The 144,179-nt window shown below is 42.4% G+C and overlaps 4 protein-coding genes across 10 annotated transcripts; 1 reads left to right on the top strand and 3 right to left on the bottom strand.

Annotated features, from left to right (window-relative positions):
* Nucleotides 1-47,082: 47,082 nt before the first annotated feature.
* Nucleotides 47,083-60,062, bottom strand: ddx6 (DEAD (Asp-Glu-Ala-Asp) box helicase 6). The gene is made up of 14 exons (XM_061782412.1): nt 59,913-60,062; nt 58,443-59,052; nt 58,249-58,312; nt 56,266-56,370; nt 56,032-56,161; nt 55,029-55,175; nt 54,858-54,952; nt 54,648-54,770; nt 51,164-51,292; nt 50,952-51,068; nt 50,749-50,812; nt 50,398-50,499; nt 50,136-50,315; nt 47,083-48,709 (listed from the first exon to the last, which is right to left on the bottom strand). The coding sequence occupies exons 2-13, from the start codon at nt 58,634-58,636 to the stop codon at nt 50,140-50,142; spliced, it is 1,446 nt and encodes a 481-aa protein (XP_061638396.1). The 5' UTR covers nt 58,637-59,052; nt 59,913-60,062; the 3' UTR covers nt 47,083-48,709; nt 50,136-50,139.
* A 2,430-nt stretch (nt 60,063-62,492) lies between these two features.
* Nucleotides 62,493-91,424, bottom strand: bcl9l (bcl9 like). Its single transcript, XM_061782406.1, is given in 12 exon segments — nt 62,493-65,475; nt 66,117-66,371; nt 66,479-68,619; nt 68,701-68,840; nt 70,820-70,904; nt 70,990-71,164; nt 72,078-72,200; nt 76,347-76,626; nt 76,628-76,743; nt 78,255-78,327; nt 79,508-79,813; nt 91,284-91,424. Coding segments are annotated over 10 exon segments (4,485 nt in total). The 5' UTR covers nt 78,256-78,327; nt 79,508-79,813; nt 91,284-91,424; the 3' UTR covers nt 62,493-64,306.
* Nucleotides 91,425-91,503: 79 nt separating this feature from the next.
* LOC133482355 (V-set and immunoglobulin domain-containing protein 10-like 2) lies at nt 91,504-100,605 on the top strand. 4 transcript variants are annotated; one of them, XR_009789765.1, is made up of 4 exons: nt 91,504-91,635; nt 94,779-94,897; nt 96,345-99,551; nt 100,204-100,605. XR_009789765.1 is itself a non-coding variant. In XM_061782413.1 (4 exons), exons 3-4 carry the CDS (start codon nt 99,207-99,209, stop codon nt 100,563-100,565), a joined length of 426 nt encoding a protein of 141 aa, XP_061638397.1. In that variant the 5' UTR covers nt 91,504-91,635; nt 94,779-94,897; nt 96,345-99,206; the 3' UTR covers nt 100,566-100,605. The 4 variants fall into 4 exon arrangements, 2 of the variants coding, with proteins under 2 accessions (XP_061638397.1, XP_061638398.1); XM_061782413.1 differs by having other exon boundaries at nt 96,345-99,270; XM_061782414.1 differs by lacking the exon at nt 94,779-94,897 and having other exon boundaries at nt 91,511-91,635; nt 96,345-99,270.
* Nucleotides 100,606-101,348: 743 nt separating this feature from the next.
* cdon (cell adhesion associated, oncogene regulated) lies at nt 101,349-141,526 on the bottom strand. 4 transcript variants are annotated; one of them, XM_061782410.1, is made up of 20 exons: nt 141,136-141,520; nt 140,822-140,965; nt 125,234-125,373; nt 123,043-123,321; nt 122,442-122,588; nt 122,209-122,352; nt 121,099-121,392; nt 120,718-120,990; nt 117,026-117,282; nt 115,635-115,809; nt 114,142-114,261; nt 113,043-113,246; nt 110,993-111,174; nt 109,668-109,773; nt 107,840-107,962; nt 107,169-107,360; nt 106,079-106,353; nt 105,790-105,869; nt 102,719-103,005; nt 101,349-101,898 (listed from the first exon to the last, which is right to left on the bottom strand). In XM_061782410.1, exons 3-20 carry the CDS (start codon nt 125,304-125,306, stop codon nt 101,753-101,755), a joined length of 3,357 nt encoding a protein of 1,118 aa, XP_061638394.1. In that variant the 5' UTR covers nt 125,307-125,373; nt 140,822-140,965; nt 141,136-141,520; the 3' UTR covers nt 101,349-101,752. The 4 variants fall into 4 exon arrangements, with proteins under 4 accessions (XP_061638394.1, XP_061638395.1, XP_061638391.1 ...); XM_061782411.1 differs by having other exon boundaries at nt 101,349-101,895; nt 140,822-141,526; XM_061782407.1 differs by having other exon boundaries at nt 140,822-141,520.
* Nucleotides 141,527-144,179: the final 2,653 nt, after the last annotated feature.

Below are 144,179 nucleotides of genomic sequence, written 5' to 3'. Positions count from 1 at the left end.
CTGGCATGCCATTATTTACAACACTTTCTGCATTCTGCAAAATATACGAGCACTGTGCCGTAATACGCGTCAGCTGTCATTTGGCCAGTACACAGAAATATATCACAGTAGCTGTGTTCAACTCCCCGAAGCTCCGAAGCTTTGTGTCCTCTCAGGAGGCGTTGGCCTATAAAGCCAGCCCCATATTAGCTGTCTATATTCATGATGTGAATGGCTGAGTGTATCCACGGTGCAAGTGCAGCAGAGAGGAAGACACTTTCAAGATGCTGCGCTATCTCCCGCAGTCCATTACCGCGGGCTGAAATGGAAGAGTCTGTCGTGTAGATGATTTTGGCGTCAGAAGTTGTCACCTATAATTATGTGTATTTCATTTTGAAATCATTTATAAAACATAAATACAAAGATGCCAACTCTCGCCGGTTTACCGGAAACCTATTAAACACTGGCTCTGGTTTTGGTTTCTCAAGAAATCGCATTCCGATAATTTCCATAACATTACAATTACGATGGTACTCTAAAGTGGCGGTGTCAAACGCACGGCCCACGGGCCAAAACCGGCCCATCGTGGGGTCCAATCTGGCGCATGAGGAGAGAGAACACATTCGCTGCACCTGCTTGTGAAGGCAAAATATAATACATATCAAATGCTGTGCCAACTTTGCACTACAGCTCTGTGAAAATAAATACCTCCTGTCGAAATATTTGAAGACAGTGACTATTGAAAAATGTGAAGTCAACAGCATCGGTTCTAAAGAGGTTGGTTTGGTGGAACCCTTTTATGTTAGTTTTTTTCATGCACTGCCTCAACTTGTATATTTTTATGTGTACATTTACAAGGTAGGCGGACAACTGCACACTCTTTCTCAAGAGTTACCATGAGTCGCTTCAGGTTGTCAAGATTTCCAGACGGATATGGAAGTTTCTGTCAATTTAAAACCATTTCTACAGCTAAAGAAAGTTGTTTTATGAAAGGTACATGTAAGACAGTAGATCCACCTTGATCTGTAAACTGTCAATGAAAAAACAGAGTCATAATACACTTGAAACTGTAATCGTTTTTGTTTGTTAAGAAATTTCAGATTGCTCATATGATTTGCAAAAAGACAATAATCAATGAGTGGGAACATTTCCAGAGTGGACTTGTATTGATTTGCACCTAAAACAATGGGAATATTTTGGAATAGTTGTTATATATACTAGTTTTGTTGTTGTTGTTGTTGTTGTTTTTTTTTTACTTTTGAGACATTTTGGTTGTGTTGAATGAATTACAATTTGCCAAAACGGTCATCACTGTTCTTTAATTAGCCCAAATTTCACATTAAAAAAACACTTTTTGCTCCTAGTGACAAGAAAACAATTAAAGCTGAAGTGAGTAACTTTTCTTTGTTTTGAAAAAAGTAATTTTGGCCCGAGCCACTACGAGAGGAGATGAAACAATGCTGATGAAGCTTATCAGCCCCTCTAACATCTTGCTGTATGTATTTCATGTCGACGGGCAACATTCCCGCGTTGCACACTCGCTAACGCGCCGAAAATAATGCACTGCAATGACGGACCGGCAATGCCGCGTTTTACCCAGCAACGAGTGGAGCGCGCTCCCTTGTCTCCTGTTTATAAAAAAAAGCAAATTAAACATTATGTGGTGTTTCTGTAGCTTCTTTTTACAATTCAAAGTATGCAGCAAAAAAATGTTTGCACTGTTTATGTTGTTGGGTTTTATATGAGACAATAGTGTGTATGTAGAATGAACGTGTGCGGCGCGCGTTTGTGTGTGTGGCCGAGATGGACCGAGCCCGGGGTGCGTTTATCTAAGCTGACAGAAACGATTTAGAGCATTGCCAAGGAGCGAATGGGAGTGAAGTGGAGGAGAAGCACACAAAAACTGCAGAGGGACTGTACAACAGAGTACGTGGGCCATCTGTAATCAAAATAGTGGACTGGGGGATGAAATTGTTCCCCGCCATTCTCTTGATCTCTCGTCACCGCTCGTGACATTTGTGGTAAACAGCATTGACTTGAACAACAGTTAGCCTACATGCTAAACGTATATTATTATAACAGCAGCCTAACTTAAAACCCTCTCCAGGCTTTGGCACCTCTGACTTTATAAGTCCATTTGAAACCTTAATCCTGGCTTGAAACCATCATTTTAAACCTGAACCCCTTTTTAGAAAACCGTAACTCCGTCGTGAAATCCTGACCCAGGCTTGAAACTGTAATTTGAAAACCTAACTCTGTTTTGAAATCCGAACTCAGGCTTCAAACACAAATTTCAAACCCTAAACCTGGCTTGCTTGAAGCCCTACTTTGAAAACATTATAACAATAATTGATATCCTACTTTTTAACCTCAAACCCGGCTTGTAAAGGTTCGAGCTCGCTGGAGCTATTGTTAGCGAGGCTTCGTTGTCTAATGTTTACCTGTAAATTGTATTCCCTTTCTTCCATTGACACGACACAGCCATGTTTACATGAAACATGGGTACCGCTAGCCCAAAACGGTCGCCCAATCCCACAATGCAGTGCAATTCCCTCTATGCGAAAAGGCTCAGATATTGCACAGTGATTTGATAGTGAACACACTGTCTTAGTTCTCCATAATAAAGTGTGTTTTCACTTATTTCTACATTGTCCTGTATTTGTTCTTAACCCAAGGTTCCACTGTAAAGTCATAATAGCATTGATAAAACAACAGAAATGTAGGTGTCATATAAAAAGGCTGTTAGTCGCAGGAGGTAAAAGGGTCACACTCCCGTTTCTCATCCATCATGGAAAAGGCTGAGCGTACACATGATTACACGAGGAGGGTCACAAAAAAAAAATGTCAAAAGTAAAAAATAGATGTACTCTTGAGTTTCACATGGTGTGTTGCATAACAGCACGCCGCAGGGAAAAGCAGCCCGGCTGAGCGTGGAATTTCTCTACATCTAGTACAACATTGGCTTTTTTTTTGGGGGGGGGGGTTCACACTAGCTGACTAGCTTTCATGCTAATGCCGTGATAAGGTACGGTCATGTGGACACTCTGTCTGTCACATGACTGATCTGGTTCCATTAGCGCCACATTCATAGCATCAACACAGTTTTTTTGGCTTTTTATTATTATTATTATTATTATAGTGTACGGTTCTTAATATTAAACATTTTAATGATAAACACAGTAGTATATTAACTTTGATTCAATCTCTCTATACTTTATTTATTTCACTTGTTGATAGGCAGAAAATGTGCGACAGATCCGTATTTGCTCCAAATATAATTTTCAATTTTGTGGAGTTTGCATGTTCTCCCCCCCGTGCCTGAGTGGGTTTTCTCCGGGCACTCCGGTTTCCTCCCGCATCCCAAAAACAATGCATGCTAGGTTGATTGAAGACTCGAAATTGCACCTTAGGTGTGAATGTGTGGGGGCAAATGTTGTTTTTTTAAACATGTGCCCTGCGATTGGCTGGCAACCAGTTGAGGGTGTACCCCGCCTCTCGCCCGAAGATGGCTTGGATAGGCCCCAGCACGCACTAGGTTGTAACGCAACAGAGAACTACTGGATTTTCTATAAAGGGCTTATAAAACATGAAGGATTCAATTAACCTGGTTTGACTCGCACGAAAAAAAACAACAACCCTGGCTTTAAACCTTACTTTGAAATCCAAAACTTGTCCTGAAACCTTAATTTGAAACCGCAACCCAGGCTTGAATTCCAGCTTTGAAACACCATCCCTGGCTTCAAACCCCAATTCTGGCTTTAAACCCTTACCCAGGATGGAAATCCTGCTTTAAAACCCAACCCTGGCTTGGAACCCTACTTTGTGACCCCAACCTTGGCTTTCATCTTTAATTTCTAGTTTGGAAATTCGACTTTAAAAGCACAGATCTGACTTTAAACCATATAAACCCTAATCGGAAACCCTACCCCAGCCTTGAAACCCTAAACCAGACTTGAAACATGACCAAGGTATCAAAGCCCACTTTGAGGCCCTAACTTGAAACCCAAACCCTCACTTGAACTTTGAAACCCTACCGCAGGTTGGAACCCCCCATTTTGAAACCATTTAAAACCATGAGTCCAATAGGCTTGAATACCAAAATTTGAAGCCCTAATTCCGGCCTGAAAACTGTCATTTGGAACCCTAAGCCGACTTTGAAACATTAACCTAAAACGAGTTCAAACCCTAATATGAAACCACAATCATGGACGTGAATTCTGGTCTGAAACAATCATTTGGAACCCTAACCCTTTTGTTTTTCATTACAGGCATACAGTACTGTATTGTAAGTATTGAAACTGCTTTCTCAAAATATTAGAACTATTTACATTTGATTATTTGTCTTAATTTTGAAAGAATGCATCAACATAACCAATGGATGTTTCCTCTAAAAAGTGGATTGAAAGCATAGATCACAATTTCGGAATGAACCATGACAAATGTGCACAATTTAGACAATATCACTTCAAAAGTGTAACTAAAAGTCTAACCTTTTCAAAATCTCGGACAAACAAATAGATTGCTCGAAAAGGAGTTGGAGGTCATATTTGGAAAAATATGGCACATGACCACAGAGAGCCAATCACAAGTGTCGGCTTTCTAAGGAGGGAGTGATATGAAAGACATATATGAGCTTTTGTGACACATTTTTAAATGTAACTAAAATTAGAAGCATGTCAATTTACAAAAGCAACTGTAATGTAATTGCACATTTTCTCCCAGTAATGTAATGGATTACAATTGCATACATTTTGCACATAAATTACATAATCGAGTTGCATGTAATTAGTTACTCCCCAACACGCTGCATCACTGAAATAGACAGTTTCCCAATTAGTCGCCAGGTGTGACAAATAAACACCTCCCTCAAGTAAAAGCTGCCATTTTCCCCATCAGGAAGGAGTGATTGAAAATAACCCGACTCCGATTCTCCATCATTTTCAGCGCAAATGGATTTTTTTCTCAGAAAAGGAATATCCCCTCCATCTGAGGCTTGTTGCCGCTGATAATTCCTTGCCTTTATTTCACTTTGTTTCTCATTGTGGGCTGTTCCTGATGATTTTGCCTCGATAGATCAGTCCTTGTCACTCCCTGTTGATTTGTCTTAATGAGACCTGCTTCTTTTTGCTGCTTCTTCATCCGTGTCCCTCGGCAACTGTGGCCTTCGGAAGTGAATCCTCTCCTCACGTTTGTTTATCGCGAAGCCCAAGGCGCTCGCTGGCCACAGCCGGAAAGTGCTGAGAATGTCTTTTTGTGAAGGAAAGCAACAAAGTGCTCTCTTTGTTGCCGACAACAAAGTTAGAATAGGCTATTAATTACTGTATGGTAAAATGCCCCGAATCTCCATTTCTAAAATGACAATCAAGCTCAAACTCTGTCGTTGCTCAGCAGAATACGGGGGGAAAGCTCACTATGGCGTTTCCTTTGTGGAGAACCCCGCTACTCCACATAGCAGATAAAACACACTGCCACTTGTTGCGAGGCAGAATACATGGGGCAGATCCATTTTTGCCCCAAAACTCATTTCCCCAAAAACAAAAACAAATGATGGCAGTTTCCGTGGCAATTCATGGCAGAGAAAGGAAATGTTTACACTCTCACTTTTTGCTAGGCGGAATACGTTGGCCAGATCCATTTTTGCCTCAGAGCTCATTGAAAAAATAATAATAATAATAATAATTCGCTGTGTTGTTTCCATGGGAACTTGGGACATTAGAAAAACCCTAGCTACACAAATTAAGGTCACTATGCTGTTTCTATGGTAACTCAAAGTAGAGGCACTCGGCTGTACCACAGGGCAAAGAAAGGACGTGTTTGCGCTGTCACTTGTTGCTAGGCAGAATACGTAGAGCAGATACGTTTTTGCCCCAGGCTCATTTCATAAAATAGATTATGGCAGTCATGTCAGTTTCCTTGGCCACTGTCTTGTTGCTAGGTAGAATATTTGGGGTTTTGCCCCATTTCTCATTTTAGAAAATGGGGTACGTACGCCAATCAAGCCTACTTGATTGTTACCATTGGGCAGTGGGGCCTGCTGCCCCACACAGTAGAGAAAGGACATATTTGCGCTGCCGTTTGTTGCTCGGTAAAATATGTGGGGCCAGAGCTCATTTTAAGAAATAGATGGGCAGTGAGACTAACGATTTTGTTTCCCTGGCAACCTGGAGCACAGTGTTACACTGCCCCACACAATAGAAAAAAACACATGTGCACTGCCACTTTTTGCTAAGCAGAATCCCTAGGACAGATCAATTTTTGCTCTAAAGCTCATTTTAAAAGATATACTGCTACTGTAATGCCTATTGTGACGTACCCTCCGAAAAAAGTAGGGTCATTGCTGGAAAGCAATGTTCACCCAGCACAGTTGCAGGCAACATTTGCAGCAAACTTGAGCAAATCCCTTGAACACGTTCACAAGTAAGAGACAGATGGCGCGGCTGAGCTGATGATGCCTTCGGGGTCCGTAAGGACGAGTCCCATTAGCCTCCACCAAGAACATGAAATGCAACACTTCCTGTTTTGGTTTAAAAACTAAATATATAAATCTCTAGAAATATTCATCAAAATAGTTGCACTGAGAGGAGCATCTGTCGGCAAAGCGCTGCGTACTTTCATTTCCCAACTCATCAACAAGTAATGTTTTTATGTAGATAAATGGTGGGCAGCAACCACTCGGTACTCATCTTACTGTCTGATGTCTTTTTTATTTCTAACAAGGGACTCCAAGCACACAGAGAACAAACATGCTTTGTGAGTCATTGGGAAATGTCGCCACTGAAATGAAATTATAGCTTGTAAACAGCTGTAGCAACTTACAACACAATAGCGTCATTCCTATTGCGTGACATTTGTTGCTAAGTGGAATATGCGGGGCACCGTCATTTTCGCCCCAAAGCCTGTTTTTAACGGAACACAAAGATGCATAAAACTCATAAGCTTGCAAGAATTAAGTTGGATTTTTCCAATATGAAATTGTCATGTTATGATATTAAAGTCAAAGCTTCACGAGGAAAGTTTGCCGCACACTGTAGTATTTAAAGAATATAGTCCTCTTTTTTTAGAGAATAAAGGTGTCTTAGAATACTTACATTTTTTAATTTGACTTGATAAATTACGACTCTTTGCTCATTATGCTTTGATAAGGTCAATAATGAAAAATCTTCCTTGAAAAATATGACTTTATTCTTGCATTCTTTATAATCCATTAAAAACAGGCTTTGGGGATCAAATGACAGTGGCCCACATATTCTAGCTAGCAGCAAATGTCGACACAAAAACGTGGCGGAAAAGGAATGGCGCAATTGTGTTGTATGTTGCTACATCTACTAACTAGCCACAATTTCATTTGAGTGGTGACATTTCCTAATGCGACACAAAGGATGTCGTCTGCCTGAAGTCAGAATAATTATAAATCATTTGTCTGAAAGCCTCATGAGGCAGAAAACTCCCTGGAAAATTTGTGCAGAGAAAATGGTTTTGAATGACTTGAGTAGGAGTACCGGTAATTGGTTGTTTCTGTTTGTTTTATTGGTGCGCTGGTCCTTATATGTAGGTATGCACTTGATACAACATAACTTATTTCAAATGATTTTTGAGACTACCAAGCTATGGCTTACGGACTCCAGTAACAGACCCATTGGATAAATTGGTCAAAAGTTGTGCCTTAAGATTTTTGGTTGTTGTTGATGTTAAAAATTTAGCAAAACGCATTGCGGACCCCCAAGCTTTGGCTTGTGGACCTGTAGGGGTCCTGGGACCCTAGTTTGAGAAGCAATGCAGTAGAGAGCTTAGCTGTTTTGTGTGTGTGTGTGTAAATGGGTGTGCGTGTGTAAAAAAAAAACCCATGACTGCTGTTTGGCCTGCAGAAACAATCCAGTGCGATTCTTTTCATGCACTTTGCTTCTTTTGTTCTCCTCAAGTGGGATGTGACTGTACGGGTTTTTTGTTTTTTTTTGCCTCCCCCCGGCCCTGGCATCTTTTCCCGTCATTGCCGCAGCGTGCCCCTCGCCGCCCCTCTGTGGGAGGCGAGATGAGGTAGCAGTCGAAAAGGTGTGCTGAAGATGGGGTCCGGCGGGCAGCGGTGTTCGATCCTTCCCCGGATCATTCCGCCAACCCTTTTTATCTTACGTCCACCAAGGAGGTTGTCTTTTTCTCACACTTTTCTTAACGTTTCTGTGACATTTTCCTTGATTTCTCAATACGGACGTAGCCTTGCCATAAATAGCAAAATAATAATAATAATAATAATAAATTGACACGCCCCTAAATTCTATGATTATAAAGATTCATATTAATTGTTCAAATCTTACATATACCACAAACTATGATTCCAAAAACACTGTTATATCATTTCAAACTGATTTTACAACATTAGCCTTAATAATAAATAATATCTTACAGATGATTTGACTTGATTTGATAAAATACATCGGAAGTGCACATGTACTCTCCGTAACTTCCATTAACAACCCAAGTTAGTCCTTTCGATTAGCAATGTTGTACCGAGCAGCCAAAATGGAGTTTTCTGTAGCACTGCTGTCATAACTGGCACTTTTGTGGTGGCGTCACAAAAAATCCAATTAAAAAATACCCAGGACGGAGACATCTGCGTGTCAATAAAAGCGTGCTGTGACTAAGATCAGCATCAAATAAAGACACATTTAAGGTGTGTGCGTTTTTTTTAAGGGGGATTGACTGGCAACAGTAGGTAGACGCGGGTAGGTAGATGGGGCTGGGGGCAATGGCGGTTGTGGACTTCTAATCCATGTTGACCTCCTCTTATCACACACCGCCAAGGTCAAGAGTCTAATGAGGACGGGCCGCCGTTTGAGCAATTAGGCCGAACTACCTTGTTTCGGGGGCGAGCCGACTGAGCTACGGGAGAGAGGGAGAAAAAGAGACAGGGTGCTAAGAAATCAAAAGAAAAAGACTGATGTTCTCCCCCTCCTCCTCCCTGCGAAAACAAACACGGCGAGAAGATGCAGGCAACGCTGCAACAGTGACACTCGGTGGTAGAGGCGCTCACAGGTTAGATCCAAAGCAACTAGACTGGTGCGAATGGTGATGCTCGGGTCTCGCTGCTTTCAGTGTGACTCTACTTACTTCCTGTGTATACAATGAACCTCCGCCTCGTCGCAGTCTGCTTTTCCCTTATTGACATTCGGCTATTCCAGAAGGAGGGCTAAAATACGCCAATAGACTTGAACAGGTGCATTTTTCAATGAACAGCTGAGGTCAGGCTCAACAGAAAGATGAGCTGGCATTTTGTGTGACCTTCGGAAGTTTTCCGCAACCTTAGAGATGTATTATACCAGAATATTTGGGTTGAATTCTGAATTGCCTGAATTTCTGAAAACCCTTTGACTTGGGTTAATCAGTTTTCCTGAGGATTTTGGTCGACTTCCAAATAGCATGCTCTCAGGGTCGGTCGACTTGAAGATTGGCTTTACTTCCCAAATGTAATTCCTGAAGATTCTGGTTGACCTGCATTCTACGAAACGAGTGCTAAACGACTTTTCCGAAGATTTGGTTGGACTCTGGAATTCTGAAATGTCAGAGACGTTCAACTTTCTAGAAAATTTGGCTTGACTTCTGTATTGTAATTCACAAAGATTCAGGTTGACAAACTGTAGCCCTTTCCAACTTTGCCAAAGAGATTGGTTGACTTCTGAATTGTACAACGTCAGGGCTGTTCTGCTTGGCTTCCAAACTGTAATTCCCAAAGATTCTGGTCAACATCCAAATTGTATCACCTCGGAGCCATTTGATATTCCTGAAGATTTTGCTGGACTTTGGAATCGTACAATCCCAGGGCTGATCGACTTTTCGAGAAGATACCGGTCGATTCAAGAACTGTACAAAGTTGACTTACAGACTGTAATTTTTCTGCTTGACTTCTAAGTTGTATGACCTCAAGGCCTGCAGCAAAAAATGACAAACTTCTTGCTGCTGTTTTGTTTTTGGCACTTGAACATCTCTCATTATTAACTGTGATCCAACTTCGGACTCCAGACAGTTTTGCGAGCTAAATGATTCATCAGTTCATTAAAAAGTAAGCGCTCCATTAATAAATCTTGTTAATGATTAATTGAAGAGCTAAATATCTGCAAAAAGAGGACATCAAATAAAACGTCATAAGAGAGAGAGACGCTAATGAAGCTATGCTGTGCAATAAATTGTTGATGGCTCACAGTTCATTTATACTACATGCATTTAAATGTGACTTTTAATACGGCGCTGTTTTATTTGTTGTTGCTTCGGCTCTCGCAGCGCTGCAAGCTGATGCTGGTAAAAAAAAAAAAATATCGAGGGCGTAAGGGCATCTTTTTCTTCTCTTTTTGGGCCCATCACTTCGGAAAAGTTCCTTGTCAAAATAAGAACATTATTGCTCTTTAATGGTAACGGTTCTTGTAATGAATGGTTCCGATGGATCAATCGTTTTTTGGGTGGGGCTGATTATCGCTTAAAAGTCATCGATTTTGAAAAGCGCTTGTACCCTGGTGAAAATGTATGTATTTTAGGGGTCCTGAACACAAAAGTCACTCAGTAATGCCTCCTGGAAATGTTGAAAACAAAATCAGTTGCATCACCACCAGTAATTAGGTGGACATTTCCATCAAAACCAGGACGCACAAAAAAGTCTCAAGAATCCATTCCTCAAGATGGCCAGGAAATTAGTCATTTTGGTTGGAAGCGGCCACTTTCTGAATCTGAATCGAAATTTTGGGGCAATTTTCCAGGGTTGACATTTGGATGAACTCCTACTAGGGAGTTCACCCAACTGGAAGCAGGTATCCTAGACTGATGGCCACCAAATAAATTGCCAAGCTTTTTGGACTACGCCATTTAGGTCTCAAAGTTGGATTATCATTTTGAAGAGCTGCCAGAAAACAAAAAGAGTATGTATTGAAATAAATAAGAGCTAAAAGTACATTCTCCAGAATGTCCCTTTTTCATCCTCTGTTCATATGAAAACAAGGATCTACCATAACTTGACAAAAACATAATCCAATAGTAAATTACCTGAAGACAGCACTTACAGTATGTTCTGATGTGTTACCTTAACTATCTTTAATAGTAAACCAAGTGTGTATATTCTTTGTCTTCTCACCTTCTTCCTACACTTGATGTTTCGTCCTCTCCCCATCGATCCGTCGATCGACTGATCTGTTGATTGGCACCTCAGAGGTAACAGTAGCGGCGTGTGGCCGGGCTAAATGCTAACACCTCTTCGAAGCTTAGTGCCTCGAAGTACAGGAGCTAAGTTCTCATATGTTCCCTGAACTCAAGTGGAATTTCAATTTGGATGCTGGCTGCTCAGAAGTATAATTTACTGCTAATCCCTTCCTATTCTGTCAGTCAGGCTAATCAGCGCTAGAGCAGCACACACTTCCCGGCTCACGTTTACCTATGAGGCGCTCACCTGCTGATGATTTATATTTTATATAAGACTTTTAGTCTCACTTTTTTTTTTTTTTAAAACACCAATGATGCACATGAAGGTTTTTTGCCTGATTTTTTTTCCCGACTGAAAAATTGAGGCAAAACTCAAGAGAGCGAACACCTGAAGTCACATACAGTCAAAGGTGAGTCTTAACATTCAGGTTTCAAGCAAGTCCAGAGTTACTGTGGCGAAAATCAATCAATGAAGTTTGAGGTCGTAGTTGGTGTCTCTTACCTTTGAGTTGCCAACCTTGCATGTTGACATTTTCTGTTTCATGACTTTATCAAAGGCCCAATCTTCGGAGCTCCCTCCACGATAGGCAATCTCTGTACTCCACATCATATAGCATGTTGGTGGGTTGCCGAGTTTGCGCACAAGCTGACTTTTCTTTCAATGGCAAAACAAATGGCATCATGCAAATGCAGATTTTCAAATTTTAAAGAGGCAGTACTTGAGTCATTGAGTCGTGTAAGTTCAGGTCTAAGTCGAGTCAAGTCTCATGAATAGCAAGTAAAAGTCAAGTGGAGTCTGTTATAAGTTTTAAGCTTTAAAATTGGTGACTTAAGTCTCATGTGAGAGAGACGATCCATCCGAACACCCGACGTTTTCCTGTCAAGGAAAACAAATGTCAATGTGTTTGGTTGGCGCTCGTCATTTCATTAAGATTCATCCTCTGGGCCTTGCGAAGGTCTTCGCAAAATGTCACGGCGGTCGTTCTCGGCTGTCCGACTGTGACATCCCGGTCCGTCTGGAAGCAGAGTGGTGGAGAGAAGATGATCCACAGTACAAAAACTTGCTCCAAAGAAATGATAAAGAGCTCCATTTTAAGTCAAACATACAGTAAACCCCCATTTTCCGCAAGGGATACGAACTGAGCCCTGCTGGTAAGAGTGAAAATCGCAAGTCAAAAATCATTCTTTTTTTTAAAACCTATATTAATACTTTATCTAAACCACTGGTTCTCAAGTACCACCTAAAACAAATATCTAGCTATTCAAGTACCTCGATCATAAACAACATTAAAATACACTAATAGTGTAGTATGTTATTCCTACAAAGTATATTTAATATATTTGTAAGCAGCTGTAACATTACGCACCATTTTACTATTGACACTGCGCTTAAAATAGAGGAAAATAAAATGTTGTGCTTCGTGATTTTAATTCAAATGTATTGCACATAAAAGTGAAATCAAAATGATATCTAAATATTATATTTATATTATGATTTCAAAAACAGTTTTTAAAAATGCAATAAAAAGTGACTTACAACTGAACTTGGGCAGTGATGGTGTCGCATACCACTAGTGGTACAAATATCAAACTTTCAAAGTCACTGGTTTAAATATAAATAAATATCCCACAAACTATAATCCTAAACTATTATCGTTTAAAACTCATTTTACAACAGTAGTAGCCTTCATAATAAATGGCTTATAGATGATTTGATTTTGGGAAAACTTCACTTGAAGTGCACATGCGCGTTGCCATAGCAACCCATAAAAATAGCAATTATCAAGCAATAATGAAAACTGTCGTTTGTTCCCCTGAGCTTTTTAACAGCCCCTCAGTGCGTTGGCGTTTGTATTATCAAAATGTTTGATGCCAATGTTTGATGCCCTTTTACTGCAAATAAATATCGACTCCAAGTATGGGTTATCGGCCAGCTTGACGACTATTAACCGTATCAGCCCTGGAAAACAGAAAACACGTTGTTCTATCTCTAATTAGAACAGTTACGATGTATCGCCTCGACATCCTTGACAACAATGACTATTTTCCGATGAGCCAGGCGCTGGTTCACTCTGTTTATTGTGTGGTTTGCGGTGGTTTACGACTTCCCTGCAACATACTGAGAGCTTTTCCTAATAATGTAGCGAAATTGGGTGACCAAAATATTCAAATCAGCTCTTGCAGTGTTGTAGTGCCGTTGTTTTTTTCAGGCTGCGCGTCTGTTCTGCTTGCTCACACTGTATTGCCTCGTGCGTTGTCATATCTCGCTGTGCGTAAGTCCTCTTCCATCTACCAGTGCTAATTCACCGCATCCGCGACACATTAGCTGTGCATACTGCCGACTATTCAGCAGGCACGACTGCGCCGATTCACGGGTGGTCATTTGTATCGGGGACTAATCCAAACCGCGGGCGGTCTCCCCGTGGGGCAAGCGACATCGGATCCCGGCAGCCTCCTAACATCTGTGGAGATGTGACAATATGGACTGAAATGTTCCACAAAGATGTCATCTTCCGACTTGGCAGCCGTGACTACAGTCGAGGTGTTTTGCATGAAGGCCTGGTGGGTCTCCACAGGAATCACCTTACTTTAGCTAGTTGGCGATGCAGTTCGGTACGGTATGTCAAACCACTTTTGGGGTTTAACTGGGTCTGATGTTCCTTTGTAGTGGAAGCGCTCCAGTTTTCGACTTGCGTTTGTTTGCCGCTGCCCTTCTATGTCGCACTCGCACTTGTTTTGGCAACTCTTTCGCCTCCAGAATTAACATTTTATATACACCGAGGCTTGCTAGCGCGGAAACAAAGCAAATTGGCACCCAGCGCTTCCGCTAACTCTCCCCGCTTCCTCTCGTCCCTCAGCAGAAACCTTGAACCAGTTTATTAGCGTCCCAAATGAACGGCGGCGGTTGTGAGATTTGAATAAACAAACAAGCAAAGATCCGAGCGAGGGCGGGCTGCAGACACTCTTGTTGCGACGGGGGGTTGGCGTTTGCCGCGTAATGATGTGCAAATAGCTGGCTGCTGAGATCAAATTCAAAGGCTGCTGTTGTAACCTCATGGAGAGGGTCTGCTAGAGTCCAAGCACTTCAAGTCAGAACCGCATGCTAACGGATGATATTCATGAGAGTGAATTATAAATATTAGCTTCCTAATGAACGTATTGTGCGGTGGCTCAGCGGGGCATGTAATTGATGAATGGCTTTCCTGGAGAGTCGAGACCAGCGTTTTCCAACCTTTATTGAGCCAAGGCACAAGGCACATAGTCGTGTCGCAAACTAATTTACTTACCTAGTGAAATCTGGGCTTGTTTTGTTCAACAAAAAGCTACTAGAGTGAAGCATATTTGCATGACGGAATTTGCGTATTTACAGATTTTTCGGGGTGGCAGACATATCCGCCGTTATCTGCTGAAATGTTCTTGTCTGTGCACTGACCAAAGTCATCCCTCGTTTATCGCGGGGGTTACGTTCCACACCACCCCCGTAAAAGACGAAATCCGCGAAATGGCAACCATATATTGATTTAGTCATTTATACATATTTTAAAAATTCTTGTATATAATACATAGTATTTTTTTCACATTTTCAACAGGCCGCTACTGAGTGAGTGTCACATGTGTCACGTTAGCATACGCATGTTTGTGAAAATTGGGGCGTTAGGCATGCCGGGGCCCAATAAAAAAGGAAATGAAGTCGTCGGAATGGGACAGACAAGACGAAGCAATAGCCTCCATGTGTCCGCCATGAGTGAAAGTGACGGTCGAAATAAACCAGCCAGTTACAACCGGTTCTGAACTTTTCCTCCCTAATGGTTTCCATCATTATCCGTGGCTTGTGAGTCATGTCGTGTCCTCGCTGACACCGGCCCCATGTCAGCACTTGCGTTCCGCAACACGAAGGCTCTGAAGACGCGCTTATGGAGCCGCTCTATGTGATTGACATCTATACCATTTTCACAGCCCCTAATGGGCTTCGTGGCAAGGGTCGCTCATCTTCCAGAGGCTATTATTTGCTCAGGGCATGAAGGCAAGAAGGCTAACTTCCATTGCACAAGTAAAGTTGTTGTGAATTGTTTCTTAAAAGGCAACTTAGTTCATGTTACTTTGGTATCACCTTGCTTCTGCGTCACCTCAGCTTGTCCAATAAGGCTCAAATTAAAGCGACTGACTTGTAATGAGTCTACCGCATATTCATTTCCAATAAGATTTATCATGTCTTGTAATTGTATGCGTGAAAAAAAAGAATCCAATCATTTAAACTGAATGTTTTGGGGGTTTTAATTAGCCGAAAGTTGGCTGTCGGGGTCATGCGTAATCTTTGCCAAATTGGTTCTGTGAGCATTAAATGGACATTAAATTTTAATAAAGGCCGGGGTAAGACTACACTTTATTGAGTTAAGTGAAATGAATTAAACTGAGAAATAAGTTGCAGGGACGCCCTAGGGGTGCGTCATATCGCGAGGCACATATAGGCAGACAGTTGAATGCGTGTGTTTGTCTCAACTCACTTCCACATACGTGCTCAACACCAAGATGCCACCCGATGGCACCAAAGCAATACTGTAATTGCACAGAAACAGAAAATAGGTGAGTTTAAGTGCCTAATGAACGCGATGGGTTCAGAAGAAATCTGTGAATAGGCACATTTTTTAATGCTGACCCGCAAGTATGTAGGGCTTTACTGTAATTTCATCAAAACGTCTGCTAGCTGAATGCTAACTAGGGCTGCAGCTATCAGATATTTCCAGAATCGAGTAATCAGATAATAATTGATTGTTTTTATAATGTGCATGTGAGATGCAGGTCATTTTTGTCCATCCTCACGTTCTACTGTATTATCTGTGCATATGGATTTTAAAAGCAGGGCCTGGCCTGGTGAGTGACGTGGGCGTCGGCAAATGAGGATATAGAGTTGGGTGGCTGTTAGCCAGTCTGCGTGTCGAGTAACTCGGTATGGAGCTCATGTATGAATGTGACGTGTTTGTTTTCTTTTGTTTTATAAAGCGATTGAAAGTGCACTGGTGGCTGTGTCTATCCTTGACCACTTGCGTGACATTACAATATGTTCTAATTAGCGATGGTAGGCTCAAATAAATTAGCTACATTGGCGATCGTAGACGTGCAGTTGCGGTACACCTTTATCTTTCTTGTTAAGTGCGAAATGATCTCAAACTTTGGCCATTCTCTGTCTTTACGGACTCTTTCCTCCCAGCTAGCCGAATTTGCGCCAACTTCTTTCTATACAGGGTTGCGGAATGAATCGTTACAGCCCTAATAATCAGCATAGACGTTGCAGTAATTATAACCTTCAGACAAATGCTACTTTGACAACACAAAGAACAGCAACAGATACAAATAAAGCATGGCACATTAAACAGAGGCATATTTTGTCTCTGCATTTTGGGAGCGACAGTAGGCCTAGCACGTGGTACGAAAATGAAGGCGAGTAACTCTAAATTCAGACTTAGATTAAATTAGGCCTAAACTAGAATATGGTAGAAAAGACCATTTATTTCAGTACTCATACATTATATAGATTCATCAAACATTTACAAAAGTCCTTTTCAGATTGCTACCTAATTTCTACCTTAAAAATCATTTTCATAGTTTTTGTACATAATATTCAAGTTTCTGGAGATGGTGATTTTGAGGGTTTTGTTTGCTGCGAGCTACTAATTAGGCGTACACGTGCAGATCTGTAAAAAACAACAATACAAAAAAGGATTCGTCACTACTATCAAAGTGTAAAATGTCAGCTATAAGTAGGAACTTCTTTCAGGCGGCAACCGATAGTCCTTTGCTTGGATGGACATTTCTTCACCCCCTCCTCTGTCTCCCTTAATCTTCATCAGCATAAAGCTGCCTGTCATTAATCTTCCTCCTCCTCACTCGCTCAGATCAATGTTTCCTTTTCCAGAGCAAAGACGGTAATTAATCCCCCGTCCAAGCGAGCCTTTCCCGACCTTAATCAATGTTTCTGGCTTCGTCTCCCTTTGCGCTCGGAAAATGACTATCCTTTTTTTTTTTATCCTTTCTCTCTCTCGCTCTCTCTCTCTCTCTCTCTCTCTCCATGTCATAGCTTCCATCATGGCCAATCAATGAATCTCATGAGCCACATAATGAATACTCAAGGCATTAAAGTTGCCGAGCTGTTTTTAAAAACCACCTTGGAAAGTATGTTTGGAAGAGAACTGCAAGGGACGAGAAGGATTTGGGGGCTGTAAATGTTCTGCACTCCTTTGTGACATTTGTTCAGGGGTGTAAAAAGGCATAATAGATGTTATTAGGTTACTGATCGGACTAGTCGGGGCGCAATCGGCGCTGGCTAAAGACTGGTAATGGCGGAATGGGGAAGGGGTGACGTGGAGCCCCCGCCTATTTATCAAGAGTAGGGTGCATGAAATTGCCTCTTAACCTCAGTTAGAAGGTTTAATTAGAAATCACACATTTGATACAGAAGAGGGTGCGGGTGGTGGGTGTCAAAAAGGGGGGGGGGGGGGGGGGGGGTGATAAATGGTGGTCCTAGTGGGAGGGCGAAGGGTGAGTGGCGGGAGGTGCAACGTCAGGCGGAAAGTGTGGCAGAGCAACCTCCAGAGCTGTGAGCTTGTTATCAGCTGGCGCAAGAAGAAAAACAACACCTTAAGTCACCAAAAAACAGCGTAAAATCTTTTTGAAATGTTACCTTGACGACTGAAAAAAAAACTAGCAAGGGTGCAGTAAGTGCAGCGGCGGGCTTTTATTTCCTCCTGAGCAGGATCTAAAACTATTTATCCCCAGAAAATAAGGTGCCTTCAGTGGAGTACACATAATTCTGCAAAATGATGTCATTTTTCCTCCCAAGATCAAAATTATTGGATGTCGCTAAAAGAATATCCCGAGCAATTATCCTGTGGTGTTCGGTGTGTTAACAGTGATTTAAGTGGAAATTGAAACAGGATTGATAGTGGAATGGTCGTTGGGATTAAAGCCGGGTACACACCAGGGGGTGAACAACATGGATTTTTAACTATAATGTGATGAAGACCATTAATCAATTAGGCCCGTTCTATTTTTTTTTTATAATACACCAGTCGCCCTCATCTTGTGTTCCGTAGCATAACATGTCGTTAGAAAGGACAATGTAGCCAGGTTCCGGAAAAAAAGAAAATGCTTTCAATGCTTCTATTTCACTTCTGGTTTTTTATTGTATTTGAAGAAAGATTTGCTACTGGTCTCATTTTTGGTCGCATATTTCCACACGCTTGCAGCATGGAACGGCTGTGTTACGACACGGTATCTTAAAGTGAAGTTTTTGTTTTATTAAATTTAAATGTATTTCAAGCGTAAGCGGAGGGCTAAGGTTATAGAAAACCTTTCCGTTTTGTTGTACGTTCTCACACTTTTAGGTCCGACAGTTGCCATAAACCTTCGACAAATATACCGGGGTCCTCCAGGCGGGCCTAGGAATAGCACCAAAAAATACTTAATTTCTGAGATTGTTAAGGTGAGCCTATCATATTATTTTCAACTACATAAAACAATCCAGTTAAGGTGTACTGCACATACATGTTACATACAAATAAGAAAATAGTCGAAAAGTCTACTTATTTCAGTATTCATGCATTACATAGTTCCATTAAACACATGCGAAAATGCTTTTCAGAGGGCAAATTCCTGCCTAATGTCTACATTAAAATAATAATTTTTAATGGAACTACCTAACTAAATTAAGCTTTTGACACTAATTTATTGAGATGTACCTGTATTGTCCTGAAAAGTTAAATACAACTGAACTGTACTGAGGCAGTGAATCTTTCGCTTACCCCTAGAGGGAGCTCATGTATCACTAGTGGTACGCATTCCACACTTTTGAAGATTGCTGTCCTAAACGGATGGTAATGCCATCTAATGTCAGCAAAAAGTTGAATAATCGTAAACACAACCCCCCCGAAACTCACTGAGTAGCACCCCTTTGAAAGTTAAGAGAAAAAAAATCAGCAGCCCCCAGCACCGGTATCACTAATCTACACGAAATCGGGTGGACATGTCTCTCACAAGAGGACGCATGAAAAAGTCTCAAGGACCCATGCCAGATGTTCAACAGTGGGTCGGCCATTTTGGTTTGAAGCAGCTAATTCACTTTGACGGACTCCTACGAGAGAATTTGCCCAAATAAGTAATACGCATCCGTGCCGCTTATATATTAGAAGTAATATAAAGAAATAAATAAGGAGGCACGTGAGACATGACATCGTTGCGCTCAGTTTTAATTTGACTTCAGTTGAATGTAATCATACAGAGGTGAACTTCTCTCTGTAGCCTACTGGGATTAGATGGCTTCCAGGAATACGAAAATATTACATAAAACATTGTGGAGTTAAGAAAGCTTTTGAAATCAGAGCAACCAGGAAGTCAAGAAGGATCATGGAGGAGATAATCCAGGTTTTTATGTCCGTTGGACTTGCAGTTGCGACGAAGAAACTTTTCCTCGAAAGAGGTCACCACCTTTCAGCGGTACAGTGACGCTCCGCATTCAGTATGAAAAGAGAAGAATGAAATCAGCAACTCAGAGGCGCCGTCGTGTCCCAACCTTGCTAAATTCTTGCTCAGGGCTTAAGATTCTCGCTAATAGCGCCGGCTCACGTCAAATTGATCTGCGGGTGGGGATTAAACGCCTCCTGTGGGAATATCATCTCGGAAAGGTCGGTTAGAACTCGTGTTTTTTCACGCCGGCTGCTTGTCGGAGCAAACCGTTCCATCGTCGCTGCGAAGGCGGTTGAGCGTCCAGCACCGTTCGACGCCGCCGCAACCTTTGACTTCGGGAAAAGGTTGCTGTTGGGGGGGGAAAAATGGCTAGGGTAAAAAGGTTACGCCAGTGGAAATGGAGTGAGGATGAGTTTTACAACACTGCCCTGGCATTTGAACACAGCACTAAATGTGGAGGCGAATGCCACTTGTCAATGTCCACTTCAAAGACTCTCTTGAAATTGCTTTGTTGCTTTTCCACGTATACTTTCCCCACCTTATTGAAATAAGGCACATATTTTACATGAGAACAATCTGACTGCAAAAAGTATATATACCGAAATAAGGACGATCTCATCTCGATTCAGTCACAAATTGATTTGTGTCGTGAGGAATCTCGGCCTGTTTAGTTCAACGTAAAGTGCATATTGACTGCTTCTGTCGGATGAATGGCAACTCGGAGAAGCACAAATTGATTCATTGCACCTTGTGGAAGATGACTGAATTGTTCTCACTGTCAATAATACAGTACGTCGCTGGGAAAAAATAATACCTTTGGAGGAAATGATTTCATTATTTTCAGACCAATGTAATGGAATTGGATATGTTTATGTCTGCAGGGGTCTGAAAAAACAGGACGCACGAAACAGTCTGAGGGACCCATGCAGATATTGAACAGGAAGTCGGCCATTTTAGGTGGAAGCAGCCATTTTGGGGGCGGATCCCAGGGCTCGATGAACTTGTTGATGAAAAGAATACACTTTCCACAGCATCTATTGTTTGTGTCCCATCTGTCCACCGCAAAAAAATATATATATATATATATATATATATATATATATGTATATTTGCCCCATTTGAACACCAACATATCCCAATGTAGAGCCCCAGTATCATTTTCATACCAAATACAAGAAGTCAGGAAAGAGCACAAATGCAGTGATTTGACTTGCTGTTTTCTGACTTACTGAAACTTTCACTTCCTAATTATAGCCGGATTAATTGGCTGGGGTGCGCAGGACTCCAGTTAGAGGCGTTAAAGCCTTGCTGGATTGGGCCCAGACTCTCCCTGTAAAGCCTGTTAATTAGGCCTGTTGCGAGGCCTGATGGAAAGACGGAACCTGAGGTCAGTTGGACATTCTTTGCCTGTTTCGCATCAGACCGTATGCCGCTTTGCTATATCGCTGAGACACGGACGCTCCGGGAACAATTCCCAATATGTCCTCGCACCTGTTTGTCGTGCAGTTTAACAACGGGGATGTACGGCGATTCCCCGTTCGTCAGGGTAGGTACTTCCTCGACCCACCTGTGATCCGTGCAAATCTGTGATGTAGAGAAATCATATAACAACTTTTTTATATCGTTTTAGCCTTCAAATACCCTTCATACACTCTTTAAAAAAAATTGCGACTTATTGAAACCCACTTTTGATGTCCTCATACACACTAAATTAGAGTTAATTGCTGAGCTCATTTGAACTCTGTCGCTAGCCAAAAAAGCAACACCTACCAAAACAGGCAAAGTGACCATTTGCAATTGCAGTATTATTTCTAATATATATTTTATATGTAAGACGGAGCAGTGATTCAAATGCATTAGTATTTTAACTCTGTTGCTAACTAAAACAGCAGTAGTGAAGCACGCAAACAGTCTCTCAAACAGTTGTAAAATGAAAAAAGTGCCTCTGGGTAACCCAACATTTCAGATGTTCTAGTAGGCTTTTCCTGAACTCTTGATGCTTTCTAGCAGATGGCAGAACACATTTTCCTGAATGTGTTTGGGAAATTGTTTCATGGTATAATGAAACTCAGATTGAACGTTTTGACCATAATTCCCAAAAGTATATTTAGCACTTAACAGAAGAATATCAGAAGCACTTAACATGGTGGCAGGTGTGTGCTGAATCCCATTTAAAAGGAATTTGAAATTGAATTCTGAACACAGCCATATTCCATTATTTAAGAGGGTGTGCACACTTGTGCAGCCACATTATCTCAGTTCTGTATTTTCCCTTCTGCTTTTGAAAATACAAAAAAAAAAAAACCACTAACATGCAGTTGAGAGTTACTACAGGTGATCATAGCAATTGCGCTCATCACATCGAATTGGCAACATCAAATCCTCCAAACAAGCTGAGCTAACAGCTAAGCGGCCTCCAGTCAGGCTGCTCTTGGCTTTTAAAATGGCCACAGTGCACAAGTGATTTTTTTTCAAGCAGGCGGAGGTAATCAGCCCCCCGCTGGGGCTCCCCTGATTTTTCCTCACCGAGGACACGCTCCTTGATGGCTGCCTCTCCAGCGCACCGTCGAAAATGTGTCCCTCGACCTCAGCCCGCTTTGTTTGTCGCCCTTTAAATATGTCGCTCGGAAAGTGGTCTCGCACTTGCATTTTCTGAATTTGCATTTGGAAAAGTCTTGCGTCATTTAGAAAAGTGAGTCGTGTACAGGTACCTCTTGTGCTAAGGCACATTTTACATTATAAAAATCTCACGGCACACCCCCAGACAAAAATGTGATGTGTTAAGTGTTCCCCCGTATATTCAAAACTCTGTTCGACTGTCAATTACTCGCAGATTTTTCCTCTTGGCAGCAGACCTCGGAACCAATTTCCAATGTATTTATTTTTCCATAAATTTCATATTTTTCCCAGAAATTTTATTTGTTACATTTTTTTTTTCTTTTGGTGGGGGTGGGCATTTTTGAAAACGCATATGGGCAGTTTATCCCAGCTTATTTAAGAATGGATTGGGTTTAAAAATAAATACGATTCCGTTATAATGGGCATTAATTATCCGAGGATATTCACTATTCACGGTCCCGCCCGGCCCGACACCCCGCAAATAGCGGGGGTCCGCTGTATCCTGAAATAATGATGAGCTCGTCTCAATTGATTCAAATTGAATAATTGTTAATTAATTGTTGTTATTACTTGTATTTTCTGACATCAAGTGGAAGCTGCCTATCACTGTAGAGTGGATATAAAAATCGATACACCCCAGTTCAAATGCCAGGTTTTTTTTATATAAAAGTATTAGAGACCAATAAATCATTTCAAAATGTTTCCCACCATTAATGTGACCTATATATAACCTGTACAACTGACTTGAAAGGAAAAGTAAAACAAACAACTGAAATGATGTGGTTGCATAAGTGTACACACCCTCTTACAACTGGGACATGGCTGTGTTCAGAACTAACCAGAATGGGAGAGAGCGCACACCTGCCGCCACATAAAGTGCCTCTGATTAACGCCAAATGAAATTCAGCTGGTCTAGTAGGCTTTTCCTGACATTTTGTTCTGCTTTCTAGCAGAAGCCTGAAGGTTTTGAGCTAACACTGACTGCTACTCGGAAGTGCTGCCAGCAACATGCCTCGCTGTAGGTATGGTGCTCTTTTGGTGACGAGCAGTGTTGTGTTTGCACCAAATATTATGGCCAAAAAAGTTCAACTTTGGTTTCATTGGTCTACATGCCACCTTTTCCCAAGTTTGTTTGGGAGATTTTGTCATGGTTCAATGAGACAAGGTGGAAGGAATTCTGAACAGTTCAAAATAGCAGTTAGTGTTACTAGCACCAACCCTTCAGATTTCGGCTAAAAAGCAAAACAAATTATAACATGAATGCCAGGAAAAGCCTGCTAAAACAGCTGACAATTATTTAGAGTTTAAAGAGTGGTGAGTGTTGACAATCATTTAACATGAGTTGGAATGTGATTGGTTAATTCTGAACACAGCCACATCCCAGTTACAGGAGGGTGTGCACACTTGTGCAATCACGTTATTTCAGTTGTTTGATTTTACTTACCCTCTCAATAAGATTTTTGTTTTTAAATCAATTCAAAGCTTATGTATATGTCACATTAATGGCTGTAGAAGTTTTGAAATGATTTTTGATATCACACAAACCTGGCATATGAATAGGGTGTGTGGACTTTTTATATCCACTGTGCGTCGCCCTTGAGCAAAAAACAAGCTGGTAACAAAACCTGCTTGTGGAGGTCTGCTGCTAAATGAGTCCATTTTATAGCTGACATGGCTTAACCTTTTATTTGAGCGTCTCGTTTCGGGTCGACACATCGGTTCACGTTATCGGAAGTGTCGGTGGAACTTTGATTCCCAGCGTGTGATTGGCCTCCGCTTCCCGCAACACCCCAAACATGACAACCGATAAAAAACGGTGACAGGCCATTACGGCTCATCAGCCCCTATCGTCCTAATCGCGCGTGTCGGCGCCTCATCAGAACGGCGTGCCAGCAAATTGCAACGCCTGTGTCATGTTGTTGGATGGCAACATTTGATCAGCTTCTGTTACAGCAAAACTTTAGACAAGGGAAAATGTTTTTGAAAACGCTTTTACTAGCACGCAAAAACAGCACCGTTGCCAAAGCGAGCTACACAGTTCTGAGGTTCGCGGTTCGAATCTGGGCTTCCTGTGTGGAGTTTGTTTTCCAGAGTACCGGGAGACAACCGCACACAAGCACGGGGAAATATACACATTTAAAATATACATATATTAGGGTAAAAAATAATTTGGGGAAAAAACAGCACAACTCATGCAACAAATAACATTATTTTAATGAAATAATAACTCATGGTCATATTTTGAATTAAAGTCCATATAATTTGTTCAAAAATGTTTTGGATGCTTTTTTTGTTGTTGTTTGTGCCACCACTAGTCAAATTTTGTTGTGCTTTGTTTGGAGTAATTCTTTATCCTTTGTGCATTTATAAGACTGTTTTAAATTGGGGACAATACTGTCTGTCCCCCACAATCAATGTCCTCTAGTAATGATTAGCACAGTTTTGCGGCAGTTCACTTTCAGTTTGGAGGGTAACGTTTCCTCGTTTCACTTGTCACATTTGCATTTTTGGAAGCAGCTTCGCAGACGACATTTTGGCATCTTTTTTTGCTTCCTTCCTTCCGAGCTTTGTGGTCTCAAAAAAAAAAAAAACGGTGGCGACGCCTAATTAAACTTGACATTTGTATTCAATCACGCCTGGAAAACAAGCTTGCGTGCTTGTGTATATATTACGTGGCTGATAGAATGCATTTTTTTAATCAATTGTGACTTGCAGAAATACTGTTCGCCTTAGCATTGTTTTGAATTTATGTTCAGAGAAACGCACGGTTATTCAAATAAATCAAATTTCTCAGTAAAACATTCTGACGTGAGCTCTGACTTAAACCGAATGACTTGTCTGCTTTGCTTGTCAATTACCCTGAGAATTGTTTTGCTGATAACGTTTGCTGATAACATACACTAGTACCTTGATTTACGAGTTTATAACCCGTTCAGTGGCCATTCTCACTTATCTCAAATCAAGGTTCCATTAAAATAAATGGAAATGCCATTAAACCCTCTTTCCCATCTCAACAAAAGTGTTTTTTTTTTTAAATATTACTCTATAGTACTGTACTCTCTAAAAACTTCAAGTACTGTAATAACAAAAGTAGTAATCATCATCATAAACATTATCATCATGATTTCATGCTTCGACTCAATGGGAACTGTGTTGCTCCGCCTGGTGTACATGTCTTTTCCACCAGGGGGCAGTATAATACATGCACATATACATGTAGCGGGTACGGAAAGTATTCAGACCCCTTCAAATGTTCACTCTTTGTTATATCGCAGCCATTTGCTAAAATCATTTTCAGTTCATTGATGTATACACAGCAGCCCGTCTTGACAGGGAAAAAACATAATTGTTGAATTTTTAGCAGATTTATTACAAAAAAACAAACTGAAATATCACACAGCCATAAGTATTCCGACCCTTTGCTCAGTATTTAGTAGAAGCTCCCTTTTGAGCTAATACAGCCATGAGTCTTTTTGCGAATGATGCAACAAGTTCTTCACACCTGGATTTGGGGATCCTCTGCCATTCCTCCTTCCAGATCCTCTCTAGTTCTGTCAGGTTGGATGGTGAACGGTGGTGGACAGCCATTTTCAGGTCTCTCTCTCCAGAGATGCTAAATTGGGTTTAAGTCAGGGCTCTGGCTGGGCCATTTAAGAACAGTCACGGAGTTGTTCTGAAGCCACTACTTCGTTATTTTAGCTGTGTGCTTAGGGTCATTGTCTGAGGTCCTGAGCACACTGGAGAAGGTTTTCGTCCAGGACATCCCTCTACTTGGCCGCATTCATCTTTCCTTCGATTGCAACCAGTCGTCCTGTCCCTGCAGCATGATGCTGCCACCACCATGCTTCACTGTTGGGAACGTATTGGACAGGTGACGAGCAGTGCCTGGTTTTCTCCACACAGAAGTTCGATCTTGGTCTCATCAGACCAGAGAATCGTATTCCTCACCATCGTGGAGTCCTTCAGGTGTTTTTTAGCAAACTCCATGCGAGCTTTCATGTGTCTTGCACTGAGGAGAGGCTTCCGTCGGGCCACTCTGCCATCAAGCCCTGACTGGTGGAGGGCTGCAGTGATGGTTGACTTTCTAGAACTTTCTCTCATCTCCCGACTGCATCGCTGGAGCTCAGCCACAGTGATCTTTGGGTTCTTCTTCACCTCTCGCACCAAGGCTCTTCTCCGCCAATTGCTCAGTTTGGCCGGACGGCCAGCTCTAGGAAGGGTTCTGATCGTCCCAAACGTCTTCCATTTCAGGATTATGGAGGCCACTGTGCTCTTAGGAACCTTAAGTGCGGCAGAATTGTTTTGTAACCTTGGCCAGATCTGTGCCTTGCCACAATTCTGTCTCTGAGCTCTTCAGGCAGTTCCTTTGACCTCATGATTCTCATGTACTCATTTGAGCTGTAAGGTTTTCTATAGACAGGGGTCGTGGCTTTCCTAATCAAGTCCAATCAGTATAATGAAGGTGTAGGTCCATCTCAAGGATGATCAGAAGAAATGGACAGCACCCAAGTTAAATATATGAGTGTCACAGCAAAGGGTCGGAATACTTATGGATGTGTGATATTTCAGTTTTTCTTTTTTAATAAATCCGCCCCAAAAATGTCTGGGAAGACATTTTATTGTTAATATTTTTCCCACTATCATGCCATTCAATTTATTTTTCCAATTTTATTGTATTGGAATTTATCATGTGACTGGACATTTTTTCATTTACTTATGTATGTATTGATTCAATATTTTTCCCCGACAGCCAATATTTTTCTTTTCATTTTTTTTATTTTTTACATATACATTTTTCTTCTTACTTTTTTGCTATTATTTAAACGTGTGTTTTCATCTTATGACACATTTCCGAACCTTTTTTTTTTTCCATGTAATTTTCATTTTAATTATTCTTTTTTTTTCTTTCACGGACAACATTTCCATTGATTTTTGTATGACACATGGCTACAGTTTTTGGTTTATTTCATTAGCTATTTATTCAACATTTTTATTGTTAATATTTGTCACCAGTGCCATTCTATTCCATTTATCTCCCCTTATTTTATTGTTGTAAGTGCTGGAATGTTATTAAATCATAAAAATATCGCTTTTTTATTTTGTATTATTATTGTTCTTTTTTTTGAGTCAGATGCTTGAATTCTCTGAGTAGATGATGTGACGGTCTGGTGACGAAGCATCCTTCCAAGTGAACGTGAGTGGCCGTTTTCGGTCGGTCGTCTCGCTTCCTGGGGCGAGTTAGCCGGTGAGGCCTGGGGGGCAGTCGGTCTGGTCGCAAGGGGGCTTCATGCATTATTCACGTGGGCAAATCATTTGATGTAGCACGGGAAGCTTCATCTCGGGAGCAGGCGTCAGGAAGGGGGACGCTAATGTGTTTATTATGCTGAGATAATGGCATGAAATTGAGGCCAGGGGTGCAGGATTCCGAGGAGTGTTTATACTTTATATTCATCGGAGCCACGCCGCCAAATGTCTCCTGGTCACGTGATGTGTTCTGTGGACGTGTGTGCGTGTGTTGTGAGAGAGAGAAAGTGTGTATATACGTTCGTTAATGCGCGTAGTAGGCAGTAAAGTTTCAGCAGATGTTTTCCTGCAATGTACATTACGTGTAATGTACATGTTTGCATTTGTGATCATTTTGCATTCGAGGCAGTGGGGGTAAATGCCTCACAGATGGTGCTGTGCTCCTTTTTCTTCCCCACCCCGACTAATTCATTATCAGTTTGTATTTAATACAGAGCAGTAGTGATACGACTGCGCAGTTAAAAATTATATAAATATGCACAATATTTGAAACTAAAATTGTCAAAGCTTGACTTGTGACTGGACTACAGTTATTTTTGTTTTTTCACCATCCAATATTTATTTGTTCTAATTTATTTCAAACTTTATTTATTTATTTTTACATTTTATCCTGTGTCAAAAATGTTTTTCTTTTCTTCTTACGTATTTTCTTCTATATTTTCTCTTTTTTTAAATTATTCTATTGACGTGTGAGTGTACTTTCGTACATTATTTTTATGATTTGTTTTTGCATGATTTAGTTTTTAATATTATTTTTCATTTGGTTGTTTGAAAAAAATCTTCCACACCTAAGCTTTATTTTTTCTTCAGGATTTGTTTTATATTTAGCAATTTTGGATTATTTTTATTTTTTTAGACAGAATATTTATTTGTTCTTAGATTTAGTTTATGACGTGACTCAACACTTTTTACTTTGTATTGTTGTTATTTTTTGTTTCATACTCAATGCATGTTCTTTTCTCTCATTTTTTAAATATTACATTCTGACTTGTGACTGAACAATTTGTTTTCTCTTCCATATTCTATATTTATTCTATTACTTTGGTTATTTTATAATTCCATGTATTTTTAACTCTTAGTTTATATATATTTGGTTTTTTTATTGACATTTTCTCCACATTCAATTGATTTTTTTATTGCATGTTATTTGTATTTGTATTGCAGATAGTCAGCTGTGGAATTCGTGGCAAAAATCACATATCGTAAAATGTAGCTCTTCCTGTACAAACTTACTATTTCAATCATTTTCACACAGAAAATACAAACTTGGCATGTTTGACAAGTAGATATGACCAGAACACTCTATCCGTGAATGAATCAAAATAGTCTGTTCGATAGATATCATGATGCGGGTGTACCTAATAAAAAGCCCTGCGAGTGAATGTCATTCTTATGATATAGAAATGTGTTCAGTGTGTGTGTGTGTGTGTGTGTGTGTGTGGGTGTGTCATGTCAGTCAAGCTGGCACTTGAGTTTTTGGTTTTTGCGTGGCGTGCTAATCATATTCATGGCAGCCCGCTAGTAAATTGAGGTCAGGTGGTATCAGTCACAGCAGAGCGTGTGCTCAGAAAGTCGTGTTGACAGAAATATGAAATAATAATAATCATCATCATAAAGAACTGGGGGGGGGGGTGAAAGTCTTCCAGCGGGAGGAAGAGGAAATGAAATTGCTTCTCTTCAGCTCCTTTTAAGAATGAAAAGCAATCAGCTCAATTCACACTGCGGTCAACAGTCATAAGATTATTTTATACGCACACACGCATATTGCACATACGGGCTTGTGACTGTTAACTTTAGGCCAGTGGCTTTAAAGTGAATTCAATCATTATGGTCATATTTGTAGGGGAATAAATAAATCAATTCACCCTTCAGATTTCGAGAATGGGCGGGCTGCGCCACTGTGGGTCTGTTTGCAAGCGACCTCATTCGCAGCCAATCCAATCGGCTCCTCTTGTTCCCTTGAACTGTGGCGCGATGACAATCTCGACGGTGGCGTCTGTGTGCGCGAGAGGACACGATGCGTTGCTCAGCGATCTGTGCGTGACTGGAGCACTGTCACCGCTCGGCCTTCAGGATCTGTCTGCCTGCGCCCCGATAAATTCACCAAAATCGTATTAGACCAGCGGTCTACCTTGCGCCGGAATCTAGACATGTTCTTGGCAGGCAAAAGTTTCGACCGAGTTTCTGCCACCAAATTTGATCTTTTATTTTGTATCTATCATATCGCCAAGTACACTCCAGTCCGCCAAACTGGCAAACACGCAGAGGGGGCCTTGTGCTTGCACAAAAAATCAGGACACGCCAAGATTTGCGCCCTGCCACAAAAACAGAGGCCAATGTGCTAAAGGTTTAACCCTTACATACTGTGCCTCATCATGCTTGATCCACTTTGACAGTTGACAGCAATACAAAAAAACAGTAAACGCCATTCTTTCACATGACATTTGTTGAATTTTCCTAAAGTGAACCAAAATACAGGAAAATGATTACAATTTTTTTTTTTTTTTTTTTTTTAAATGTCACTGTTTTGTACGGATTGTACAAAGTTTTTGTAGAAATTTCCAGGTGAAATTGGACTCTTGGACAATGGATTGAAGATTTACCAGTGTCTGCAGTAATGCTGGGGATTCTTTAAAGTGTGAAAACATTGGCCTGTCTATGGCACTTTGCATCATGTGTTAGCATTAAGCTAACAGAAGGCAAAGTTGTGATTGTTTTTAAATACGCGACGTAACTCGATTTTTTTGGTTTTCTTTCGTTTGGCGGTCAAATTCAAATGCGAGCAGCAAGACACAGCTTTGAAGGCTCTTGTTGAAGAAAAAGCTCCTGCAGAGCTCGTATCTTAAATCTTTGCCTGCAAGTTAAAGCAAATCAAATCAGCCGAGCAAAGGCTCGTATCTCCAGAAACGTGTAACGGGTCACTCATAGGCACAGTCACGCAAACTCAAGGAAGAATACTGCAAAATAAAGGGCAAATAAAACTCAATAAAACCAAAGAACAGCAAGTTTCAGTGTCAAAAGAACTTAACCACTGTTTATGCGTAGTTCATCCTTTTAGTGGCTCGTGAAACTGAAGTCCCGTTTGTAACGCTTAAACTAGCCAGGATTGCTCTAATTCCAAATTGTGTCCGTGCACGTGTGCGTGCACGTGAGTTGAGTGGTGTTTTGCAGCCGTCAGCACTTTTTCCATCGGAGTATTCCCATACCGGTGAGCTGTTTGTTGCTTTTGTTTTTGGGCCTAATTCTTTGGACTCACTTCACCATGAAGTCGCCCCTGGTGGCTCAGTCCGACAAATAATCATTAATAGAGAACTTAAATAATGAAATACAAATAATGCAAAATAAAGGAAAATTACGCCCCCAGTAGGTATATAGCGCCGGGGAGTGCATTTGTGCAAAACAACATCGGTTTGGCTAAGGACCCCCGAAAATGGCACCTACGAAGAGACACGCTTACGAAGCACAGTTTAAACTGCAAGCTCTCAGGAACATGGGAATCGAGCAGCCGCGAGAGAATTCAAGATCAACGAGTCCATGGTTCGCAAGCGGAGGAAGCGGGAAAACGAGCTTCGCCAAGTCAAGAAGACGAAGCTGAGTTCCCGCGGGAAAAAAAAAGAAAAACAAAACGCGGAAACAAGGCGAGGTGGCCCGAGCAATGGATTAATGAGCAAAGAACAGCCGGGAGAAGCGTCTCTACAGTCACCATTCGACTGAGTGCAATAAACTCGGAGCTCGCCATCATTCCGGGAGGCTTGACGAACCGCCGGACATCCGTGTAAACACGGCGTTCAAAGTGAAGTTGCGAGCGGCGTGGGAGCCATGGATGACAGATGGCGAACACAGCTTTACTAAGACTCGGAGGCGGCGCCGGGCGAGTTACGGCGCAATTTGTGAATGGATTGTGGATGCTCGGGCTAACGTGTCTGCTTGCACTGTCGTTCGAGCTTTCGTAAAAGCCGGCATCATGTCTGAGGAGCCGCACGGCCACGAGACTGACTCCGACAACGAAGAGAGGGAACCTGGCGTGTTTGATGGAGAACTTGCCCAGCTGTTCATTTCGGATACAGAAGATGAGGACTTTGATGGATTTGTGGATGAGGATTGATCAAAAACTAACGTGAGTACATTGTTAAATACTTCAATAAAGTACAACCGAACTCAGTTTTGCTCCCGCTGCCTTTTTAAAAACATTGTTTTAGCGTGCATGCATGCTAGCGTATGTTTTAAGCTAGCGTATGTTTTACCATGCCTGCGCCCAATAATACGGTGCGCCTTATGGTCGTGAAAATACGGTATGCATATCGAATGCAAAAATTGGGGAAAATAATGCAAAACTAATCAAAGTAATGCAAAAAAAGCAAATTAAGAAAAATAAAGCAAACAAATAATGCTGAATCCAACAAGTAATGCATATTGAGCAATACATAATGCAAAAATGAATAAAGAACTACAAAAAAGAACAATAAATACAAATACAAATACAAGCAAATCTAAGTACAAAATAAAGGTTAGAAATACAAAATGAGAAAATAAAGCACAGAAAATCTCAAATAAAATAAAAAGATAATGCAAACTGAGCAAAAAATAAACAAATAAAGCACAGATGCAGATGCAGCAAAATGATGCAGAATGAAACAAAATCAAGCAATGAATGCAAAATAGAGCGCAACTAAAGAACAAATGCAAAATCAGAAAAAACAATGCAAATTCAGCAAAAAACTAAACTAAAAATAAAGAAGTCATCCAAAATAAAACAACGATCATCCAAAATACAGCAAAAAATGCTAAATAAAACAAAACCAATACAAACTAAAATTGAAAAAACTTTTTAAAAATTATTTAGAGCAAAAACAAAAACATGAAGCGAAAACATAGCAACAGATAAATCATGCAGAATAACAAAAAATAAACCAAAAATAATGAGAAGTAACACAGAAACAATGCAACCTAAATGGTGAAGAAAGCAACTGGGCTAAATCAAGCAAAACAATCACACAAAGTAAAGCAAAGATAAGGCAACATAAAGCAAAGAAATGGTGCAAAGTAAAGCGAACAATGTAATATGAAGCAAAATGTTCTAACCATGCAAAAGAAATGATGTTAAGTAACGCGAAAACTAATGCAAAAGTTATTCATAGCGAGCAAAAGACGTTTCCGAGTTCAGCCGCCACACGCTGCGCCCACCTCAGCGATGATGCTCGGCGGACGGCGGGATGTCGATCTGACCAACGCACATCAAGCTATTTAGCTTGATTCCCGGCCCGAGCGCTTGCCGTTCGCAACTGATGTTGAGTAGCGGGGGGGTTGGCAAGGCGTGGTCACAGGTGTCTCCCCGGGTGGCCCCCTAGCTCATCTTAAATAACCCGGACCCCCCTGCGCCCTTCCGACGCCCCCCCCCCCCCCCCCCCCTCTGGAGATCAGACCTCATCGGAGAACAAGTTCGTTAACTGCAGGGAATAAAAGTGCGGCCTTAGACTCCCGTTCATTTGCGCACGTTCAACCCCACGGAATGTCCGTGGCGAACTTTGCCAACTGCGCTGATCAGAGATGGCGCTAATAACCGCGCTAGTGTCCCATAAAAGTTGTCCATCGCGACACAACTTTAGCTTTGAATGCGTTTCCCGTTATTCACGGAGGGTTGTGTTTGAAAAGAAAAAAGAAAAAGAAAGCAAAATGAAACAATAGCCATCAAAAATGAGAAGACTGAATGAAACAACATTTTCAAAAAAAAAGGAAAATATGCTCAATTAAACAAAATAAAGAAAAACATAATGCTAATTAAAACAAACTAAAGCACAAATTGTACAAAATAAAGGAAACGGTGATCATAAAACAAGTGTATCACTTTCAGCTTCCACAATAAAGGTCGTTTGGATTGAAAAGGCCAATCAAAGTGAAGTGTTTGTGTGTAATTAGGGTTGGGTTGCTCATGATCTCACACACACACACACACACACACAATCATGCACTTCTTAACGCGGCACATCACATCACATCACAAATTATTGTCAAGCAATGACAAAATATTAAACACACTTTTTGGATTATTAGGCCTACTACACTTCGGTATATTATGTGTAATCGTTGTAGTGGTTATTTGGAGAGCTACAGATCTTTTTAGGTGGTACATGGTGTAAAATGTTTGACAACCACCGATTTAGGCTAACTATTTGTGCGCCTACATGCCACAGCAATAAAGAAGGTTGATTTAAGGAAAATGTTGTCATGTTACGGTAACAAATTCATATTTTTTTCGAAGAAAAAAGTCATGCTACAAGAATAAAGTTGTGGGGGGTTTAAAGCATCTCAGCAGGAACAAATATACATATTTTGTTGGGATCAAAATTTGGAAGATAGTGAACTTAAAACCAAAACCAAAAAAGGTAACCTCAAGCTGTTTATTTGCCCTCCAAGTTGGAGTGGACTGTAAATTTAAACGTATAATAAAGAGAATTACACGTTGTGTATTCGACTAAATCACATAACTTTGCTTTAGGAATGTTCGCTAGCTTAATGCTAACACAATGCAAAACACCATACACCGGCCAATGAAACTAGCATCGATGTAGCTGTATTTTTAACCATTTAACAAAGGACGTTGGAACACAAACAGTGCCGCAACATGTGTAAACAGACAATGCAAAAATACTTACAGGCATATATTCTTTGTCCTGAGCTTAGAAGTACCTTCTTTGCGCATTTATTTTGTATTATGTATTTTGTATAAGTATGATACTGCCCCCTAGTGGTAAATCCATTGAAGCATGAAATCATGACACAAAGATTGTTTCATTCTTTGCAAGTATACTACTAATAATACTGTAGTGTGCTATTTTTCTCATTTAAAAAAAATGTTTTTGGGGGGCTGGAACAAATTAATGTCATCTCCATTCATTTCAATAGGGGAAGATGATTTGAGATGCGTTTTTAGTTACTAGCGTGGTCACAAAACAAATTACAATCCCAGCAATTGGGGCACGATGGACGACGAGTTAGCACATCCGCCTCACAGTTCTGAGCACCGGGGTTCAAATCCCGGTCCCGGCTGTGTGGAGTTTGCATGTTCTCCCCATGCCTGCGTGGGTTTTCTCCGGGTAGTGCGGTTTCCCCCCACGTCGCAAAAACACGCACGGTAGGTTGATTGAAGAATTCTAAATTGCCGTTAGGTGTGAACGTGAATCTGAATGGTTGCTTGTTACTATGTGCCCTGCGATTGGTTGGCATCCAGTTCGGGTGTACCCCACCTCTCGCCCGAAGATAGCTGGGATAGGCTCCAGCACGCCCGCGACCCGAGTGAAGATAAGCGGAACGGACAATGATTGAATGAATGAATGAATGAATGAATGACCAGCAATCTGTTCTTTTTATTGAGGAAATGAAAGTGTTTTTAGGCGTGTAATTCGTTTAGTCAGTGTGCTGTTGTTCTAATGTACTTTGGCCAGTTTGGTACTAATGGGGCATTTACTGTCGTTCGTGTTTATGTGGTCATTTTTGGGAGGTGTGAGCGGGTTGGAGAGAGAGAGAGAGAACGAGACAGAGGCTAAAGTGATGCGGTGGTCAGTGAAGTCACCTTGGCAAGCACCCACCGCTGCTTTTAGCTCGTTTTATCTTTCCAAAAGTCAAAGCGTGGCTTGGGTATTTGGCCTGTCGGCACAAAGTATACATTTCAATACGAGTCCTTTCAGGGCCATACTAGATGAATGGAGGGGAAAAGATGATAATATTATTAATATTAAAAATGTATGTCATTTGGGGTCTTTTATAATCACAGTTCCTTTATATGATATCGGTTGGCAAGCAACACTCGATTAGGTCCACCCACATACTGCAATTGAATGAGTAATCACAATTGTAACCACCCCTAAGATGATCAACTGCTTTTTTCCATTGGACTTCGTTTTGTTTGCCTTCATTTTATTTGCAATATTTTGATGTATTTTATTTACTCTTCAATTTTGCACTTTTTTTGCATTGCTGTGTATTATTTAGCATTATTTTGTTGTTTTTTTACTTCAATTTGCACAGTTTTTGCCTTATTTTGCATCAATGTTAACTTTTTTTGCTTTGTTTTGCATTCTTTTTGCTTGATTTTAATACGTCTTTTCTTTTTTCGCGATGTTGAGCATACCTTGGTTTATTTAGCTTCATTTTACTTTATGCTTTTCTCTATGTTACATTATTTGTCTTTTCTTTTGTATTATTTCTGCTTTGTTTCATTTAGCATTAATTGTATCTCAATTTTCCTTATTTTGCTTTATTTTTGTATTTTTCGGTTGATTTTTTTATTATTTAGCTTTTTATTTGTTCATTTCTTGTTTTATTTAGCTTCAATTCTTCTTTAGGATTTATGTGGCATATAGTTTTGGTTTTTCTTTTTGTTTTATATTCTTTTGCTTTACTTTGTTTCATTTTGCATGATTTTTTGGCTTCAGTTTGTATTTAGCTTCTTATTTTTCACCTACGACTTAGTTCAGTTTAATTTTGCTCAATCCTGCATTATTTGCGCCGATTATTTTTTGGTTAATTTGTTTCATTGTTCATTATTTTTGCTTTATATTGTTAAATGGTTGAACTTTATTACTATACTATGTTTTCTTTAGACTTTTCCACAAAGACTTTTCCATCCCTTCCACCCTTCCTTCCCATACTTCATTTCCTGGGGGGCTGGCGAGCTTGCCTTTTGGAAGGTGTTTGGGTCAGGGGGGATTGGGGGGACGTGGGGGGGGGGGTGATTTGACAGAGCACTTGTGACAATCCTGAGGACAGCACAAGTGCAGAGCTCTCCATCGTGGAGGCCACAGATTGCACCAGAGCAGATGAGCTGAGACTGCAGGCGCCAGGCGGAGGAGGTCGCGGTGGTTCGGGGGACGGGTGGGACGACCGACGTGGATGCACGCTGCCACCCAGAGGTCACCTGAAGCAACTCTTTGGATCGTTAACGTTTAAAGTTCTTGAGGCGTCGAACAGGGGTTCTCATACTTTTGAAAAACGGCGGTGAAGATACATAAATGGCAACAGCAGGACATCAGTTCTTTCGGGAGTGACGAGCTCTTTTTGTCCGTGACTCAACGAGGATCTTGTTCCCGTTTGGATGCTTTGTTCAAAAAGCATTTTTGACTACAAAATGGGAATAAATGTGACAAAAAAGTGTTTGGAGGCAAACAGCTTAGGCAAACGTTTTTAGTTTGCAAGAGATAAAAGAGCAACAATAACATTTAGTGCAAGGCGTGTTTTTCACAAGATTATTTAAATGAGCTGTTCACTTACTGTATATACTTGTGTACTTAATTGCTCCAAAAAAATCACATTTACAATAAATAATGTATCTTTGTTCTTCTATTTATGCCAGTGAGGCCTAGTGACAGACAGAACAAATGAATGCTCTTCTATTAGATGGCAGGAAGTAAATACAGTAAGTAATGTACACACCTTTTTGTGGCATTTTTGTTTGTTGGTGTGCCGTGAGATTTTTCAATTGTAAAATATGTTCCTTGGCTCCATAAAGGTTGGAAATCACTGCTCTAGTCAGATCGGGGATTCTAATCTGTCAGGTCAAACCGACATTACAACGTGACAAAATTAATGGGTCATAACTTACTGTAATTCAATTACTTCACCCACACCGAAACTCTGATTCGACAGAACGGCGGCATGTTTACGTCCAACCGTTCGTGCTATCACTCACTTGCTAGGCTACATCACGTTTTTGTTGCCTGCTTGCGAGCCGAGCCGTATCGTATTAAAAGTATGTGAACATACCTCAAGCAAGCCTTAAACAAACGTCCTCTCCTGTCCTGAGCACCGGTGACCACCAACACACATTTTTCCCCATTTTGGTTTCATAATACAGTCGGCGCCCTCCACTCTTGTTGTCGTCGCTACGGTAACGAGTGCATCCGGTCACATTTGAGTTGACAAGATAAAGCCCAATGATCGTAAAAAAACGGGATGCGGTGGTGTCGGAATACAAGATTTTATTGCAGTAGCAAATTTGTCTTGTAGTCTGATCCGGGCATTACGTGTTGTCTGTCTTAGACGTGTTGTCTGTTCCACACCGCAACATGTTTTTGTTTTTTTTGCTAAATAACTTTATTGGCCTGGCCGACTGGTTAGAGCGTCAGCCTCACAGTTCTGAGGACCCGGGTTCAAATCCCCGGCCCCGCCTGTGTGGAGTTTGCATGTTCTCCCCGTGCCTGCGCGGGTTTCCTCCGGGTACTCCGGTTTCCTCCCACATCCCAAAAACATGTCTCGTAGGTTGATTGAGGACTCTAAATTGTCCGTAGGCATGACTGTGAGTGTGAACAACTAACAAAAGTACTAAGCAACTGACTAATCAACCACCGACTGCAATTATTTGGCTGAAAACTAACCACCAACCAACCAAACAACTAACTGACAACTAATTAACTATCCAACCATCTTATTAATTCACTACCTGACTAATTAACAAACTGAACAACTGGCAAGAGGACCATTAACGAGAAGAAGCTCACACACTTCACAATTACAGGGGAATCTTAACTGACCAATCAACTAACTGACTAACTACTGATAATACAACTAAATGACTGACGACTAACCAATTGAGGAATGAATTGACTAACCAAATCATGAAGTAACAAATTATGGGACTAATTGACTAACCAACTGACTCATCAAATAACTAGCTAATCAACTAGTTAACACTTGGTAATTGGATGTAAATGACATTCAATTACCATTTTTCTATAGACAGACAGACAAAACTATGGAATATCTACTTCAATGTCCATTACTGCCGGCACGGTGAGCGACTGGTTAGCACATTTGCCTCGCAGTTCTGGGGACCGGGGTTCAAATCACTTTGCATGTTCTCCGCGTGCTTTTTTTATTACCGTTCCGAAGTGAAGGTCGACTTCCCGGTGGGTCCAAATATCACGTTGACCCGAGTTGGAGCACGCCACCCCGTGTCGCCACCGCCATTACTCGCCTCTTTCCGTTGAGCCGCGTGGGCGAGTGAGTCAACCGAACGTAAACAGACGAGAACCCAGCGGCAAAACCCCTCCCCACCATGCTAGAACATCAGCGTCCAAACCCCAAAGCACCCCCCCCCCCCCCCCCCCCCCTGTGGCTCGCCATCACACTGGGCAACAGACCATCGCCTCAGAGGAATTGTGAGAATAAATGATGGCCATTATCACAGTCACCTGGTAGGACATTGTGACGATTGTGAGGAGCACGACAGGAAGCCATCTTGTGGAACTCATTAAAATTCATATTTTGGGCTTTCTCGCACAGGAAACCAATTTTAATAGGTGTTCGTTATCCTTTCGTTCAGTGCTGAAAGTGGACAAAAAGACTCAAATGTGTCATGCCGCCATTATGTCACACCTTGCTAACCAAGTATAACCGATTGACTCATTCACTGATTGCTTACCTGACTGATCGACCTACTAACTAACCAGCGAACTGGTTGCTAGAGGTGGGAGTAAGTCACATACAATATGTGCAAGTCACTGCGGGGGGAATAAAAAGACAAAGAAAATCAAGTGATTCAATTCAAGTCAAGTCATTTCTTGGTTTAAGCAAGTCGCAATTCAAGTCATACAATCTTGGTGCAGTACCAACATATATTGGAGTGCTAATAAAATGTAAAATTAAAAAAAATTAAAACATTTTCCCCATAACACTTAAAAAAAAAAAAAATAATAAGTATCTCACACCTTATAAAAGTTACATGAACAACAACTGAGATTATGATTGATGGAATTTATTGCACTTAATTGTTTTAATGTGTTTCAAACTCAATTTAACTGAACTTTATTTCTGTACATTTTGGTGACAGCCTTGTAACTCCTACGGTTCTTACGAGAACACAATTACGCAAAAGCCAAGACTGTTTTCTGTTGGTCAAATATTATAAGATTTGTACCTAACGGGCTAAAGGAGAATGAAAGAGATTCATAATTAAGGGAATAATACATGACATCACATTTTTGCCATCCTTCAAAAACAAAGGAATGGGAACTTCTGTGTCCTCTATTTTAATTAAATCACTCAGTCGGGTTTGTTAATTGATTTAGAAGCACTGACTCTGGACAATTGTCATGAGATTAAAATGGCTTCACATGCTTTGGTCTCAATTTTAAAAACATATAGTGTAGACAGCTTTATCTCAGTGACACTGACAGAAAAAGACGCAATGAGCAAAGTTTTGTTACAGAAGAAGCAAGCAAGCATTTAAACAGAAAACAAATACGACAGTGGTACCTTGACGTGCAGTCCTGTGAAAAAGCAATTGCCACCTTCTCAAATTCTTATTTGAGAAAAAAAACTATTCAAAGCTACCCGGCCCTGTGTGAAAAAGCAATGGCCCCCGAAACCTAATAACTGGTCGGAGCATCCTCAGCAGCAACAACTGAAATCAAGCGTTTTCTATAACTGGCAATGAGTCCTTCACATCTCTGTGGAGATATTTTGGCCCACTCTTCCTTTGCAGAATTGTTTTCATTCAGCAACAACAGAGTGTTTTTGAGCACAAACTGTCTTTTTAAGGTCATTTTATTCAGATTTACATTAAGTCCGGACTTTCACTAGGCCACTCCAAAACCTTTTTTTTTTTTTAAAAGCCATTCAGAAGTTGACTTGCTGGTGTTTTTTGGATCGTTGTCCTGTTGCAGAACCCAAGTGTGCTTCAGCTTGAGGTCACAAACTGATGGAAAAGCAGCCCCAGACAATCACAATACCTCCACCATTTGTTACTGTTGGTATGGATGTTTTTCTTTTTCTGAAATGCTGTGTTACATTTACGCCAGATGTAACGAGACTTACACCTTCCGAAAAGTTCAACTTTCATCTCATCAACGCATAAAATATTCTCCTAAAGTATTGGGAATCATTCAGATGCTTTTTTTTTTTTTTTTTAGCAAAAAAAAAAGTTTTGTTCTTTTTGGTCAGCAGTGGTTTCTGCCTTGGAACTCGACCATGGATGCCATTTTTGCCCAGTTTCTTCCTTATTGTTGAGTCTTGAACAGTTGTGAGTGACATCAGAAGCCGGTGTCGGGTTGGCCGGTCAGTCTGCGTTGCGAGTTGCAGCCTAAAGCAGCTATTTTATATTTCTTTAGTTAGCCGCTTGTCCCGCTCAATACACAGTTGAAAGTGTATCGGCAAATTGTGCGAGCAGTATCTCTGAAGTTCGCTCGTACCTCACCTAAAACAATTGACCGACAGATGGCTTCTCACTGGAAAAACTTGTAAGTTCGGGGACTCGCTAGTCAAGGTGCCACCGTATCGGATTGCGAGATCAAAAATCGCACACGGTTGCCTTTGCTGGGGACTGCGTAAAAGACAGGGAGGATTCTTTCAGGATCTTTGAATCATCTCTGTGAAAGAAAAGCTAGCAAGAACACCAAAGTTCTTGGCGTTGTGCAGCATGTCTTTTAATTCCATTTTCTGCCCAGTGTGGAAGTTCAAGGACATCAAGACGTCACATTTTCACTCTCTTCCTTGCACCAGATTATTTTTTTTTTTTTTCAAATCTCCTCTTAAATGGGAGGAATTGCACAGGAGTGACTCCTGAAGAAGAGCTATTGATTCTAACAAACCTGATGTCTCCTCAAGGAGTGGGATCAATAGCGCTAAGCTGTCTCATATCTACTGCGTATGAGGCTGACACTTCCTCTTTAGAGGTCATCTGTACACGCACACACCTACACACACACATTTTAGCTGTGTTGTCATTCACGTTCAAGAGAGTCACTGATTGGTGCTGCAGTCCTGAACTTGTTTTTACACAACGGTCCTCTTTCTCATCAAGGAATATTATGACAGACCAGCATAGAAATAAATAAAAACAAATGATTCAAATTTCAACTCACCATTACGCTGAATGTAGTTGTAATTATTGAGAGCCCTGTGCTCATTTCTCTTCATCGAGCAGATGCCATCTTGGTGTAATACGAGACAATGACACCGTGTTAGATTTGTTATTTATGTCCAGTCGACACTGTAATTTTGATTGGCTGCCTTTATTGGGAAAAAACTAAATAAATCACACTTCACCATGATAGGATGTTGGAAATGGAAGCAAGGAATTGAATGCTTTACTTTTGGGTAGTCTTTGGGTACTGCTTGCTGTCACTTACGAGGCCACGCCCTATACTGTTTTGGTACCTAAACCCGGCGAATAGCGAGGGTTCACTGTACGCTGTAATTAAAATCTCTTCATTCCCATGACTTTTCCCAGCAGCTCGACTTGCAAATGAGGGAGAGTTCAGTCAGGGAGCAGACGAACACACGCAGTTTCGAAATGAGGCATGCGGCTGTGTAAAATGTAAATGTCCGCTGTAATATCTGTTGTGACTGCGTGCGCGACTCAGCAAAATCGAAGTGTGGGGCTCAACACTAAAATATTAATCAAAGGCTTTTTTGTGTGTGTTGTTTTTACAGTCATATCCTTCTGCGACCACCAGCGTAATTACAAAATCCTGATTGTACAGCAAGTCACTAAATAACGGTCACTTTGTCCTAGGGCGAACGAGCAGCTTCATAAGTTGTTACTGGTGTGCGCCACTCGTCTGCCACCATCCTGCCACCTGCGTCACTCGCCTGCTGTCTGTGACCCCCCCGCTATCATTAGTATACTTGATTGTGCGAATGCTTTAAGAAGCAAAGATTTCACCTCATTCGAGGAACTCTTGGGAAATGCTGCACCGCCGACATTTCCACAATTTTCATTCCAAATATTTTACAATTCATTGTACCGACCCCAATTCCAATGAAGTTGGGTAAAATGTAAACAAAAACAGAATACAATGATTTGCAAATCCTTTTCAACCTATACTCAATTGAATACACAACAAAGACAAAATATTTAATATTCAAACTGATAAGTTATTGGGTTTTTGTGTGCGCAAATATTCACACATTTTGAATTTGATGCTTGCAACACGTTCCAAATAAGCTGGGACAGGGGCAACAAAAGACGGAAAGTTGAGGAATGCTGGGGGGAGTGGGGGGGCCAAAAACAACCCTGTTTGGAACATTCCCCAGGTGAACGGGTTAATTGGAAACAGGTGAGTGGCATGACTGGATATAAAAAGGTGCATCCCCAAAAGGCTCAGTTCACTTCAGAAAACCATTATCAGGTAATGGGCCAAAAGTGGAAAAGTGTGCCATGGTCTGACAAATCCACATTTCAAAATTGTTTTAGGAAATCGTGAACATCATGTCCCCTTGACCCAAGAGGAAAAGGACCATCCGGATTGTTATGAATGCCAAGGTACATACAGGTTTTGGAGCAACATATGCTGCCATCCAAGCAACATCTTTTTCAGGGACATCCTTGCTTATTTCAGCAAGACAATGCCAAGCCACATTCTGCATGTTACAACAGCATGGCTTCAAAGTAAAAGAGTAAGTACCGCATTTTCACGACCATAAGGCACACTTAAAAGTCTTAGAATTTCTCCAAAATGGACAGGGCGCCTTATAATGTGGCACGCCTTGTGTGTGCACAGCATTCCAAAATCTGTAAATGTTGTCTGTGACTTTAATGACCCCCTAGTAGGTATATAGTTCCGGTATGTGCATCGGTTTGGGTAAGGACCCCCGAAAACGGCACCTACGAAGAGACAAGCTTACGAAGCACAGTTTAAACTCCAAGCTATTAGTTACGCGGAGGAACATGGGAATCAAGCAGCCGCGAGAGAATTGAAGATCAACGAATCCATGGTACGCAAGTGGAGGAAGCAGGAAAACGAGCTTCGCCAAGTCAAGAAGCAATGGAGCAATGGATTAATGAGCAAAGAACAGCCGGGAGAAGCGTCTCTACAGTCACCATTCGACTGAGTGCAATAACTCGGAGCTCGCCATCATTCCGGGAGGCTTGACGAACCGCCGGACATCCGTGTAAACAGGGCATTCAAAGTGAAGTTGCGAGCGGCGTGGGAACCATGGATGACAGATGGCGAACATGTTTACTAAGACTAGAAGGCAGCGCCGGGCGAGTTACGCCGCAATTTGTGAATGGATTGTGGATGCTCGGGCTAACGTGTCTGCTTGCACTGTTGTTTGAGCTTTCGTAAAAGCCGGCATCATTTCTGAGGAGCCGCACGGCCACGAGACTGACTCCGACAACGAAGAGAGGGAACCTGGCGTGTTTGATGGAGAACTTGCCCAGCTGTTCATTTCGGATACAGAAGATGACTGATGGATTTGTAGATGAGGATTGATCAAAAAATAATGAGACTACATTGTTAAATACGTCAATAAAGTACAACCGAACTCAGTTTTGCTCCCGCTGCCTTTTTGAAAACATTGTTTTAGCGTGCGTGCGTGCATGCTACTGTATGTTTTACCATGCCTGCGACCAATAATACAGTGCGCCTTATGTGTGTGTTAAATACAGCAATACACCCCGCAACTGAGACTGCGCCTTTTAATGCAGTGCGCCTAATGGTTGTGAAAATACAGTAGTAGACTTCAAGCAGTCCAGCTCAGCTCTCCTACTGAAAACAAACAACTGACAACAAAGGAGATCCCGGACTGTTGAGCAACTGAAATTGTACATCAACCAAGACTGGGAAAGAATTCCAACAACAAAGCAACAATTAGTGGACTCAGTTTTCAAATGCTTATTGAGTGTTGTTGGAAGGAAAGGTGACATAACTGGTAAACATGGCCCATCCCAGCTTTTTTTGGAACATGTTGCAGGCATGAAATTCAGAATGAGTCAATATTTGCAAAGCAAAAAAAAACCCGATCAGTTTCAACATTAAATATCTTGTTTTTCTCCTGTATTAAATTGAATATAGCTTCAAAAGAATTTGCAAATCATTGTAATGTTTTTATTTGAATTCTACATATCCCAACTTCATTGGAATTGTGGTTTGTACTTCCACATTTCTCTACCAACTCAAACAATTCAAACTTCAAAATGTTCAGCTGCTTCAGGACATACTGGGTACTATTTTTTTCCCACATTCCTACAACTCCCCCATTTTTTTATTACTACATTCTATCCAAACATTCCCAACCTTTACATCCTACCTCCATATTTCTTGATCAATTCATTCCATTTGCACTTCAACCTATTCAACTCATTCATGACATCTTGGAAATGATCACATTGCCAAGATTTTCACAACGCATGTAGCGTGGTACGGCTCGTCTTAACATGGCCGCCATTGGTCTTCCTCTCCCCTAGATTGGCTGATGCCACTTTCAGAGAATGAGGTGCCACTTTTGACACCAAAGACAATCTGGGATCGAGACTAAAGAAAGAATTCCTGCCAATCACGATGATGCAACCCCTGCTTGGGGTGGATTAAGAAGATTAAAGCGGATGGACCCTCTTCTCGCTTTCTTCACCTTCCACTCTTGACCACTGCCCTCCTCAAGGCTGGCTGCAACACCGTTTGCTCTGTCTGTGTTCCTACACTTGCATATAATGCTACCTGCCTGCCACCTGTTTCCCATGTGCCACCAATCTCACTTTCCACATTTTTTTTGTCACCACCAGTGACCATTGCACAGAATGAATCTTCTGGATTATCACCAGTGCTACTGGCCTCTTGTTTTACCACTTTCAAAAACTCACATGCCTGCCCAAAAATGTGGCAAGGGAATACCACTCGTGTGTTCTCTCTGTTCCTCTCTCGCATCACCCATGTATAATGTGCCATCCATTTCGTCACCACTCACACCAGTGTGCCAATTGAATCCTTACTCAAACACCACCTATGCATCACACATCTGCCACTGAGCTACTTGCCAGGCATCAGTGAAAGGCACTACTTACAGTAACTAACTGAAGGCCACCTGTAAAGTGGAAAGAAACTTCCCTTCTAGTATTCTTTGTACCGAACAAGCACCTGCAATTTACTGCACTACCATAAGGCCTCAAACCCAAGCATGCAGTATGCATGAATTACTCAAGTATCCCACCGCCATCTGCTGGTCTGAAGGCGTAACAACAATATGGTGCAAAAACTATAGTGAGGAAACTTCTACATCTCCCATGCATAAAGCCACAACTATATTAAATATTTGTATGAATACACCTCTTAGCCATAAACAAAAAACTTCCAGCACGGTGGTAGGCTAACTGACCGTGTCTTGTGCTGCTTGATGACATTCACACAAGTTCATTGCACACCATTCGTAACCTTGATTGTCGATACCATCGGACCCGCCCTGTATTTTACAGTAAGAGCAAAGTTTAAAGCTACTAAATGTGACATTTTAATCATTGCAAGTTGCAACAAAAATTACCTGGTGTCCGTTTGGCTGGGGGTTTACTTAGTGGCCAGAAAGGTCATTTTCTCTGGAACCAGCACAAATGGACATTTTGTTAGAGGGGAGGTGGGAATTATTATTGTTATTTTTAATTCAGTTGCAGTAAACCGATGTAATTTTCCCCTTTTACTCAAAATTCAAATACCTAAAATTGTAATCATGTGGAACCGATGACCATGTACAAGAAATTAAGTTGCTCAATTAAAGATTACACAACATGACTGCGGAGTTCAAATACACAAAGAAAAAAAATGAGACCAAAAAATAAATTCAGTGAGTTTTATTTTGAACAAAACTTTCAATCTTTAAGCCCAATATTTATGACATTTTCGTTCCTTGTTTTTAACTCAACTTTGTAAAATTTGCTTCACTGAAAATTCTGCCAATTGAATGATGACTAAATTTCCATGAAAATAAAAATTGAAACTTAAAATTTGGAGTTCAATTTTCTCCACATTTTCCTTTGGGCAAAAAAAATAAACAAAACAAAAAAGTCCAAAATGGCAATTTATTCCCCTGCCCCCCTTCCATTCAATCCCATCTCCGTGAATTTGAGATCACCCCCCCCCCCCCCCCCCCCCCCCCAACCCACCCCACCCCAAGTGTACTGATACATCAGCAGCATCCTCCTGGACAGAACGTAACACCAAGTCTAATTGGACACAGAAGTGTGTAGTTTCTTTTTTTGTAAATTGGTCACCACTATCGAGGAGGATTCGTGTGCATCAGGGCAGCAAGTGAGCCAATTCCCCCCCCTAATTTAAAACGACCTTAAAGAATGAGGCAATTAGGTTAGTAAACAAATCCAATTAAAGAGTTTGGCAAGATGCTATTGTCTCAGTCTCTAAGGTTCTCTACATGGTGGCCGCCGGCAGTAGGGAGCATCCCATCTAACAATCATTTGGTCCAGTCGGACCAGCCTTGAAAACAAAAACATGCTGGAGTACCACCGACAGACCACCAGGTCGCAGACAGCTGCCGAGTGTCTGCAAAGCTTCAATCCCCTGCTCGCTCGCTTGTATTTGGCTTTACATTAATATTTTCTTCAAACACAAAGCCCTCCCTCCCTCCCACCAAATTAGCCTAATTGGATGACTGATTAACTCTTCAGGGGCCAACATGAGATGCGAGCGAGCATGAGGAATTGCCGTTCCGACGCAACAAGGACACGAAGGGAACATTTTGAAACAATCTGTGTTGGTCAGAACGGTCAGAAGAGCATCTCGCCACGAGAGGGAACCCAAACTTCCCAAAAAGGCTCCGGGGAGCTTTTGTGCAAAATCAGGTTTTCATAAGGACGTATACCCAAACCCCACACATAAAACAAACAAGACACAAACAAAGGGCAGCAAAATATAAGCCAGTAACTCGGTATGAGTTTGCAGTCCAAGTCATTTAGTAATCCATCACAGCCATTCCCCTAACTCCCCCCCTCCCCCCATCTTAAGGACTCTTCACCAACATCTTCGTGCTGGCATGGCGGGTACAAAAAGCCGTCCGTGTTATTGCCTGAAATCAACTGTGTGCGTTATAAGTGCCAACCTGGCCCGGGTTATTTTTGTGTTGTTTTTGTTTTTTGTTTTTTTAAAACGTCTCCGCGCAGAGAGTGACTTCCTGCTACATTTTTCTTCCAGGTAGGATGAGTCACTTGGATGCTTTTCTACTCGACATTCTTGTTTAAATCAAAATGGCTGCCTTCTTCCTCCTCGTATAACTATATGTAACAGGCCAAGGGAAAAACAAAGCATCCGCCAAGGAAAGCTGCACTGCAGCGAGTCGGACGATGTGATCCGATCGTCACGTTGAGGCTGGCAAAAGATCGCATGACTAATCAATTTAAATGCAACTTTCAAATGACACTTGGCCTCAATGACACTTCATGCAAAGAGGTCTTTTGCTTTAGAATTCTAAATTCTGGCATTTCTAAAATTATAAATAAACTCACAGGCCAATAGGCAGTAATCAAAGTCTCCAGTGCCAACAAGTATGTGTGGGGAGGCTTGGTATTGTGTTGCCAACCAGCCTTGTCATTAACTTGTCTAAAACAATCTTAAAATGAAGGTATTTACACAGGCTCACAGAGTTAAACACGGCCATCCATAGGAAGGTGAGCAAGGAGGGAGCGGAACAAAAAAAAACAAAACAAAAAATGAATTTAAAATAAAAAACTCCACTGGTTAAGGAATCCTCAAAACTCAATTTGTTGACTGGCTGCACCATCATCCAAGTTTTGTTCGGCTGCCACTGAAGACAAGAGGAAAGTGTAGGGCTCTTCTCGAAGCAAATTTTTCTTAACTCAAAAAACGAACAGTCTGGCTTTCTTGGTGTAGTTAAAATAATAAAAAAACAAACAAAAACAAAAAAACTCCAGCATCTCTGTTCACGGGGGGATCCAAGTTTGTCTTGCAATGTTAAGCCAGACTGAAGCGCAGCAGGCCCCCGGACGAGCAGAAATGAAAAAGTGGTTATGATTGATGACGACGAGGGTTATTACTTCACAACGAGTTGGACTGCTTCTTAAGGCACTTCATACAAAATGGCTCCAAAACAAGAACAAAAATGGCAGATGGAGGTTCATTTTTTTGGAAGTGGGGCTATGTGGGTGCTGGCTTCGAGTTGGACAAAGAGTCACCTCTGCATGTCGGGATATGCCTTCCATTTGGTCCCGCACTTTCCTCTTTGGGAGGGGACATGGTAGGAAGGAGTGTCTTCAGTGGAAGCAGTGCAGCATTGAGCCCCATGAAAAGGGAAATGAGTTCTTCCAAAATGCATCTGACAAAGTTCGCATTCCCGATGAAGGCAATAAAAAATAAAAATAAAAAAAGACTCCATATGTTAAAGGGGGAAAAAAATACAAGTTGGGGTGGGTCCAAAGGGGAATGGAGGATGGACTGATCTGTGAATGACAAGAAAAAGTTAAGATTGTAGTCTACTGCATGTCTGTTGACTAAGGCATAAGAGTTAAGTGTGCTGAGACCACTATTTTTTTTTTAAATCCCAAAACAAGTACAAGTACTTGCATTTGAGTACTCATGAAAACTAAAAGCTCAATATTTGGTGGACAAACGTCCTTATGGGAGAGAAAGAAAAAAAAAGTCAAACGGGGTACACAGGCCAAATTCAAGCGTTTCCCTTCACTTGCGAAAGCTCGATCCGCCTGAGCGATTATTCTGTGATTTGTTTTTTGTTAGGAGCCTTTTGCCAATGTTTGAGCCAAAAATTTAAAATGAACATTTTCACGGCACACCATACAAGTCAAATTTCCTTACAAATGTACATATTCTGTGGTATGAATGGCAACAGCTGCATATAAAACTAATTGTACCTTCTGCCATCTAGTCGACGAGAATAAAGTTTTTGTGGCTGTCAATATGTTGCTGGCATAAACTGATAAAAGAGACATTTGTTGTCAATTTTCAGACCATTATCTGGAATTTACAGTTTATAAAAAAAAAAAAAAAAAAGTCATCATTCTCACCAGGTTGGCAGGCAAGTTGATCACCTCATTTTTAATTGAATGTACATTCCAATAAATACATAGCCTGCCTTCAAGTGAAATTTAATTTAATAAGGCACACCTGATCTCATGGTCAGGAATCACTGTTTAGGGAAACAGTTTTTTCTATTTGATCTACTTGAAAAATGGTCAACGCCGACAATCCTTTATGTTAAACCTGTTCAATATACACTGTGGCAATTCCTTGTGTGTGGTCAACACTGAGTTGGCTGAGCCACACAGTGACATGAAACAACAGTAGCTGATCAGGAAGCTTGCTAGCGCTATTGCCAGACAAATACAGGAGCAAGTGGCTGTGTTGACTGTACAACGTATAACAAATAATCCATAACTGGGAAAAAATGACAAGAGGAGTTTGCAATGGCCTGCATATTCATGGTTTACAATTCATAAATTCACCTAGTCAAGATTGTGGAACCTAATTGTTATTTGCATTTTTCGCACTCTCTCTCCAACTGGCTAAAATGCCACCAAATTACACCAAAGCCCTATCTAAATAGAAACGGCATCAAGGAAGTATGTTGAAGTGATGCATTTTGACTGCTTTGAATGTCCGGGAAGGGCAAAATTTAGCCTGGGTTGTAGCAGGTTAAGTATTCGACACTTGTGCATGAACACGCACACTTCGGCTGCATTTTCCCCCCCAAAATAAATTATCTTTAAGTCATTTATTTTTAGGGAACTGTTGTAAGATGAATTTGAAATGATATTTCGTAACAGCGAAACCTTGAATGTCGGGACTGCCGTAAAACAAGGACCCCATGAGTTGGTATTGGTGGCGGGAGTGGACCATGCGTGTACTCACTGGCTCATGGCTTAACTTCTTCGCCACTCTCACTGTGGTACTCTGCCACATACAAGCTCTTGTCGATGATGCCGGGGATGGGCTTGATCTCTGTTCCCAACTGTTCTTCAATGCCTTTCAGGTTGAAGCGATCATCATATGTGATCAGGTTGATGGCCAGACCCAAGTGTCCAAATCGGCCTGGGTGATGAGGTTGAGCATTATGCATTTATTTATTTATTTTCATAGCTAAATAAGGTGAAGGCTACAAGACAGTCCTCACCAGATCTGCCAATGCGATGAAGGTACGTCTCTCCCAGCTTCGGGAAGTCAAAGTTGATTACAACATTCACAGCTTGAATGTCTATTCCTCTTGTGAAGAGGTCTGAAAGAAAAAGACTGGACATTAGTCGAAGTAAAAAGCAAACATTTGGCCAGCTAAAGTGCTTTATGCCTATCAAAAACTATGAGGCACACAATGAAAAGTGACCGTGGAGGTTGGGGGTAGCCAACAACAAGAACACTAGCATGTTCTGGCTTGTTAGCTGAGAGTAGAAAACTCAAACTAGCAAACTTTCTAAAGTTGCCTTCAACTCGTTTTGAAAAACACGTTTACATCATTCAAGAGACTTACCAGTGCAGACGAGATTTCGACAGAGACCATTTCGGAAGTCATGGAACACACGGTTGCGATGTTCCTGGAGACAAAGAAGAATTGAACACAAAACTAAAACTTCGCTTTAGGCAACAATGCAAAGCCTGTCTGACTAACAAGTTTCAACAGAGGCATCAGTTCACAACAATTGTACACGGGGACAGACAGAACTGCATCCCGACCTGTCTCATCTTGGCATGAATGTAGAAACACGAGTAACCGAGCTGGGAGATCTTCTTGGCAAGGAGCTCCACTCTCTGAGAGGAGTTGCAGAAGATTATAGACTGGTTGATCTGGAGCTAGAAGACAAGTGACATACAGTTGTTACATTCTAATTATTTGATTTTATATATTTTTTTTAAATGTTGCATCAAACCAGAAAAGTCCATCTTACCCTGGAGAACAAGGTGTTGAGGCAATGAACTTTTTGCCTTTCGGTGACGTAGGCGTAATACTGAGTCACCCCCTTCAATGTGAGCTCCTCCATGAGGTTGATCTCATAGGGCTTCTGCAGGTGCGAATTCTACAACCACAGTGAAAACTGGTTTGTAATAGCAGCAGCATGAGATGGCAAATTCAAGACCCTGGAAAATTATATATTTCTAAATACATTAAATATGGTTGAAATGCTGAAAACATGCCAAGCCTGAGAACTACTTAGTTCTGAATTGTAGAGAGAGTGAAATCTCGTGTTAACAGTGCCAGAACCAACAGACGCCAGATTTCAAGGGCAGAAATTTTAGTGTCCGGCTGGAACTCAAAACACCTGAGAGCAAAGTCCGTTAGTTCCAGAATTGCTATTATTTATTAGTGCAATCAACAGACGAGACTGGTCCGTGTAGTTCCGGGAATAGCTGCTGCAGTTTACTTGAGCACTCACTCACACGCACGCACCTCAAACCTTCTGTGTTCTCCTTTTTGTCAAACTCTTCACTATGGCAACCAATTGTAATGGAGGTGAGAAAACTAATATCACTAACCTTAGCATTGGTGACAACCTAGAATTTAAGAGGTTGAGCGTCAGGAGTTTCCATGGCCAAAGTATGTGAGGAATGCGGGGTGAAAAACAAAACTAAGTGACATGTAGGAGTAAGGAAAAAAACAAGCTTTTACAGTAAAGTTCGATGTGGACCCTACCAAAGATAAAAAGGTGTTGTGCATAGGATTAAACGTCTCATATTTTGGCTATTTAGACCTCCATAGAGTAAAAATTTATTTATACAAGTGTCAATTTCATTTTTACTTTTTTTTTTTTTTTTTTTTAAACAACAACTCTGTTTTGTCACACAAGTGTCCAGAGAAGCCCCCTCTGACAGCTGACCCAGTTTTGTATCCGTCAATCCATCCATCCATCCATTTTCTACCGCTTATCCGATGTCAGGTCGCAGGGGCAGTAGCTTTAGCAGGGAAGCCCAGATTTCCCTCTCCCCAGCCACTTCATCCACTCTTCCGGGGGGATCCCGAGGCAATCCCAGGCCAGCCGAAAGACGTAGTCTCTCCAGCGTGTCCTGGGCCGTCCCCGGGGTCTCCTCCCAGTGGCATGACATGCACGCAGCACCTCACCAGGGAGGAGTCCGGGAGGCATCCGAATCAGATGCCCCAGCCACCTCATCTGGCTCCTCTCGATGTGGAGGAGGAGCGGCTCTACTCAGAGATCCTCCCGGATGACCGAGCTTCTCACCCACTCTCTAAGGGAGAGCCCAGACACCCTGCGGAGGAAACTAATTTCGGCCGCTTGTATCCGGCCACAGCTCGTGGCCATAGGTGAGGGTAGGAACATAGATCGACCGGTAAATTGAGAACTTCGCCTTAGCTCCTCCTTTACCGCAACAGACCGATACAAAGTCTACATAGATCGACCGGTAAATTGAGAGCTTCGCCTTTCGGCTTACCTCCTCCGTTACCACAACGGACCGATACAAAGTCTGCATCACTGCAGACGCTGCACAGATCCACCTGTCGATCTCCCATTCCATTCTTCCCTCACTCGTGAACAAGACCCCAAGATACTTGAACTCCTCCACTTCGGGCTGGATCTCATCCCCGACCTGGAGAGGGCACACCACTCTTTTCCGAATGAGGACCATGGTCTCAGATTTGGAGGTGCTGATTCTCATCCCAGCCGCGTCACACTCGGCTGCGAACCACTCCAGTGTGAGTTTGAGATCACGGCTTGATGAAGCCAACAGAACCACATCATCTCCAAAACGCAGAGATGCAATACTGAGGCCACCAAACCGGACACCGGCTCACAACGTCCCGAGTCGAGGTCAGCAGCGCCTCATCCCCACTATACACAGTGTTGATGGTGCACTGCTTCCACCTCCTGAGACGCCGGATGGTGGACCAGAATTTCCTCGAAGCTGTCCGGAAGTCTTTCTCCATGGCCTCACCGAACTCCTCCCATTCCAGAGTTTTTGCTTCAGCGACCACCAAAGCTCCATTCCGCTTGGCCGGCCGGTACCCATCAGCTGCCTCAGGAGTCCCACAGGCCAAAAAGGCTTGATAGGACTCCTTCAGCTTGACGGCATCCACCAACGGGTTCGAGGATTTCCACCACGATAGGCACAGACCACCTTATGACCACAGCTCCGGTCGGCCGCCTCAGCAATGGAGGTGCGGAACATGGTCCACTCTGACTCCCCCCGCCTCCCCCGGAACATTAGCAAAGTTCTGTCGGAGGTGGGAGTTGAAACTCCTGACAGGGGATTCTGCCAGACGTTCCCAGCAGACCCTCACAATACGTTTGGGCCTGCCACGTTGGACCGGCATCTTCGCCCACCATCGGAGACAACTCATCACCAGGTGGTGATCAGGAGACAGCTCCGCCCCTCTCTTCACCCGAGTGTCCAAGACATGCGGCTGCAAGTCCGATGACACGACCAACAAAGTCGATCATCGAACTGCAACCTAAGGTGTCCTGGTGCCAAGTGCACGTGTGGACACCCTTATGCTTTGACATGGTGTTCGTTATGGACAATCCATGATGAGCACAGAAGTCCAATAACAGAACACCGCTCAGGCTCTGATCGGTGGGGGCGTTCCTCCCAATCACGTCCTTCCACGTTTCACTGTCATTGCCCACGTGAGCATTGAAGTCCCCCAGCCAAGTAAAACCAAAGCCAAGTACGCACTTGGACTTTCTCGCATGAGTAGGCCCTACCCCACTATAAAAGGACAAAGAGGTTTCATTCTGTCAGTGGCTAATCCATGTAATTGCAAGTTACTTAGTAATAATAAATTGGCCCATTTCTACCAATAAAGCATACAGTTGGTTACCAAGCTAGCTACCAAGCTAGATAGATGGATAGCTAGCTACCAAGCTACATAGATAGATAGCTAGCTAGCTAGCTACCAAGCTACATAGATAGATAGCTACCAAGCTAGATAGATAGATAGATAGCTAGCTAGCTAGCTAGCTAGATAGATAGATAGATAGATAGATAGCTAGATAGATAGATGTGGAACAACCTGTCTGCGAGACAGCTAGCTCAGCTAAAGTATGAGGCAGAGCAACAATCGCCCGGCCATTTGGCCCCAGGTACAAAGAGAATGAATAAACCTTTTTTGTGTTTAGGTATGTTTTTATACGTTGAACACATGCATGAGGCGTATTTAAAGGCTTAACCTAATAAAAAGTAGCCTCACTCTATATCATATCACAGGTCAGAAGCATAACTCCCACGATGAACAGGGATTATTGTACTGCTCGATTTTTTTTCTGCAGCGGCTGACTAACAACTACTAATCCTATGTATATGCTTGGGAAATAAAATTATGTAATATAAAACATAGTAAAGAACCCCTGCTTTTTATTTTCAAAAGAACCCCGTGGTACGCACTTGTAAATTCAATAAGACTAACATTCGAAAACATACCATAAACTTCTGGACGCTTAGGGGAAAGGTAGCAGAGTAAAGCAAAATCTGTCTCTGTTTGGAGAGGAAGCCCAGAATCTCTTCCATCATGACCACAAAGTCCTGAGACAGGAGTTTGTCAGCCTGTTGGCAAATGAGACAAAGAACAGAGTTGGGGGGTGGGGGACGGGACTAATGCAGCCTGACAGAAAAATTAAGAGCACATCCCACCTCATCAAGAACAATCATCTGCACTTGACTGACTTTGGCCACTCCTTTCTTGATGAGGTCTAAAATCCTCCCTGGAGTGGCAATGACCACATGAACTGGGAAAGAAATCAAAAACCATTTTAAGCTGATACAAATAGTCAGCAGAAGTCTCATCCAGGTGTTAAGTGTTACCCGTTTCATCCAGTCTCATGATGTCATCGCGTAGGTTGGTTCCACCCGTGGTTGCCATCACCTTCACGCCCCCCATGTGTTTGCTGACCTGGATACATATTTGGCTTACCTGCAGAGCCAGTTCTCTGGTGGGCACTATGACCAATGCTGGGGGTAGGAGGGGACAAAAGAGTAAAAGTCATATGCTGATTCAGCATCATTATCTCACAGTACAGTATGGGTGGGCAAACATTTGTGCTAAAGGCCCTTTTTATTTAAAAAAAACTGACAGATGGGTCAGGTCATTAAAAGCTTTGAAGAAGCTTAAGTTAGGTAGTTTAACTTAAACTACACACAGTCAAACATATGCATAATTTTGATTATAGCCAAAAAAAAAAAAAAAAAAAAATACACCATCTCTAGAAAATAAAATGCAAATGATTTTTAATATTAGTAGTTAGGCAGGGATTCGCCCACTGGAAAGTATTTTCTCACTAACTTATTGCGATGTACCTGTAGTTCTTAAAGTAATTTATGCTCATGACGCATTTTATATATAAATAAAATAAAATTCAAATTAACTAGATTGTTCATAATACGTTTTTAAATTGCATTTGGAAAAAAAAAATCTAAACAACAGTATTTACCCACAAGACATTTAACGAGAAATGAATAATGAATTTTAATTTACCAATTTAAGGAACAGCAATGCTAAATTTTAAATTAAAAAAATTAATAAATATCCTTATTTTAATAAAATACTTGAAGCCAAATTATTTTGTCATATATGAGTCATAAACTAAATGTTGAAAATCAAAAGAAAAAAATTACACTTAACAGATTTAAGTAAAAAAAATGAAAATGCATTTTAATTAACCAGTATTGGATGGGCGCCTAAAGTAATTAATATTAAAGGACTTGACAATGTAAACACTGTGTGCCAGATGAATGGAACCAAGTGGGCCTGAGGCGGCCCCTGGGCAATACATTGCCCACCCTTGTGACAGTGTATAGAGATGCTCACCTTGTATGTAGTCCCTCTTCAGGTCAATGCGTTCAAGTAAGGGAATGAGGTAGGCTCCACTCTTCCCTGTGCCGTTCTTGGCTCTGGCCAAGATATCCCTCCCCGACAACGCGATGGGAATGCTTTCCTCCTACGAGCAGCAGTGGTAAGGGATACTTTGATTTCCTCACCATTGTGACATGACACTGGCATCAGCAGAGATAACATCAAACATTTGCGCAAGAGGAAACGCACCTGGATGGGAGACGGCTTTTCCCAGCCCATCTCAAAGATGCCCATAAGCAGCTCCCTCTTGAGGCAGTAATCTTCAAACTCGTTGCCTTTTGTCGCCGTCACATCCTGTGAGGCACAGTAAACATGATCACCTGTAACTGGAAGCTTTTCAGATCATTAGTTTAACAATTAAGTAATACACCTCAAAAATGCGCTTCACTATTCATAAATTCACCTACTGGTGTTTTCCCCCCCAATTCTCTTTCAGAAAAACCTTAACTACCAAAGCCGTCTAGACAGGAGTTGGTGTCAAGGAAGTATAATGAAGTTATGCATATCGGCAGAGGCAAGCTTTTTATGTCTGGGAGGAGCTAAATTTAGCCTGGGTTGTTAGTGGAAGTCACAATTTTCTAAATAAAAAAAAAACATTTTTAATGGTATTGTAAGAGGTTAAATTGGCAGTACTTGTGGTATACTTACAGATTGAACTTAAAACTGTTTAGGCAATAAAAACAAACTAGCAGAACATCAGTTACTTGCCGTTTTTAGCCATTAGCGGCAGAATCGGTACCCCACCACGCAATTACCATGTGATTGTTGAAATGAAAATTCTTGGCTGAAACCAAAAACCAAAAATGAAGAAACCAAGGCCAAAAACCGAAGGAAATCATTATGCCAATTATTAGTAAAATTGCATTTACGGTTATGACTGCAGAACTGCCAACCTATAGAAATTCACTTCTGCAACAGTTGCTCTCAATTTCCATATTTTTTTGTTATAGATTATGTCAAGAACATTACCACGGGACAAGAATTCTGAATACTGTTCAATGGAAAAAATTTCACTGTATAACTAATCGTTAAATTACAGCTTCAATATGTTATTTTTATGTATTGCATCAACCTTGTAATGGCAGTTGCAGCCTTAACCAAAGTATAAGAGACCACAACGTGCCATCTGCAAAACTGTCTATGGCTTAGACATTTACCGATTTTGTTTTCAACCGTAGTAAAAGAAAGTCTCAAATCGGATCAAGTAAAATTAAAATGCACTATTTTGCAAACAAACAATATTGCAGTTTGGAAAGTTTACGCACAGACAATGGTTTGTTTATTTTGTGCAATATACTTTTAAAAAAGTCTTCTCGTGTGCTATTTTTGCATTTCCTGTATACACTATTGCTGTTGAAACAATGCAAATTTCCCCAATGTGGGACTAATAAAGGTTATCTTATGAATATTTATTATATTAATATATTTTGAACCATATAGGCCCTGTTCTCAGGTGATATACATGGTAACGTACTAATTCATTAACTTTTCAGACAGTGTCTTGTGTATTTTCTTGCCTGCTATTTTGCTGTTCAAAGTTGGTTACTATCCACTATAACGCAATTCCAGCCAGACCTATGTGACAAGTGTACTGTATCACCCAATCACTTATTTCGGTGTTTCGCGACGTCACAATAGCTTAGCAATTACCAGCATGCTTTTCCATCATTCTCCTGTTAATTACTCCTTATCCTCCCTTCGTGATACTTTCCAGAGTGTAGCTTATTCGCCACCATGGATGTGATTAGTAGTTACTAATGCTGCGTTGACACCATACACAAAGTAAATATTCACCTACACAGTTCTGCATCATGTTAGCAGTGTTAGCTAGCCAAAGTGGACGCACCATTTAAAGGGAGAAGAAAAAATAAATAAATAAAAAAAACGAACAATATAGTTTACACAACTGCACGTTGGATGCGTTTTTTTGCTTGCATCAGCACAACATCCTGTTTCGGCTTTTGGGTAATTTACAGCCAAAATTTTTGGGTGCATCCCTACCATTCCCACTGTCAAATTTATTATGGGGATAAGATTGCTTTGAAATTCATATGGACATTGACTTTAATCATGTTTACAATATTTTAGGGAGATTTATTAAGAACATCCGTCTATTCCAAGTTTTAAGATTACCAACATTACCCCCCCCCAAAAAAAAAAAATTGTACAAACCGAAGTTCTCATCCTCATGTCCTTTGGGGGCAATTTCAAATTTTTCTTCCAGTCATCTCCAGGCCTGTAAAAGTCCAAACTCATGAGAAATTTAAAAATAAATAAATAAATAAACATTTTAAAAATCACATAACACCACAGATGTCTGTCATGTTACAGAACTCTCCCGCTGTGTTTGTCACCACGCAACTTACTTGATGACAGAGTTAGTCGCAGGAGCAGTTAGGGGTTTGCCATTAATTGTGCCTTTCATCTGATTTAGCGGCTGTTGCTGGAGGCCTCCGCCGCCGCCACCCGGCGCTCCGGTCGGCTTCACTGAGCCCCGAAGTTGTCCATTCTGGTTCGACAAGCCCAAGATGACCGGGTTCTCCGTCCTGGCAGTGCTCATGTTTCCTCCTTAGCGTCTCAGTCCAACAACGATGAACCTCAAGTGGGGAGTGAATCCACTCAGCTGGAAACACTCACAAAAGTAGTCCTTCCCTCTCAGGGATGTGTTTTCTATACAATGTGTCCAAATATTTATCCCTGCCTCTAACTACACAATGTTGCCATTTGTGGGACATGAAGCAAAAAAAATAAATAAATAATAAAAAATCCCTTTCATGTTTTTGAACAGATTTCTGTTGGGAATAGAGGCTTAATAAGCAGTTCGGTTTTAGCAAGTGTGGCGCTTGACAGCAGGTGTCTGGAATCCAAACTCTGGGAGGGATTAGCTGGCTTCTCAAGGACTGGTCGACTTGTTAGAGCTGGCCATCTCCGGTAGCTCCGAGCCGCTGCGTCCTCAACAGTGGATTTATACAAACCCTGAAGCACAAAAGCACTCAGTCAGACTGCAAATAAACCAAAAGTCAATTGTGTGCGAAGGAATGCTTTTTTGAATTTCGATGTGTCTCAGACAACTGCAAATGGGCCATAACCTGTAAAATCTGTTAAATATGTATGTCGAACTAGCTGGTGGAGCGTTCGGTTCGGATAGTTAAAATCCAATGACGAAGGAGCGGCTGCACAATTTAAATCAACCATGCAAAACTCTGCCTCGACAAAAACTATTTCTAAAATCGAAACTCTACAATTAAAATTTGTTGTTTTTTACCCCCAGTACAAGGTCTCTAGCTGTGATAAATGCCCTAAAGTTAGCAGCTAGCGGCTGCGAAGCCCTCATGTAGTTTGGGGGAAGAAAATACACAGTCACGCACATTAAGACTTTAACTGTAATAGTTGAATATATCACAGACAACGCTAAACGGGAATTTGCCAGTTAACGGTATTAAAAATTGTTTAGCTGGACGAGAGTGGGGATAGCCTGGCTAACCTTTTAATAAACGATGACGTAGTAACGACTAGCACGAGAAAATTTGCTTCGCGTTTTGGGGTCGTCGCCGTAAAACGAACATTTAAAAAAAAAAAACTATTTTCAACATTAAGTCGACATTTTTGTGTTGTGAGGTGTCGGTCGGTGTCACCGTTCTGCGTTTTTTGTCCTTTTCAATTTCAACAACACTGAGATTCAACGTCGACGAGTTAGCTTCCTAGCTACTCGTCAACGCTAGCTTGCTGGCTAACGACGGCTAAATACGGCAAAAAATGTTCCCGAGCAAACGACTCAGGTGTCAAGGGGAGGATTAAACACACAAACACGATGTCAGAGTCGAGACGCGTGTTACCTCAGTAAGCGAAGAAAATCGTCTTTTGTTTTTCAACATATATTTTTAAGCTGTGTCAATTTGTAGCTGACTAAGCCGAGAGCACGAATGAGGCTTCTTCTCATCCGAACCTTCAAGATGGCTTCCGATCGTATTTGAGCCCGCCTCCCACCGCCACCATCAGCTGATTTAATTTTGTTTTTCCCCCAAAAATTGTTTATCTCACCTCATCTCATAAATAGTTTTCCCTTTTTAGACAACCGTAAATTATTAAAATGAACCAAAAATGAACCCTACTTTGTCTTAAATGTCACCTCTGATGCCTCACCGAGCATACAGCAACACTATAGGCTTATTAATTAAATCCAAATAATAATAATAAACAAGGTGTACAACATACCATTGATTGCACTCTTTATATTAATGACATTGATATCCCTTTACAAAAATGCACTAATAAACACATTAGAGCAGTGGTTCTCAAACTGTGGTACTCGGGTTCCCTGTTGTTCCCTACTGTGCACTTCTATCCCCCTCCATCCAACTTTTACATTCGTATACTGTACCTCCAAAAACACTATTATTGCTGCAACAACAATCATGCGATGCTCACGATAACAAAACTGTCCATTGAGAAATTGTCTCTTCAGTAATTTTACAGTATTTACTGTCATTATTATTATATTTTTAATAACATTTTAAATTAAATCCTTTCCCTCTGCTTAGTGATATTGTAGGATCCTTTATTTTCCTCAGTAGCCTCTGTAATGTTTTAATTTGAAATGTGGACATTTCATTTGGAGAGAGGGAAGTATGTCAGATGATTTATTTTTGCATTGATGTCTGCATTTGTGTGGAGTGGACCTATTATTTCATTTTTTGGGGGCTAATGAAATGTATTGGCGGAGGGATACAGTGTGCTGAAACGGGGAGTCGCAATGATTATTCTTTCTCCATCTGATGTTATTTCACCCACGACTTTTGACTTGAGATAAACACTTGAGATACACCACTCAAGTGCTAATGGCTTATTTGGCTTCCCGTCGGCGGTGCGGCTTCGCAAAGCGGAGGTCCCCTCGCAGCCGATCCCAGCCCGTGGGTCAGCATTTACTGGGACGGAGGCCGGCGCGATCAGATAGAATGCAGCTTTGACTGATAACTATAATTCTGTCATATATTCTTCGATAACCTTTCACTTCAACAAACAACTGTCAACGTGCAGCTTCGTCAGAATGTGGCAATGGTATTGATTGAACTTATTTGAACTTGGGATGGACATATTCCACCAATAAATTGAGCCACTTTAAACTAGAGTGGTGTGACTCAATTTGAGCAATTTTCCTGAAGAATGACGTTTTTATGGCTGCAATAATACAGTATCTTGGGCTTTACTGTATATCTTGGGTGATGTATATGGCAATGATTCTTCAGGATTCTTGTATTCACAGTCATTGTGATTTTCTCCAGATTTGGGCATTTTGTGTTGTGTATAATTATTTTGGACTTGGATCATGTTGCTCTTCTATACACAACTGAGCACATGTGAGCATCAGTTTCAAAGGTTGGATCCCAGTGTGATCTGGGTTGCCTGAAAGAAAAGAAACAAACTGGGATTAGAAAAAAAAAAGTTTAATTTAATACTGATCGAAATTCAAACAGCCATCAAATCTATCAATATTTCATGAAATACAATAACATTTACTTATACTAACATGCAGATGTATTAGAACCCAGGGTAAAGCGCACTTACCTTCTGAGTCTTCAATCTCTGAACTTCACTTTCTTGGATGGTTTTTGCAGGAGGTGCAGCCTGGTTTTATGGGTGCAGCCATCTTGGAAATGGGAGTTGGTACAGTGTTGCACTCATGAATTAGGAAAAACTGAGTGCAATACAGGAATGCCCCCTATGTCAAAAGTGGAACTAAATTTTGATTTAGACCATTTGAAAGATATGCCTTTTCTGTATTGATTACTGCACCTAACTTAAACATGACAAAATGGAGTGAGCTCACTTTAGCTCTCGGAAACGTAGTTGACGATCAATGATAAACATGGAAATGCAAAATGGAGTGTAATACATTGCTGCGATCAGCAGCCACTGTTGATTTTCGCTCAACCGGTTTGCCGTCTACAGAAATACATCTTGACACCAGCTAAGGGAAGTTGAGGACTTCCACTGTGGCACAACTCCAATTCTGATCAATATACGTATCATTACTCTGATATGCTAGCACATTGGGGATAGCGTTTAGCACATCTGCCTGGAGTGCTGACGTTCGGGGTTTGTATCTCAGCTCAGGCCTTCCTGTGTGGAGTTTGCGTGTTCTCCCTATTTTTTTTTTATTCAAAAAATCATTGGTGTTTTTCCATTCAAATTCTATGTTTGAGGTTGTCACCTGCGACATAAGGTTCACGAGAAAAAAATTCTGACTTGACAAATAGAATAATGTTAATTTCCAATTGAAACTATAATTAGGCTTGTTATCGTAGATGGTAGTTTGTACTTTATTTTGGTACACAAGAGGTTCAAAATATTCAAAACTCAGTATTATGCAATGCAATAATCAATTTGTTCTATTAATAGCTCTTTGACAGTGTCACTCAAAATCTGCCTTCTATTTATTTTGTTTAAAAAATTTTTTTTACATGATGTCATTCAATTGTACAGGTTTACATTTGTTTCAAATAGTTCATTCTTTGGCTGTTGGCCAGGATGACAGTCTTCACACCAAGAGTTTTTAAGGCTTTCATTTATTTGACTGCAACCGTGTCCCGTCGTCTGTGTTCATCAAACAGCACTCTCCGTCCCAAGTAAAACCCACCATAGAGATTATCACGCTTCCATTTCTTTTAGACTTCTATTAAAACACAGTTATACAGAATGAGAGTGCAAACAATCACAAATTGCATCCTATGTACAGCAGGTATATATTATTTTTTTTTATATATAGAATTCCTTTACGCAACAGTTTTGGTAGCAGGAGAAATAAAATCAAGGAAAAACAAATATAAATTCTAGGCACCACTCTGAACTGCCATGTGATTCCTCACAAACACATCTTGGAAATATGTATGTGTGTGTGTGTGTGTATTTGGAAAGCACTCCAGATTTTTGATATAACCATTTTACAGTGCTCTTAAATATTTCAATGTAGAAATCAGTAGCAATCTGTCACGGGTTGCTTGTTACTGATGTTTCTAATTTCTCTTCTCCCAAAAAAGACAAGCAAGAATTTAAAAAAATAAAATAAAATAAAAATGCATGGAAACCCTAATCCCTGCATAATTTGTTCTTTTCATTTTCAAATGGCAATCAAAAATCAAAAGTGACTGATTATTTTGTTTTGTGACAAAAATATGCAAAAAAATAAAAAATAAAAACAAACAACCACCCTGATTTTTCACATTCAAATTTTAGGGTTGGTTCAAAAATATAAAATTGAAAAATGGGCCACAAGACAGAATATGATTGAAATAGGGTTCGGGTTAGTTGGGAATGTGGTAACTAGCCTGAACTGAACTGGTCGCCAGCCAATGGCAGGGCAGATATAAACACACAACCATTCACACTCACATTCATGATGGCCATTATTACTGCATTGGGGAAAAAAAACAAACAAACTTGTTTTTAACCCCAAAAATTATTGAATAATCATGGATAAAACACCAATAAGCGTTTTTGAGGTTGCCCCCCCCCCCCTCCAAAAAAAAAAAAGAAAAATTTGAAAATTGAAAACAAAATCTGGAAATAGGTGAATCCGCGGCTGCCGAAACATAGATCCACAGTACTGCAATTTAGGTTTATCCTGAAATTTCACCAAAAACCCCAATATCCTTAACTTTTTGTAAGTAGTAGGTTTCATTTGACTGACTGCGGCGGCTAACAAGCCAACGTGCCTTTCATAATGCTTGTTTGACGTTCCGGGCACATAAACCATCCATCCATCCATTTATCCATCTACACCGCTGATTCTCACTAGGATCGCAGGTGTGCTGGAGCATATCCTAGCTGACTTTGGGCGAGAGGCGAGGTATACCCTGAACTGGTCGCCAGACAATCCGTAGGGCACATTTAGACAACCATACACACTCACATTCACACCTATGGACATTTTAGAGGCTTGGATTGCCAAGGATGTTTTTGGAATGTGGGAGGAAACAGTGCTGAACTCAAAAATCAAACAGTCATGTGGGTCATTTTTCAATGTTGTATTTTTGATTAGTCTAAAATTGAATTATGAAAAATCTGTTTGGTTTTCTGTTAGATAAAAAAAAAAAACCCTAAAATAACGAGTCACTTTTTCGTTAGTTATATTCGTTGATTTTCATATGCCAATTAAAATGGAAAGAATGAATGATACACGGATTACAGTGGTAATGTAAACGAGACACTTGTACAGGCTGCGTCCGGTGGATCAAAAAGGCATGTTGGCCATACTGCCAGGACTGTAGCCAATGGGGCTGTCCAGAGACATCCCCCGCTGTCTGAGGGTCTGGGGTCCTATCAATCCAGTCTGTGCGTGGGATGGAGCCATCATGGGACCCTGAGGGGACATTAAAGCACCCTGGGGGCTGAAGGGGTCTCCTGGAATGGGCATATTGCGTTGCTTGCCCTGCATCATCATCATGTTCTGCCGCGCTATCAAATTGTGCTGTTGCTGCTGAGGTGACATCATTCCCGGGTACGGACCGGAGGGATGGTGGAGAAGACTGTTGGCCATCATGGCTTGCTGTTGCTGTGGAACCATACCTGTCCTTGCCAACATGTGCCCAGATGGGCACATGGGGCCCATGCCTGTGCCGAGCACCATTCCCCTGGCATTTCCGTGGAGAATGGCCATGCTTTGGCCGAGTCCGCTGTGCCCCTGGTTAGGCGGCAGTTGCTGCTCGGCCATCATGTTCTGTAAATTGGCCAAGTGGGGGTTGGATATTGATATGTGTGGAGGACAAGAGGATGACAAGTGTTTGAGGAGCTGCTGGGGAGGTGGCTGCTGTGACACAGGGCCCTGGTTTGGATTCTGGTGTGGTTCGCTCTTGGGGAAATACTGCAGAGTGCTGCTGGGCTTATCAGAAGGAATGATGCGGGACAGGTCAAACTCGGGGATCCCAGAGTGGGTGGGCCGTATTACTTCGCTCAGATCTGGGCCGTCTCCCATGGAAAGAGGCGGAAAGGACTCTGAGGGATGAGGGTGTCGTTGGTGGGGGTCTTTCCCGAGCAGGTGCAGCTGCTGAGGTGAGAGAATGTCCTCTCCGGACTGAGAGAAGTTATGTGACATTCTGCCAATGGGTGAGCGCATATGGCTGTGAGACGAAGGGTGCATGCGAGGGAAAGCCGCCATCTGGTTTTGAGACATTGGTGAAATATTGCAAGGACCAAGGTCATCACTTCCTCCTCCCATCATGGTGGAACTCATAAGAGGAAGGCCCATTGAGTTTGGGGAAGACAGCACAGGTTCCGAGGGATCGTGGGATAGTTGGTGCTGACCTTGGCTTGGGATTCGCACGGGGCTCTGGGAATCACTCTTGGCACCGATGGAACTCTGGGAGACCAAGATCTGGGATGTCGGAAGGTTCCCAATGTTTCCTGTTGGCGTAGCAAAACCAGCATGTGAGACTGAGACTGTTAATAGTTAAAAGGTTTAGGGTTACCTAACCCAGAGTAGTTGGGTAAACATCAACCAGTAGCCTATTAATATTTTCTTGCGAAGTTATCACTAACCCTAACCCCAACCCTAAATCTGACCCTTTTTCACTCCTAAACCCTCACTCTTAATCCTAACCCCATACTCCTAACCTTGAACCTAACGGTTTACTCTTAACGCTAACCCTTTACTCCTAATCCTATCTCCTGCCCAACACCTAACCCAAATCTTCAACACCAATCTTTATCCCTTTCTCCTCACCTTATTTCCTTACTCCCGATCCTTTACTAACCCTGAACACCAAACCTAACTTTTTACTTCTTTCCCTCACCCCTTTGCCCTAACCCCTAATCTAAACCCTTACTCATATATCAAACCTTAACCCAAAACCCAAACAAGCATCTGATATATGTCGACTTTGGATAATGTTTTTCCCGGAATTTATTTCCCACTTTTTGGGGGGTGAATACCGCAGCTGACTAGCTGCTCAATTGATCAAGTTCTGAGGGTCCGCTGTACATAACACACCTAGTAAATGAAAACTTCCCTGATGAAAAGTTCCTGCGTGTTTTTGGGTTCATACCTCCAATGCTGACGCCAGGCAGAAGAGGTCGATCTGGCAACATCTCATCATCAGAAGTTGCAATTGTCTTGATTGCGTCGTGGTAAAGGGGAGTAGAACTGGGCAGGGCGTACTTGGACATCTGAGACATGATCAGCGACAAAGGATTCTGTGTTTGTGGAGCATCGGGCGATGATGTAAATGTCATGCTAGGATTTATCAAGCCTGGTTGGCTACTTGGGGTGGAGTTGGAACTTCTAGGGGGTAGTGACCGCCCTGCAAAAGGACATCAAGATAAATGACACCAAAAGTATTATGATAAATTAAGAACTCAGATTACCTCTGAAGTGTGTTGTGAAAAACTTCATCATGTAGAAATTTACCTGTCTCGGGATGACTTCCTCCGTTGCCTGCAGCCCTCACACTGTTTGGGCCACCTGGACTTGAAGGATCTCTTTTTGGAGACATCCACGCAGGAGAGCCCATAGCCATAGCTGGAGACTTAAGTCGTCCAGGTGAGAGAGACGGGGAGTGCAAGTCGTGGTTAGAAGACCCCATTATCTGAGGCGATTTCATGGAGGAAGAGCATGGCGTCCCTGCGCCAGAAGCAGGGCGGAGGGGGGGGTGAGGGCCTTCAGGGGCGATAATCGAAGGAGACTTCTGCCCTGGAGCAGACGGAGAGGTAAGATGAGCGGATGGCTCTCGGTGAAGGGATGGCGAATTAAGATGATGAGGATGCTGGACCGTAGGAGAAGTCAGTGACTGAACATTGACTGATAGGTCGCTAGGATGCCGAGGACCAGGACCCATTCCTCTGAGGTCTCCAGTGATTGGCATATGACTAAGTCGTGACGTAACTCCTATCTGATTATGACCCTCCTGCTCAGGCCCGAACATCTCAGGGCCGGGCTGCTGAGGATAGGGCCCTTCACCTGGTCCACCAGAAAAAGGGCCTTGTGTTGGAAAACGAAAGGGTCCATCAGGTCCCGAGACCATTCCCATATTTCTTCTTTCATTTTGTGATGCTCGTATTCTTGCTATCACTCCAGGACTGAAAAACTCACTTAAAGGCCCTGCTCTTCCTGGGTCCCTTCTGAGCTTTTGTGACAGAGTCATATGCTGCTGCTGAATATTCAACTGTGGGTTCATGTTGATTGAAAGGTTGCTCGCCAGAGGGGAGTCCATTAAATCTCTAATCTGAGGTCCCCCTCCAGGAGAGCCCATTATATCCCGTGAACCAGGAAAGTCCATATGATCCCCTTGATTGGAAGGTGGACCCCTGCCCATAGTACCAAAATTGGAGAAGTCTGGGCCCCCGGGATTTTCCATAATTCTCGAGCCCATATTGCCCTGTTGCTGCTGCGCAATAATCCGATCGAGTTCAAACCGAGGAAGACCTTGCATCTGCCGCTTCTCCGTGATGCGAAACAATTCCTCACGGGTTAAAAGATGTTCTGGTTTTTCCTGCAAGTGTTGAGGAGGGTAGCAACCATGGAATGAACCTCCACCATCCATGTTGTTGGGCATATTGTCCAGCCAAATCCCTGGCCTGGTAGGCCTTTGGTGTCCTAGACCATCGACAGATAACAGCCCCCCAGGACTGCCAGGAAACCCTGCTCCACCTGGTGGCCCTCTCTGCACATGTGAAAGGAATTGTGGACGTCCAGGCCCTTCTTGGTGCATGTCCGTCATTCGTACATTTCCAGGAATTCCTCCTCCCATCGTATTTCCAGAAACCCACTGTTGATCTCCAGGCTTGCTGTGATATGGGGGAGGCGGTCCCCTGATGATCATAGGACCTCCATGCAAGCCCATCTCTGTCATCATCCTAAAGTGCTGGGGATTTTGTATTTCCTGTTGCCTCCTCTTCTCCAGGTAGTACTCTTCCTGGAGTTTCCGCCACGCAACTTGTTCTTGGGTTAGCCCCTCCGTTCCAAGTAAGGGGCCCATGTCTAAACCAGGTGAAGACAGCTGAGGATGAGGGTGCTGGGCAAGATTATGGAGAGAGTCCATTTCAGGGCTGTGAGTGGCAGTGCCGAGCGACTCTGTTTGAGAAATTATGGACTGCAGTGGTTCTTCAAATTTCTTCATGGTTCCCAGAGAGGCCAACGCTGACAGCGCCATGTTATCGCTACTGCCATCCCCAGAGTTTGTACCGTTATTGCCATCCTCAAGAATAGCATCTCGATCCCTACTACTGTTGTTTATGATGCTGGGAGCATTATTTGTAAGGTTACTGTTGGAGCCCCCCGTGTCACCATGAGGGCCCCCTCTTACTCCAGTACGTAGAAATAGTCTCTCGATGTCCCTCAGAGTCTGCAAAGAACGCTCCCTGTGTTCCAGCTGCTCCTTGGAAAGACCGCCTTCATTCCCGGGGCCACTTCTCTGTCCTGTGTCACTCTGTAAATGTGCAGACAGAATGGAAGGACTCCCCGATGGAGAGAGACTAGCAACAGGAAGACCCTCACAGTGTACAGTTCCCGAGCCAGGGCCTGAAGGTGTGGCTCTGCCATCTCCCTCTGGCCTATGGGAGAGAATGCAGTTAGTACCGGAGAGGCCACCATGTCTGGTCCGAGGGGAGTCATTGTCAGAGTGATCCGCTGACATTGGCGTTTTCACTGCAAGTGAGGAGACAACGCCTCCTGCCGAGTTGGGCTGTGGCGTTCCACTTTTGGATTTAGGGGTGCCTGTGGGCGGAGAGGCACTGGAATTCACCTTCTCAGTGATCCTCACCAGTGCGTGGCCCTATGTCAGACAAAAATAAGTAACAGTTTTTACACCAAATTTCCTCCAATACAACGGGTTCTCGTTTTACATAAGAGTTCACTTCATACAGAAGGCACTGTAGTCTATCACTAACCTACGCTAAAGCAATAGTAAAGTCATATTTACAGGAAATATTTGTAAGAAAAACTCTTTTCGGCCTAAATATAAAACAATCAATAAAAAAGCAGTTAAGTATGGCGGTATCAAAACACACCATCTTGTGCCACGTGATCACATATTATTAGACCGCAGCACAAACTAGTTCAATCGGAACCTCCAGGGTTTATCATGCATTAAAAATTGAGATGCGTCCGCCATCGCCTAATTTCCGGCCACCTCCAGCTCTAAAACCTCTGACATCATGAACATTGTGATGTTATTTCTAGTATTATGTGGTGGTGGATCTGTATCAGAAACATTTGGAAGTCACTCTTTAAACCATCAAAGAAGAAGTCGAAGAAAAAGAGCCAGACAGACCAAATGTCCGATGGTTTTGTGGAATTGCCAACAGAAACCTTCATAGATAAAGTGTTTGTTTGAGCCAGGCCTGAGAAGTATCACAATGGTACCAACTCTGCCTCCATTTGAGCCAGGAAAAACACTGTTGTTAACCTTAAAACCTTGTATGTCTAAACCAGGCATGCCCAAAGCCCGGCTCGCGGGCCAAATCCGGCCCGTGTCCAAATTTCCTCCGGCCCGACGAATCATGTCATAAAATCAATAATATGTGGCCCGCCAGCGCAGTTTACCACAGTAAACAATACACACATACAAAAAAAAAAAGCCGTTTTATATTTCACCAGAGGGTGGCAGTAGACCTGTGGCCGCACTCTCGTCGCGTGACCCCTGTGTGAACTTTTACCCCTGTGGTATGTTTGTAGCCCATTTCTAAAATGGCAACTGAAACTAAAAAGAGGAAAGTTGACAACGAGGGCCGCCGTGTCCAGGACAAGTGGATTTGTTCACAGTCTGCCTAATTTGCCAAGAGGCTGTGGCTGTTTTCAAAGAATTTAATATTAAGATGTATTACCAGACGAAACATGCTAACTACGACAAGCTAACGGCGAACAAACGCGCTGAAAAACTGAAGCCACTGGGAGCGGTTTTGATAGCACAGCAGCGCTTATTCACAAGAGCCCGTGACTCAAATGAAAATTCTACAAAGGCGAGCTACGAGTCTCAGTGAATTGATTTTTTGTGATGATCAAACGACAGTTTTGTAAAGTTTTGTCATCTGATTTGACTATATAGTATAGTCACTATACTATTCTTTGTCAAAATGCACTGGAATGTGATTTGTTAAAACAAAATCAATAAATACATGTTTCAACTTTCATAAACGGGTTCATTTGTATTGAATTTATTATGATTTTAACCTTTAACTATCCTGGTAATGCAATTGAAAACAGATTCTCATTTGCAATATCGACCTAGCTGCAGACAGCAAAGTGATATGGTTACATATTTACTTGTTAATTTACAATGGTAATGATTCGAGGAATGTCAGGCCTAATGGTCGGCCCCCATACATTTTCATCTGACCAAATCTGGCCCTCTTTGCAAAAAGTTTGGACACCCCTGGTCTAAACCCTCATAAACCAGGGAACCCCTGAAGTCACCATTGTTCTAAAAGATACTGTGCCCCACAAATTGGCAGAGAGGCCCCAAAAATATGATAGATATGGTGGAACCTCAGTTAATGAACGCTCCTGTTGATGAACAAAATTTGCAGACAAAAATGAAAAATTTTAATTGAAATTAAAATTTTTTTTTTTTTTTTTTAAGGTTTACGACCTATGCTTCAGTTCACAAACAGACATAGACTCTATGCTTTGATAGCGTAAACATCGTTCACTCTGTCGTCACCTAGTTCAAGTAGCTATGTTTTTGCCCTCAGTATGGGTCCGAAGAAAGTGAAAAGTGCAACTGTATATCTGATTGAGTTGTCGTTGGCTGACCTGGTCTAACTTAATTCGTGGGACATTTTGCTGGTGGAACTGAAGAATGGAATCCATCTTCCCTTTCATTACTGCCTCCGCAGCACTGTTGAAGCAAAATTCACAAAATTTGTATCATAAAGTGGTACAATTTCACAATACAAATTTTAGATCTGTAAAATGTAGCTTACCTGTTGGCCATGTTGGTTGTGAAGACATACAACAGCTGCTGCTTGGACTGAGGCAAAGGCGGTCCAGGCTTCAGTCCAGGTCCTGGTGCACAAGCCATTACAGGCTCAGACGCGGCAGCCTCAGCAGGTGGATGATCAGGTTGTCCCTGCCTGGGTCCTGGCAGACCTCGCTCCCCTAAAAAAAAAAATATATATATATATATATATATATATATATTTTTAAACAATATCCTCATGTCGCAAACTATAATAGTGTTGTAGTAGCTACATAAGCGGATAAGCGGTAGAAGATGGATGGATGGATGGATAGTAGCTACATGATAGAAACACTAGAAGTAGTTAAACCACACATAAAAGCAAATCAAGGAGGAGGTCATCATCCACAAACAAGCACAACTGATAAATAACACACGTTTCAGACAATCAAACCAATTTTAAAAGTCACAAAAACAAACCAGGTAAATGAGGAAACCCATTTGGCCCTATGTGAAAATGCAATTGCCCACGGAAGCACTTATCAAGTTTCACCACTGTTCCCAGTTTCTCCATTTGTAGATAATGGCTCTTATCGTGGTTCGCTGGAGTCCCAAAGCCTTGGAAATTGCTTTGTAACCTTTTCCAGACACTTAGTTTCTCCTTTGTTCTTGAATTTCTTTGTATCATGGCATGATGTGTTTCTTTTTGAGATCTTGTATCCTCCTTCACTTCATCTGAAAGGTACTAGTTAAGGTGTTTCTTGATTCAACAAATCTGGCAGTAATCAGGCTTGGGTGTGGTCACTTTTCTCGAACTGCGATTAATCAGTGAACTCATGATTTAACAAGACAACAATTAATTTTTCCACATTTGACCACATACGTTTTGATTATTTTTTTATCTTAATAAATAAAATAATCATTTAGAAAATGTTATTTGTATTTACTTGGTTTGGATTTTTGGGATATCAAAATTGGCTTGATGATCAGAAACATTTTAGTGTAATAAAAATGCCCCCCCCAAAAAAAAAATAAAAAAACCCTGAACTCAGGAAGGGGGCAAATACTTTTTCACAGCACCGTAAATCAAACAGTGATTTTGTTTAAACTCACGTTGAGTCGTCGAGCGTGGCTTGTCGTCGTCGTCCTCCGTGTCTGGTCCAGAGCACCACTCATCTCCACTGTATGGCTGCTTCTTCTCCAGAACACATCTGCGCTTACTGCGCGTGACACTCTCTTCAACACACACAAACACGTACACACAAAGAGAAAACGTGGGGTAACTGTGAGACTACTGTCCAGGCAAATCTGACAGGGTACCCCCTCATAATCCCAAAGCCGACTAACATAACTACCATGTGTACCCATAAATGCCCAAAGAATTAAAAAGTTACCTATTTTTGAGAAAAAAGTCGAAATGTTACGATAATTTCTTTTAGTAGAGAAAAAAAAAGATGTGCATTATGAGATTAAAGTTTTGTTTCTAGAAAAAAAAAATCTTCACAAGAGCCAAGATGTATTTTGGTCGGATAATAGGTTGTCATTTCAGGAGAATATAGTATTTTGTCAGGATAAAAGTTGTCATTTTATGAAAATTAAGATGTATCTTTCCAGGATAAAGTCACAATGATATGATATTAAAGCCAACGTTTAACAAGTGAAGAAAATTATACTTCAACAAGTGACTTTCAAAAATACAGTGTAACTTTACTCTTGTAATATTACACTTTTTATTCTGGAAAATACACCTTTTTTTCTCTCAAACAAATAGTACTATACTCTAGAAAAAAATACACCTTTTGTTCACAAAAAATGGGACCTAATTCCTGTAATACTATGACATTTTTATTTTATTTTTTTAAAATGCAAGGATGTCAGATTATTGGGAGGATAAACTCACATCACAAGAACAATTATATTCAGAGCTTTTAATTGGCTCAGAGCTATTAGTGGTAAAGCTAGGAAGGGAGGAGTCATTTATTTTATTAGCCCCCATATGAAGGGATGACCTCTCTTTTGTAATGATACGATATAATTACAAAATCATTTATTTCAAATTATTCGGTGGGCCCCCAAGATACGGCTCGTGGGCCCCTGGAGGCAAACTCCATGGAGAGAAAGCCCGAACTGAGTTCAAACCTAGAACTGTGAGGCAAAGATTCTAACCACTAGTCCTCAGTACCACGTGAACAATACAGTAGATCCCCGCTATCCATGGGGGATAGGGACCAGGCCCAATCACAAATAGTGAAAACCTTGCAAATAACTGATGGGTATTATCATTGTACTGAAAAAAAATGAAAACAATTTTAACCCCAAAAAATTCTTTATATAAGCGGGGACATACCGCTACTATGCGTTTTCCATGAAAAATGGGGGTGGTTCCACCTCCCCACAAAAAACAATAAAATTGAAAAAAAGATTCGGGGGAAAAAATGAAAAAATGATAGGTGAATCCGCGGGTGCCGAACCGTGAATATGCGGGGGTCCGCTGTACAATGAATTAAACATTTCAAGGCAACTAGATGACAGTATAGCTCCGCAAACACCTCCCTATTTATGACTGTCAGGCATCTTCAAAGGGTGACTAGTTTTTCTTTATTTTACTTTCATCACACAACGGTTAACGGCTCTCTATACTTGTATGACAGTTATAAATGTTACATTTTTTCTTAAACACTGCCTGTATAGTTAATAAAGGCAGTTTGAGATCGGGGAAAAAAATGAATTGACTTTACATTGTTTGAAATGAGAACAAACTGGAAGTCAACAAACATCAAAGATTGTGTTCCATTGTCGTGTGGTCAATGCAGCAATAATACACAGAAAGGCCAGCAGAGGGTGCTCCGCCAATCCAACACCAGTGATCTCTTTGTTTTTCTTCCAATGTTATGTTGCCAAGGGTTACGGGATTCTTTTCACAATAAAGTCAGTCATTGAGCCAATTTGTTTGCCTTGGTCACTAGCTTTGTCCTGCTTTTTTTTCAGCACAGTAATGTGCCGCTCAGCTGAAGGCAGGCTTGACCTTCATTTCAATTCAACACTCTTTGGTCCAGCTACAAAATCAAGGACAACGGGGCAGAAAGTGAAAGACCATTATGGCATTTTATTTATTTTGTCATCAGTGAATCCTTGTGTTAATGAGAAAGTCTAATTTGTTCCTGAATTTATGCATTTTAATCAGATATTAAAAAGTGAAATTTCATAACCAATAGCGTGTGATCCTGTTGCCGGGCGGAACTGCCAATGGTTCCAAATGATTTGAAGGCCATACTGCTCCGTTAATACATCACAGCACGTGTTACAAAGTGGCTGTGAGTAGCATAGGTCAGTGTTTCACAACCTTTATTGAGCCAGGGCACAAATTAGAAAACCCCACGGAAACACCATCAAACAAACAAACAAAAAGTAAATATACTGAAAAATATATGACGTTTCAGTTTACTTAGAAATTTTCATAGTGTCAAATTTGGGCCTGTTCAGTTGAACACAAAGCTATTATTCAATTCTATGAATGGCAACAGGGCCAGACAGGTTAATTATACCCTCTGTCAAGTAGTGGAAGAACATTTAATTCTTCTGCCTGTCACGATACATTGCTGGCATGGATAGATGAACAAAGATAGATTATTTGTATAAAGTAAATAATATTCTTGAACCCATTAACTGTAAGTGGATAATTTCCCATAGCACACTTGCTAATCTCCCACACAGTGCTTGGGAATCAATAGCATTGGTGATAACGTCAGAACAATTTGATTGGTTGCTTTGTAAGCGCAATGATTTTATGGTAATGCCGGGGCCGGCATACTTTGTTCATGATCTTGACTTTGATCTTGTTGCGGAAAACAGATAGGACTTTTTTTTGTTTTTTTTAAGAAATCTCTTTCAGTAAATGTGGTCAACCGACTGGGCTCACTATTACATCACAATATATATATTTTTTTTAATGAAGCTATTTTAGGGTAGCACAGTGGGTGATTACTTAGCAGGCCAGCCTCACAATTCTGAGGTTCGAATCTGTGTGGCGTTTGCATGTTCTCCCCTAGAGAAGAGTCTAAATTGTCCATCGGTGTGAATGAGTGTGTGAATGGTTGCTTGTCTATATGTGCACTGCGACTGGCTGGCGACCAGTACAGCGTGTACCCGTCGGCCTCTCCTCAGATGGGATAGGCTCCAGCTCACCCACGACCTTAATGAGGATAAGCAGCACAGAAAATGGATGGACTGATGTTATTAAGCATTTTACTGTTGGACAGGCAGGATGTGACCTCAGCAACAAGTACACAAAACAATTGTTTCAACAAGGGAAACTCAAAAAGACTGGGAACCTTGTAAGCGAGGACATTTGACGCGTTTTCATGTGAAAGGCGTCAGTGCCGCTAGCAGAAGCCTTGGGGGAGTGGATGGAGGAAATTTTGCCGCTTCACTGAAAGGTCGGGGCATTTTCGGTGCTATTACGTTCACTTCCTGTTGCGGAGGAGGTGAAGAAGGCATGTCATCAAGTTTTTTCAAAGATTGAAACTGATAGCGAGGCAAAAGAAGGTGAACTCGTGCACCCTTAGAGGAGATATACTGTATGATGCATATTTTTCACAATTCAAGATAAATAAACAAATAGGCAGCTCACAAAAACATTATGTGGTTGTTTAATTTCATACTTGATGGGTGGGCAGGCACTCCAGAGACCCAAGTATTTGTAGCCAGTAAATCACTGGCAACTTGCAATTCGCTATTCACAAATTTACAAATTTTACTTGCATTTTTTGCCGTGAAACTTATCCTCAGCCATTTGCTGAGAACCTCAGCTATTCGCATTTTTTTTTTTTTTGCTCTTACTGTAATGCTCTAAGATGACACCTGATGGTGCCACAGCCCTAAAAAAAAAAAAAAAGCTGGAGAGTAGTAATTGGTGTCAAGGAAGTACCGGTATGTTGAAGTGAGACCAAAATCCTTCTGTCAGGGAGGAGCCAAGTTGAGCCAAGGATGTTACTCAAGTTACGGATAGTCTTTACCACGTCTGTACGTTTTGGCTTTGCTGATATCAAAGGTTTATTTTTAAAGGGTAATGTAAGACAAGTTTTGTGTTTATGGATCATAGTTGGTGGTATATTTAAGATTGAAACAAGTAATATACGCAATAATAACACATTTTAGGGAGGGTGTCTGTCAATTGTTTTTTCGCAATTCGAGGCAGGGCTCGAACCCCATCCCCTTCGACTAGTTGGGAGTTTACTGTACTTGGGTATTTCATTTCATACTTGATGGATAGGCAGGCACTCCAGAGATCCAACTGTTCGTGTACAAGCCTATTTTCCAAAAGATGTCCCATTAAAGATATGTTACAATTGCAGGACATCTTGGAATGAAAAAAGATCTCACCTGCTTTGGCATCATCCTCCATGGTTTTAGTAGCAGTGTGTCTTGGTTCACCAGAGTCCACAGACACGCTCCTCTCCCGTTTGCTTTTGGTTTTGAGCATCCCTCCAACGATGCTCGACGATTGGCCGGCGGCCTTCAGCCCTGGGGCGCTCTTGTTAATTCCATGGCCCCCGGCACTGAGGCGGCTCTTGGGGGCCAGGTGACCAGCGGCTCCCTGCTGCTGCGGCTGTTGAGCCTGCAGGTTTACGGCAGCCATTTGAGCTCTTGCGTCACCGGTGACCTTGCTCGCCATGATTGGCCAGTTTATTGTCCGTGTGCATTTGATAGGTTGCTGAGCTAGGCTGAGGAGCGGTGTGGAGAAGACCTCGGCCGGAGCTCACATTGCGATTAGGCAACACTAGTGGAGAAACGACAAGAGTGTGTTTTACTTAAGCAGTATTTTCGAGCTTTTTCCGTTCTTTAGTAATCCGCAGCAGAATATGGGTTGGTTACGCCACCGACACTAATCATTTGTTTTGAAATAAAGAGTTTGTTGATAGTTCATTGGTCAACCTCGTTTCTTTGTCCAAGCTAAGGCAGCGCTAGGTTAACTATACTGTGGGGGTGCCGCCGGTGAAACCCTCACTTGCAGCAGCGAACGGCACAAGTCAATGAGACAATATGACTTAGTCTCCAACGATATGAAATTTGGTGTTATTTGGAACAGGAGCGAGGAAGAGCCCAATCTGGAGTGTGTGACTTGTGGCCAAGTGCTGAACAATGAATGCATGAAACCATTGCATGTCAAATGCCAAATCATGACAAACCCGCAGCATTTCCTTTATGAAAACGGGATGAACTAAAACAATCAAAGTACACATATCCAAAACAAAGGAAGCTTCGTATCTTGACAGCCTCCGGAACACCAGAGCAGGTAAGCCCCACACAGTCGGTGAACAACTATGTCCTGCCGCACACGCCGCAATGCTGTCGAACCCGACTGCGTAAAAATGACAGTTGCCGACTCCTTCCCGCACATTAAGCAACTGGATATATGGATGCCCTGAACAGTGACCCTGTATAGGCGTTTGATGCTGTGCATACAGTATATTGTACTTGATCACATTTATTAAACCATAAAAAGATAAATAGCGAAGGAAGAAGTGGGTTGCTAAAGAGAGTGGACATTGGCGTGGATACTTTAAAAGCATCTCGCTCACTCAATCATTCATTTGAACAACCAAGCGCGGTATGCACTGCGCAAGTACATTTTGGCCACAAGCTTCACTTTTTTACCCCCACATTATAAATATAGTTAAGTATTGTTGTAAAACACTATATTTGATACTTTATATACTGTATTTATATCAAACTTTTGGATACAGTGATAATATTTACTTGTTTTAAAAATAAATTAAGTGTACTTGTTTTATAATCTTACAAAACGTTTGAGAACCATTGTTTGACTGTAATGTTACTGTTCAAACTACACAATGTTACAGTGTCTTGCATTCCTTACAATTGCATTAAATATATTTTTGAGGGGAAAAAAATAATTATTATAAGCTTCAATTATTATGAACACTGAAGCCTACTACTCGTGGTACTTTGAGAGCTAATTATTTTTGGGTGGTAATTGGTATAAAAAGTTTGAGAACCATTGTGTTAGTGGTTTACAAAGCTGAATTTCACAGACAAGCTGGGCGAGACCCTCTTCCACACCTACCCAATGAAAAACAGACTTGACGAATGAATACATATGTCAGGCGCAGCAAACCTTTGGATTCCAGTTGATGAACATTTCCATGGCAGTCAATGAGTGAAATGCTTTTCCACTGGATTGCACAAGTTATAAGTAAATTCTATTATTGGTTTAAAAAAAAAAAAAAAAAAAAAAAACATCAAACCTGTCAATTATTGTAAACACACTCAGGTTTGCAGGTGAGGCCTGACATCGCCATTGCTGCTGTCCTGCTTCATGCTTCAGTGGACGCACTCAGAGCTGGGCACAGGGAGAGAGCAACATAGTCAGTCATCTCGACAATCATTGCCGTGCTTCTCAGCCTCGGTGTCAACATGGATGCCGCGAGGGAGGCAGACAAGAAAGAACAGTGATAAGAGAGTAAAGGCCTTGCCGGTCAACACCGTGTCTTTAATGGTGAGTCGGTAGAATGTGTTTGGATTAAGGGTAGTGGGGAGGACGTGTGGTGGGGGTGTTTTTGTGTGAGTGTGAGTGTGTGTGCGTGTGTCGGCGGGCTTGCTGCTCTCCAAGTAGCCAAACAATATTGTGAGTCCACAAGATTTTCACCGCACATTCCACAGCGCTTTGTGCAGCAATACCTGACTCGCACGCCTCACAAAACAAGCATGCCCTATTCATTACGTGTTCTGCTTTGAGCCCATTTCAACACATGACCCACAATTTGACATTGTTCAGCCCCTTTCATCGAGATATAAGACATAACGGTAGAGACAAGATTTGTTTGCCTCTGTCTTTCACACAGAACCCACTAAAGGCAGAATACAGTGAACCTACTCGCAAATTCACCTACAGTGAACCCACGTTTAATGCGGGTGATATGTTCCAGGCCCTAAAATGTTTGCCCCTACCACACACCTTAAATACATTAAAACACACTTTGTAAATATATTTGAACACATGCAAAACTATTACATGTGTGTGTAGTGTCTGTGCCTTTAAGAGGCGGGGCCTGGTGTGTTGGAGTGCAACGTCGGCGAATCTGCGTGAGTGTCTTGGCCTGATCCGTGGCAGTGAGTGTGCTCATTGTGTTTATGTTTTACTGTTCTGCCGGCGTTCAATAAACGGCTGAAAAATGTGGTTCTCCTTTCCTACATGCAAAAGCATCACAATAAGTATACTGTAACAAAAGAACCCTTTAAAAAAAAAAAAAAAAAAAGTGACACAACGGGGGCGTGAACGAAGAATTGAGATATAGCCGGGAACAACGCTCTAAGATGCCACAAGGTGGCACTAAAGCTCTCTCTAATAGTTAAGTAGTACTTGGTATCAAGGAAGTATGACGGCTTTTCAAAAGAAAAATTCTTGACAGACTGATGATCAATAAAAAAAAGTTTTGTGCCACCCGGTACCAAATGGAACTGTAATACAATATCATCATTAGTCATTAACTAACTAACTCCTGTCAGGAACAGGGACGCACCTTGTAAGCCGGGGCCAGGACCTCATCACTCATTAACCTAGCGGGGGCTGGTCAGATGTCGCCACTGTTGACAAATGTGACTCACTGGCTTTGTGCATCACACAGGCGGGGGTGGGGGGCGGAGGGGTTGGTCAGACTAATCACACGGCGGGCGGCTGACCTTCGAGTAGACGGCCAAGACGAGATAGGGCCTATCTGGGAGTGAATGCCGACCTAGAGAGATAGCAGCCAGACGCCCACTTCAAGGAGAGTCTGTCGAGGCCGACGCCATCAACAAGATGAGATGCGAGCCTTCTCATTGATCCACTTTGAGTAGGAAAGGGGGAAGAAAGAAAAAAAAAACGCGCAAGTCATCAGATTCTCGTGGAGTTCTGGGGACTAAATCAGACAAATTAAGTGGTGGTCCTGAGACTTACAGTATCATTATTAACTCATGAACTACCATGAACATTTATAGTTGTTAAAAGAAATACAACCGTTACTTCCACTGACATATATATAATTTGTCACGTACGTATTTCAAAAAGTAGGCTAGTGATTCACAGTTCTGAGTTTCGGGGTTGGAACCCAGGGCTCAGGCCTTGCTGTGTAGAATTTGCATATTCTCCCTGCTCGTGCGTGTGTTTTCTATGGGTACACCAGTTTCTTCCCACATTCTAAATACCGTACATGCACTTTAAGTTCACACTAAATTGTCAATAGGTGTGAATGTGAATGGTTGTCTGTACAAACATATAATGTGACCTGCGGACGGCCGGCGACCAGTACGGGGGGGGGGGGGGGGGGGGGGGGTATGTACCCAGCCTTTCGGGCTCAGTCAACTGTTAATTGCCACATTTAATTCTCAGGCGCAGTCTGCTTTTTAACTCAAATTAAATATAAAAATAAACGTTGCCTTGAAAATAAATAATATAAAAAATATAAAATCAAAAATAATAAACCTGCCTTTGTTGTATATAATTCTTATAACATTTACTGCATGTTATAGGACCTCTCTCCTGAATCCAGAGCTACTGGACGTTTCAGCCATTTCTCCATATTTGCCTGTACTTGGCTGTTTTGATTTTGGCTTCTTCTTCTTGCAAGCCAAATTACAATTAAAACAGCCGTGTACAGGCAAATATGGAGAAATAGACAAAATGTGATTTTGGCAAGGCTGTGCCGCAGGCTATTGTCTTTCCGGGTAAACTAGCTGTAGCGCACATATTCCAGTTTATTAACGGGCTCGTGAAATGACTGAGAATAATTACTTCTCATCTTGGAAATAAATTATTAAAATGTTTCCATGCAGGTTTTGGGGGGGGGGTTACTTGAAAAATGTATTCCAATACAGTTATTAGCTGTTAAAAAAGTTAGTTACGTGCGCCAAGTACCATAATATGAATGTAACTTGATTACTTTTAATTACTCCAATACCACATGTGCTAAAACATCCATCTATTCATTTTCTGTACCGCTTTCTCCTCACTAGGGTCGCGGGCGTGCTGGAGCCTATCGCAGCTATTTTTGGGCGAGAGGCGGGGTACACCCTGAACTGGTCGCCAGCCAATCGCAAGGCACATATAAACAAATAACTATTCGCACTCACATTCACACCTATGGGCAACTTAGAGTTTTCAATGAACCTACCATGCATGTTTTTGGGATGTGGGAGGAAATCGGAGTACCCGGAGAAAACCCACGCAGGCACGGGGAGAACATGCAAACTCGACACAGGTGACCAGGATTTGAACCCCGGTCCTCAGAACTGTGAGGCAGATGTGCTAACCAGTCGTGTACGGTGCCGCCTTATGTAGGTGTGTGTTTAAGAAAAATAACAAAATTGTAACGTATTGCATTTTGCGGTCTCCCAAGTTACAACCTGCAGACCCCTAGGGGTCAGTTTGATAACCACTGCTAGAAGTCACTTTGTGACTCCTAAAAAATAAAATAGATTAAATGACTTACTTAAATGTTATCAACACATCTGGGAACTCGGGCTGCAACTAGTGATTATTTTGAATAATCGATTAACCTGTCGATTATACTTTCGATTAGTCGAGGAATCAGATTTTTCAAAATGTCCATCTTGAAACAAAAACAGCACATTCTTTCAAATTGACAGTGCAGAAAGTGCAGAAACAAATGGATTATGATTCTTTTGGTTTGGTTATAACATGTCAGAAGAAAGGCCAACATGTTGATCATTGTTTTTCAAAGTAAAAGCAGATGTTTGCAAATGTCTTACTTTGCTTAAACACCAAGATAATCAGCCTGCTTTCACGGAGGACTGCATAAATCTGCGAATATTTACTGTCGTGAGGCTGAAATTTATACTCCCGCGGCGGACAACACCCGCATTGCATCACGTGAGCGATGAATTGGCCAACGCGGCCCCTCCGCGTCGCTTGACATGCACGCGGCAAAACGTTTTGCTGCGCGTAGAATGCAACGGAGATAATCTCTCGTGATTGGTCCGTTTTAGTCACATGCTGTGATGATGTAATCACCGTTCCACATAGCACCTACGCCGCCGCCGCCTTCTCGATGGATTTTGCAGCATAATTAAACGTATCATCTGGTCATCTAGGTCCATTTGTTCTAGCAGAACAAAGCAACAACAATGGCGACTGTGGAACAGAGCACGGTCGCCATTGTTGTTGCTTTGTTCCTTGTTACGGAACGGAAAGTAAAAACGGCTACCGGAAATGGCCAAAAAATACAGCGGAAACTCCACCCTCTGGCGTCCTAGCCAATGGCAGCGGTAGCGACACCCCGCACTTGGAGGAGAATTGCAGCACACTTTCAAAACAGCGCGCATGGGTTGCGCTCGAGTATAAAGCCAAACTACGTGCGGGATACCCGCACTGACGTCAGCGCGAGTATAAAGAAGCCTTTATAGTACATGTTTCTGCATGTTTTTACATGTCATTGGTCACATGTAATAGTAAGAATTACCTGTCATGATATATATTATTAGTTTGGTATTTAAAGAGGGCGTCGAAACCTTGGAGTCGTGCCGGAGCGTGCGGGGGCGTGCCAGAACGTGCAGGGGCGTTCGGGGGCGTGCGGGAGGGCGGTTCTTTGAAAACAGACACACAAACTTTGAGCTTTAAGTGTATATATATATATATATATATATATATATATATATATATATATATAATTATAAAAAGATTTCCCTGTCTATCGAATATCATTTTTCAACTATAAGGATGGCTTTGGGGGACGATGTCCTGGTGTGTCAGCGTGCAGACTTACACACTGACGCATTTTCAAAATGCACACACACCAGTCAAGCTTGTTATGCAAAGGCGGCCATGACTAATCACATGTACCTGGTGGCACACGTGCAAACTGATTAGACGGCGTCGTTCACACTAAACTAATCTCAGAACGAACATGAACAAAAGGAAACCGATGTAGGCTCATGAAACATAGAGTAGTAAGAGCTCTGTGTTCCAATTATCTCCACCCACTAAAATGTCAACACACAAGGTTCTTTGGCGGTTTTTTTACTTTGTATACTTGGTTGCAGAACAAAATTTTCCTGACCTTTTCTAGGCATAACAGCTAGATGATAAATAGTGATGAGAAAAAAAAAATGTATGAAAATATGGGAAACTCTCAGAGGAGTGTCTCCTCTGTGAGGGGACCCAAAATGTTTGAGAACCTTACAGTAAGTCAACAATTAGAACTGGTAATGGGATGCTTGGATCACCAAAAGCAGTGGTGCTCCAACTATTTTTAGAACAAACTGATAATACTAGGAGATGCGGAGATTGGTGGAACAGTGATGCTCCAGTGCAAGGACACAAACAAATAAATACACCCGCTGATGAATGACGCAGGAGCATGTTCATTTAGACAATGGCTTTTTTTTTTTTTTTTCTCAAAAGAATTTAGCCAGTTACCAAACTTCAGGCACCAGAGGGAAAATAAGAGGCCAACACAACACACATGACCTGTGATGGAATAAAACCACCAATAGAAGTGTTACCCCCCACACCACCCACAGTGGAAACTTTTAACCCTTATTCAATCTGTGTAATTAATCGCTGTGGCGATGTAATATGACATGTTTAAAAACACTTTGTACAAAAATTTCACCTTCACAAAACATAACACGCTTTGGATTGACAGTAATATTTTTTTCCACACAAAAGAAGTACACACCAACTGTTCTGTGTCTGCTAAACGTTTTGTTTTTTCCCCCCACTGATTGACATTGACATGCAAGTCTGCAGAGATTTCCTGCTTTGAAACAGACACTGAATCAGCAAACAAGCCAGTGCCAACTTTCACTCTCTTGGTGCCGAAGCCAATGATGTCAGTGAGCGGGAGCAACTACGGCAAAAGGTTACATTGGAAAGCCACGACGATCAATGAAAAGCAGTGAGTAAATGATGAAGAGCATCCTGAGTGAGTCTTGAATATAAACTAATCATTCAATCATCGGTGTTGTTCCGTAATGTTTTAAGCTTGTGAGGAATTAACGTCTCGGGCAAGTTGCAACCCGCTGGCAGGTTCGCGAAGGCTGCATGTGCACGCTCTTTTAACGCTCCTGCTTTGACTCGCCCCGCCACTCTGGTGTTCGCCGCGCAAAACGTCACAGGTCTGCAACATCAAACGACGCCGCGTCCATTTGCCTATCACAAGCCCCCGACCTGCTGGTTGGCCTCTGCTTGTTTTGTTGCCACGGCAACCATCTTCCAAAGCCACGAAGGCGAAGTCTGCCGTTTCCCGCAAGCTCGCCCAGCCACCACACGGTGTACTTTACCCCTTGACAGGCACAGGACGGCGGCTATGCAGATGATAGATGCGGGCTGACTAATTTGCAGTTTATCGAGGATGGAACTGATAAAGCGAAACGCTTTGTCATTGGTAGAGGTTTGTGTTCATAGATGACGACCTGAAGTAACCTCACGCGCCGCACAGGCAGCGGAAAAACACACAACATGTCAGGAGACAACAACAAGCATGTGTGAAGAGTAGGGAGATTATGTGGACTAAATTGTTGGGACACAGTCAATTAATCAATCCATCGAGCGTGAGAGGTAGTTTTCCATCTTTCACATAAAGATCCTGAAACATTGGCACATTAGAATGGTAACAGAAGATACGTGATGTAACATTTTACGCACAAACCAGCGCAGCGTAATTTTGTGCACTTTCACATAGCAATTCGGCATCTCGCAATGAGATCACTAGACGCGTGTGTGCGTGACTAAACTTGTTGAATAGGGTGGAAAGAAATGAGTGTGGGTATTAAACTTTACACCCTAACAATATTCCCGTGATTGTCCCATCTGATACAGTAAACACCGGATATTCACTGAGGACAAGCACATGCCACAAAGGAGAAAAAAAAAAAAAAAAAAAAAACACTTAATTGATGCCCACTCCAAAATGATTTGAATTGCCTATATTTATACTTTCACTCAGAAATATACCACAAACTATGATCCCAAAAAACGTTAATAGTGTTTCCAACTCATCTTGAAACATTACCCTTAAAGATAAATGGCTTACAGATCATTTGATTTTTGAAAAAATAGAAAATAAAAAAAATGCACGTGTGTACCAGAGGTGGGAGACTCCAGTCACATGACGGATCATCAATTTTAGGACTTGCAACTTGCTTTCTGTGCCATAAACAACAACACAACTTTGCTGTGCAGGCTAAACGTCTTCCCATTACACAGGCTCCCCCCACACTTCCTCTTCCACTCGTACCCGCCCACCTCTCCTTCTTATCCACAGACGCAAAACTTGCTACAACATAGCTCATTATCTGCCGTGTATTTAAGTATAAAACAAATATATAAACGCAAGTGAATTGAAAAGGACAATGAATTGAAAAGGAATGAAGATTTCGTTCACAAACCTTTTCACCATAACTCCAAAGATTTAAGGGTGGGTACATTTTTAGGTCATGGATAATGTTGAATATTCATTTTAATTCCCCATTAGCCAGGTTAGTTAGACGGGGGCTCCCTCCACGTCGTGAAAAATCTCCGTACCTTCCACTCCCTACTAGACTTTACACTGATCTGATCGGCCTGATCTGTATCGGCTGATAATTAGCATTTTATGCTGATCGGCCGATCGACTTTCATGTCATAATTCGCCAATCCGATCAATGACGCAAAATACATTTACTCTGCGTCGCCGTCGCGTAGGAATCCGACGCAGCGTGGGGCTGGGGAAAAAAAGGAAAAGCAAAACGGACGCAAACTCTGGACAACACCCGTCCATATAGCCGGGACAGTGAGAAAGTTAGAGTAAGCATGTCATTAACAGTATTTATGAAAGTAATTTAATTGCAATAAAGTAATTTAATTACAGTAAATTAGCACCCATTATTTTCTTTATGTTGATTTGACCTAAACTTATGTCAGTGGCCAATCCTTGAATGCCCCCTAGAGGTCATTGATGCGTTAACTTTTGTCTAAAATACCAGAGAATAAGTTAGATACTTAAGTATACAAGTACAGTATAAACAATAAATGAACAAGTCATGTAAACAGACACATTTCTCCATCTTGTCATCGGATCGGTGATCGTTTTTTTTTTTTTTTAAACTTGCCGATCAGTGATCGGCCCCAAAAATCCTGATTTGTGTAAAGCCTACTCCCTACCGAGGCTAAATATGGCTCCTCCCCGACATGCAAAGGTGAATTTGTAAATAGCGAACCACAAATAGGTGCAAGTTCACTGCACACTCTATAAGAGAAGTAAACACACACTGCAAGTTGTTTTCCCCTTTGCATATGTGGAACCTCTCACATTTAATAGATCATTTAAGATGTTAAAAATCAATACATGTGTACCAGGCTATAGCCAAGGCTCGGTCGGTATCAAAACAAGGAAGTAGCGGTTGGTGTTTGCATGGCGGGTCAACGGTCGCATCCTTTGTAAGGCGTGCTTGGAGGTCTGCCAACTAGAGCAAGGCAATGTCTGAAAATGCAGCAGCATCATCATCATCAGAGAGCAGGCCGATAGGAAGAAAACAAACATCCCCCCTCAGCTTCACAGACACATTCGTGACACTTTTTTTGCAACTTTTTAATTGTCTGCTTTCAGGATGAACACCTCCCACTCCCATCGCCACCGTTAATTTGATGAGCTACCAGCCGGCTGTTTGCCGTCACAGCTGGAGAATTTCATTTCCGTTCGGCGAACCGTGTTTGGCGAACCAACCGTGTGTACAAAAGCGGTGGTGTGGCACAGGAGAGCAGATGGTCACAGCAGCGTCCGCACAACAACAACGACGGGAAGAAAACAACTTCGGACAAGAGTTAAGGGCGCTAACGACGCCAGGTAGCCAATTAGGGCTAAACGGCGTGCTAACATACCTGCCCGTGTCACCTGAAGCCCAGCAGGTCGCCGCGCTGGTTGGTCTGTAAACTAGTGCTAGAGACACGCACAAGCGCATGACTACAACAAACATGTGTTGTTTACTTTGTGTCGGTGCCCTCAAACAAGATGGCAGCACGCCAATGTTGCACACAAATAATTATTTTTTACACTTTCCACCAGGAATGGGCAGACTCCTTCCACTAAGGACCACATACAGAAAAATAGACAGTGGATTACACGTTGTGTTTATGAAACATGCTTAAAGCAATTCAATATGTTGTATGTCAACATATACTAATCAGTTAAACATTTCAAGAAACAACTCACAGCTTAAATAAAGGGGGGTGGGTCTGTACCTCATCTTGGTGCTTTTGGTGACTATATATATATATATATATATATATATATATATTTAACTTTAAGTTAAAAAATGTCAAGTCTCTTGGAACAAACCTTTTAAAAAATAAAAATAAACAGTGTGGTATCTGTTAACATTTTTTATACATAAGAAAACAATCATGACAAATTTGTATTGAACTTTTTAAAATAAAATCTAAAGAACATTTAGACTTTTAAACTCATATCTTTTAACATTCAACTTGTTAAATTTCTATTGTAATTAACAAAATTGCACGTTCTCTTTCGAACATTTGAACTTTTTCTCATATCCTTTTGATGCAAGTTAGCATTATTGGTAGTTTAGCTTTTTTTGTGTGATGATAACAACTGAGCAGGGAATGGAACTTGCTGCACATAATTGTTTTCAGAAAATAAGGGGGGAAGACTACAAATTCAACAAATAACAAGAGTCCAGGTGCCCTTTGCGGATTAGCATTACCTAGATTACTGAGAACCTACACAAACAAACAAACAAAAAACATATTTAGTAAGCACTTTGCAATTTATTCTTTTTTTTTTCCTGAGACAGTAAGTTAAAAATAACTCCCGCAATTATCCCATTAGGCTAAGGAATGTAATAACAGTAACAGTTAAGTCCTCCTTACACGTACAGTTAAGAATGTTAAAACATTACTTCAAAACATTTCATGATGGCGACAGTTGGACCGTGGAACAGATTATTTATAGTTAGATTAAATTTCTATGACGAAAATTTGAAGGAAAAAAATACAAAATAAATACAAAAATCAAAATACAACTTTTCCTACTTTCTGTGTCAATCAAAAGTGAAAGCTAACATTTCTGTCACAACCCTCATATTGCACCTCATTGGATACATAGTGTTCCTAATATTGGAGTCTGTGTGTGTACAGTACAGTTCAGTCATTTTTTTTTCTTCCTATTCACAGATGCAATTCAATTACATCAAGAATTTACTGACTGTATGTCACAAGCTTTTCCTTTCAAAATCAATTGTAGACCGAAGTTACAGGAAGTTGTGTCCTCCCCACCACTCGTGATCTCACTTGCATATTTCATCTGCACTGACTGCTGTCTCTCCAATTGCAACCAAACAAGGTAAAAACCACTGGATTAAAAATCTAAATGATAGGCCACTTAAACCTCTCTTAGGTTGGATTTATACTGCATGGTTCAAGTTCAACAATTTCGATGAAAATAAAGAAAATCTGCGAGTCACTGACGCTCCCCTAAACATATTTATAATTGCCGATAAGAATAATTTTAAACCTATATATACACCCTAAACTACATTCCAAAAATACTTTATCATTTCCAACTTGTAAAATGTTACAACATTACCCTTGAAAATAAAATGACTTAAAGATGATTTGAGTTTTTCAGCAAATACTTTTGACTTAAGTTCCACGGAAAAATAAATCACAATTGGTGAATTCCCGAATTGTGACTGTGATTAAATATGCCGGGGTTCCCTTTAGCGTAAGCCCCCACCTAGCCGTTGTTTGCTATTCACAAATTCGCTGTTCTGTTTTCAGGGCCAGCCAGTGTCAAGCAACACTGTGTACCGTAGCTGTGCCAGTGGTCAGCTCAGGTCAGGTCAGGTCAGGTCAGGTCAGGTCAGGTCAGGTCAGGGCCAGCAAGGTCTTCTCTGCAGGCCTAAACAGTGACTTACATACTGTATACAAACCTAAATTCTAATATATGTTCCATGAAATTGTATTAATTCACTCCCAACAGTCTATTGTCTTCATTTCATAGCATTGCACTTCCACTGCTTTTATACTACATGTGGATTTTATTTGTCCAATCAGATTTCAGCCTGTGCTGCCATGTCAATCTATCATGCCCAGGGCCTTCAGAATCTGTCACGCTCACCGATGGAAATTAAACTATTGCCGGGAATTGGGGGGGGGGGGGGGGGGGGGGGGGGGGGGATCGGGACAACAGATGACACAAGATGGCAGAAAAGCACTAGCTATGACTATATGAAACTGCTCAACTCGCTTCAACATACTTCCTTGAAACCGAGACGCCACCAATAAACAGTGAATGGTTGAATTTTTCAACAAATAAAAGAGCAATGGTCCCCCCCCAAAAAAAAAAATCTGTGAAATTCACGAATACCAAACCACAAATATGCGCCTGTTCATTCATTGTATTAGCAATGGGACTGTTTATTCAACCAACTCGATTTCATATTTGTTTCACAGAGCCAGAGTGCTGGTCCTCGATAACGTCGGCATATTTGCGTACTCTGATTGGTTGGTCAGACCAAAAATCGTTACAGCCAACTTCGACTAGCAAAACATGTCTGTCTGCACAAATTAATTTACTAATTAGCATTTCTGGTGAGTATGAGGTATTTATAAAAAAAAATTTTTTTTATGTTTTTGTCATGTTATTAGCAAAATATTGATTGTGAACTGATCCAGACGATGTCCACGGCACAGTTGTGTACTGTTATATTGTGTTCCTGTATAGAATTGATGGTTTCGATTAGGGCTGTCACTATCAAATATTTGTCTCCATTATTCTATCAATTATCCCATTAATTGATTGAATAGCAGCAGAAAAAAATCGTATGGACTAAAGATTATTGCAAAATCTTTATTTTTTTTTCAGATCACTTTATACTAACAATACTATTATTGTTGTTTATTTGGTATTGTTTAACGATTAGACAAAACCAAATGAACAACAAGTAAGCCATAACACACAAGAGGGAGTGATGTACTCACTAAACCTATTAAAACTGAGAAGTACGTTTTGGGTATTAATTAGTGTGAAGGGTCACTAGTTTGATATACACTGCACTTGCTTCAGGTTCAATTGCAGGTTATTCATACCACTGCTAAAAAAAAAAAAAAAAAGTAATTTTCAGTAAATTAAACTTTTTTTAAAAAAATCTGAGAATATGTACTGTTGACAGGCTGAAATCAGAGGACTTGGACAATTTTAAGTTAAACCATAGGTCTTAACGATTCATCCATTAGCCAAACAGTTGCCGATTAATTTGATGATGGAGTTGTTGTCGATTAATCAATTAATTGTGACACCTCTAGTTTCTATCGTTGTAACGTGATCGTGGTGGTATTACGAAATGAATTTAGTCGGGTAAATCCTCACCGAAGGCCCAGAAGCGAATGCACTGGCCGCCAATGCGCTCAGCGAGACAATTCGGATCAAGTTGCAAACTCAGTTAGTGGGCTAAATATAGCTAGCCGGGATATGGGAGCTACAACACGCAGGCTGTGTTGTGCGTGTGCGCGCACTTACAACTGTAGCAGCAGCGTTATGGCAACCATACATGCAACAGGCTGCTGGCTTGTTGTCACCGTGGACTAAAACGCCACCAAAACACACGCACGGCGGGGAAGACGAGCAAGCACGCAACACCGGTTCTCACTCGCCAGGCTGCGTGTTAACATTTTTTTTTTTTTTTTTTTTTTTATGGTTTAATGTTCTAATTTGACGACTCTCTCAAATAACACGAGTTCTCGGCACCAGCATGAAGTGAAATCAAGAAAAAATGTAAAGTTATATAGCGTTAAAATGTGACAATGAGTCACGGTGTGAGAGATAATATGTCAAGTCACCGCATGCCCACACCGGCTCTGCGTGGATGTGACAGCCCCCTGTCACCTCACACGGCTCGGCGTAGCTGCACCGCCGCTTCCGCCGTCTCCCCCATTAGCGAGCCCACAAGCTAATACGAAGCAGCGGGTACGGAGCACGGAGCGGCTTATGGCATCCGCCAGACTAGGCGTGAAGTCAGGGGACAGACTCTTCGGTTGAGAGGGTGTGTGGGGCTTCATTTTCAGGGGACGCGAGCCGGTGACATGGAAGCCCACTCCGGCGAGCTGGATGCGTCAGAAGCTAACTGAGCTAGCAAGCTAATTGACGTCCGCACTAGCTAACTCAACTTTTTTTTTGTCAACCACTACCGCACATTTAATTCAATAAATCAAAACAAAAAAAGCGGAGTTTTCACATAAATTAGACAGTCGTGCGTGTGTGTGTGTGTAACGCTATTGGTAAAACATGCGGCTTACTCTACCCCATCTGGCTGCTGTGCGACACCCGAGGAGGAAGAGGAGGCCGACGTCACGGGCCGACATTCCCCGGGGGTGAAAGCCGCCAACAGCGCTCGCTCAGCCGGCTCGCGTAGCAGCCGCAGTCGCTTCCCTGGTCGCTGGAGTGGAGAGCGGAAGGAGGAGGGGGGGGGGGAGGGCGCACGGGAGTCTCTCGCCCACCGCGGCGGTGCCTCAAGCTAGCAAAGCGCGGCTCGTCTCGCTGGAAGTTTGGGCTGAAATCCGGAGACGCGTCGCCTCGCCGCGGTTCACGACTCCCGAGCAGGACGAGTCGCTATCGAGGAGCTGACAATCATGAGAGTGTCCACACGGGCATCCGTAAGTCACTGACGAGTGTCATTGCGTGGACTTCCCACAGTGACACTCTCGGGACACTTCATTAGGTACACCCGCGCTTGTCTTGCAAACTACGGTTGCTTTCCCCCCCCCTACCTTTAATTTAGCCAATGCACATATTTTGAGAAATCTTAAAACACACCACCAAACAAGAATCACAGAAAAAGTAAATCGACCGAAGTACGATTTCCTCTCAATTTACTAATAAAGATCCTTAGTGTGAAATTTGGTCCTGTAAAGTTATTTTTCTGTTGTATGAGTGGCAACAGGTTGGATGCCCAGGTTCATTGTTCCATCTGCCATCTAGTGGAAAAGTATTTAATTGTTCTGCCTGTCACTGTATGTCGCTGGCATAGATAGATGAACAGAGAGACATTATTTGCATTTAATTGGATAATGCCTACTTTTGAGTTCAAGGGCCATTTTTTTTTTTAAAGGGCATATGAGACAGGTCACTCGTAAACTGGAAGAAAAACATTTCTGAATTTAATCATGTAAACAGACATAATGTTCTCCTCTTCTCCCCCCAAAAATAATATACATCAGTTTATGTACACGTTCGAATTAAATACATTCAAGACACTTTTTTTCAGTGTAGATTAAAAGAGGTGAAATGCGTACATAAAATTGTTTATTTTGATTAATGAGTCAATAAATTATATATATCTATATATATATAATTAAAATGTGTATGTAAAATACTTGAATTTAATAATAAAATAACAATCCGTGCTTATTTTAATGTACTATTTCTATTTAAAAGTAATTATAATAAATCAACCCATTATTTCATAATATAATAATGTGTGTGCCATTTTACTAATATTTTTATTTCAGTATTTACTATAAATATGTTAACAGAATATTGAATGAGATAAATGAAAAGCAAGTTAGTCAGCACTTATATTCATATGTATACCATTTGAATGGACTCATTTTAGGGGAAAACAGCTAAATTGATGCAACAAATATTACAGGGAGAAAATGGCTGAATTAATTAAGTATTACTGGGCTCTAAATAAAGTAATTGCTCTGTCGGCCTGATTAAAGAATGGAGTTGGCCGTATGCCATGCCCATCCTTGGTCTAATGTAAGCCGTAGCAACAGTTGTGATAATAATGCTCACCTTTGATTGACACTCTCAGATAAGTAGTCATTTAGCAATGTGTTTATTATTATTACTGAGGTTCGCGAGGGCTGCGCTGCATCACGTGGAGAGCTAAACATGTTCATGAAAATATTACAAGCAGCTGTTTTGTGTGATGTAGCGTCGTCGTACATCACCACAATAGCAAACATATTGGCAAATCAATACATGAATGGTTTTCTTTATTATTCCAAAATAGATGATTGTTTTCCCTCATCATGACAAATTTGGATTTTTTTTTTAAAATGAAGGCAAATTTATACAGTGCGGTAAATAAAGCATTAATATATAGATATACATTTATGTTCCTTGTATTTTTATGTTGTATTACCTCCATTTTACTGTTTGATTGTGGCGTGTTGCCTCTTCTGAAAGGCGTCAATAGATAGGTAGATGCCCCTCAGCAGCAAGATGAAGATTGCCTGGAGGCAGATATTTTAATCATATTTAGATCATAAACATCCATGCGCGTCTATCACTTTTCCCGCTGGTATGCGGCGAGCACCAATTAGAGTCAGGGAATGAGAGGAGGATGGGGCACCACGATTTTTTTTTTTAGGAGGGGGGGGGGGGGGGGGGGGGTGAAGAAAATGAAAAGAACGACGGAAGGTCAGGAGAATGCATGGCAGCAGAGGATGAGAGAGTGAAGTCATGTTGTCATGGAAACTGGCACGGATGTGAGGAGACAAAACAAGAATGTCAGTGGGGCTCGCTGCGGGAAATAAACGCAGAGGTGCGTCCGCTCGGGTGGATGTCCATTCAAACAACACGCTTTGTGTCGAAAACAAAGCTAGCCGCAGCCACTCCTCCAATCATTTCATCGATTCATTTTTCATAGTGCTTGCTGAGTTTAGTGGAGAAAAGCGGCGTGCGTACACCCCGGACTGGTCGTCCACCGGCCAATTGCAGGGCGCCGCCACACTCACGTTCAAACCAATGTAGTCACGACCTAAGTTGCATGTTTCTGGAATGTGGGAGGAAGCTAGCACAGTCCATTTGTTCGGTATGGTTCAGTTGTATTTAACTTTGAAGTTCATGAAGACATTGCATCTTTTCGACCTGTTTGTTTAACCGAAAAATTATGTCTACAATTTGTATTTAACTTAGTAATGTTGAAACTGTGCATAATGTACAGTGGATTACAAAAGGTTTTGTTGGGGCGTACTCGGTGTGTAAGAATGTTGAAGTGTCGTCGAAGTGAGTGTTGGCGACAGATGATGATGAGGATGATGAAGCTGATGGTTTCCATGGGGACACGCTCTGCCCTTCTGCTTCACTCACCTGCAGAAACATCTCTGTTCACTTTCTGTGTGTACAGTGCTGCATAATTTATGCTTGCCATTTTTCCCGGTATTACCAGTGACAATTTGTATTCTTACGCCGCATTCGTAGATGTCGACTGCTGTGACGGGTTAGTGTCAACCAGCCTCCACATTTTCAGGGATTATTTTCCTGTTGCCGAGCAAGAAATCACTTCATTTTTTTGCAGGTGGACAGACACAAGTTTATGGGCCTCGCACAATAAAACCTAAGCTAAACAGGTTTTCTCTCTCTCTCTCTCAAATTGACAAAATAAATTTAAAAAAAAAAAGAAAGAAAAAAAACTAAGCAGTGTCCATAGGTTTTGCTGCAGAAAACGCATGTGGCCACTAGATGGCAGTAGTGTTTCTCTTTGCAGCACAGGACACAGCAGTGGAAGTGGCTCTTGACTGAGTTGACTTTCCGACTTTACCATTGCTTCTTTCGACTTTAGACCTCTTTCTGGTTTTCGTGTCGGTTACGGTGTATGACTAGTCACGTGCATCTGAAACAGGTAGCATGAGTGACTTCTTGTCAAAATAATAATCATCCCAATTGACTTTTTCAATTGTCGGAAAGACTTAGAGGTTTTATGACATGGTCGTTTCACCCCAGGCACAGAATATTTACATGATTTTTTTTTTTTCTATTCCCTTTTCAATATTCATTCCATTACAAGCCTCCTCCTTCCTCCATCCTACGCGTCCCACAGTGTGCTGCCGAAAGGCTGGCGTGCAGATGTTGCCGCAAGAACTCTTGTAAAAATGTGGAAATTAGACTTCAAATCGAATCACCAAGGTGTGACACCAAAGCCTGCAGAGACAATCGGCCCGCCGTCCAACTGTCTGACTAATTACCAAATAAACTAATGCGCAACTTGCTCACGCTGAAATGCGCAAAAGAGCTACTTGGCTCACTAAGTCACTAAATCCCTCACTAACTTTCTAGCTCACTCCCAAACCCAAACTAATGCACGAACATATTAAGTCACTCAACACCATAATTATCTCTACATGTGTACAATTATTTCACAGACTAACTCACTCCCTTCTTATTCACTCATTCCTTCGATATCTTACTCATTCAATAACTCAGTAACTCACTCGCTAACTCCAGCTGACTCCCTAAATAATACACTAAAAACACAAACTTTTTAACTAATTAACTAACTCGTTCACTCACTCAGTAACTCATTAACTCGCTAATTCTGACTCACAAACTAATTCACCCAGAAATGAACTGGCTCACTAACTCATTGACTAACTCATGAACTAACTCACCACCTCGCACCCTCACTCATTCCATAACGTACTCAGTCGCTAACTCCAGCTGTCACAAACTACTTCCCACCAAAAAAAAAAAAACCCACTAACTTATTAACTAAATCATCACTCAATCAATAACTCCTTTGCTCACTTGCTAATTGTAACTCACACAAAACACACTAACTGGCTCACTAATTGTTTGACTAACTCATCAACTTACAAACGCAAACTAATGCGGCACATAACAATGTTAATAACTCACTCAGTCAAGAACTTTCAACTCTTTCAGTCACTTAGTCACTAACTCCTCTAATCTTTTTTGAGGAGTTAGCAGTTTCACTAACTCACTCTGGAGCTAACTAGCCAGTGAAGCCCGCAGAGGCAAACTTGGGGCTCGCTCGCCATCGATCAAACACGTTGTCCCGTGAGCCGGCGCTTCTGGCGGCGGGCGGGCGTCCACATCTGGAGCCGCCACAAGTTTCTCGTTAAACGTGCGAGGAGGCCGCAGGGAGGCTGGGAAGGCGGGGCCGTCCCGCAACCGCAAACACACACCATCTCACACATTCACACCCACACAAACTCACATATACAAACGCGCACACACACACACACTCTCAGGGCCATACACGTACACTTTCATGCGCGTACACACACACACACACACTCAGAAACACACACAAATACAATTTCACACATACTGTCATATGCACGCACATTCAGACACGCACACACTCACTCAAAAACACTCTTAGACACACACTTTCGCATAGATATGCATGCACTCTCGCACGTACTCTCAGGCATGCACGCTGCGACTCTCTCGTGCGCATACAAACTAACCCATTCAAGTTGTTTGTTTAATTTGTTTGTGTGTGAGGATCTACACGGAGATATACTGTGTGCCCCCGCCCCCTCCGTTTCTATGTAATTGATCCCAGACTGGACATTGGCATTCATATCTTCCTGACTTTATCTTCCAGACAAGACTTCTACTGGTTCCAGATGCCGGCACCACTCATGAGAATTTATGAGTTCAAGTTAGATTTCTGGCAGACAAAAAAAAAAAAAAAAAAAGAAAATGTTTAATGTCTTGAATGTCTAAAAGAAGCTGGAAGCGAGACAAGAAGAAGCTGACACAAGCAGAGGTAGACTACATACCTAGAAACTTTACTGTCTGAACTGTTTGTATTATTCCAAAAGCAGCAAACAACAAAAAATGTTTGTCGTTTATCATAAAACTTCACAACTGAAATAAAATATTATGTCTTCAGCAGATGTCGCAACATAAATCAAAATAATTCACATGATTTCTTCGCGTCGCACGCTCGCTTGTTGCTAGGCAGAAATTGTAGGGCTTTCAGCTTCACTGCTCAAGTTTGGCTGCTTCAATGACAAACTGGTGCAAAGACAAAGTCGGATACATTATTTGGCCAACTACATCGCTGTTCCTTATTAAATATTGAATCCAAAAACTGTATGTGGTGAAGGCATTTTCCCAAATAGTCGCTAACTAACTTACTCGGTGTCATATCATTTAAAGAAGTGCATATCTACGTATGGGGACCAACGCACACGGCGTGTATGTTGAATTGGTGTTAGGATTACGAGGGCACTCTTGGGAAATATTTCTCCACTGTAAAGTTTGTGAAACCCTGATTTACATCACTGCCGGCGCCAAAACGGGCACACTTGACCTTGCCCCGTGCCTTTTACCATACAGGTGGTTGCCTGCCTGGTGCAGTAATGTGTTGCGCAGATACAGTCAGATTCAGCTATGAGTGTCTTCTCTTTCATCTGCTGCCAAAAACAAAAGCGTCCGCTTTGAGCCAGACGGATGCACTCGGTGGGGAGCGCCTGAAAGCTTTTACGGGGGCCCCGGCAAGCTTGTTGCTACCCCATCCCCTGCCGAGACCCCCCGAGTGAGTCACTGAGTCGGTCAACGAAGAGTTAGCGTGTTATTCAGGATTTGGGACTTTGTGAGTGAGCTAGTGTGTTGGAGAGTGCGCATGTGTGCGAGCCAATTCGAGATTTGTCATTAGAGAATTAGAGAGGTATTTAGTTAGCGAGTGAGTGAGAGAGGAGTAAGTTGGCGAGTAACTTCATGTTAGAAGTTAGAGAGTGTACGTGCAGGCAAAATAGTTTTGGAATTAGTAAGTTAGTGAGTGAATCAGTATTAGTTAGTTCGAATGAGTGACTTGAGTGAACACTCTTGTTAGCACGTTAGGGTGTAAGTTGAAATGTGTGACTTGAGGGAGTTAGTTGGTTAGTGAGTGAGAAAGTACCTTAGCGCGTTTGTTAGGATTTGTAGCATGGCGAGTGAGTGAGTTGATGAGTGAGTTAGTTAGTTAGTGATAGGGTTAGATTTTGTGAGTGAGTTAATTGGTACGTCAAAAGTGCGTTGATTTCTGAGTTAGTGTATCAGAGAGTTAGTTGGTCATATAGTTATGGAGTGAGTTAGTCTGTTGAGCTAGTGAGTTACTCATTGATTTGTTTGTGTGCTATAGTCCGTTAGTCAAGGCAAAAAATGCTCAATTGAATCAGCAGAAATAAATCCTTTTGTCTGAAAAACAAATATGGGAATATTTTATGAAGATAAATGGTGACATTTCATCAGCGAGTAGCGAAGCCCATTAAATAACAGATAAATAAGCCTTCATTCCAAACTCTTATTGGCTATAAATAAGAGATACGACTATTGATTGAATGAATTGCAAACGATCTCGAGACGTGTGTAACTGTTCCTGCGTCAGAAGCGTCAAAGCCAAAACTGCTCGAATGCCAAAGAAAAACGTTTGCAAATGCCTGCTGTTGGTTTGTGTTGACTTTATGCAAACGAGCCCGAAATTAGTTCACATCTGGACCTCATTTCAACGAGTGACATAGAATAACGATCAATGAGCCGGTGTTAACTGATGATGAATTTGCAAAACAACACATTTGTTGTTTGTTCTCTACGGCTGATGTCTTCATTAGGCAAATTCGACGCAGCAGTCCTGATGCGTACCAATAAAACAACATTTTTCCTTCCTTTTTGGGCAACATCGTACAGAACAGATGAAACTGATTTAACAAGCGAATGTGGCCTGAAACTTAAGACTCAATCACATCGCGTATTGTCTTGAATCTTGGGTTCAACCAGTGCAATTCATGGAATATCAATGCCAGTTTTGGATCCATTGTTGACATCCTACTACCTGTCGTTTCCTGCTTCCCCACCAACCTGCTGTTTGCAGCTGGGAAGCTTCTGCGCCACTTCAGGGACCACACATCATGATTAGTACTTTTATTAGTCATTGTGCCTTTCGGGGTACAAAGCTTTTCATAGGGGTGGTATCCTTCATTGTTTCTGCTTTCCCACCTTTGGCACTCAACGTGAGCGTCTCTGGGACGCTGGTTCACTGATTTGGAAAGATTTTTGTTCTTTCCCACAGGAAGTAATGGAAATCGAAATCATCTGTTACGGGCCATCTTAAAAGTTTGATTAACTGTTCAGGTAGGAGTTTAAGTCACACTTTAACGTTCTTAATTTTCACACAAGTGTCGATGAGACTCAGGGTTCTATTTCCGTAGCCCGCGCACTCGCGACGGAACGCAAATTCCGGCGTATGCTGATTTTCGTGCAAGGGCAAGGCTCGCTGTCTGCACCAAGAGGCAATGCATTATGGGAAAATAGTCTTTCCCACTCTGACGATAATAAAACATGCAAGAGTTGATTTGAATAAAACATGAGCCATCCTGACATTTGACACCCTCGTGACCGACCTGCAAGCACTGCTAAATATTTGATCGCGGAGCTCAACAAAATCAGCAGCAAAGAGAAATTGTGACCACGCCGTGACAGCATGTTCCGGATGTTTCCTCTCGTCTTCCTGCCGACCTCCTGGATTCTGCTTCTTCCTCTCCGAGGTGAGCACTCGACTGACTTCACAAAGGTCTGGCATACCTTTTGGTCTAAATGAGAAACCTCCTCCAAAGTGATCAAATTTGCATGCATCCAACGGGCCCGAGGCAGACGAACTGTCACATTCCGGGCAAACTGTGAGGTCTCTTCGCCAAGATACTTATTAACATCTGACTCAACTCATTTTCTCTGAAATTGCATGTGAACGAGAGTGAGAAAATATATCCCAGCGTGTCAGCAATACCCAGAAACAACAAGAGAGCCCTGCCACCAAGAGCAAAATAATGTGAGCAATTTACATCCCTCTAAAACATTTTTTTAGAATTGCCTAGAGTGAAAATTAAAACCTAAATATACCTCAAACTATGATCCCAAATATTTACTGTCATATCATTTCAAACCCATTGCACTTCAAAATAAATGGCTTAAACATGATTTGATTTAGGAAAAATGCCGCAGAAGTGCAAAAAGTCTACGCAACTTCCACTAACAACCCAAGCTAAACTTAGCTCCGCTAATCAAAAACACTGAGCTCAAAGTGCATATACTCTTGCAATTAAGTGCCTTAACAAATCTAACATAAGCGTCAAAGTCAATTTAGCGTATTCTACAAAGCTAACATGCATATTTTTGTAACAATTTAGAGTATTTTAACATAGACATTTTTATAATCAAAGGAAATTTGGTCTTCACTGAACCCAAAATACACATTTCTTCGTCAAAGGCAATTTTAGTCTCGACAAACCTAACGTAAGTTTTTGTAAATGCCAAAGATATTTCAGTCTTCAACGAACCTAACCTGCATTTTCCTTAACATCGAAGACCACTGATTTTTTTTATTTTTTTTTTTCCCACAAACTCAACTTATGGGTTTTCATAAATATTAAAGACAGTTTCCAGTCAGTATAACTTAGCAGCGGCATTCCTGTGCCTTTAAGCTTTGGATCTGTTCGACGCAGAGGAAGTGGAGTACCTGAGCTTCAACGTGAGCGCGACCACGGGGGGCTCGGTCCGCTTGGACTGCGGCGCCGACCCGCCGTCCGTCTTCATCTGGGGCTTCACCAGAGCCGGTTCGGACAGCAGCGTGGCTCTGGCCTACGACTACGGCCGCGGTCCCAAGCTGCAGGCTCTACCGGGTGGCGCGGGCCGCATACGCGTGCCCGCCAACACCTCCGCCCTGGTGGTCGATGAAGTGCGGCGGGAGGTGGAGGGCACGTACACCTGCCAGGCCTTGTACCACGCGGGCCGCGCAGACAGGGTGACCTTCTACTACACCCGGCTAGACGTGGAGGACGACTGATAGCGACATCACGCTGATGCAATAAACTCATTAAAGTGTCGATCGCTCTCTAACTCTGTGAATCACTCACTTATTTACTCTTAACTCTACCTAACACATGCACTAACTCTTCATCACACTCATTCAGTAAATCTTAACTCACTCACTCGGTAACAAACATACTCGGACACTCTTACTCATGAACTCACTGATTCTAACGAATTCATGAACTCATTTAGTCTTAACTCACCAACTAACTTACTTAATGGCTAACTCTCGAAATCAACCACGCACTCGTTTGTCCACAATTGCTTAACTCATGAACTAACGCTAACTCACTCACTCACTGACTCATTCACTAATGCACTATGTAACAAACTAACTGACTAACTCACTGATTCATCAACTCATTTACTCTCACTTACAAACTTTACCTAATACACAGTAGCTAAAGAACAAACTCAAAAACTCTTACTAACACAATAACTCACTCGCATAGTCATTTACGCTAACTCACCAACTCTCCCTAACACTCACTACTAGCTAACACGCTTGAATGCTCTTACTCATGAACTTCCTCACTGATTTTAATGGATTCATTTACTCGTGAATTAACTCACTAACTCTGACTGCTTACATGGCTTATTCGTTCACTCATTTCCACTCGCTCACTTATTGAGCAACAAAACAACTCAACTCTTAACACCACAAGTTATGAACTAACTAAGCTATTCACTCACTCACTCACTCACTCACTCACACACACTCCACTGTGTACTGAAATAGGAGGAAGGAGGCCAAAAGTGTGTTGACTTACTCTTCCATATCTTCTCTTTATATTATTACAAAACTTTACAAGTCGCTAAATCTCCAAAACACAAGACAGTTCTCAGGCAAACCAAAAAACAAACAAAACAAAAGCATAAATAATAATATAAAAGACTGACAACTTTGTTCTTTGACACAGATACATTCATATGAAATAATAGTTTACTACTAGAAAAAAATAAATAAGTCATCTAAAGAGTCTTTAGGAGTTTTGTCTCAGTCTGTGGTCGCCGCGACAGTTTGTCGTCCATGTCGCACAAAGTCCTCTCAAAGGTCCGATCGACCGTCTTCTTTCATGTCCTCGGACTGTCCTCTCTCAGGTCCTCTTTGTGACATGGCCACAGTCGCTCCAGCAATCCACCCGCCGTGTCGCAGGAACTTCAGACCTCCTGCAGGCTGGCCTGGATGAGCTCACCTCCGCCGGACATCCAACCGGGCTTTTCGTCACAGTCCGAGTCCGGGAGGCCCAGACTGTCCCAACACAGGACCGGACCGTCCTGATCCACAACATCCAGGTCTTCCTCTGCTGCACGCACAGACACACACACACACAAACAAACAAAACATAAGAACCCGTTTGCAGGTTATAAGGATTTTAAGAAATAGTATCATAAATGAGGCGCTAAAATAAAGTTGGATGTTTATTTGAGCTATTTAGCCTCTGAAGCATCAAGTTAAATATTTTCTTCAGTTTACAAAATGGGAAAACATGTTGGCACATCACTAGCTATGTCAAGGGTCATATTTACCTCCCGCAGATTTGTATAAATTACAATTATTTATTTTACAATTACTCCCCAAAAATTCACATGGGATGTAAAAAAAATAAATAAAATCATCTCTTAGTTTATTATACATTTAGTTCTGTTATACATTTAGTTCAATTAAGTCAAAAAAAACATTATCCTGGCGCTTCAGGGATTAATTAAAAAAAACAAATATAATGAAATAAACTGGAGCTGTCACTTTTAGACTTAAATTAATCCAACTCTATTTTATTTTATTTTATTTAAATTATGCTGCAGGAGCTGTCATCTATAAATGTAATGAACAAGTAAATAAAATGGAATAAATACAAAACAAAAATAAAATTCAAAATGCCACTTGTTTCTTTTCAGTTATTTTTCATAAAAGGACTTCATTCATTAAGTAAAATAAATAATAATAATAATAATAATAAATAAATAAAATTCAATACATATATTTATCCATTTTAAGCTCATTTCATTAGACTGTATTAAGTATAATTATGTATTCATTTTATGAATTTTATTGAATTTTGGATATCAGTACTTCCTCTGTTAAATAATTGAATACAATTGTATTTGAAAAAATGAATGAATCACCTGTGTCGTCTGCCGGACAGTCTGTGTTGTCTCCGTCGAGACAACATGAGCGTTGCGAAGGCGACGACTCTCGGTGCTCGTCGGGGGTGTGCGCCGCGTCGAGGTCGTCGATGGCGGCCTGACGCTCGCCCGCTGGGCCGCCGGACGGAGGGCGGCGGTGGCGGCACGGAGACGACTCCGCCCGGCCCAGAGGAACCATCTCCAGACCGTCCTGCTGGCAGGACGCCACTCGGTGCATGAGGGGAAGCGTCCCACCTGGTAGTACGCCGTTGGTCTTGTTGTAACACCTGGAAAAGCCGCACAGAGACGCAAATGTTCACGTTGACTCAAAGTTTCAATGCAAATATATTGTACTTAAAAGTTAAATACAACTGAGCTGTACTTAGCAAATGTATTGTACTGGATTCCCAAAAAGTTCAAGACACTGTAACATTATGCACGCTTTGAATATTTAGTGATTCTTATCCTGCTCAACAAACTGGGAATGTTGTGAACTCCTGTTTCGATAAAAAAAAGTATTGAGAAAAATAAATGGAGAAGACTTCCAAACCAAATTACTTTTTTTCCCCTCGCCACTTCGCACTTCGCCTTTTGCGGCTCCAGCGCTTTGCGGGTTTTTTCCAAAATATTCATCAAAAAGTAAAAATGAAAAATACAGCCATATCAGCAGGCATATTGTGGAGAGACGCGTTGATGCACAAGAGAGAGAGAGAGAAGGTTTCCCTGCATGCCAAACAAAGAAATGAGTTGACTCAGAGGCTTTGTACATGCCTGCACTGTACAGTACATGCCACGGGCACTCATACAAGGCGCGTGATTGCTTCCCGGCGCGACATCGACCAAAGAGATCACGGGTGGATTTACCCCGTGAGCTGATTGGCTGCAGATCGTCGCAGCCTCACCCGGCATCTTCCCTTGTTGTGTCTCGCCAGTCTCGTCCACGCTGTTGACTGTCTCGCATACTGTTTCTTAGTGTTTTTTCATTAGTTAAGCCCTTACAATGCCGCCGAAGCGCTGTGCCCCTGCAAAAGCTTCCTCTGGGGCGCCCGAGAGGAAGAAGAAGATGATGACCATCAGCGCCTCAAATTTGAGCCTCGTGTACTGTTGTACACCTTTCGCGGGGGGGTTCTGGTCCCCATTAACCGTGAAAAACGAGGGATCACTGTACAACCAAATTCTTAACTATCAATCACGCGATAAATTGTTTTTTCAATATCAATTTAATGGCACGCTACTACGGTAATCTGAATGTTCAACACCTGTTTCAGTGACTGTATTGACCAAAAATAATGTTGCGAAGAGGACTTCATAATGTGAATGTTCTGAAACGCTTTTTTTTTTTTAAACTTTTTTTTATAAATATTGACCAAAAATGGTCCATTCATCCATCCAAAAGTCAAATTCACACTCTTCCAGCAGTCTCCACAATGCAAACAACATAATGCAAAACAGGCATGCTGAGTTACTCATAAAAAATAGTATTTTTATAAATACAGCAGTAGAAATGGTCCTTAGCTGCTAAGTGTCAGTCTGTGGGTTGCTGACCAGCAGCCGTTGTGTTTATGTTCAAATCCACAGGAGCGTCCTTGCGTATTACGACACTTTATAAACCCGAAGAGCCGACATGAAAGCTTGGAAATTGTAATACCGTGTAAAGAGTAGCATCGAGTTTCGCCACGCTTCCTGCTATCGGAACAAGGCTCTACCCTGAGCGTAATCCTCGTTTTCTTTCCTGCCTGCATACATAAATAAACAGGAGGCTCATCAGCGTGGCTCGCGTGCTTGGCTGGGTGAACACAGGGTAAACTGTGATGCCAGCCCGCGAGTGTGGATCGCAAAAAAAAAAAAAAAAAAAAAAAAAAAAAAAAAAAAAAAAGAAGGCAGCTGGACTCGCTCCCGAAGACACACTATGTGACAAAGTCCTAAACAAACCACCGCAAATGGACTACAGTGCTTGACGGAAAAGTCATCGGGCAGGGAAATGAAAAAAGTGCGCTTTGAAAGGGAAAGCTTCTTAGTAAAATCCTGATCCTAACACTTAGCCTAGACTTACCCCTGATTTTCTAACCCGGACCCTAGTCCTAATAGTAAGTAAGTCTAAATCGAGTCACTGATGGTGTAGTGGTACACTCGCCTGACTTTGGTGCGGGCAGCGTGGGTTCAGTTCCCACTCAGTGACGGTGTGAACGTGAGTGCGGATGGTTGTCCGCGTCTATATGTGCCCTGCGACTGACTGGCGACCGGTCCAGGGTGAAGTCCGCCTTTCGCCCAAAATCAGCTGGGATAGGCTCCAGCGCCCCGTGACCCCACCCAAGCTAAGCGGTGTTGAAAATGGACGGATGGATAACTCTAAATCTCTTAATCCTAATCTGAACCTGAATCCAAATCCTAAACCTAACCCCATAAAGGAATGAAGAGTTCAAACACAAAAGCATTTTTTGGTGAATTGATTAGAATGATTTTTTTTCCGGTTCCAGGTTAAATCTATTAATTTAATCTCTCGGACCGTTTCACCCAATTATCATAGTTTACGCTGACGTTCAAGCACAATCAAAGCTATATTATCAACGAATTCACGAGAAATAAAGAGTTATAAAGAGTTTATGATGACTTATTGTAATATGTATGGGCTCGTGATTGGCTTCAATAGAGCTGAAGCTACAGCAGGAAAATGTGTTTGGCATCTGCCGGTTTTTCTGAGGAGTTGTTTGGTTTTGCACGTTAAGGAAATACAAATTCGTGATAGGCAGTCTGCTAGTATGTGAGGCTAAATTTTTGTAGGACTGGTGCTTGTTGGCTTTTGCGCTGGAACTCGTTGACCTAAATGTATTATAACATGATTCAAATTAAGACCAGTAAGGAGGCTAAATGATCTACTATACATGCTCATGTATTGTTCAATAGGCTTGTTGAACATTGCATTATACGACACATAAAGAGTTCCACAAGGCTCCATTCTCTTCCCACTACAGCAGACAAAGAATTGTTTCGACTTCAGCCAAGTTGAACATCTTATGCCATATCAAATCAATCATGTTCTTGCATGACCATATTACCACTTGTAAACGTACCTGTTATTGTTGCACAGGTTCTGACAGCTCATACAGTCTGAAGATTCCAACTGGGGAAGAGCTGTATACATGCCGCCTCCCTACAAATAAAACTGTGTTCAGTGTGGAGGAAGACACCAAGGGCAGTGGTTCTCAAACTGGTGTCCGGAAAATAATTTGCAGTAAATGATTGTTTTATTATTTAAAAAAATGTGCATACCTGCAAAAGGCTTGGTTTTTTTTAGATTATAGTTTGAGAAGCCCTGATTTAGAGTACAGTAGAGGAGCATCATGGGAGTCCCGCACTCACATTGTGGTGGTGGTGAGGGTAGGGCAGGGTGCCGTCGTGGCCGTGCGTGTGTCCGCCCGGGTAGAGGTTGCCGTTGCCGTTGTGTAGAGGCAGGCCGTTGGGATGTTTGTGGTGCAGGTGGTGGCACCCCGGGGGCAACATGCCACCGCCCCCGCTGTGCCCGTAGCCACCATGGATGCCGCCATTCAGGCGGCCGGTGCCTGCCAAAGCAGTGTACTCCAAAACGTGTCCGTTCATGTCTGCCGGCTGGTACAAGTAACCTGGAGGGTCGTATTCTGCAGCAGGAAATACAAGGAGTTCCACAAGGCTCATTTCTAGTCCTATGACATTTCCCATTCGTTTTTCGTATCGCTTTCCCAAACAAGATGTATAGCAGTGAACCTCTATCAATTATTTGGGGCTGCAACGAACAATTATTTTAATAATCGAGGAGAGCTGGGATAGGCTCCAGCACGCCCGCGACCCTGGTGAGGAGAAGTGGTACGGAAAATGGACGGATGGATGGATTAATCTGTTGATTTTTTGTATTTTTTTTTTAGATTAACCGATGAATAAGCTTAAATTTTTTTGGGGAAATGTCAGAAATCAGAGAATGCACGAACATAAATTGATTATGATTCAGTTACTGGTTTGGTCCATCGTAACAATAAATAAATAGGCAGAAATGCTGATAATTGTTATCCAAAGTAAAATATATTTGCAAATGTATTATGTTGATGAAACACTAATATAATCAGGCTGTTTTATTATTATCCATCCATTTTCTGAGCCGCTTCTCCTCACTAGGGTCGCGGGCGTGCTGGAGCCTATCTCAGCTGTTGCCCGTAGGTGTGAATGTGAGTGCGAATGGTTGTTTGTTTGTATGTGCCCTGCGATTGGCTGGCAACCAGTTCAGGGTGTACCCCGCCTCCTGACCCGATGACAGCTGGGATAGGCTCCAGCACGCCCGCGACCCTCGTGAGGAGAAGCGGCTCAGAAAATGGATGGATGGATGGATGTTTTATTCTGTTTATTCAAGGCAGCCACTGGTGTTTCGAAAAGACTCAATAAACAGTGGACGTTTGGTGCTGCGTTTAAAATAAACACTCACTGTTCATGTTGTTGTGCTGGCGGTTCCTCCAAAGGCACATGGCGATGAAGGCCAGCAGGATGAGGACCATCACGCCCAGCACGCAGCCCACGATGAGGTACAGCAGCCCCCCGGGCGGGCCGGCAGGCTCCTGTGGGTGAGGCCATAGCGGCGTGACGGGCCGCTGACTGGGCGAGCCCGGAGACTGGCGAGCTGCGAGAGACCCAGACAGAGAGACACTTTGGAATACGGTAAAAAAGTGGACACTGCAGTATTACGATTACCTCTCCCCAGGAGGTGACATTTACAGTATATTGATACTTATATTTAGTTAGGGTCAAGGTCAAAGTCTGTTTAATTCGGTATGGACCATGACCTGAGGTAGGCAAACTTTAGTGCTCACAGGTAACATTTCATTTTTTCTTATGAACAGATGGGCCAGGTAATTTAAAAAAAAAAAAAAAAAAGTTCAAATGTGCAGGTAAAATATGAAAAATATTTATTTGAAAAAATTATACAATGTGTATATTTTATATATTTATTTGTATACATTTCTATTCTGTATTAAAATATGTTTTATTTTAGTAAATAAAATAATGTTAAATTGAATTATGTATAATACATTACCCAAATATTTTATCCATGAAAAAGAAAATTTCATTCGAGCCTTCGCCTGTATGACCCGTTCTTACCTCTGGTCTCACAGATCATGACGTTGCTGTAGTCACTCTCGCCGCCGTCGTTGAAGCACTGCATCTTGATGTCGTACGATGTCTCAGCCTGCAAGTGACCAATCATGTGCCAGTCTTTCACACCTGAAAAGAGGGGTGGGGAGGAGGAGGAGGAGGAGGAAGAAGAGTGAGCGGTGAATTCCTGGGAAGAGGGCGGCAGCGCTGGTGTTTCGAGGCGCTTTTAATCCCGTCTAATAACACCGTCATTATTTTTTCCACTTGGCTGAGGTCATGTTCCTTCATACACCCTTGTGCTCCCCAACTCCACACGCTAACAACTCACGTACACACATACACACACATACACGCACACAAAAAACAGGCAGACACTTACACACACGCACTCTTCTCTTGTCAGTCCCATGGGCCTTCACACAGTTGCTGCACTCCAGTGCCATATATGGCAGCTTGTGTTTGTGTTGGCTCCACTCCAGTGTTAACACACACCCACACAATGTGGATTTATTTATTTTATTTTTTTTATGTGATGTTGCGTTTCACATATGCATCTACAGAACAAACACGGAACAAACATGTGATCATCATCACCGTTCATCTCTTTTTCACTAAGAATACTACACTAAAAACAACCACAATGTACCCTACTATGTATCTTCTAGCTGCAGGCAGTGGATGAAAGCTCTGCCAGGTTGGAAAAATACAATTTCATCAATTGTTATCATGTATGTTTTTTTTCATATTATTGTGATTTGTTTTTTATTCTTTTACTAATTTTTAACAATCTAGTGTATTTTTGAAATGTATTATTTAATATTTATTATATTTTAATCTTATTTTTTTGTTTTCAATTATTTGTACTCATTTATGTCCTATTTGTAATTTTTCTATTGATTTTGTAAGTACTTTTTAAGTTATTTATGAATTCATTTAAATTATTTTCGTTAGTGTGATTTTTATTGATATACTGATGTTATTGTTTTTAAAAAAGGTTATTCTTTTTTATTTAATGATTTCATTACATTGTGTTCCTTGTTTAATTAATTTGTTATATTGATATCCTTTACTTTATTATTATTTTTATTGTTTGATTTGTTATTGTTAAATTGTATTTTTATTAATTTATTTGAACTGGTTTCGTTCATGTGATATTTTTTGATATACTTATTTTTAGCATTATTAAATTGTTTCTTTTATTGTTTTATGTTATTCTAATTTAGGTTATTTATTTATTTATTTATTAGTCTTACATTCTATGAAACATTTATTTTATTATCCGTCCATCCATCCATTTTCTGAGCCGCTTCTCCTCACTCGGGTCACGGGCGTGCCGGAGCCTATCCCAGCTGTCATCGGGTCAGGAGGCGGGGTACACCCTGAACTGGTTGCCAGCCAATCGCAGGGCACACATAAACAAACAAACATTCACACTCACATTCACACCTACGGGCAATTTAGAGTTGTCAACCAACCTACCATGCATGTTTTTGGGATGTGGGAGGAAACTGGAGTTCCCCGAGAAAACCCACGCAAGCACGGGGAGAACATGCAAACTCCACACAGGCGGGGCCGGGGCTTGAACCCCGGTCCTCAGAACTGTGAGGCAAACGCTCCAGTTTTTTTCTGACGTTATTGCAAAAGTCTCTCGAGGCTGGTTGACATGAGGTCCAAAAGTGACTTCACCTTAAGTCATCGCCAAACTTAACATGAAGCTCTTAACTTGGTTTGACCTGAAGTTAAAGTGGAAAGGTTAAGATCCCCACCACTCTCCTCTCCTCTCCTCTCCGTCTTTCATGTTTTTTTTGTGTTTTGCTTTTATATGTCAACACACCTTCCACCACATCGCGCTTGTAGTCACTGTCGTTGTCGCTGTCAGTGGGCCGGTAGTAGATGTAGAAACCTTGGATGGGAGTGTTGTTGTTACTTGAGGGACTGTACTGAAAACGGAGAAAAAGAAAAAAAAAACAGCATGGTTACATTAAACCACAATTATACTTCCCCCCCCCCCCCCCCCCCCCCCCCCCCCCCCCCCCCAAGCAGCTAATGGAGCTGCTCGCTATCGGCTGTCTGTTCTCTGATTGCGCGGAAGTCGACGAGATAATGAGAGGCTGAGGTTACGGAAAGGGCGGCAATTATCTGCGCCCATCTGCACTTTAAAGTTTGCGCGATATGAATTGATGGCTGTGAGAACGAGCGCTTCGATATCAACACGATCCCCATCGAGTCGGCCACTTAGCCAGGAAGTCACTGTGCATTTTGTCATTTTCAAACGGCTTCTATTAAGCATTACATACTCTTTTGCAAGTACTGTACTTGTTTTTGCAGGTGCTAATCTCGCTCCTGTATCAAGGCCATTCACCTCTATCTTACTTCTGTTCCTAATTTTAGCATGTATGATCCTTTTTTTTTTTTTTTTTTTTACTCTTTCACTGTTTTGAGATTCCCCCATGGCCCTTCAAACACTAACGTGCAACATTTCCGCACAAACCTGAACAAAGGTGGTGGAAACAGTGACGGTTTCAAGCTCCCTCTTCAACACAGTTACCACTGTCCCATAAAAAATGGCACATAGGGATGGAACAATTACCGTAATTTCTTGTGTATAATGCGCACCCATGTATAATACGGAGCCCCAAAGTTGACCTAAAAATTCTGGAAAACCCTTCTACCTATGTATAATGCATTTTTTGCAATGCGTGTTTTTGCTTCTACCCATATGATCAAAACATGAAGTATTTGTATTTTGTTAGTTTTTTTTTCTCAAATAATTATTCTGAAGTTAAGCACTTTATTTGAACAAATTTAGTTGTTTAATAATGCCAAATAATTTTGTATCCGAATAATCGTTTCTAAAAGCATTAGATAGCTGCAGCCCTAATGGTATGCATAGCTTCACAGTTTCAAGATTCCCACCACTACCACCATTTTAGCCCAACATTTCCATGGCCATGGAAATTTGACCCGGAATAGCCTCACTGTGCACAAACATTTAGAAACTGCCAAAACAATGACATTTTTAAATATAGTCATTTTTGCCGTATTTTGGGTGAATTAAGGTAAAAAAGACATCAAATTTCTCATGGTCACCCTATAGCGGCCTTCGTCCAACTTTTCAAGCCAAGCACACCCTATGTACACGTAATAAGGCGTACTCACAGTCCAGCGTAGCATGATCTGCGTGTCGCTGATGGCGTCGGTAGCGGAGATGTGCGGTCCCACCACGGGCCGGTCGGCCATGCGGGGACTGGCTTGCGGCACCTGGTACGGCCTTGACGCCATGCTGTGAGGACTCTCGCCGTATAAATTCATCGCCGCCACGCGGAACCTGTAGGTGGCGCCTGAGAGACGGTGGATAAAACCAAGTAGAAGTTTCAAAAAAATGTCCACATTTCAGCCTACAAGAAACTCTACTTTACACCTGTGTTGTTTCACAAGAGTAAACAAAGAAAGTTAATTGAAGACAATATCTTTTTTCCCAGTTGATCTTATTTTATAAAGATTTAATTTCTAATTTCTCAAGTTGATGTGATATTGTTGGGCAATATATTTTATTTTGGTCTATTAGAGGTTAGAGCGTCAACCTCACAGTTCTGAGGACCGGGGTTCAACCCTCGGCCCCGCCTGTGTGGATTTTGCATGTTCTCCCCGTGCCTGCATGGGTTTTCTCCGGGCACTCCGGTTTCCTCCCACATCCCAAAAACATGCATGACAGGTTAATTGACAACTCTAAATTGCCCGTAGGTGTGAATGTGAGTGCGAATGGTTGTTTGTTCGTATGTGCCCTGCGATTGGCTGGCAACCAGTTCAGGGTGTACCCCGCCTCCTGCCCGATGACAGCTGGGATAGGCTCCAGCACGCCCGCGACCCTTGTGAGGAGAAGCGGCTCAGAAAATGGATGGATGGATGGATGGATGGTCTATTAGACATTTATGCTCGATTAGAAAAACAATAAATCAGAAGTTACTCACCAGTTACTCAGTAATTAAGTATTTTGTTCACTTAATATTTAATGTTACCCAAGTTACAGTAATTATGTGGCGGACAACCTTTTACGTTTCCTAAGTCATTATTCTAGTGTAATAGTACCTTTACTTGAGTAAAAGACTCTAATGATACAGTATCACTGCAGTTTTTTTCTCACAACTTTTTGCATATGGTAGTTATGTGAGGCTTGGACTCCGCCAAGGCTGCCCTTTGTCACCGATTCTGTTCATAACTTTTAGGGACAGAATAGGCGCTAGGGGGTCCGGTTTGGTGGCGTCAGTATTGCATCTCTGCTTTTTGCTGATGATGTGGTTCTTTTGACTTCATCAAGCCGTGACCTCCAACTCTCATTGGAGCGGTTCGCAGCCGAGTGTGAAGCGGCTGGGATGAGAATCAGCACCTCCAAATCTGAGACCATGGTCCTCGGTCGGAAAAGGGTGGCGTGCCCTCTCCAGGTCGGGAATGAGATCCTGCCCCAAGTGGAGGAGTTCAAGTATCTTGGGGTCTTGTTCACGAGTGAGGGAAGAATGGAACGGGAGATCGACAGGCGGATCGGTGCGGCGTCTGCAGTGATGCGGACTTTGTATCAATCCGTTGTGGTAAAGAAGAAGCTAAGCCGAAAGGCGAAGCTCTCGATTTACCGGTCGATCTACGTTCCTACCCTCACCTATGGTCACGAGCTGTGAGTCGGATACAAGCGGCGGAAATTAGTTTCCTCCGCAGGGTGTCCGGGCTCTCCCTTGGAGACAGGGTGAGAAGCTCGTTCATCCGGGAGGATCTCAGAGTAGAGCCGCTTCTCCTTCACATCGAGAGGAGCCAGATGAGGTGTCTGGGGCATCTGATTCGGATGCCTCCCAGACGCCTCCCCGGTGAGGTGTTCCGGGCACGTCCCACCGGGAGGAGACCCCGGGGACGACCCAGGACACGCTGGAGAGACTACATCCTTCGGCTGGCCTGGGAATGCCTCGGGATCCCCCCGGAAGAGATGGATGAAGTGGCTGGGGAGAGGGAAGTCTGGGCGTCCCTGCTAAAGCTACTGCCCCCGCGACCCGACCTCGGATAAGCTGTAGAAAATGGATGGATGAATGGATGGGCGGTAGTTATGTTTATTTGGCATTAGGATTACGAGGGGTTTCCTTGGAAAAAAAACTTTCCCTGGACCCAAAAAGTTTGAGAACCCCTGCACTGAAGGCTAATCAATAGAAAACCATCGGAGGCTCACCAGGCTCCAGATTGCGAACTTCCACCGACAACTTGAGCGGCGAGATGTTGTCGGCCGCCACTCCCCACTCGGCGCTGCGGGCGCGCTTGTACTCCACGCGGAATGCCGTGATGGGAGAGCCGCCGTTGGCTCTGGGGATCCAGGTGACGTAGACGGAGCTCTCGGTGGCCATGGAAATGGTGGGCCGGTCGGGAGCCTCGGGCACTGCGATTTGAAGACGAGAAGATGTGTGAACCTTTGAACTGCGTTGCCGCATCCCGACATCACGGAAAGCATGGAAGGAAGGAACTAGGAGGAAGCGGAAAGGATAAATCACAGGAGGAATGTGTACTTACAGCACCAGCTGAGAGGCCCAGTTAGACAGGCAAAAAAGGAGAGAAGGGTTAGTGAAAGGTTAAGTAAGTTTTATCACCACATCCATGCACTTTATATTATTGTACTTTAAAATCAAAGTAATGACATAATAAACAGAACATAAAGAAATGTTTTTTTTTTTTTTTTTTTTTTTTTTTGCTTCATTCATTGGACATTGTGCTGCTCCTTCTGGTGCGTGCGCTTCGGCCACCTGGGGCCAGTATATACAAACTTGTGGATACACATGGAGAAGTCGTAGCTCCTCAGTAAGCCGCTGTAATATCAGTTGCTCTTCGCAGAGGATAAAGAATACATGCCGGTGAGTATTGTTATATTATCTGTCTACATTATGTGCTAGCACGAAGCTCGTGGACTTTAAGGCTAAGATGTGTGGTTGTTTTAAATACACAACATATGATTCTTTTTGTTTTATGATTAGTTTGACAGTAAACATTGTTCACTAAAATTCACTGCCGCTATACAGCGCTTGTATCTCAAATTTCTGCTCACTAATCGTCTGGACGATTGCTCGTGTATGGAAAAACTTGTAAGTTGGCTCATTTGTATCTTGAGGCACCGCTGTAAACGACAACTAGAAATCATCCATACAGCCACAAAAAAAGGCCCGCTCCATCGTGTCATGTAATTACAAGATCGTACCTCTTGCCATTTATTCATGAAAGCCGGCTACCACTTTGCACGACATAAACAAATAGACTCGAAGAATCAACATTCCGCACTTTACCTCTGTCGTGGATCACCACTCCGAAGTGCGTATTGGGCGTTTTGTCCTCGGGTGCTTTGGGCGGCATCAGAACGACGGGAGGCTTGTTCGAGGGATTCTTGTTGGATGAGGCGCTCTTTTCTGGAAGAGAGGCGAGGCGTAAGCAGGAAGCAAAACAAAGTCCCACACATCTTCCCAGTTGCCCCGCCATACTATATTTGACTCATTTATCTCATTTTATAATGGGATATTTGAGTTATTGTATATAATGCAATTAAACCTAAAACAAACCATTTTACATGTATATTTTTTTCATTTTATGTCATACTTGGTCAATGAATTATAAATAGCAATTCAATTATGGGAATGATGATCAAAATGATTTAGTGTATATATTTTACATACACAATTGAACTTTAAGGCCATACTAACGGAAGTGGAACTTTTGAGGCCAGGTCAACAGTACATTGACATAAACTAGGATGAGTACACTTTTCTAGGCGTTTTCAGTGATTAACGTCTTTTTACACTCGTTAAAATGACCCCACTTTGACCGTGAAATGGATTATTCCCTCTCTGCTATTATTTGCTATGGGAAAAACTTGTTCCCAGCGAGCTGAGACTGAGGGAGTTGTTCTTTCCCGACAGTGAATGGAGACACGTCCTGACAAAGGATGACTGGAAATGTAATAAAGCGGCGACACTGGACTAAACTAAATACAAAGCTCTTTTGTGGACGACTCGGATATTTCCCAGCAAAGGAGGCGTCCAATTCGGAAAGTGTCACGTCCCCGGCGGCATCCTACAATCATATCCGCACTCGCAAACTACTGCAATGCCGCATACTTTGGACTCGTTTTCCGGCTGTGGTCAAGTATTTTTCTTGAGATGCACAGCCATTTGTGGGAGAAAAAAAAAAGAAAAAAAGTCAAAAACAGCATTTCTCCACTTACTGATGCAAATAACAACAAAAGCTCACTCACGAATTACCCAATATTTTTGAAAATACATTCAGTACAAGATAACCTGTACTATTTCATACTACTACTCCTAGTACTAACAGTAATACTATGGTTCCCACTAATACCTGTCGTATTACTAGTGGCACTATTACTGTTCCTACAAGTACTTATACTATTCCTACTACTACTATGACTACTACTTTTCCTCCGACCAGTCCTACTTTTCATACTACTGCTACTATTATTTCTACTCCTGCTGCTGCTTTTGCTCCTCCTCCTTCTATGATTCCTACAATTACTAGTACTTTTTCCTATTACCAGTACTACTTTTCCTCCTTCTACTAGTATTTTCCTACTACTACCTGGACTACTTTTCATACTACTAGTATTCCTACTACTACTACTTCATCTTAAAATAATGCTCCCACTAGTATTACTACTTTTCCTTCTACCACTATTCATACTACTTTTACAACTACTAAAAAGATTACTAATCTTCTTGTTACTAGTACTCCTGCTTTTCCTGCCACTACTACCACCACTATTATGTACCTTTTCCAGTGCGAAAGGTGAGCATGGCCGGCTGGCCCTCGCCCGCCGAGCTCCGGGCCACCATGAGCACCTCGTACAGACTGGACGCCTCCAGCTCGGAGAGCCGCAGCGAGCGCTCGCTGCCGGGCACTCGCACCGTCAGCCAGCTCTCCATCACCGTGGCCATCTCGTCCACCTGAGCGACGAGGAAGGATATAAACGCCCATTTACAACCTTTGAACAGGAATGAGCATCAACACAATGAGCATCTAAAGTGGTGGTGGGCAAAGTATGGCCCGCTTCGTTCTTTTATCCGACCCACAGAGTATAAACATGATCAAGAGTCATACAAATCTGTTTATTCCTTTATCCCGTTAATTGGTTTATTGTATTATTGTAAATGATACAATGAAAACAGTTTTAGAGATACATATTCAACATCTTTTATTTATTTTATTAAATAATTCGTTAATTTTAACACAATGTATTATACCACAATTTAAAATTAGATGACTTTTTATATGTATTTATTTTATATTTATATGTATTATTTCAGCATTGCAACAACTGTAATAATACAATTAAAACACTTTAATGTAGACACATTTAACCTATTTATTTCACCAAGTAATTGTTTTCATTAATTAGAATTAAAGGTTCTATAAATACTACAATTTAAAATGAGATTGTTTTAATTTTCTAATGTATTATTTTATTATAAAACTAAAATGTTTGGCTCATAATCATTTTAAAACGTATGAACAAAATAAAGAATTTTACATATATATCAAACAAATTTCTATCTAATTCACTTAATAATTCGTCAATTAATTATATATACTACAGTTTGAGTTTATTAAGTTTATTGGTAACCAGTCAACAAATATTGCATACAAGTAAGCAACATTAAACAAACATCCATATACAAAAAAATCCGTTTCTTTCATTGAATAAAAGGTTGATTAATTGTAATAAAACTAATTATGAATAATACAATTGAGAGTGAACCATTATTTTATTATTTAAGTAATCGACTCAATATATTTTATTATACACAACCACTTTTTATGAAATGTCATCTACAATTGACCACACATATCTGTCCGTTGTGAAAATCTAATGTGGCCTTTGAGCACATAAATTTGCCCACCCTGAGATGCACTTTTGGCTTTTTCTGCATATTTTGAGCAATGCAACCATAGTTGTACCAGATAGAAAGTCTGGTGACAGCCATAGAATCGAAAGAGGAACTTATTGAAACCAAGTCAACACTAAGTTGACCTAAACTCCTGTTGGATGCCCACCCATGAATTTGGATCAACTCCACTGTGGTGTTTTGCTTTATTCTTCAGCTTTTTTTGTGTTTCTTTTTTAAGATATGACTACAGAAGGGCAACAGTCGTGCAACTCACCTTACGATATTTGACAAAATAGGCGTTGATGGGGCTCCCGCCGTCAGGCCCCGCCCTCCACTCCAGGTCGTACACGTCGGGTTTGTGAGTCTGGGGCGGGCTGGTGATGATAGGCGCGTCGGGCGTGAGACGGTCGCCGCCCCCCTCGGACGGCGGCTCGCCCGCGTCCTCTTCTTCCTCCGTCAGGACGCTCTCGCTGCCCTCGTCGCTCTGCATGGGCGGCAGCGAGGGCCAAACGTCGATGTCGGAGTTCAGTTCTGGGAGAGGAAAATTGGAAAGATATATATATTTTTTTTAATTGTAACCACAACACACATTCGGTCCGACAGTGGTTCTTAAACTGGGGTCGGGGAGCCGCAACTTTCGTAACTTGCATCATTTTCAAAAGGTGCATACCTATATGCGGATGTGGACCGGAGGTCTAATAAAACAAATATAGTCTACCAGGGTTGGGCATTTAACTTTGCGGGGCCGTGAGAGAAACCGGAACGGAACCGGAAATTGCTAACCTCAATTGTGTTCCATATTAATTTAATGTATTCACACAGTGGCAATAACTTCCAAGTTGAATTTGTTCAGTGCCCATGCTCGTAACTGTTCAAATTGAAGGGACGTTGTAATTTGGGTTCAGATTTTTTGGAAAAATGAAAATTATATACCATATTTAAAAAGAAATAGTTCGTAGAAAACACATTTTATTTGCATCGGTGGGCCGAATCTGGCCCTTAGGATGGTTTGAAGACAAAGAGCTGTCTAAGTACGGTGACCTTCAGATCACTCTAACATAATTTGTCAGAAACAATATGTGTGTGTGTGTGTGTGTGCCCGCGCGTGTGTGCTACACTTTGCAAAGTAAACAGGCAGGGAGCTGGTAACACTAAACCCGATTCCCAGGAACGCTGCCAGCTAACACGCATTCCATACGCCGGCCATTAAAATAGTGGCAAGAGAATCATCTGTATGTAGTCGTGACGCTGACGCACCAGAGGGAAAACGTGAAGGAAACGATGCCAACATAAAACAAACTCTTTTAAAGAAAATTATCGGAACAAAGCCATGACGGATTCCCAACAAAAATGTGATGTACAGTCGTGCCTTGAGATACAAGATTAATTTGTTCTGTGATCACATTCATAACTGAAAACAACCATAGTTTTTCCAATGCAATGATTGGAAATGCCATAATTGTTAGAATGTGTTAATGAGGAAAAACAGCACTTCATAGTGTTGGACTTTATAAAAAACATTCAGTAACGACCTATTTCAATGGAATTAAAGAGACTGAAACAGTTTTTGTCACAATGCATCAATTGAGTGGCCATTGTGCTGCTCTTTCTAGTGTGCGCGCCTTGGCCACCTGAGGGCAATATAAGACAGACAGACGGATATACTGTTTTATGAGACATCACAACTCCTACAGGTCATCGGTACGGCACTAATATTAGTTGTTCTTCGCAGAGGATAAAGAATATATGACTGTGAATACTGTTATATTGTCTGTCTATGTGTTATCACATATAGGCATGTTGCTACACTGTTTGTGCTCAATCTGTTGCTTAAAGGTTTTGCATCGCAACGTAGATGCTATTTAGCATTAGCATTAAGCTGGGGGGGGGGGGGGGGAGTTGTTGTTTTACACAAAGTGTAATTCTCTTTGTTGTATTCTCAGTTTGACAGTAAACTTCAACTGGGAGTGTGATAAACAACTTGAAACCTCTTTGAAGAACTGTTCACTACTTGCCAAAGTGATGCTTACCTGTATTGTGAAATTAGTTTAGTTGAGTTCACTGCCACCATAGAGCGCTCGTATCACAAGTCTGCGCTCGCAAGTCAAAGCAAAAAAAAAAAAAATCGTCCAAATGACCATTCGCATCTCGAAAAAGTCGAATCACTCATATCTCAAGGCACCACTGTAATGTGAACACCGTTTGATGATGAACTTTGGAAAAAGATCTCTAATGCAGTGCTTTTGGTACCCTGCATCATACTGAGTTGACGTGGACCTTACTGTAACAAAACATAGAAATAAGGCTAAAAGTTGTGTAAGGTAACAAAATAACGGATATGTCTCAGCTTCCGATCAAGGTCTGACACATTTTCAGGGTCTGACAAGGCTTTGTACGGATGAAACATAGACGTAGTAGACCAAATTAGAATGTAATGCGCCGTATCCCACCATGTTCATAAACTGTCACACGAAACAGCTACCATACGCCCTAGCTTGCGGCGAGAAACGTGACAAAATACGGCGAGAGGTGGCAAAACGCACACCAAGATACGTATGTTCCCCCTCCCACTACGGACTTCTTCCAAGTTTAGTTATGCGCTCATCCCGTCCCCTGGCATTGTTTCACGTCCGGCCCGTTTGGTCCATTGTGGTCTGCAACGTGATTGCCGTAGCCGCCGGGAACATAGCGTAACGTCGCCTGAGGTACGAATGTGGTCTACAACATTTTTCATCATCCTCCTGTTTGGGTACAGGCCACAGCGGCTGATTATCAAAGAGCCGAAGCTGCATATTTGGCGAACGGCTTGACATAAACTTTCTCTCTGAGATCAGTAAGAAATTGAACACGTTTGACTTCACGGCAAAAATGTTCACGAAAAGAAAAAAGTAATGTAATGAGGAATATATTACTAAATTTAAGTCCCACTCCAATTCTTAAAATTGTATTCCCACCACTTACACAAATAGTATTATATTTCGTATTGTAAGGCAAACTTACTCATAACCAGGAATAAAATCCCAATGCGCATTTATTCAGATGTTTAAGGAATTCAATGCTTAGAGCAAGTAAAATGTTCTTACAAGAAGAACTAAAGTATCTTAGCATATTTGAGATATGGTAAGATTTGAGTTTTTGCAGTGTTGCTGTCCGAGGGGAATGTTTTGGGGGGTGCTGGCTAAGTTCACTAGCTGGTACCTCCCAACACAAACGCCCTTATCAGCTTCACGTGCTTTCTGGTTGCATCTTCCAGTGGAAACACGATGCAGGGATGGATGGAGGAGTGGACGGAGGAGTGGGAGGACGCCACGACGTAAATACAAGGCGGTTGTGTACCACGTTGACAGCCGGGTGGTCTGCTCCCAGTCCTAACCCTTCATGGCTACTCCTCGCATTCCAGCGTCCGCGGGGGCTTATCCCCGGGCGGCATGCACAAAGCTCACTCTCACGATCCAGCTCAGGAAAGGAGGGCGGCCTTGGCGCAATCCCGCCCGCCCCCCCTCCCCCAAAACGTGAGGACTCCCTCCAGCCATCCACGACTTAACTCTTTCGTTTGTAGCTTCTCTTCATTTTCGCTGAGCACGTCACTGTGTAAGTGACCCAAAGCAACTTTTAACACGCAAGTGGAGGCTTTTTGAGCCTCGGCATTATCCATACAAACCAAAGTCACCCAACACAGCAGCTTCAAATCAAAATGGCTGACTTCCTGTTCAATGCGGAGTATGGGTCCTTGAGTCTTTTTCGTATGTCCTCTTATGATGGACATGTCCGCCCAAGTTCGTGTTCATCGGTGTACCTGGCATTGGAGGCTGATTTATGACGATCATTTCAAGGCTTCACCATGAAAAAGTGGGTTCAAGGGACCCATTTGTTATTTGTATTTTGTACTCAAAATGACACATCAATCGTATAATTGCTTACATACCCTAGGACCACAATTCATGTTTCTAAGACGATTAAACATACCTGAGTGCACCCTCAGCATTCCCGACGACTGCGCTGACCCGACGCCGTTGTCCAGCAGACATTGGTACAGGCCTTGGTCCAGCGGCACCACACCTGCGATGCCAAGCTGGCCTCCGGAGACCCGAACACGGTGCGAGGGGACCACGGGCTCACCGTTGAACAGCCAGGTGACGTTGGGGGCGGGGTTTCCAGCGGCACTGCAACTGAAATGAATGGTGGAGCCGGGAGAGGCACGCTGCAGGTTGGTGAGGCCCTCCAAGATGGATGCGGGTTCTGCAAGGGGGGTGTGGGGGAGATTCCTATAAGACTTATACGACAGTGGTTTCAAATTTTGGGTCCACAATCCATTATTTGGTGATCCACAAAACTAAAATTCCTCACCAAGAACATCGACGGTATAGTTGGCACTCATAACCGTCCCTCGCTCGCTCTCAACCGCGCAGACGTACACCCCGGCGTCGTCCGGCGTCACGCTGACAAATTCCAGATTACCATGCAGGCTTCGCAGCGAATGCCCCAGTTGGACACGTTTGCCATTCTTGAACCACGTGGATGACGGCGCCGGACTTGCAGAAATGACGCACTCCAACGTGTACGACTGGGCCCGCTGCAGTGTCACATTCACAGGGCCGGTAGGGTAAACTATCCTCAATGGAGAGGAGGGGGAGTCTGCAGCTAAGTAGAGTAGAAGAGAATAACCCTGTATTAGTCTCGTAATGGGGAAGGTTCAGTATACAGAAGTACATTTGAACAGCAGCAAGAATAGTCAGCTGCATTAAATGTGGCAACTCCACATGAATAAATATTAGTGCATATATGCACATGCGAATAGCAAACCTTTGATCATAAACCGAAGGGAATGTGAACAGCAGCAAATACAGTCATCAACATTGTATATAGCAACTGTACATGAACAAAGAAATACAATATATGTATGTGTGAACAGGAGCTGTACATGAATTCAAAGGTGCTATTTATACACAAGTGAATGTGAACTGCACTAAGAATAATCAGTAGCATGGAATGTAGTAACTGTACACGAATAAATACTAGATATGCTGGTGTAAATGTAAAATGTACATGAATAATGAACACTATATACAGTAAGCAGATAGACCAAAAAGTCGGGAAGAATCGTCAGCAGCATTATGCTTGCGACCGAGTCAATGCCCTGAGAATCAGCAGCATTGGATGGAACAACTGTATACGAAAAAATAAATATGAGCCATGCGCATGAGAGAAAAAAACACCGCATGTGAACAGCAGCAAGAATATTCAGCAGCGTTGTCTGTAGCCAAAACACTACATGGATCACTACAGTAAATACAATAGTCTAGAGTGGATAAGGAGTTGTGATGAAAACAAACCCCAGCAACAATAACTATCAGCATATATTCATCAAGACATAATATATAAACAGAATAATACAATACAAAACTATGCACAGTAAAAAAATAATACGAATAACTGAGGAATTACAATGGAACTTACGTCGGACCAAAAGTTTGGTACCATGGGTCTGCGTGACGGTTTCCCCCGTGACGGGATTGTATGAGCCACACTTGTAAACGCCTTGATGACGCGCAGAGACGGACAGGAACTGGAGGTTGCCGGACGGAAGAACTAAATAGCCGTCTAAAAAGAGACACGGACGAATTCAGCTGGTGAACGACAAGTTGGAATTTGAAAAGGGAAAAAAAAAAAAAGAAAAAGAAATGACGAACCTGTGGACGCCTCCACGTGCTCGCCTCGCAATCGTAGCCTGGGGAAGGCTGGCGGAACGCTACGGGGCAGAGGACACTCGATGATTGCCGCGCTGCCTTCCTGGACGGACAGCGTGCGCCGCCGGCTGTCGTGGTACTCCGAGATCTCTGCGGGGTCCAAAAGAGAGTGGAACGTTAGGAAGTGGCGAGTGCTGTTATGACGGTGACACGGAAAACTCAAAGGCTCATTAAGGATGTCGAACCTCCTTTGGCTTCCTTCCCGTCGCCAGTCAGCGGCAGGCGTCCTTGCCCCTTTCTAAAAGCAACTTCCTGACTTGCCTAGTTGCCTCATTGCTTTAATGCAGTGGTGGAACGCAACAAATTACAAATACATTGTTACTTAAGTAGTCGTATGTGTACTCTGAATTTTACCCGAATTCTACCCCCCCCCCCCGCCCCCCTCCCACACACACACACACACACAGTAGTATTCCTCTCCTTTTCTTCCCACTTCAATTGGGTCAGTATTTCTCCTTTTACCAGTTTTTTCTTTTTTGTACTTAGCATGTGAGCGGTTTTGCCACCTCTGCTTTAACGGCAGCGGAAAGGGAATCCCACGTACCTGCCAGGGCCACGCGTGCGTACCGGCTGGCGACGGCCAGCCCGTGGTCCGAGCGCGCCACACACTGGTAGACGCCAGCGTGGGCATGCTGCAGGGAGGCGATGGTGAGCGTCTCGCCATTCAGCTCCACGCCGGGCAGGGTGTCGGCGAACAGGGGTGCACCTCGGAAGCGCCAGGAGAGCGCCGCCGACGGGGGGTTGACGGCACAGCGCAAGTGAGCCGCCGAACCCGGACTCTGCACCAGGGAGGCGGGCTCGGAGCGAAAAGATGGATATTGAACTGAGGAGGGAAAGAGAGTGGATGATGAATAGAGGGAGAAAAACCACGTTTCCGCCAATCCTGACATGTGATGCGCATGTAGGCGGGACGGCCGTGGGCGGCGTCAGCTTCGTAAATAGACATCAGTAGAAGAGGAAGTTGCCACAGTAAACCAGTGGTTCTCAAACTAGGGTCCCTGGTCCACAGGGGTCTACGCGCCAGAACTTTGAGATCCGTCAGATGATTTGCAACAAAGGATTATCCATCCGTCCATCAATCCATTTTCTGTACTGCTTATCCACACCAAAGTCGTGGGCGTGCTGGAGCCTTTCCACAGCTAACTTCGGGCGAGAGATGGGGTGCACCCTGAAATGGCCGCCAGTCAATCGCAGGGCACATATAACCAAACGCTCCCCCATCATTCCAGTCCCCGAGAAACCTACAATCTCGAGTCTGAATGACTACAGGCCTGTCGCCTTGACATCTGTGGTCATGAAGTCCTTTGAACGTCTCGTGCTGGACCACCTCAAAAGCGTCACGGGTCCCCTGCTGGCCCCCCTGCAGTTTGCCTACCGAGCGAACAGGTCTGCGGATGATGCAGTCAACATGGGACTCCACTTCATCCTAGAACACCTACGAGCAATTTAGAGTCTTCAATTTAGAGTCTTCAATCAACCTACCTTGCATGTTTTTGGGAAGTGGGAGGAAACCGGAGTGCCCAGAGAAAATCCACGCATGCAAATTCCACACAGGCGTTGCCGGGATTTGAACCCTGGTCCTCAGAACTGTGAGGCAGATGTGCTAACCAGTCGTGCACCGTGCCGCCCACAAAGGATTATGTTACATTTAAAAAAGTGTACATATAGAGACCGGTGGCCAAAAAAAATCAAACATACTAAACCAATTACTCCTCCCTTACTTTGCTTTGAATCACAAACAAACCGTGTTCTTTTACAGGAATACAGTGTTCCCTCGTTATATCACGGTTCACCTACTGCAGATTCAGTACATTGCGGATTTTTTTCCCATATTCATATCACGCACAATTTGCCAATCAACCTGTTTTTGGGATGTGGGAGGAAACCGGAGTACCCGGAGAAAACCTGTGCAGGCACAGGGAGAACATGCAAACTCCACACAGGCGAGGCCGGATTTGAACACGTGTCCTCGGAACTGTGAGGCAGATGTGCTAACAAGTCTTCCACCGTGCCGCCTTGACAGCTACAGATTGACTATTTTGGCACCCAAATAACTTAACTGGGTTAACAGTACGACTTGGTGTCAACATGGTTAAAGAGTTTCCTAAAGGAAGTCAGTTTAGATGGAAGTAACAAGTACTCTTCAATGTTGCACTGCCACACGTAAAGCACGCAAAGCCGTGAAAGTAACAAACATACAGGTACACTGCTTTATCCTCAAATGAACCCCTTCACAAAGTACTACTGGAATTGGAAGCCGTAAAATTTGGAATCATCCAACCACACCTTTGCCGCAAAATATATGTCTCTTAAAAGTCGCGCAAACATTTTGACGACCGAAGGTGAGCTGAGGTCTCGCATGATGTCAGCTCAAGGAGCAACGGAACCACTGCACCATAGAATACGAAATGGTAGTGAGGTACAGCGTGTAGATTAGATTAGATTAGATTAGATTAGATTGATTGATAGATAGATAGATAGATAGATAGATAGATAGATAGATAGATAGATAGATAGATAGATAGATAGATAGATAGATAGATAGATAGATAGATAGATAGATAGATAGATAGATAGATAGATAGATAGATAGATAGATAGATAGATAGATAGATAGATAGATAGATAGATAGATGACAAGCTGGCTCGGTAGCTTTGATGGTGTACAATTTGGTGCTTACCCCAATTAGGGGTGGCGGAGCTTCGGTGGAGTTAACTTACAGAAAGTAACTTACGATTGCAGCTGATGAGCAGGGAGTGGCTGAGACACAGCACAGTGGACAGGAAGACCCTGAGGCCACTGTCCATGGCGCCCTCGGACCCCTGCCAGCAGCCGTGATTGCCCGGCGTGCACGCCCTCCTCCGATTGGCCAACCTGGAAGAGGAGGAGGGGCAAGAGAAAGAAAAACACATCAGACACCAGCTTGTCGTCACGGTGACGAAAGGAAACAATAGAGAACATCTCTCTAATCCTCTTCAGATCGCACCACTTGACCCTCTCTTCGCACCCCCTGGAGCAGGGATGTCCACATTTTTTCCACTTCGGGCCACATACAGAAAACTGGAATGATGAGCAGGGCGCACTTTACATCGTGTTTATGAAACATCCATCATCCATTTTCCAATCCAGGGTTGGGCAACTTAAACGAAGCAGAGAGCCACAATTGTTCATCAGCTCAACCAGGGAGCCACAAAGGACCGCACACTTCCTAACCAGATATATGACAAAAATGGCGTTTTAAATAAGGACAAAATATGTGCATACGTCTGTTGTTGTTTTTTTTTGTTTTTGTTTTTCTTATTGCACCAATGCACATCAGAGTATCTTCATATATGTCATGCTCAGATGTATCTGTAAAAGATCCAAGGGCTCTCATACATAAAAATTACTTTTCAAACATAGCACAACACTACTTAACAGCAAACCAACATTAAGCGCAAGAACTCATGTTGTTCATTTTCCCCCACAAAAATCAACTAATTCAAAATGTTGGTGCAGTTAGCTCCGTGACCTGGTATTTCCTCGCCTGGATGCTGTGTGCCCAACCTCCGCCTTTCGATATGATATTTCTTAACTAGTATGCGCGTGAGTGTGTGTGTGTCGTAAATCGATACAGGATAATTTTTTAACCTGTATGTGTGTATGTGTGTGTGTGTGTGCGTGTCTGTGTCCTTGTGGACAAGTGGTGGGAGGCGTTGATTTTAATTCATGTAAAACACTTTGAGTTGCATTTTAACCTGGGTGGGACCCGGAACTGGGCGGCACCCTATCACAGGGCACATATACAGAAACATTCCCACCAATGGGGGGTGGGGGATAGTGTAAAATAATATGACACAAGACTTTGGACACCTATGTGATGGAGTGCCTGTGGAGGGAGTGTGCAACCTCTCTCTTCATATCACTCTCTTGTCACACCACTCTGCCTCCTCATAGGTTCACTCTAGCCTGACATCCTTCACTGGCTGGACCAGTCAAAAAAAGGGGACGTAATTAGGAGCATTCCTACATATTTTTCAAGCACACCCCCGCCTACATCTCTTCCTCCTCTTCCTCTTTCCAAGGCTTTGATCGCGGGGTTCCTCCTCGGTAACCAGGGCTTGAGCCCCACAATGGCCGCCCAGCTGTGATATTGATGCCTATGCTTCAGCGGAAGAGCCGAGCCAAGGCGGCAAATTAAAAAGATGAGGAGTGTGGGGTTAGGGTCCTACAGGCGAGGTGGGTGCGGAAGCTAAACTAAGGAAATGTATTTGGCAAAATTTAATCCGTTCAATATTAATAGTGACTGTGATTTGAAAGTAATTAATTGGCTACACTCAAACACACTCACACAATTTCACACTTGCATTCACCCACACACACACACACACAGACACACACACCTAGACACAGGCACACGCTCACAGACACACACTTGCACACACAGGCACACACTCACACGTGCACACGCGCGCGCGCGCACACACACACACTCACACACACACACAGACATTCCAGGAAAAACAGGTGTAAAAGTGCTTAAAGAAACAATAAAAGCGCTAAAGGCATTTGGATTTCAGCCTGCTACTGTATAATCTGGCATTATACTTTGTGGCGTCTCACATCAAACCCGGATCGCCACACCACATGCTGCGACAGGCCCCCGGCTCGCTGGATTCATGATATATAATTATAATAATAAGACACGGGAGCCTATAATGCGACCGGTAACACCGTGCCTCTAAACCGGGATAGGTAAGTAAGGCCCGCTCTGTTCTTAAATCAGGACCACCGAGCATTTACATTATCAAGAGTCTTTCCAAATTTTTATTTAATTTAAGATATTTTTTCCCCAAACAAAATCATGTTTTTTACTCATTGATCTCACTTAATTTAATATATTTTTTATAAATAATAAAAGGAGAAATATTCAAAAAAATTTTTAAATATGAATAATTTTAACATTCGCTTGTTAAATACTTGATTGACTAATTTATTAATTTATTGCATATAATACAATACAAGAAAAAAATCCAAATGTGGCCCTTGAGCACCAATGTTTACACCACCTCTGCTTTATACGATAACCGCGTCCTGTCAGTTCCTGCGAGCACTATGGCGAAAGGTCGCTCTTGTGTAAACACACACACAGCTGCCTATCAGGCCCATCCATCTGGCACTGCGAGGAAACACACGAGGGCATCCATCTTCCCGCTTATCTGTTTGACTTTTCTCTGACACCCGCCACCATGAAGACGCAGGATATCTAGTGTCACCCCCAAAATCCCATTAGCGAGGGTCCGACTGATGCTGGCGGCAAAACATGCCGAGGTGAAGCTACCTGTCCCGTCAATACAAGCCGTGAGGGATTGTTGTGTTTCAGCTCCAACAGTTGTCAAGTCAAATTTACTCTCTACCCACTGTGAGAAATACAAATGGACCCCGGTCATTATTTTAATGTACAATACTTGTCTTACTGCAACTACGGTTAGTGAAAAAGCTTATGCTAACATAACACAAGACATGCTCGGGCTGGTCCACTTGTACCAGAGAACAAAAAGAAGGTGATGGAGCATCACTACGGCAACAAAAGTCACGTTTATAACTAGCCAACTAGTCATAACATAATGCTCCAGGCACTGCACAAGGCTCTACGCTAAGAGCAATGCAAACATAACTCAGAACAGTAACTTTAGCTCCAACACTAGCGCTAACACATGAAAAGCAGTTGATTTGGAGTCACAGGGGCAACACAAGACACATTTCTTCTTAATACAAGCTGATATATAAGCTCAATGAAAAATAAAGATATAAGCACCGTTAACAACAGCACTAGCGCTAACACAACACCAGGCTAACGGTTCCTGTCTGGTCAATTAGCATCAAGGAACAAAATGAAAACACCAGAGATGTCCATCAGTATTACCACAGGTTGCTTTGACAACAACAGACACACTCCTTTCCTTATTATAAAACCCAGCAAAAATCAAAAGCAGTAAATGTAAACTAGAAGCACAGCATAGTATTATTAGCGCCAACGCTAGTGATAATTTAAAAAAAAAAAAAAAAAAAAAAAAGCATCCTCACTGGTCCGTCAGTAGTACCAGGGCCGCTTTCACAACAGACACTCTTTTTCTTAGCATACCATCCTGCATAAAATCCAAAGCCGTATATGTAAACAAGAAGCAATGCTAAGGATGGAGTATAAGCATCAATGCTAGCACTAACACAACACAAGGTGTCCAGAAAAGCAAAATTCAAAGGTATTATAATTTTTCTGCTACCATACATACAGATTTACTGAAATAAACGAGTTAAGTGTCAGGGAGTTCACGTGGAAAGGTTTTTTAAGGAAGGAGGGGCGACTGAGCTGATGTATGTTTAACAAATGTTTGACTGGCACCTGGCTTAAGTGGTGCAAGCAAAAAAGAAAACGGCAGTTTTCCTCAAGAAACGTACTAAATCTTAACATTTTTCTTTAATGCCATCATTTAGCGTTCCTTGTAAGGGAGGTAGCACTGTCTATTCGTTGTGCTACTTCACTCCAACGCAGGGCTAGCACCATCCATACCCCCGCCCCTCGATAAGAGGGAGCTAAGGTCCTGACACAGGAGAAAATAAACACACTGACAGGTTGCCCTCAGGGAAAGCAGAGGAGGAATGGGGGGTTCAAGTGTAGGGGGGTGGAGGTGTGGGGTGTTAGAGCACCTGCAGGAACTCCTTAAAGGCTCATCAGCCCCCATGTGGGCCCGGCCCATATCCTTGTCTCATTGAGTAAACAGGGACAATAAAAAGCGATGTAGTGGAGCATCAAAGAGCTGCGGGGCAGAGGCAGAACAGGTCGCAACTGGCGCTCTTGACTCAGCTTCACAAGACTGCACAGCCGAGTGGAAGGCAATGACAAACAATGTGGGACAGTGGGAATGAGATCAAATCTCCTCACTGCACTGACACCGACCCAGAAAGCAAATCCACACATTTGTACGACACAATTTTGCAATGAGGGAGAGGACGATTTTAAAGGGGATGGGTTTAAGGTCACTCCTAGTGTGACGGTCCACTAAGCTGACCTGCGACCAGAAGCCGACCCGCATGCTATACCCCAAACCTGCCCGCACTCGCCCCTTGGATCTGCGACGGGAGCCTGCATTCCTCAACTCGACAGAGAGGCAAAGCCAGTGGAAAGGACAGACGCAATGATTGGAGATAAACACAAAAACAAGAAGACGGGAAGCCGGAGAAGGAGATAAGGGTACAAAGAGGTGAAAAGTTGCCAAGCCCCTAGTCCCCCCACACCTCCCACCCCCCGACCCTTCAAGACCACCCTTTTGATCCGCCTCTCAGACAGGGATAATGCCAGCATTGCCATTCACTCCTGTCAATAAAGTGACTGACGATTCAGTCCCAACTACAGTGATACCATGACTTATGAGTTTAATTCATTCCATGACCAAGCTGTTAACTCAATTTACGTACAGTATATACAAAATCAGTTCTTCCCGTTTAAGTTGATTATAATGCCATTAATCTGTTCTCGCCCCCCAAAAACACCACACTTTGTATGAGTATGTCAATGTACCACCACTGTACTTCAAAGAAGTGCCTCCTTGTGGTAAAGACTCCGGGGGTCCATTATTGGTCAGGATGAACCCGCCGAGGCAGCCTGGGGCAACGGTGGAACCTAATGAGTAGAAGCACCAAGCGAACACCATCTGCTTCATCCACTCAAAGAAAGAGGCGTGATTTGGAATCGACGTAGGGAATTAGCTGCAGCAGAAGAAGAGCTCACTCTGCAAGAGGGGAAAGTCATTAAACAAGTGGAGGGTGCAGGCTACAGGAAGACAGAGCATTGACAGTTGAGACAGTGCAGGGGTGATGGCGAGGCCAAGCGGGTCTCAGAGCCTTAAAACGCCACGGCCGTGACAGCATTGCTGCGATGCAGGATCAGGAATGAAAGCCAGAGGCCCTGCGGGGATCAGACAGTCACATCTCACAAAGCCCTGTTTACCAAGGACACACAGTCCCCCATTCCTTCAACTGCTATCCCCACACCAACACCTCCCCGACCCTCCCCAAAAGTGCCACGGCCGAGACAACGTTAATTCCACCCTGAGGCTTTTTGGCTGAAAGAGCAGAGAAGCAAAGGAAGGGGAGGAGGCCGGCGAGACTGAGGCTGAATGGTACAGTATGTAAGGCTGCTCTTAATTGGATATTGTTCTGCAATGTCTTGTTTCTCCTGGGAATCTGTGAGGGGGGGGGGGGGGGGGGGGGAGAAACAGGGTCTGGTGGGAGATACGCTCATTTCCCAAGGTCCTCCTTGAGACGGATTAGCTAACAGTGACGAAACTCAATAAGGGCCTCAGAAACGGGAAACGGATCCCAGGGTATCGCCGTCGTACAAGGCCACCTCCGGACCTTTTGCAAAGTAACTAACAACCCTGCGCCTTTGTGGGAGCGCTCAGGGTCCTTCCAGCTGACTTCACAGGCCTTTCAGACCAGAGCGGGACGCCTGCTCCGACCAAAAGGTAATTCCGATGGTAAGGAGGAATACCAAAGGGGGCCTTCTTGCCCACGGGGAGTGTTATAATACCCTCGACATGTGCCAAGCGTCTGATTCCCTGCGCCAGGTGAGACATTCCTCCAAGTCAGCCTTGACTCCAGAGATGAGTGGGAAAAGGAGTTGATGCAAGGGGAGGATCAAGTTTGCCAGAAGGTCCACCTTCGCCAGTGGGAGCCAAGATCTGTTGTGCGGGGCATGCAATGATCTGATCCAGCTGCCATCCACCCGCCAACACCCACCCCCACCTTCCTCCCGACTCTCCTGGATTCCATCAGTGCACATGTCTCCATGGCAACAGGCAGCAGACAACAGTCTCTGGTCAGCCTCCTCTTGATAGAGCCGTGGCCAATGCCCAAAAAGTTTAAAAACAATTGTTATTATTTTTTGTTTTAAGAAAGTAGAAAGAAAACAGACTTAGGGAGAACTTGTTATAAAAGGGTCTGTCTTGCAGATTCATGGTGCTCACATTGCGGAGGGAGGGGGAGGGCGAGGATTTACAGGATGGAGAACCTGGTCTGCAAACACTCCGGTGAACCCGCCAGAACAAAAACAAACATTTGTAAAGAGGTTAAATATAATTACGGTTCCTCACCGACACGCAAATCTCTTGCAAAAACTCAAACAAACAAGCACCCAAAGATAAATATGCATTCCCAAACAGTGTGCGCAAACGCGCCATATAGTTTCTCTCAATGTTTATCCTCACTGCTATTGCTTGTTGTGCGCCAGTCGAGAAATCACAAAACAAACCGGCTGGTGTCAATAAACAGACACATCAGCCGCGTCTCAGCTTCCTGGCGCTAGCACAGAACGTCTAAAAAGTCCAACATGTTTCCGTCGTGGCCAAGAAAAACAAGACTTCACGACAACAGATGAAACATAATAATAGGGAATGCATGGTTTCGTCAAGCACGTGCCATCTTTTGTAGGCTGCTACTTTGGAACCCAACAGAGATGACAGTGATTGCTTGTGAGAGAAAGCCAATATCATGCAGATCAGTGCCACACAAAACAGGCTTCTGTAGAAATCATAACAGGAAGTAAACAGAAAAAACAAAAGTTGGGATGAACCAATTTACATTTACAATTTACATTACAGTTTACAATTCAGATAAACCGTGATCAAATATTACGGTTAGTATTACTGTTTCAAATTTGAACTGTCATTACTGCCATATTTAGCACCTCAATGTGTGTGACTTATAAGATTTGAACTGTTGAAGAAGAACTCGAAGAGGACGTCAGAGACATGTTAAAATGCTACGAAATATGAGAGAAGCATATGTTACAGTCCTACAAAACATGGTGGAAGGCAGCCCAGCCTAAATTTAGTTCACTACAATTGTGAAATTAAATGTTCACACCGTTTCAAACTTAAGTGCGGGATCATTTTGATGCATGATGTAAATGTAACAAAACTGCATCTAGCGATAACATAGACCAGTAGAAAGTGAATGGAGTGGGGTTCCACCAGGCTGGAAAGATTTGCGCATCGATACATTTGAAATTCCAGCATTTTCGGTAGCTTAATAGAACAGAAGTATGGCTTCGTGTAGCTCGTGCCATTTTTGTGAGCTGCCACTGTGGACTGCAACGGAGACGACAGTGACCGATTGTTATAGTAGGCCAATATTCTTCAGATCGGTGCCAACAGACCCTTGTTGTGTCAGGCCTATTACTCCCGATGGGGACTGCAGTTTAGCCCAAAGCCCAGCAGGCTGCGAGACCAGGACTGTCACCAGGACAAAAAGTCCCTTCAGACCAGTTGCCGGTGGCCGCTTGTTTTGGCCTTAATATAGTCCTGCTGGTCCCTGCCAAAACTAAAGTCAGATGTCACTCGTTGGCTTTCGAAACATTTGAAATAGAAAATTGCGGTTTCTCGAAAAGACACTGGCGAGCTCACTCAGGGCCCGCTGCCGGGGCATATTTAGTCGGATCGCTTTCGGGAATCTCGCAAACGGGAAGATGCTAAGGATGCAGAGGAATTCAAGCCCACACCAGACACAATAAACCCCAACCGTACCCGATAATGACAAAGTATTTTTGTCTTGCATCAAAGTCCACCATTTCGCTCCCCATCGTCTGGTCCATGTGGCGCTCTGCAACATGTTCGACGCACATACGGCATATTACAGCTCGCCAAAAGGCGCTCCCTCAGATGGTTCCAAGTGCATAATAAAGTGTATTTATAGTCACTTCAAATAGCGTGGCTTAAGGAGGCGGCTTCACGCAGCTCAGACTAGTTTGTAGCCGTTTAAGAAGACCCAGTTTGACGTGGACTTTCATGATCAGTTCTTGAGTTGTGCGTTTGTGGTTTGCATCCCCTTATCGTGCTCTGTGTATATTTAGACCAAGTCTGTATTTTCATTACACCAACAAGCAAAACCTCAGAGAAGAAGCAGACCTCTGAGCCGGGCTCACGTCCAGCCGGTACCGCCTCGCCCTCCCTGCCTTCTAGCGGCTGTTGCGGAACATCTGTTCCTGCTGCTTGAAAAAAGCTGCTTGTTTGCCTCTGCAATATCCCCGGCCTGTGTTTCTTGTTTTATTTCTCGAAAGCCGTTACAGTAATCGTCCCCAAAAGAAAAACTGTAATTGACGCTCACCTAAAAATGACTTTAATTGCCTATCTTAATGGTTTAAACCATAAATATACAACAAACTATGATCTCAAAATGTTTAGAAACCTCATCTTGCAAGATTACCCTTCAAAATAAATGTCTTACAGATGATTCGATTTTGAAAAAAATGCACCAGAAGCGCGCATGTACTGTAAATGGGAATGCGGCGAAGATTCTCCATAACTTCCAATAACAACACCAGCACATTAAACTCCTCCCCAACATATCAAGCTTGTCTCTCAGTCGCAGTCACTTCATATACACAAGATACTTCCCTGTCACCAATTACTGTACTTCTTCCACATTTAGACAGGGCGGCATCTTGTGGCATTTTAGGGTGTTTCAGAATGAGCACAAAACTCACGTTTAGCAGCGAATAATTAAGGATAGGTTCCACAGAAGAAGAAAAAAAAATGCGAATAGGCTTTTGTGGGTCAAAGTGGACATTTGAGGAGCACGTGCGACTTCTTGATGTAACATGCCTGCATAGCATAGCATAGAATAGCACAGGCACTTGAGACTTTTTCGTGCCTCCTCCCACAATAGACATGTCCACCCAAATTCTTGTCAAATCGATTAACCTAACGTCAGGGACTAATTTTTACTAATTTTCCACAGGGTGCAACTGAGTAAGTTTCAGTGGTCATGTTCAGGATTTCATCCAAAATGGCAGATTTCCTCTGTAATTTCAGGCATGGGTCCTTGAGACTTTTTTTTTTTTTTTTTTTTTCGCCACACACTGTGTTATGCTAGATATGCCCACACAATTTCACATTAACGGATGCAACTTTTGTCAGGGGCTCATTTCATCTAACTTTCCAAGACACCCTAAATGTTAAAAAGTAGCATCAATATTCTGGAATATTGTAAAAAATGTCTTTAAATGTATAAATCTCTTATATACGTGTGTCCTCACTAGTCTACCATCACGTGTACTCAATTTTGGAAATGGCTCGTCGTTCCCTTCCGCCCTCCCTCAGGTCTTCCAGGCTGCTGGGTGTTGTCAATCAGCACCCTGAGTCTTCTTGAGATCATGAGGGCTTTTTTGGCACGCTATCTACTCCCCTACCCCCCAGCTTCCACCCAGTGGGGGTCCAGGCCTTGATGAACAGAGGCCTGCCAGTGCTCGGCAGAGGAGTTTAGGAGGTCAAAAAACAGGGAAGCTAAATTTGAATCATTCTGCTGTTCAGGATTCGGAAGGCCATTTGGACAGAGAGCCATTCCCAATGTCAAAATATTGTGACATTGATGAAAACAAATCTGAGATTTATCTCTGTGTTTTTATGGCTCTTGGGACATCTCTGAGGCAGAGGTCAACGCAGTGACAGAATGAAGTGTGAGCTCAAATAAACAAGTGGACTATGCTTTGATTTAGGCCCTTGCTTTACAAACTGAGGTTCACTCTTGAGGCTAATCTTTTAAAAGTATAAAATTCAATTAGGCGGCATCTTGTTTTCACGTTTAATGACTATTTCTTGAGCTTCTTAGCGGAAATTTGTAACATCACATACAGTGAATCCCTGCCAGTTCACAAATCATCATTTGATTTTTTTTCTGTAAAACATACTGTAACTAAAACTGTTTGCAGTAAACACACACATTCGCCCCCATCGCAAATGTCTGTGCTCTTTCTGTAATACCAGCTTAGTGGAGGAGTAGCAAGTCTTAGCCACAAGCTGATAGTTATCCGGCTTGACAGCGAACAGCAGCGTGATGGAAGATTTCAGTAGAAGTCTGATAGGCAGACAAGGCTCCACGTAGGGATCACGGCAGAGTGCAAACCTTTCAAAATAATGCAGGGAAAGGTCTGGCTCGCTATTGGCAGTGGTGGAAGTTAACAGCTGATCAGCTACAAATGGCTAACAGCTCAACATGGGTACAGTAACTTAAAGTTGCACCCAAGTCATTTACATGTTTTGTTTCTAAATACATTCAATATGTTCGAAGGTAAGTGCTGAAAATGTGCAAAGACTGAGAACAATTTAGTACTGAATGGTTGAGATAGCTTAAAACTCTTTTTCACCTACTAAATTTTCTGTAATTTTTGGCGGGGATATAACGGGGTCGTGATGACATCACAAGGGAACATGAGTCGGCCCGCCCTCACTGTATAAACACCAAGCGCCAATATTACATGCAGTGGCCACTCGGCAGAATGGCCACTCGGCAGAATGGCCACTTCCTTATTCATAATAACTTGACCCAGTTCAACAAGCATAGTGTGCAGTTAGCCATCAAATTATGCTCACAACTAAAGAAAAATAGTTACACAGTGGGCCCGCCATGCAATGTCGGGGCTTCCTGTACATTACAGTCTGTTTTAGTCAGTGTAGTGTTCTCAAGAATGAGTCTTGCACTGTATATATTTTTTTTAATTCACTTTGTTTACTAATCGATCAGTACGCAGCTAGCATCAATTTAACATGAAATGACATTCTTCTTTGTCCTTTTCTTTGCCTCTTTTTGATGTAATATTTTGCCATAGTACCCTTGTTTTCTGACTGAGATACCCCACTTGGATAAAACTGTACCTTTATAACAAGATGACAAACTTGTGTGCCTCTTTTTTTAAATTAACGCCTTATGTTTTTGATACTCCCAAGAATTGCCAAGTGAAAACTGAAATCTATTATATTTGTGTTTGAAATTGCCTCCCTGCAAATGTGTGTAGACAAGAAAATGTAGTTTCCTGCTATATGCATAATGTTAATTTATGAAAAATACTGAATATTTAAAAGAGGAAACCAATTGGTTGTTTATTATTAAGTAAATTTTCTCGTGTATTCATAATTGCTCCTTAACCAAGCAAAAAATTATTTTATCCTTGTACTTATTCCGATAGAATTGTCAGTAGAATACTCGATTACTAATTGCAACACTACTGGATGCAAATTTTTATTTGTAACAGGTCTGTTTAATGTTACTTCAGAAATAATGTAAGAAAAAGTAAGTCATAGCATAGCATTTTCATGGAATAACTGAAAACTCAGGTTTTCTGTTCAACTCAAGACTATAGAAATGATCGTGGACTTCAGGAGGCATCCTTCACCACAGCTGTCCCTCACGTTGTTCAGCTGCCTTGTGTCAACCGTCGAGACCTTCAAGTTCCTGGGAATTACAGTCTCTCAGGACCTGAAGTGGGCGACCAACATCAACTCCGTCCTCAAAAAGGCCCAGCAGATTATGTACTTCCTGCGGCTTCTGAGAAAGCACGGCCTGCCACCGGAGCTGCTGAGACAGTTCTACACAGCGGTCATCGAATCAGTCCTGTGTTCTTCCACCACAGTCTGGTTTGGTGCTGCTACAAGAAAGGACAAACTCCGACTGCAACGGAAAATCAAAACTGCTGAAAGGATTGGTGCTGCTACAAAAAAGGACAAACTCCAACTGCAACGGACAATCAAAACTGCTGAAAGGATTGTCACTTTAAACCGCATACACTCCTTGAAGTCTCAGCGCCCTTTGCACAATGGTCATTGCACCGGACTATTGCAATATTAGTCATTCGAACTGCTCTAAGTGCTAGAGGACTCTTCATCTTTTTGCACAATTGTCAAAAAAAAGAAGAAAAAAAGAAAACTACATTTAAAAAATGTACCGGCATTACCAGATAACTAGCAACCCTTTACTGCTCAGTGACTGTTTTTTTTTTTGTCAATGTCTTTCTGTCTCCAAAGTGTTCTGTAAATTGACTGCCTGTTGTCGTACTAGAGCGACTCCAACTACCGGAGACAAATTCCTTGTGTGTTTTTGGGACATACTTGGCAACTAAAGATGATTCTGAAAACCTACTATCAATTGGTTTTGAAGGGGCAATAAACTGTGTTTGTTGGTAAAATGACTCGAAAGGACTAGCGACTTGACTCAGGACTTGCCTTCTCGACTTGGGACTTGAGAGCCAAGACTTGAGACTTTCTTGTGACTTGCAAAGCAATGACTTGGTCCCACCTCTAGTTAGCATGATTAGCAAGTAATTCGCTAACAGTGACACTATTATTAGACAAGTGACTAGCATATGATATAAGCTGGTTGTTAGCATAACACGCTAGCATGATTAGCAGGTGACATTCGGCAAACTGAAGAGTTACAATTAAGCAAATTCAACTCATCGAAACGCTTAAAAATCTGCATTCAGATGACCGACCGTGGTGGCTCATGCGAATAGATACCGTACATAGTACCGGTGCTTGCCCCCAAAGGACTGGGAACCTGGCGGCTGGACTTTAAAGTTCTAAGTTTGGTTCTAATAGCGCACGTGTGCCTGTGTGAGCTCGGTACCATTACACGCTCCAATTCAAAATTGCCCACTTAACATAGCTCTACCACGGCAACATGTGTTTGTCATTAGCGGGCAAGCTAATAGTGGATGTGCGCGGCCTTAATGGCATCGTTGTGCTTTGTTCCCGACCCGTCCGATAAGAGTTGGGCCCACTAATGACTTAGTAATGTCCCCATGAAAGCGCGGAAACAAAAAAACAGGATTCTGGAGTCGTGTTACCATCGCGACACTAAAAATAAGACAGTTAGTTTGAATGTCACACCAAAGTATTTATGTTTAAAGTGAATAAAAAATGAATTTAAAAAAAAAAAAAAGCTGAATTTGACAAGCTCTAAATGTAGATTCCCAAACTGTGGTGCGCGTCTTCCAGAGGGAATTCAACGGTAGTCCAGTATCATTTTTTGTTTTGTTATTGTTTTTAATGTTATTTAAAGGGTTTTGGTTTTGAAGTGGGTGCGCCAACTCTATTTGTATTTTTAATAGGGTGCATGGCTTGAAAAGTTTGTGAAAGGCCGAGCTACAGCGTTAGCTAGCTATCTGATGAGAAATATACCTACTATACATCTATTGCAACATTGTGGTGTGTGCACCCCTTGGGGTGCATATGGCATTTTTGTTTAAGTTGCAGGTTTGCATGACTTAAACATGATGCCAACTCTGTTGAGATGATGAAGCGGGTGCATCACATATAAAATGTTTGGGGAAAGGCACATGATGCCTTTATTGGCTATTAATGGCTTCTGAGAGTAAGTGCAGGGTAGAGGGGATGTGCCAACTTGACAATAAAGACACAAAGGGTAAATTTGTGCAGAAACAGAAGTGGTATGGGTGAAAAATATGCAGGTATGTGTGACGAATCACAATGCCTTTATTGGCTATTACCTTTGTTTTGAAATGTTTCCTTAGTTTATTTTTTGTTTTTGGTGGTGGAGAGGGGGTGCACCAACTTCTGTTGGGATATTGAAGGATTACATGGCTTAAAAAGTTTGGATCTACTGTAGACTGTATCTGATAATGAATCTATTTATCTAACTAGCTTTAACAAGGATTCCTAAACTGTGGTGCGCCAACTCGACAACAAAGAGGTTAAGAGGGAATTTGTGGAAAAACAGCTGTTACAACGACATTTCGGTGGGGAAAATTGAAAGAAAATGTCGTAATGAGGATTTCCACGTGATTCCGGGCAACAAAAGAGCAACTCGCTGATATCAGCGATCCCTGAAAGGATTTGAAAGGCGTCGGAAGTGTCTGCTTGTCGCCCATTGACACCACAAAGCAGCGGCCAGTGTTTGAACTCGGAGGCGTTTTTTTTTTATGCGCGAGCGGCCATGTGTGTCGCACTGACGCTCCTTTCCCATTGGACCCTTTGTTCCCCATCACTTGTTTGGAGTGTCCACTTTGCTGACAAAAAAAAAAACAAAAACAAAAAAAACCAAATTGGAAAACCATTCATCACTAATCCAGCAACATGAACAATTATGTGAATGTGATATATTAATTGGCGACAAGAAAAAAAATGAGACTAAACGTTGTTTTAGGAGTTCTTACTGATTCAGGGCACAGGTGTCAAACTCAAGGCCTGGGGGCCAGTGTTACACCTGGATTAAGGGAAAAACATCAGAATCGGATGTGAATATTAAATGATAAGGATTGTATACCCATTCATTTACATGGTTTCACAGTTAAAATTGGCACTATCGCGGAGAGGTTTAACATAAATGTCTTTGTACCTGTGCAAATTTTATCTTAAACTCAATAAAAAGTGGTCTTTGGGCGCAGAATCATGTCACACACTTGACTCTGAGTTGAGAGGGTCTCTGAGTTGAGAGGGTCTCTGAGTTGAGAGAAACTCAACATGTTTCTTCAGCAAGTTTAATGTGGCGGAAATCTGGCTCCCCTAAGTGTAACTGAGTTTTCTTTTGGTACAAAGTGATGATTCAACGCTCCATGTTTGGCCTCTTTTTTTTTTTTTTTTTTTTTTCTTTTTAATATATTTATTTATTAATGTTGTTGACACCGGCACACCAACTCAGGACATATTGGCCATTTCTAGACATGTTCTCTGCAGCAGAAATACTTTCTTTTGAGTGCCAGTCACCTGGGGTGTCTTGCAAGTAGTCGTGTAATATTGAGATGTCAATGTGAGCAGCAAAAACTTGCAAAAAAATGTTTCTTTATTCTGTCTACATATGATTATTTTATCATAAAATGGCAGGAAATGTAAACATGAATAATACGTGCATATTTTTGAATCACTGTAATGGTAAAACTGGATTTAAAGACATTTTATCGTGCTTATAATTACAGTTAATCCATATATTTAATTTCGTACTTTTAGGATTATTTTACTCCAGATGTCTTCATCTTCCCCAATTAACCTAAAATGTTAAATAGTGGGAGAAAAAGAATATACAAACAAGTTAATTTTAAAATCTAACCACACATCATTGTAACCCTCCGGAGCCTTGCCCTGGTGCTTGTCCAAACTTTCCCCGGGCTTTAGTGCATCTTCCCCGGCGACTTAGCGACCACTCTCCGGTAACTCAGTAAGCCTTCCCCGGCCTCCAATGCAAACGTTGCCCACGCCTCAGTGAACCTTCCCCGGTCGCAGCGAACATTCTCCGGTCATTCACTCAACAAGGCTTCCACGCAAACTCTCTAAACTCTCCCCAGCTCTCGGTGAACCTTCATCGGCCACTTAGCTAGTTTACCCACGGCGGCTCTCGTCGCGGTTTAGCAAACATTCACCGGTCACTCAGCAAGCCTTCCTCGGTTCCCTCTGACCATTCCTCGAGTCTTCCCCGGCTCTTTTCCGAACTCGCCCGCCAGCCACTCGGGCATCCGCGGGTACTACCACCGCCGGCTCTCCCTCGCTGATGTCCTTACCTCTGTTCCAGTAGCGCTGGTCGCCGTGGGCTGTATCAGCAGCCAAACGCATTCTCCCGGTGGAAAAACCGCGCGGGGCCCTCCATTCCACGCGGACGACCGGGGAGCGTGGAGCCTCTCAGCCCCGCGGAAGAGTCGCAGGCTCTGGGACCAAAGTGCAACAAATGGAGAAAGTGGAGAAGGAAAAACAAACAAAAAAAAAACGGAACCGAGCTGGTGGTTGCCGGTGGAGCACTTTCCACAGGTGTGGATGTTAATCCACTTCGTGTATTTTGTATTCAAAACAAAACAAAAATCCCACTTTGATGGCTTACAGAGCTCGCTCGTCAGGAGCCGCTAAACGGAGGTGGTCTCCGGCTACACTCGCACCTCTGGAGCCAGTGTCGAATTGCTCCGTGGATCACGGCAGCGGCGGCCAGCCTGGAATGTCCCAACCCCAATTGCACGCTGGAGGAGGGAGGGGGGAGCCGGAGGGAGGGGGGATCTTGGGAGACGGCAGGGAGGGAGGAGAAGGGAGTTTGGTTCCCGCATGGATTGTGTGCATTAGCACATTTTACAGTGTAACCTGCTGCTCGTTTTAATTGATTCATTCAGACCTTTATTAATGTAATGGATTGACCCTAAGCATAACTTTGAGCAAATATTAATAGGAAACAGGATCATTTTTAAACTGTAGCCTACTTCATTAGGTACACAATCTAATGTCACAAAGTATAAGAGCTGTATTAAAAATATACAGTATTAATTCAAATATAAATCTACTGCATATAAAATATAAAAATAGTGTTGTACAAGCATTTGTTAGGTAATTTTTATTGTTTGGTATGTTTGATTAAATAAATAAATAATCATAACAATCATGTCCATATGCGAAACACACAATAATAATAATAATTATTATTATTATTATTATTATTATTATGCAATAATAAATTAATATGACAAATAATTATTCTTGAGTATTATTTATTTCTACTTATTAAAAACATTACTTAAAAAGTATCTGTAATTGTTTATTATTATTATTATTATTATTATGGCGCCACGGTGGACGACTGGTTAGCACAAATGCCTCACAGTTCTGAGGACCGGGGTTCAATCCCCGGCCCCGCCTGTGAGGAGTTTGAATGTTCTCCCCGTACCTGCGTTGGTTTTCTCCGGGTACTCTGGTTTCCTCCCACATCCCAAAAACATGCACGGTAGGTTGATTGAAGACTCTAAATTGCCCGTAGGTGTGGATGTGAGTGCGAATGGGTGTTTGTTTCTATGTGCCCTGCGATTGGCTGGCGACCAGTTGAGGGTGTACCCCGCCTCCCGCCCGATGATAGCTGGGATAGGCTCCAGCACGCCCCCGACCTTAGTGAGGATAAGCAGAACGGAATCATTGTTCATTATTATTATCTTTTTCCAAGTTATTAGTGTTAAAGCCTAATTGTTAAAAGCAAGCAAATGTCCTGCTGGTTGCATCAGTGAAAACCATACAATCAAATAGTGTTCTTGACCGGGGGCTCATTCAACTCTATGTGGGTGTGGTGATGGGTCATTTTTTGGCATAGGAGCGGGACTGAATGTTTGTCGGTGGGGGCTGTGACACAGCCATGTGTTGTATATGTGGAACTGAGTCAACAACATGATCACATCGGCCATTACGCGTGCCGGCAGCGGCTGGTTGGCCCCGTCTCAGACGGCAGGTGCCGCCTCGGTAGGTGTGATCCAGTCCAAAGGCAACAAAACAGCAAACGTCTGAAGGAAGGTAGGAAAGAAGGAAAGAAAGAGAGAAAGAAAGAAAGGACAAGAGGAAGAACACTTCACTTTGCCCAAATTCTGTCATGGTCCCGTTACCGCAGCAACCGATCTGCATGATTTTGACCTCAGTCCATAAAAGTTGTCCAACAGGCCCAGGTTTCATGTATGTAAGAAGAACCCTGTTCATAAAAAGTAATTGAGGTCAAATTAGTGCAAATTCCCTTTCATTTCTCTGCTTTTCAGCACAGGTGGAGGACTCGAGTCACATGACTTGGCTGCAGTCAGACTTGAAGTTGCCCAATTTTAGGACTTGGGCACCTTTACTCCATAGTTCTGAGGTTCTGTGTTCAAATCTCCCGCCTGTTGTTCTCCCAAAGTGGATTTTCTCCGGGTACGCCGGCTTCCTTCCACACCCCAAAATCAGGCATGTTACTGTAGCTTCATGTAGTAAAACTGCACATTTCAGAGTGGCCTTTTATTGTGGGCAGCCGAAGGCACACCTGTGCAAAAATCCTGCTGTCTAATTGGAATCTTGATATGTCACACATGTGAGGTGGCAAAGGAGATGTGCTCATCAACACAGATTTAGACAGATTTCTCAAAAATGGGAAATGGGAAATTTACGCACTTAAAAAGAAGTCTTAGAGCACCTTTCCCAAACTTACGGCCCGGGGGCTAGATCTGGCCAGCCACATCATTTTATGTGGTCCGCAGAAGCAAATCATATGAGTCAACTTCCATGATTCTCCCTATAATCTGTACCAAAAATTTCAAATTGTCATGTAATAAATACTATTGACATATTGCAAGCATTTTTTTTTGGTTACCAAAACCTTTTTTACAATTCTTGAACAAACTATTATCCTTGACCACTGATTTCAAAATTAGTTATCCATCAATTTGCTTACTATACATTATAGGATGAAGCGATTAAACATTTACTGTGTGTGGTTTCACACTTGTAACGGCCCTCTGACAAAAAAAAACATAACTACTCATGAAAAATGGGAGTAAAAGCACAAAACTGTTGCATTTATATTTGAGTTCAGTATATCTGCCCTGGGATTGGCAGCCGACCAGTCCAGGTCACTCCAGCTCACCTGTGACCCTTTCTCTGTATGATGCATTAAAGCAAAGTTCCACAAAACACGAGCAGCCATTATCAGCTAGTTTGTAGTGGCTTACAAGGGGGGCGTGTTTTATGAGAGCCTCGTCTTTTCGGCCCTCTCTCGGGGTGACTGGTCGCTTGGAGACGTCTGACGTTTGGGGAACGGGGTGTGGGGGGGGGGGGGGGGGGGTGATTGGACACAGTCGCATGTGAAAGAAGGCCAGAGAGTCCACGGGGGAGCGGGGGTCCACACACAAAAGGCCAGGGAGGGGCCAGTCGTGCAGGAGGGACCATGCTGGGAACCAAAGCTGACAGCACAAACAACCCCCCCACCACCGCCCGTCCCCCTCGCCCACACCTCCCCATCCACCCCTCCCCACCTAACCTCAGCAGTATTTACTCACGTATTTGTGCCGGGACCTCTGACCCACATTTACCTGATAGGAGGCTTGTTTGGTCCACGTCAACAGATGACAACGCTTTTATGTGTTTGAGGACTGCGGG

The sequence above is a fragment of the Phyllopteryx taeniolatus genome, chromosome 8 (genome assembly GCF_024500385.1).
Source record: "Phyllopteryx taeniolatus isolate TA_2022b chromosome 8, UOR_Ptae_1.2, whole genome shotgun sequence".
Lineage (NCBI taxonomy): Eukaryota > Metazoa > Chordata > Actinopteri > Syngnathiformes > Syngnathidae > Phyllopteryx > Phyllopteryx taeniolatus.
The sequence above is the reverse complement of the archived record's forward strand: the minus strand, read 5'-3'. Positions and strand labels throughout refer to the sequence as shown.

What these genes read in the sequence shown, in the direction of transcription:
- cdon (XM_061782407.1), bottom strand. Translation starts at nt 125,306, where the DNA reads ATGGACAGTGGCCTCAGGGTCTTCCTGTCCACTGTGCTGTGTCTCAGC. An exon ending in CTATACCGTCGATGTTCTTG is followed by an intron (nt 120,991 to 121,098) that starts GTGAGGAATTTT and finishes CCCCCCTTGCAG; the next exon opens with AACCCGCATCCATCTTGGAG. An exon ending in AGTTCGCAATCTGGAGCCTG is followed by an intron (nt 111,175 to 113,042) that starts GTGAGCCTCCGA and finishes ACCGTCTCTCAG; the next exon opens with GCGCCACCTACAGGTTCCGC.
- LOC133482355 (XM_061782413.1), top strand. Translation starts at nt 99,207, where the DNA reads ATGTTCCGGATGTTTCCTCTCGTCTTCCTGCCGACCTCCTGGATTCTG. An exon ending in TCTGCTTCTTCCTCTCCGAG is followed by an intron (nt 99,271 to 100,203) that starts GTGAGCACTCGA and finishes TGTGCCTTTAAG; the next exon opens with CTTTGGATCTGTTCGACGCA.
- ddx6 (XM_061782412.1), bottom strand. Translation starts at nt 58,636, where the DNA reads ATGAGCACTGCCAGGACGGAGAACCCGGTCATCTTGGGCTTGTCGAAC. An exon ending in GCGACTAACTCTGTCATCAA is followed by an intron (nt 58,313 to 58,442) that starts GTAAGTTGCGTG and finishes GGACTTTTACAG; the next exon opens with GCCTGGAGATGACTGGAAGA. An exon ending in CATGAGACTGGATGAAACGG is followed by an intron (nt 54,953 to 55,028) that starts GTAACACTTAAC and finishes TTTCTTTCCCAG; the next exon opens with TTCATGTGGTCATTGCCACT.